Source organism: Vespula pensylvanica, chromosome 18 (genome assembly GCF_014466175.1).
Source record: "Vespula pensylvanica isolate Volc-1 chromosome 18, ASM1446617v1, whole genome shotgun sequence".
Classification (NCBI taxonomy): domain Eukaryota; kingdom Metazoa; phylum Arthropoda; class Insecta; order Hymenoptera; family Vespidae; genus Vespula; species Vespula pensylvanica.
This window is the reverse complement of record NC_057702.1, coordinates 710,516-834,591: the sequence shown is the minus strand read 5'-3', so window position 1 is coordinate 834,591 and position 124,076 is coordinate 710,516. Positions and strand designations below refer to the sequence as shown.

The following is a 124,076-nucleotide window of genomic DNA, read 5'->3' as shown; positions in this document are numbered from 1 at the left end:
GCGATAAATTTATTTTAGCGATACTAACACTCGATTACATCATTGCAACGCGCGGGACTGCAACGAGGTTCTGAAACAAAAATACAAACGAATTAATTAGTATCGTTGTTATAATGATAACTGTATAAATCATTCAACAAGTATATAGTAGAAGAATATACTTACTTTAAGTCTTCCTTAATACTCGCTCGAATTCGGCATCGTGCGAAAATTTCTAAGTCCAGTCGTGGAGATAGATTTTCAAAGTCCCCAAAGGTGAAAGGGCGATATCTAAAACAAAAGAAATAGTACAGACTTTCGAAGATATGAGGTATACGATATTGTACTTGCGTGAAATCTTCGTTAAGACTCGCACGAGTGGCTTCCTGCGAAAATTTCTAAGTCCACTCGACGACGTACGAAACCAAACTAAGCCTATAACTCTCACAGCCAGTTGAAGATCCGATTTTGTTATGGTTGCGCGCAGTGAAGGATGATTTGGCCTGAAGCAGAAAAGAAATAAGAGGGGCGACGAAAAGGAAAACGATTTGGAGACAGTAACCCGCCCGAAGGCCCACACCCTTGGGCCCCTCCCAAACGTCCCACCCGAAATGATAAATACAACGTTGTAATATGCTGCCATTCGCTGTTAACATTTCATCATTTAGTCAGGGATGGGAGAGTATCCGTAACTACGTACTGCGGGAGCTGGCATGCGTACTCGTCGAAATTGAAAGCAGATCTGAACCAGTGGTTGTCAGTCAGGCATATCTATAACTTTGCATTCCTCCTTGGTGGGGAAGGCATCCCCACTTCTCCATATCGTTCTGAAACAAAGTATTTGGCATAGAATATTGAAAGAATTAGTGATGTACTCATATGACCTCTTCGTTACTACTTGCGGAAAACGCGTGCGGGTCGAAGTTGAAAGTAGATTTGAATCGGAGGTTGTCTGTCTGTCGAATATATAACTTTGCAGTCCTCCCTGGTGGGGAAGGTATCCCCACTTCTCCATTTCGTTCTAAAACCGAATAAATCGTATAGAATATTGAAAGAATTAGTGATGTACTCATATGACCTCTTCGTTACTACTTGCGGAAAACGCATGCGGGTCGAAGTTGAAAGTAAATTTGAATCGGGGGCTGTCTGTCTGTCGAATATATAACTTTGCAGTCCTCCCTGGTGGGGAAGGCATCCCCACTTTTCCATATCGTTCTGAAACAAAGTATTTGGCATAGAATATTGAAAAAATTAGTGATGTACTCATATGACCTCTTCGTTACTACTTGTGGAAAACGCGTGCGGGTCGAAGTTGAAAGTAGATTTGAATCGGAGGTTGTCTGTCTGTCGAATATATAACTTTGCAGTCCTCCCTGGTGGGGAAGGCATCCCCACTTCTCCATTTCGTTCTAAAACAAAGTATTTGGCATAGAATTTTGAAAGAATTAGTGATGTACTCATATGACCTCTTCGTTACTACTTGCGGAAAACGCGTGCGGGTAGAAATTGTGAGTAGATATGAACCGGGGGTTGTCAGTCTGTCGAATATATAACTGTGCTGCCCTCCCCGGTGGAGAAAGCATCCCCACTTCTCCATTTCACTCTAAAACGAAATAAATCATATAGAATATGGAAAAAATCCTATAGAATTAGAAAAAACTGTAGTTACTGCCTTATCGACATGCAATGCAGATGCATTTATCATCTTCGCGTTGATAAATTGGTAATAGTCTTTAGATGCTGCCACAATGCAATAATAATGGTACCATCAAAAAACCATTGTCTAGCGTAGCAGGTAGTGCCATTTGAGAAAGGAGCTACGATTTGTACCGATTGCTATGTTGCATCAAATGGTAAAAAAAATTATAATTACTGCCTTACCGATGTTCAATGCAAGTGCATTTACCATCTTCGCTTCGAGATCACAGTTTCTGACTGAAAGAATTTCCAAGACTGCCGGTAAAAATGATCTCTTGCGTGTATCTTTTAGTCGGAACAGCGTTACCATCACGAATTCCTGGTAAACACTTAACGCGTTCTATAACTTTTCAAAACACACACACGTACACGCGTTGACGCCTTGCGCGTGTTCGTTTAGATAGCGATAAACTTAGATTACAGCATTGATGTCGTAAAGAGGCATCTCTCTCTCTCTTTCTCTTCATCCAATCGAGTCACGTATCGTTTTATTACGACGAACTTGAAGCTGCTTAATTTTATTTTGGAAAAAAAAGTAGGATGTTTTATGACACGTTATGATTTTATATCACTTTAGAAAATTTACGGAGAACACTTTGGAGTATCTAAGATACATACCCTTAGATTTTTTTTCGATTTATGAATATATTTTTCTCGAAAGAATTACGTCGATATAAAGTATTTTGAAATCGATAAACTGATTAATTTTTTCAGTAATTCCAGTCATCAGGAATTTACAGTATCGTTGTAAGTGTAGAGCTCTTTATTCGACGGGTGACTCAGAAAAGTGAAAGCAGAACAAATTTGGTAAACAGAAAAAAGTTCGATTCGTATCTTAATTTTTTATTAGATATATTTTCTCAAATATTAATACATGGTGTGATATCAGTGAGAGACGCGTAATATATAATTAATATATTAAATCGGATATCGAGATTCTCGCGAGAAAAAAGTTTTCTTAAGATTTTTTTGCGAGAAATAGACATCGATATTAGTGTATATTTACAAAAGTACAAAAGCTTACAAAACACCGATTTCTATACAGCGGGATTTTCTAATCTCCATTTTCATTCGAGTCTCTTTTATTCGTTCCTCGTATATTCTCGTCCGTAGACATCGAACCCTATCGTCAAAATTTGTCGACGATAAATTCTCGGTGTTTTTTTTCTTTCTAATGGAACAATAGAAAAGTCAGACTTGTGGATTACTCGACACAACGAACGCTGTGAATTATAGGCCTCCGTTTTTCCAATATTTTTCCTGCTGAACGAATAACGTTGGTTACAAAGAAAAAGAAAAAGAGAAAATCGTTACGAGTGTATCAGTCCCTTTTTTTTTTTGATTGGTATCAACGTCGATGAAACGTTTTTGATTCGTATTAGCTGGTAAGTCTTGGTCCGAACATTTTTTGTTTCTTTTTTTTCTTTTTTTTTTTTTTTTGTTTTCCCCTAAACAAACACGAAAACTTTACGATCTATATACAAAGAAAATCGATTCGTATTTTAATCCTGGATCTTCGTAAAGATCTTTCTTCGACTTTAAAGAGCGAATACAATCTATCTACGCAGTCTGTGAATTATGTTAGGAAACGGTCAACGTAGCACCACCGATCGCGAAATACGATTTGTATAAAGACTCGTCATTTCTAAAATTATAATCACAAGTTAGGGTAGTTATTAATCGTAAGGATTCCCATGGACGTTCGAGTTCGTCCTTTAAAAAGAGCTTTAGACTTGTATGTCGACGTAACTAAAGTTCTCTATATCGAAATTTGACGAACTTCTCCTTTCTTTCGTCTCATGCTTTTTGCCATCTTCGAGCAAAAATAAATTCCGCACGGTCTAATGTCGTTCTCGCGAATCTTCTCTATGAGCGCTGTGCCTACGTGATTCCTGACCACATGGCGTCACCGGCCTACGTTTGGATCTTTTAAATTTGGCTATGTCCTCGCCAAAGACGTCTCCGGTACGAAGGGCAGAAATTAGATCGTCGAATTCCCCTTTGTTGTCTCCTTGATTACCGTTAGCTTCGTTCTTTTTACTTAACGATATACTGTTTAATATCCCTTCACGAGAATTCTTTCTTTCCATCGTCCTTTTTCGCAACTGCAAAGGAATGATTAGATAAAGCAACGTTGAAGAAGTCGATCGAATAATTCCGTTTCGTTATACCTCTTGTTCCTGTTTAGCACGACGCTCCTCTTCCTCGATCTTCTTTCTCATGTTTTCAACGTCCTGTCTAGCTTCGGCAAGCGCTTGAAGGAAGTTTTCGAATATACCGAAGAATTCATTCGGTTGTACACCTGCCGAGTCTTCGCCGAACAGTCTGACAGCTCGGTCGAACTGCGTCGATCGATTGAAATCGGAACGGATTGGTTAGTGTAAGAAAAGGCACGATGTACGGTAAATGTAAAGGATCGTCCGTTCTTACCCTGGTCTTCATATCTTGGAAGAGGTCCTCGGCTTCGGCCAATCTACAGGTGGCTTGCGCCTGGAAGTCTCTCATAGCTGGTAAGAACATGTCACCTTGCAATACCTGAGATTGGCCTCGATGGAATTCTGAAAGGAAACAGAGCGAAAAAGATTTACTCGCAATTTCTCCTTGGAACACGGCCCGTTGTTGCACACCCACACACCCACCGATTTCCCTTTGAACGTCCTGCAAACCGTTCTTCAAGTTAGCCACCTCCTTTTGAAGATCAGCCATGCTGACTCTAGCAGCTGTCCTAACGTGCGGCATATCCTCTTCGATGTCCAAAACCTCGCGGAACCTCGATTCGAGGATTTGCACGAGATAGTGCAAAAGAGTGGTGCCTTTCGAGCAAGAAGATTTCGTGTCGACTAGACGATTCAAAGAAGCTAATCGAAATCCACAGGCGTTACCGCGAGCGTTTCCGCGATTTACATAATTCCCAAGAGCCAGAACCAGTTCTAACAGTTTCCTAAGTCTTCTGGATCTTGCAACTTGGCGACTAGCTTCGAGAACAGCTCGCATTCTTGGCGTTAATTCTGCTATACTGGCCGAGAATTTCTTCTTGTAGTGCAACGATCTCAGTCTCTGCTCGTAGTGAGGAACTCTGAAAGAATGAAGATTCGATGAAGACTTAAAAGAACGGCGACGAAAGGAGGAAGAAAGCAAGAGTCGGAAGGAAGAAGATAGAGGAGAAGGGCGCGGTGCACCGGTTCTTACTTCGAAATTTGATAGAGGAAACAATCGGCCCTATTTTGTAATTCCTTTTGGTGCATGTCCAAAAGAGCGGCTTCTTCCGACGACGGAATGTATTTTAACAATTGTTCGACCATGTCGATGTGTAATATGTTCTGTTGATCCATCGACAGTATCGTCCTGGTGATCTCGTTGTCAGACATCTTAAGCTTCGACAATAATATCGTACAATTTTGTGCTCTCCTCGAGTCGATCACCGACATAGTTTTCTTATTCTTTCCCAGAGTACGGAGATCTTCGATGGAACCTTCCGCGGATACGCCGTTCTTCTGATAGGCGCAAAAGATCTTGTCGATCGATTCCAAATCCATGACGTTGTACAGTTTCGTGTCGTCGAGCTCGGACCAAATCGTACCTTGGAGCTTCTGTTCCGGTATCTTGGACCAGTTGAAGGATTTCAGTGGATTGCTCGGTTGGGGAACGTTCTTCACTATCTCGACCTATCGAAGAAACGTCGACGTCGATCGGTGTCAATGGTCGTTACATTTTCGTCGTTTACATTTAAAAACGTCGATCGCGACGTCGGTGTCGTCATTACCTTCATGGGAGGCGGTGCGGCCGGCATCAGACAAGGCGGTGGAGGCGGTGCCAGAGGGGGCGGAGGCGGCGGAGGTGGCGACGGCTTGGCTTCGACCTTTTCGAGGACCTCGTCGTCTACGATCTTCAAAGTAGCCTTGGCATCGTCCGGTAAACTTCCCGACGCTACCAACTGTTCCAATCGTTTCCTCTCGGACTTTTCGTTATTGATTTGACGCGACAGGGTCTCGAGGTTGTCCTGCAACTCCGATATCCTCTGTTTGGTCTCTATATGCATCGACGTTTCCTTCTCTAGACGTTCCTTGATCCTCGCCAAGCTTGCCTCCATGTCCTCCTAAAAAAGGGAATCCGAAGCGGATCCGACCGCTTCTCTTTGAGATCGGCTCGATTACATAATTAGCAAAAGGGTTTCTTACAGCGTTACCTTCTCTTGCGTTCGTAAATCGAGCTCCTGTTCCTTCTTGGCCAATCTCGTTGACATATCGGAATTCTCGCGTTCCAATTCTTCGGCTTTCTTTCTGGCAGCGACCAGTTCCTCCTCCTTGGCCAACAGATGAACGATTTCCTTCACGTTGATGTCGATCGGCGCGACGTCAGGATTTTTCGGCGCCCCCGATTCGTTTCCCTCGGTCTGCAAGACGATTTGTTGGACGATCCGATCGAATAGTAGCCAATGTTGCGGGTGTGAGCCGTAATCGACTGGAACGAAGGAAGAAAATGATCCACCGATTGAATCGGACTTAACTACGTGGACGGGTCGATTCTTCCGAAACAGACTTACGTGGTAACAGCAAGCAATGTTGCAAGAGGCTAAGCAGATGAGGATAGGCTGCCGTATGGCTGAGTTTTCGCCTCAACAAGTCGAACATGGCCGTGGCACTCTTGGTGTCCACGTGTTCCTTCTCAAACTTCCTAGCCAGTTCCTTCTCGTCCTCGTTCCTAACCATCTCGAAAAAATCGAGATGCCTGTCGAGCGTCTCGTTCTCGTACTTCCTTAGTTTTTCAATAATCGGCTGGATGCCGAGCATGAGTAATTCGTATCTGAGGTGGAGCCTAAACTCCAAGGTGACTTGACCGGGTCCGTAATTAAGGACGGCGTTGATGAAGGACATTATGGCCGTTTTGAGAGAGAGATTGTCCTTGTAGATGCCGAAATTTTTGTCGAGATCGTTTATTATGCTTTGGAAACGCGTTCTCTCGGAATGATATTGTTGAAAGTGCAGCATAGCTTCCAAAACTTTACGATGGCCACCGGGTACCAAACATACCGCACCGAGTATTTCCAATACCGAAATTTTTGTTTTTATGTTCTCCGTCGCGAGTGATTGAGATATGGTATTGATCGCTGTCGGATGTGCCAGTACGTGTGCTCTGCCATTCTGCAAAAGAACTCGATCGATAATCCCTCGAACTCGTCTTTGTTACGGGCGATAATTATCGATTGGTTAAGTCTCACACTGACCGAATTGTTCATCAAAGCTTTCAAACAACCAATCACGCTTGTGTGGAGGTTGCTGTTGGCCGCCTCGACGTCCATTCTTTCCAGAACCTGCAGTAAAGCGTTCAAACCGTCCAGTTCGATGAACCTTAGGACGAAGCTGTGCGGTTGCGTTCTCAGAGCCGTCTTCAGGGCCTCCACTTGACGCATTCGTATCGCTGCCTCCTCTCCTTCCTCCGGGAACTGACTCTGAAATATGAAACGTCGGTTACGAGAGGGGCCGTCAGTTTTTCCGAACTTTTGCTCTTCGCTCGACGATTTTTAACAAGCGTCCTTCTCGACGAAAGCGAGACGACTGCTAACGGCTCGATGCGATCGATTCGAAAATGTATGGGGAAAAGTAAGTTATAACGTTCAACTTACGCTGGCAATGGCCCTGATCCTGTCGATGTAATCGTCAGGATCCCCGCTGAGATCGGTCGTTCTCAAGCCTCCGTTTTCGAGCGTTCCATTTCCCTTTCTGGAACAATATATCTGCCATTTCTTATTAGCCGGAAGTGCCAGAACCGCTTGCCGATTGGCCTGCGTCAAATCGAGCTCGTCGACCAACTCGAGGAACATCTTGTTCAATTCTTCTTCGGCCGGCATTGGCAAAGTCGGTGTCATCGCTTGAAGCGTGAGCGTACCAGTGTGTTCCACCACGCAGTACGTGATTTCCGGTGGCTCGTCATCCTGTCGAAAAATAACGAGGGCTGAGTCTCGACGAAGTCGGATCAACGACGAGTTGGCGAAACAGTAAAGCCGAAACGTCGGCGGTCAACGGTAAAGCCGATCGAGGGTACGTAAGCAGGTCTTGACCCTATTGCGTACGACTTAGTACGGCGAGTTTTAACCGCGGTGTCGCGGCCGTCCAATAGGATACCGAGCACGACGATCCGAAAGAAAATCGCTCCACGTAGTTCGAACAAATGACATACCTATGGTCGAAGAAAGCAAGGAGAGTGGATCTTCCATCGAGTCGCCTAAAAGTCGAGAAATTTCAGCGATCTCGCTCGGCTGCAATATTTGCGACGCATCTATGATACGGTTTTTCTACCAAATTAATTCTGAAAGAATCAAGTTCCGATCACGCAGTCGAACTCGAGAAGTGATCCGACGCAAGAATCGTTGGATTTGACTCGACGTTCGCAGATTCAGAAACGCGTAATTCGTTCTCTTCTATCGAGATTCTATCGCGACGACTTTCTTTCTAAATGGAACGCTGACAAGAAGAGATGGCCATGCGCAGCATCTCTCCGAGATCGTCGTACAAGCTCGCTCGTTCTACTCCATCGAACGGGACGGCAAAGGTCAGGAGACCGGCTTGGGCGCTGGATTCCAAAGGTACTTTCACACGTGACTAGGAAATTACCTATTCGCATTGGCCGTTTGCGACTCCTCGATTTGTGTCGTGCGCGACCACGATTACGTCCTTCTGCATCTTCAAAGAGGTCTTTTAGCTGGACGAATCGAACGATTATACGAAAGTTTGAGTCGAGCGATTGTCAAGAATTTATTTTTATCGCGTTACGATGGATATGAAAGAAGGAGAAAAGAAACAAGAGAGATGAACAGAGATTGGAGTGGAATGGAAGAGTTTGGAACTCCTTTCAGCTCGTCAGGCGTTTAGATGATCCATCGGGAGGAAGCTTCGCCGTAGGAGAACGCGTACAAAATAAAAGCGATTGAATGGTCGCACGAGGGTTAGAAATTTTGTAGAAAAACGTTTCGAGTATGTCGGTTTACCGTTCGAATTACGATATTACTTGGATGCTTCTTAGAAAATGCAAGGAGCGTTAGATAGGCGAGAATAAAGGGGAAGAAAAGATACGAGCGTAATTATATCTCGGCGATTAATATCTCTTCCGTGGAGCATCTCTAAGCACGGAAGAGATTTCTGAGAGGAGGAGGAGGAGGAGGAGGAGGAGGAGGAGGAGGACGAAGGGAAGGAGTCTTAGGAACAGGTGGAAGATAGACGAGAACGAGAGAGAGATACGTACTATTACCGACTGCCACATTACTACGTCAAATTAGCATTAATCTTTGAATGGCAAGTTCAAATCGATTCTAGGAAAGTTTCTCTCGCAAGTTTTCCTATTAATATTTTTTCATACGAATTTCCTGTATTTATTTAATCTTTTCCTTTTGTACCGTTGCTATAATTTTGGCTGCCATATCGAGCCTGTCATGATTAGCATAAATATTTGAATAGCAAGCTCAAAACGATATAAAGATATATTTTCTCTATCTTTTAGATCTTTTCCTTACTTATTCTGCTTTCATTTACACGTAACAAATTTGCTGTACTTTTTGCCATTTCGTTCTTATTTATAATATTTTCTTCTTACGGGAGGAAATTTCATGAATCGTTTGGAGAAGCAGCCATGCATTTTTTTATTCGCATGGGAAGATTCGTTGAAAAGAAAAAATAAGAGCTAGGAGGAAGATAGGATGGTGGATATACGATCGTTGGATGCTCGTTCTACGTGGACACGCCTCGAGGCACTCGGCTAACGCGAATCCACGGTGCATCGATCTAATAGAATTTACGGATCACATGGGATCCATTCAAGGACGACTAGCCTTTGCTTGAGGTCAACGACGCTCTTTTCCCTTCCAATTTCTTCTTTTTTATTTTTCTTATTTTTCTTTCATCCGAGAATTACGATTTTACGAAGCATGTAATTGCTGGCACTTGAGTGCGTCGATCGAATGAAATAAATTGTTAGATTTATCGAGCCATCTTTCAATGATTATTCAATGATTTTTATTTTTATAATTTATAAGAAATCCGAAATACTTAAATCACGCAAGTCTTCTTATACATCGTTTTATTTTCATTTAATAAATATCTAGCTTTTTGTTTAGGAATCATTGTTCGTAATGATATCATCGAAGGACGCAAAATTCTAAGAAAAATAATTTGTTTACAAGTGTCGTTCAATAGTTTGTAAAAGTGTACGAGAAATTTGTATAGAAAAGGCGTGCCGAGCCGTGACATTGGAAGGTCTCCCAAGGTGTTGCGGACCACGTGCTGAATACACGATTTTATCCGACTGTTTATATCGAGTTCGACCGAGGAGAAGGTCGAAACATTGAATTAGTTATCACCGAGCTATGCCACGAGGAATATCGGATGGGATTTCGTGCTGAAAATCAAACTTGGTTTTGCGATAAAAGTTCGTCGTTTCCTTCAACTACGATTAGACGAATGTGAATTAATTAAGTTTGTCTGTCCTTCTCTCTCTTTCTCTCTCTCTCTCTCTCTCTCTCTCTGATAAGATAAAATCGTTTGTTAAACACGCGTACAAACTTGTTTCTTTTCGTATCTCCTCAACGATTCATCTTCTTTCTCTGTAAGATCATTCAATGATAATTCGTTGCATTGTAAAAAGAAAAAAAAACAAAGAGAAGCCGCATAGTTCGTAGTTTAAGTCAGGAATGCGGAGATGCATACCAAGATACTACAACGTAATAGCGTTCTAGAAAATAAATGGATACAAAGAAGAAGAGGAGGAGGAAGAAGAAGAAGAAGAAGAAGAAGAACGCTGTGAAGAGAGTATCGATGAATTATCGACAAAGATTCCGTACGGATTTTCCTCTTTCTAAAGAGATTTTTGAAAAGGAAAGAAAAAGGATGATACACTTATCCTCGATATATATTACGCTGGCATAATCGTCTTTAGATTATTTCACAAGTATCTATCAACGATAGAAAGATGAGAAAACATTTATTAGCACGCTGTACTTTTGTGTCATTACTAATTATCAGTAGCTATCTTATATGTCGTACTAATTATAGGTATACTAACATAATTGATAAACTTGATTTATATGTGATATACTGTCGGAGATATTTAACATTTATCATTCGATGTTTCGTGATATTGTTATCGATGATAATGTGTGTGTGTGTGTGTGTGTGTATATATATATATATATATATATATATATATACATATTTATTTATTTACTTTATATGGCGTGTAAAAATAAGATAAAGACGAGAAGAAATAAAAGGAAGAGGAAAGTAAATGAGACGTTTCTTAAGTATGTTTACAGGAAGGAAACTCATGTACTTACTTGGAGGCAACCGCAAAAAGACTTCTTCACTCTCGATGGCATCGTTTGACAGCGGCCGACAAACTCCTTCAGTGGTTGTGGACTCTTTACAGGACAGCTCGGAATCCTCTGAAGGCAAACAACACGAGTAAAACGTTATAGCGATAAGTTTTTATCAATCTACTTCTCTCAGAGACAAAGAACAGTATTCCTATAAGTTGCAGCGTCTTTGATATCGACAGAAACTAGTCTCGAGTTAATAGAGTTTAGTCGTTAAAATTTTTCAACATGATTGAAGGATTGTTTCGGGATTAATTCGAAATCGATGTAGTTTGAATCGTTCTTACGTCAGGATACCCCGTGGAGGAAGCAGAGAGAGAGAGTGAAAATAAGGAAAATGTCGCGTTGCGGAATCGTTAACGTAACGTTACTTTTTCTTTCACTTTTATACGATATACAGTGAGTCTAAAAAGTACACTCATAGGTTTCTTTTTAAATGCAGATTTCTTTTATCGTATATTTTTTCACAAAGTAATACGTTTAAAATTTTTCTTTTCTTTTTTCTTACGTGTGATTCTATCAGATATATCGAAATAATAATATACTACTATCTGTATCTTATATCGTATTATTTTGTCCAAGATATGCATATAATATATTACTTGATAAAAACGATACGACGTGCATATACGTATAATAAATTTTACAAGGTTTCGAAACTATAAACAGATTTTTCGTATAAACTGACACGTTTGTCTAATTCTTGGATATTTTACAATTAATTATAAGACAAAAAATAAGTACAAAATAAGTAAGAGAAAACTTTTTTAGACGCACTACATACATACACGTAACAGATAGAAAATTTTATCCATCATAACTATGGCGCGAAGCACGTTCACCTACTACATAAGAAATCCATCGACGTGGAGGCGTCACGGGTTCACCGTAACTCTCGATATCTCGTTCCTGATTCGAAGCCATTCGAAGAGATACACTTAACAACGTTTTTTAACACGAGTTTGTCGAATGCTCGACTGACAATGAGCTCTTTCCGAGGCACCGTCGAGCTTATCGCGCTAATTTCTTATCTCTTGAGTGAAAAAAAAAAAAATGTATATAAAGAAACCAAATGTCAGCAGCGTTCGCGATTTAGTCTCGAGATACATAGTTTGCTAGTATGCATATCGAGATATGCGGAAAGGTAACGTCCTTGAACCAAATCGTTCGATACCGGGGTACCTCTTTTAATGATCTAAACGCTCTAACGAACGCTTCGAATAATTTATTAGAAATTTATTCGATTACGATCGATCGATTCGTCGTGTCATCACCGAAAGGACAAGTTTAGAGAAATTTTGTGCAATTTGTGAATGAGATCTTGGGGATTAGAGATTAGATAAATCGATTACATCGATCTACATTTTCTATGCAATATCTTATATACGGAGTAGTAAGTTACTCTCTTTTTACACCGGAACTTCGAATTTCGCAACATTTGCAATTTTAGATGACACACCTGATACGTAAACCATTAAATAAATATACCTACGTAACAATCGAATAGTTTATCATCGAATTTCTATCGTACATACCTTTAAATATTTTCTTCCTGTATTAAACTCGTTTAGCGACTCGTTTAGTTACAGAGTAGATCGTGTTAGTTTAATTAAAAATACGATTTAGTCTAACCTTTAAACCTTTCGATCGAAACACTATCGATTGACTGTACGATTACGATTAGGTCAATACTCTACAGTTGGAAATAAATTTCCCAAGGTTTTTGCGGTGCAACGAACGTCCCTGCCCCTTTCGATCGTTTCCTCTTTGCGAAAATATTCACGGGACGACGTTGTTATTCGTCATGCAACTACGGACTAGCAAACGAGCTCGCGACTGGAAATAGAAGAAACCGAAACGAACAAGTGAAAGATAGCGACGAAGAAGAAAGGAGGACTCGTTTCTTAATTTCAAGTTGTCTCACTTCGTTATTATTATCGTTGTCGTTGTCGTCGTTGTTTTTGATTCAAGTATTTACGAAAGAATAAACAAGAAATATGTGAGGTGACAAAAATAATGAGAAGAGAAATGAGAACGAAAAGGAATAGCATTTTAGACTTTCCAAAGACTTTTTTTATTTTAGACTATATTTATTTCTGCTAGCTGTCACGGTAATTTCTTTTTCAATGCTACGTTCTATCGCAGAATCGAAATGTCGAAGGAAACGAGAGTATCGAAAATAAATACCTGCTCGTACGAAAGTTCGACCGATCGATGAAATTCGTAGAACTTTCTGTTATCAAGAAAGGGAGAGAGAAAGAGACAGAATCTAAACAAAAGAAGAAGAAGAGGACTCGACTCGAAAACAATGCTATTAAAATTTTGTGCAAAGTTTAGGAACCATTCGTACGATGTCGCGTGTCAATTGACTGTTGAACGATACGTCTAATGTTTTACAGCTATTCATTCCTTTTCTATCTTCTTCTTTGTGGTGTTAATTCTTCTCAACAAGAGAGCACATCTGGGCGAGCCTAATGGCGGTCGGAATAAAACGGCGAATGTATGTAACTCCTGATAGTATTTTATGTTACCGCTTTGTTCCTAACTTACACAAAGAATACATACGACGAGTTGATCATCAAAGTTTCTACGTATATAAATCCTTTGACGAGGAATTGTAAACGGCATTTGACAATAAAAGGTGTATTTCTTTCTTAATTCTTTACGTATTAAAAATATAACTGTATGATCTAAAAAAAAAAAAGGAATTATTTAACGGATCAAATCGATTTAATCGAAAGGCTACGTCAACGATTTCGTATCACGACCGACCAGGACGAGTTTTCACTCGTAACTTTCGCCCAAACGAACGCTTGGATAATTATTAAGAAACAATGGCTTCTCCGAATCAAACTATTCGTCTTGTATATTAATCATAGGTACGTTTTGTAACGCATCGGAAAGTATGTAAGTACGTAGTACGTATGTGAAACGATACAGCTCCTTCGCACGTTCGAAGGAGCACCGTGATTTTTTACGTAATTTGCGATTGGCCAAGCGAGAAGTTTCCTGCTCGTTCGTGTCCTCGTTCGTGTGCCCGTACAATGCATTGCGAGTCTACGTTTGTTATTAAAAAAATATCAACGATATGGAATGTCAATGACAAAAAGTGAAGACGAAGAAAAGGAAGAAGGCACTTTGAATTAGAAAAAAAAAGAAAAAAAATCAAGAAAAAAGAAGATTGGAAAACGAGTTTTTACTTTTATCTCTAATTAAAAAATCTCTCCTGAAATACGATGTAAAATATGTTTCTGAGCGTCTACGCAACGACTCTCTTATTAGAGGCTTACGTTAGCTGAACGTTTAAATGGCATTAGTTAGAATTAAGTTTAATAACACAGCACGTTAAACGATAATGCAATTAGGACACGAATTAGATGTCATTTGGTTTGAGCGAACGTGCTTACTCGTTGTCCAGCGAATCTCTCTGGGGGAATAATTTCACTCTGTTCTAATTCTAAATGATATAATTCTATTTAGGACGTATAATATTACCAGATTGAGTTTGCCCATTTTTTCAAGGACAGTGTCCATGTTGAATCCTTTTAAACGACACTTTTCCTTTTGGAAAATTATTCGAAACACTTCACGATTGAAATAATAGTTGTATTCGTTAAATCACATATTGGAGCATGTTTACTCTTCACTCGTGATGATTTTTAAAATGATTTTTTCGTTTTCTCCAGTCCATTCATCGAGCTTTCTCAATGATCGAACGATTAAATTTCTCGAAGATCTGAAAGAGAGCGAGGAGAATATCGGAACACCGGTTCGCTCGCGATCGCAGCTTCGACTGCCAGGTGAAAACACAACACCTCTCGAGCGGTCTACAGGTGGTTCTCCCAGGTCTCCTTCAGAAGGAAGGGGGGACACCTACTTGGACTCGGGGGACTCTCCGTTGATCGGGAAATAACTGACTATGTAGTTACTTCTTCAAAAATGTTAGTGACTTAAAAAATGTCGTTTGTCAACGAAACATTTTTTATGAATAGGACAGTTATTTCTTTCTTTTCTTTTCGACTTTACTTCTCGCCAAGATGCTAAATGTCCTAAAACGAATCAAATCGAAAGTAACTCGGGTTTCGTAAAAGGTTGGTTAAGCGATATCATTTAGCGAATCGTTGTTGTCCTTGTTCGCCTCGAGATACCACAGGAGTCTTGCATCGGAATGCAATCTTGTCTCTTCTAGCAGCCGCGGCCGCCGCCACCGCCGTTGCTGCTGCTGTTGCTGCTGCTGCCGCTGCTGCTGCTGGATACGACTGGTTTTTCAGAAAGAAAAATGAAGCGTACGACCGCTTCGGGATATTTTTTCCGTCCCCCGTCTTCGGATTAGGAGACACGGGGAGAGAGAAGAGAAGAGGAGAATGCTCGAGGGGGAAAAGGAACGAAGTTTATTGCCATTCCTTCTGGTGGATCGTCGACCTTGACGACGATTCTCATCGGACGAATCAGAGTCTCTTCCGCGATATACGGAAATTAAGTCACGCGATCGATCGATTCGTTTATGAAAACTTTTGTGGTATTTCAATGAGTATATACAGGGTGGTCTAAAATAGGCTTAATCCGAAGAAAAATAATTCACTTAAAAAAGAGAGTAAAATGATATTATACAGCTTCAACAAGACCAAATATAATCTCTATCGTATCCTCTATAAGTAAGAACATTTCTAATTCGAAATAATGAGAAATATGATTAAGTAAAACGTTTATGGGCATATCAAAAGAGATACATTTTTAATTCATACGTCTCTGACTCTTCGTTTATCATCAATAGTAAGAAGAAATTGATCAGCTACGATTTGGGTGACCGGTACGAATGTGACGAAGACTAAACGAGTTAATCGTTTTAAAAACATGCTTTTTCGTGAAATATAATTTCAAGGAGAATCATAAAAGTAACGAAAGGAAAAATGAATTTTGACCAGAGCTGGAGACAAGTTTGCTATGCGTTATGATCGTTCACCCGTTAGATAATTTATACATGGTACATGGACGAACGATCTCTTGGAACTTATTCAAAGTCGATTAGAGCTCGAACGATCAAAGTCTTGTGTTCGAGACATCGTACTTCTTTTATTATATATATATATATATATATATATATATATATATATATATATACACATTTTCTTCTTATTTTTAGGCTCTGAGAAGTTCTCGAAAGTAGAGAGAGAAAGAGGCACCTTTCACTCGGAGGTCTCGATCGTTCTCCCTTATCGCGTCGGTCCCTTTTCGACCTTGGTTGTTCGGCTTGTAGAGAAAGAGAGAGGAAAGGAGAAAAAGAGAGAGAGAAAGAGAGAGATTCCAGTACTTTCGTATACGGTGTTTAACGGCCCACCATTTAGAAACCGTTCGACGTAGTTTCCTTCCTTCTCTCTGTCCTTTTATACGTCCTTCTGTACGTCCATACAAACGTCCGTACGTCCTCCTGACCCGACTGAGACTTCTCTCTCTCTCTCTCTCTCTCTCTCTCTCTCTCTCTCTCTCTCTCTCTCTTCGTTCGGTCTTCGCTTTTCTACCATGATGGTTTTTATGGGTCGAGCATAACGGTGAGATCGAGTCGAGTTCATGGCACGTCTGTTCACGCTATATCGTTAAGTGTCATAGGTCATCACTGGCATATATTGAAATCGATTACGTTCGACTTGGATTTAGTTTTTATAGATTCGTGGAATCTGCACCGATCTCTGATTACTTTGGTTCGGATGCTTTTGATAGAAACGGATCTTCTTGAATTTTCCCCGAATTTGGAGAAAGACGGAAACGGAAGTGGAAGATTTCTCTTGTCTGTAAGCAGTCTTTTTTTACCCGCATAGGATTCCATGCGTGACCTCTTGATACTGATACCGGTTTCACTTGATTATTCAGACAACTATTGTGCATTCCTGAGCGATAATATTTAGATACCCATTGGATGGATTTTTGATTTTTGATCGGATACGTTTGAAACAGTTTTTCTTGAAACATTTCATAAATAACCTCATCGAAGATCGTGAAGGCTGTCAAATATTCTAATTTTAAACTTGTTCGAAATAGTTTCTGTTATAAGCAAATCTTTTCTCTAGCTTAGAATTTGTTTTTTGGATACCTGGATAGTTCAGAATATTGAATAGTACGAAATAAAAATTGCATGGATCTTTCGCTGGATGAATCATCGATGAAGCATAGTTTATTCGAGTCAAAGAAGCTTAGTAAGTTAGTCCTTTGAAAGTTTTCGAATAAGAAGAAGACAGGAATCGTGTTATACCAAGCACGTTCGACGTGGTGCCAGAGCTCGAGCGGTATTCGGCGTAGGTGTTTAAGCGTGGGCTCATTCATAGATCGCTTCTCTATTCCACTCGTATCGTTTCTTACCAGTCGAAGGAACAAAGAACTCTGTCTCTTTCTCTCTCTCGACTTACGAAGCTTCTCCTTTTATTTTTATTTTATTTTTGGAAGATTTTTTTACAAGCAAGTTCGCGGACTTTCGTAAAAACGTACGATTATTAAATATTCGAAAGTTTGAATTCCGCGAGGCCGAGTAAAGTCGAATATTCGTGTTGTTCCTTCCGCAATGGCGTGACGCGTTTCAACGTATCTCGTTAACCAATCCGATCGATTTTCACCCTTGACTGACGGAGAGAATGCTGTACTGTGAAAACCACCAATTCCGATGGTTAAAGCTGTACGGGATATTGTACGAGCGAGTGTACCGGTGTATACAAGGTGTTTTAAATTTATAGGAATTATTTGAAAATTTTTAGGAAAATTGATATACCAAATATTTTCTTGTAAAAATTATTTGAAATCGGAATAAAAATTAATTTCTATAGTTTTTGTCTGATATCGGGAGATATTATAAACTGTTTATTTTTTTTTACATTTGATTTTCTTATGTGATTTCTAAGGTAAAGGGTTACACATACATATAACAATCGTAAACTGGAATTTCAGGATGGCATAATTTTAACATGTTAAATAAATAATTTGGTATATAAATTGTCTAAGCAGAGCAAACGTTAGGAGAATACACGTTAAATGAGAGAATGTTTTTAAGGATACGAGCTGAACGTACGTCTTCTCTCTATCTCTCTTTCTTTTCGCATAATAACGAACATATAGAAACCAGAAGATCTTGTAAAAATAAAAGGAGCCAACGTGTCGTCGCCATCATCGTCGAACGATCGACGTGCCAAGTCGCAAGTACACCTGTTGCTCGACAAAAATCGTGGCACACTGACCCTAGTTGCGTTTTAGAATAAATTTAGTCGTGTGGCGTGTTCGCCATTAACGGTGCCGGACCGTTCTCGCTTATGGCAGACGCATTTTAATTTGCCAGACGTGAACGAAAAGGTCGAACGTGTTTCTTCCTTTACGTTCCTCCAGAGACATTGTTTTATTCTAATCCTACCGTCGTGTCAACGAGATTCTAAGAAGTACGAGCACGTATCTACGCGTCGTTAGCTCTCTTCTTCTTCTTCCTCTTCATCTGGATTCGAGTTAAGCGTTTCTCCCGTTGATGCGATCCCGTTAGAAACGCCTTTGCAAACTTGGATCTTTTAAACTCGTTGGTGCTTTTCCGATCGCGTTAAATTGTGATGGAATTCCCGTATGAATTTAGTTTGAAAATCATTATTAATAACATTGGAATTAATCATTAATGTTATTAATAATTTTGTTTTCGGTATATATTATAGGTACTTTGAAGAAATGCGAAGACGATCCTTTCGGTCGATTCCCTTCGTTAACGAACGTAGTCCTTTTAATCGTACGAATTAAAAATCGTCTTCGCGTTTGTTGAAAAAAAGAAAAGAAAATGAACGAAATAATTATATAAAAAAAAATTGATTTTATTGGTCGATGGCACGAGAAGCCCGTCTTAAAGCAATTAATTTATCGATACGATAAAAACGTTAAGAAACGTATTATTTATTTAAACAATATTAATGTAGAAAATACTCGATCGGTCTGTATTAAAATTAATATTATAGATACTAATGCGACATGTAATCAACGATTAGTTATTCGCAAATAAGACAGATTTCGAACAAGTTCGTTATTATTAATTACCAATGAGAAACGCACAAAGTAATAAGAGTACATTATCTTTTGCTTTTTTTTTTTTTTTTCAAGCAACAGATAACTACCGTTATTCGAAAGTAACGATTCTGCAATATCGCTACAGGACAGCGTCCAAAGTGAGAGCAGGTGTGTACATATGTACGTACATACACGCGCATAAACCGCGTTCCTGCATGAAACAGTCTCGACAAGAGTTTTCTATTATCCCTCAACCAAATTCTTTTAAGCGACACTTTCCTTTCAAATTATTTCTTGGCTTCTCCTTATTTTTTCGAAATTTCTCACCTAATCATCTTGTTTTTCTTATCGTATAACTTTCACTACAAAACTTTACACATCGAGATTACGACGACCTGAGAGAATGTACATATAAGAAAAAATCAATGTAGAAGACGTTGACTTTAAAGAAGGTCACAGCTTTATGTATAATGTTTGTATATACGAAGGAGAACAAGAGAAAGAGAGAGAGAGCAAGATCATGCCTCGTTTTGTTATTGTTTTTAAGATCGTCGTTTCGAGGGACTTCTTAAGAGGTATGAGTCATATGAAACTCAGTTCAAGTTTAGACGCTGTACGGCTTAGTTCTCTCCTTTGTTACCTCACCTTTATATACGCATTTGTAAGTGAAAGATTTGGAATTTTGCAACTCGACCATTAATTTTATACGTTTTCATGTATTGCATATATATATTATTAGAATTTAATCATATTAAGGTGTCATATAGATATTATCAAATATTATAATAATATTATAGCCGAATTCAGTCATGTAGTATTATGATACGATTTAGCACACGGAATGACAAACTTTTTCCAATTTTCTGATCGTCTACGAATCACGGAGGAAGATAAAGCGAACTACCTGCATGAATACGAGTATCACCAAGCTACAAAAATCTTGGCACACTGACCTACTAATAGCCGATAAGAAGAAGAAGGAGAAGAAGAAGAAGAAGAAGAAGAAGAAGGAAATAGCACTCAAAAGTAACGTTCTTGATTAGGAATGTTTCTAACTCGAGCGATTACTACTATATTAATCCGTAGATGCATGCTTTTCGATAAATCGATATGTGCACCGCTCCAATTCTCTCAACTACTTTCTTTTTCTGCGATCGTCCGTGATATTTCGACTGTGAACGTCATAAGTAGCTTGCTATGGAAATACGCTTTAGTATGATCGATGAGTTGCGATGAACCAATCTCGTTCGATCGAATATTTTGCTTACCGTTATTTCGTATTTTTACGCGTCCGATTTTTATTAGTTACTAAGTTATACATATTATTTTCTAATATCTATTCAGCGATGATTTAATATTGAATTAGATGTATATATATATATATGTATGTATACATATAAAAGAAAAGATAGGTGTAATATCAAAAAGAGTTCGATATGAAATACGATGATACTTAATGTTTATATTTATCTGTCTAATGGTCAATAGTCGGACAAAGAAAGTCGCACATGCATATACGTAAGCAGTCTTAGACGAGCTCTTCTCCTTTTCACAATCGACATGCGTTTATCGTCGTTGGAAAGCGACAGGAAGTTGGAAGAAGAGCCGACTCGTAATAACGTTAGATCTCTTTCGTAACGATGTTTACTGCAATGGCTTGTGTAAATTGAACGGGTTTTTAGAGTTTTCCGTTAAAAGTAATACTTAATTTATTCGTTAGTAGATCTAATTGAAAGATTTCGTTCACGTTTAAAGTACCATTATTCTTAAATAAACTAAATTTTTGTTTAAACAAAGCGAAGAAAACTTTTCGATAAATGTAATATTTTTAAATTCTAATTATTATTAGAATTCATATAATTATCGTTATATGGAATAGTTTTTATATTAATATAATCAACACCGACGATTGAGAATTATTTACAACTCTCGGGAAAGTTTAGATCAAATTTTGTTGTTATTGCTAGAAAATTAGAAATAAGCTATCCGTTAAAATTAGAAGTACTCTAAGAAAGCCAAAGTATCTTTTCTAAAGAGGATCGATTCTCCTCCTTTAAGGTCTACCCTGCAAGTTCCTCGTTCTATCTCTTTGTCTCTCTCGTTCATCGATTCTGGTGGCCCTACCTGCTACTCGAGACTCACCAAGCGATGATTTAATTAATAGGGAACCCTTCGAGTATCGAAGCATCGAGGGCTGATATCCGGTATAAGATTACCTCTACTCGTCCATTATTGGATTCTCGGTAATATATGTATGTAGAGTGAAAGTGTGCAATAGACTTTGTCTTCTTTCAAATACGAAACTATTGCGAATTTAAGATCTTTAACGATATTTGAGATAGTATTTTTATCGTAATTTTCCAAATTTTTCTGTTTTATTATCAGCAGAAAATGATAATGATCTTTAATGTAATTAATTTAGTTTCATGTTATGTATAATTTATTTCATTCGTCATTATTTATTCGTTATTTGGCAATTAAACGCTACAACTATTGACTTTGTATATATTTAAAGGTGACATTGTATATTATCGATTAGATTTAGAACGTGAAATGAATTGTTTATTCACGCGTTCCGTTCCAGAACACGTATTCACGAATCATCCTGTATTTTTCCGTGCGATCTCTCGCGTCCCAAAATTCCAAATAAAAGTCAGAACGTGCGAGGAATGTAAGATACGTGCATGAAAAATTTGGAATAAAGAGACATCACGAAAGAGGACGTCGAAAGAGGCGTGGTGTTTAACGAACGAACGAACCAACTGCACAAAATCATTTTTATCAACTTTATCTTTCTACAAACTTTCTTCAAGGTTCATTATTCCTAACGCGAACTCTCCTCGGCTCTTTCTCTTTTGCAATTTTTTCTTCTCCTATTTCTTTTTTTCCTTCTTTTTTCCTTTTTTTTTTTTTTTTTCTTTGACTCACTGATCGACACCGATAACGCGTTACGTCTCGTTGAGATTTTCGAAGATCCAGGCCGATGCAGTTTGTAAGAGAAAGAAAGAGATAGATGGATAGATAGAGAGAAAAGAGATGGGAGGTGTAACCCGGTTACATCGTAATCTTAAACACCGATTTGCCTTTCGAGAGAGGACATTGCATTTACTCGGAGACCTTTATCGAGACTTCCGAAAACGGTCGTGATCTGATTTTCCTTATTTCAAAATTTATTTATCGAGTTGATATCCTTTTTTAGAGACGAATACCTGATGGTATTTTTATGAGAGTTTTTAATAATTACGTTCTTAAATGGAGAGTGTGCCACAGTGAGTGTACGAAAGAAAAGAAAATTACATCTATCTACGTAAGCAGATCTTTTTAAGATATTAACGACAAACGTTGTGGCGCGTTAAAATATTATTAGCTTAACGACAGTAAATGTATACAAATATTTGTTATATTTAATTAAAGTATACACCTGTGTTTCTACAATATTAACTACGAAATATCATACTTTGTGAGTTTCAAAGAAGCATATAAATTAGTTGGGAGAAAATATTACAGTAACTTTCATCGTGAAATTTGAGTAAAATCGGATCACGCTGACCATTTTCGGAATAACAGGCTATTTATTTCGAACAGAGATCTTTAGCACTTTCATCTTATCTCCGTTTAATAGTCTTTTTTATGTTTTCGCTATACGGTAGCTATGCTTTTGCGCGTATAATACTTCGGAGTCGTAAAAAAAAAAAAAAAAAAAAGATGAGAAAAAAAGAGAAAAAAGGAAAAGGGTCATCGATCGGAAGACTCGTCGGTTCGATAAAAGAAACTCTTGTCTCTTTTCATTCCTCTTCTCTGTTAACTTTATACATTTTTTTCTTCTTTGTGCACATGACTCTCTCGTATCGAAAATATTTCTTCTTCGAGATTCTTTTTCGACACAACTGCGGATTCGCGGGTACACACTCACGCACACACGTATATACGCGATGTACATTAGACATACTATGTAGGCAATGCGCTTCCATCGAATAGGAACGCGTCCCTGATAGATGAGACCCTGAAAAACGGATCCTCGATCGTCATGCCGAGCACGTAGAGAACGACCGGGTCGCCAGCGTTGATTTACGCGTGCCGTTACACGTGGCATTGATCGAACTAACCAAAAAATCGATGTATACAAAATTTGTACGCGTACACGTATGCAAGTACACGAGTATGTTCACGAGTCGCTCAAGTTTCCCTTTTAAAACGTTTCTTAAATATGTTGTAGCTTTCGTCGAGTCATTATCATTCTCGTAAAAGATTCTGCAAATGTTTATGCACAAATGTAATATTTTAGAAATTGTATTTATCTGCATATGCGTTCAATATAAATTTGTATGTATTTTCGTGATACAGGTGGGGTCAAAAGTTTTTCAATGACTTTAAAAATCGATACTTTTTGTAATCTCTTAGTCGGGCTTAAATATGGGTCAGGAATTAGTCTGAAAAGTTTGCAAAAAGGTGATCGATTTTTCGAAAATCATGCAAGAGTCTCGCTCAGTATATAAACCGTAGGATATTTATATCGCGTTACGTTGATAATGACATGGCCTAATGGGATAGTAAATGGAATGGACACGCCTTAGAGTGTCTTCGATCGCTATAGAAAGGGCCGAATGCCTCGAGAAGAAAGCAAAACGAGAGGTCGTAATCTTTGCGTACGTATTCTCTCTTCCATTGGCGAAACGAAAGTAGAATAAAGGAAGCTCGATGAAAGATGTTGTAGAAAAAAATACGACGACTATACCGTTTTCATTAACGAATTTGTGAATGCAATTAATACGCCGACGACGAAATCTCAAAGATTTAAAATTATATATCGACGTTGTAATAACGTAACTCCTTTTTAAGTATCTCTTTACGATCATCACCGATGTCGGAGAAAGCGTCAAGCAAAAGTCGCGACGAAGTCGTTTCAATACATATGCATATAAATACTTTGATATCTTTGAACGGTATCGTTTGGAAATTACGTTTATTACCATTTCGAACTAGAATTCCAATAGTTTTGCGTTATATAAGATCGTGTCAGTTTATAGGTAGGCTTTTATTACGACTTCGTAGCGAGTAAATAGTTGGAATAAATTTCGAGTTTTGTATCTTGTAAAAAATTGTCTTACAACAAGGTTACATGCTTTCCGATATGATCGGTATTATTGAAATCTTGGAAGATACCTTTACTTCCTTTAACGCAAAAGATGCGACGCGTCGGTAAAAAATACGCGACTTTCGTATAAAGCAATTTCTCATAGAGCACGTTTGAAACTTATCCAAAATAGGCACGTTACTCGGATATTACTCGAAGAAGCGTAGCTTCCTCTTCCTCTCCCTGTCTCGAGAAAAAAAGGAGGAAAGAAAGATCGACTTCCTGTTTCGAATATAATCGAGCTTGCCACTTTCCTTTTCGTTTCGAGCCCGCGGTGTGTCTTTAATTACTGCTACGTCACATTGTCGTCATCTTCCTGGTTTTCGCGACGTTACGTAAACCCTAAGATCTTTGATCGTTAGTTCGATATAGAAAGGTCGATCTCGATGAATCCATCGATCGAGGAGAGATTATATTATTAATCTTTACCTTAAAAAACATAGGTCTTCCAAATTTGCATGATCTTGAACGGTGCGCTCCTTCGATTCCTTATCGTTCAAGGTCACTGCACATACGCACAATCACGCACACATGTACGCGCATAGCTCGATTAAAACAAATTTCGTACGTCGGCCTCTACTCGAACGAATCTCTCGTTTGGAGATTAATCGGTCATTTTCGAGACGAGACATTGATCGAATAATCGATGACTCATAAGGAACGTGTGTAACAACTTTGTCTCGTCGAGAGTCTCCACGTGGCTCGTGATCTCAACTGCTCTCTCGTATATCCTTCCTTTCGATCTTTGCCCGGTTCTCTCTCTCTCTCTCTCTCTCTCTCTCTCTCTCTCTCTCTCTCTCTCTGTAGTGCGCGCGCGCGTAAACGATCGAACCAAGGGTAAGTCGATGGGCACGACACCCTACGACTTACTGAGCAGACCCTCGTGGACCAAACATCTGCTCTCGCGTGGACCTCCCCCACTGCTGCGTCGACCTACCAAAGCCCTGCCATAGACCCTATAGTATGGACTCACGCATGCACGCGATAGTACGTGTACTCGTATCCGAGCTTGCCCTTTTTTAACGTAAAAATGTCGACAGAAATTCGTTCAGCTATAGGCTAATAGTTGTGTAAAATGACAAAAGTAGGAATTTCGATTAGAAAGTTGAATTGGAATAATCGAAAATAGGAAAGTATTATGAATATTGAGAAAATATCATATACGGATATCATATTTACTATATTAGATCTATCGAAAAGTTGTAAAAAGATCGTTAAGTAAAAGAAGACGGTACACTTTTATATCTCACTTATCAATACTTGATTAATTTAGACATAAAATGATTCACCAAATATATTATTCCGACAGACATAATAATAAAGTCATAATATATAACGAAACTTGTTTATGAATCAGTTCGATTCGTAAATACGTACACGCGTAAGACGAATAAAGGAATGAAAGATGTAAAGAGGACCGGTCTTATGTTAACCGGAAATTCGATGCTAATTCGATGCAGCGAGTTCAACACCGCACCCTTTGAACCGCTACATACATATATACATATATATATATACATAGATATATAGTATGGTTCGTGCCCATAGCAACGCGTGGCATCGTAATAAGAATGGTTTCACGGTTTATTAGGGACGGGTCAGTCGTAGTGCCGTTTGGCTAAATGCATCGCGACACCGTACAGAAAGAGACAGAGAGAAAGAGAGAGAGAACAATGGAAAGGTTGGAAAGGAGGTTAGCTAGGAGGATCTTCAACTCAAGTTTCTCAGTTTTCTTCCTAAGCGAGTATGCGAATGTCGCTGCATAATTCGAAAAGAGAGTGCTTGAGAAGTGCGTAACACTTGGTTACGAGCCTGAAATTGTAGTTGAAGAGAGAGAGAGAGATAGAGAGAGAGAGAGAGAGAGAGAGAGAGAGATAGAGAGAGAGAGAGAGAGAGAGAGAGAGAGAGAGAGAGAGAGACGGAGGGAGAGGGAATTGGACTCCCTCAATTGGCAGCAATTGACGACAATTAGGGTCTCCCTGACTATGTCGATCCGTGATTTCACATTGAATTGCGAGAGTAACATGGACGACGCCTTTGAATTAAATACCATGTCCCCTCTTTTTTTCTTTTTTCTTTTTTCCTCGAGAGATTGTACTTTGTAAAGAACAAGAGGGAGAGAGCGAGAGAGACAGAGAGAAAGGTTCGATGTCCTTGATGGCGATTTCTCCCAAGAAGGGTTGACGCTTGCCAAGACGAAGTCTCGCCGCGTGGATCCCATAAACGGAGCTCCGACTTTCCGAGAAATCACAGAGCCAGATTCCTAAGGAAGAAGAAATAATCCTGGCAGCGGTGCTTTTGCTGGATGACCGAGAAGACAAAGGTAAGATGGTTTTCGAGGAAGGATTTCCACGTTCTATTTCCTCCCGCCGCCTCCCTCTCTCATCATTCACGCGTTTCTCGTATGTCCTATTTGTCGTTGAGAAGAAGACACAAATTTTTGTCGAAACGTAGAAAAATCATTGTCCTTTCGGATCGATCATACGACGGTAATTCGTGGTACTACGTCGTTCTTCCGGAATACACCATAAAGTTGTCGGTGAGTCATTTAATGACGAAATTGGTTGGAAATATAATCGTACGTAATTGATAAGAAGACGTAATCGAGGATAAGCGAAACGTTTGTTGAAAGAGAGATAGATCTATTGTAAAACAGATCGTCACCTTTCCAAGTTTATCGTCTTGGTGTACACGTAAGCGTTCGCGAAGTACAATATTTTGGTAGACCGTATAGGCCATGACTCACTCCAGAGAAACACTCGAGGCAGCCGTTTTGTCGCGGTCCATTTCCAAAGGTACGTTCGCACCAAGAGAAATGCCGTAAGAATCGATAGTCGAACGAATCGCGAAGCTAGCGAGCTTAAACTTTCGACCTTTAACTCGGTCGTTGAAACGGTCCTTTTCCGCCAGGACTCGATCCTAATGAGATCTCTCGGGAAATTTATAGACGATTTAGAAGATAAATTTTAGTTTCGGACGATTGTGAGAGAGGCTTAAGGAGGCGCCGCCGAAGCTGACAGCTGCGGCGAATAGGCCACATGGCGCTCTTTGCTCTCGCGTCGAGAGATGCAGGGAGGCCTATCGATTTTATCGCGTCGTTTCGCTAACGAATGGACGGTCCGTTGATTAGAGGGCACGGCCGTTTTATCGGCCGATAGTTATTGACTCGTCCTTCTCTCCCCCTCTCTTCCTTCTCCTCCCCTCGAGCGATCGAGAGGGAAAAGATTCGATCGTATTCTCGTTGAAATCGTTTTCTTCGATCTTACGAGCGTTCTCCTCGCAGCGCATTATTATTTTAATCGCCCAACGACCGCCGACACAGCGTCGTCGACTCTTTTTTTACTAGACGCATTCAGACGCGTTCCATCGGACCCGTTCGCGTTTCTTTCCTACGAAAATCTACGAAGCGGAAAGGCATGCCGAGAGCAAGAACCGATCTATGAGCCGAACGTCTACACCTCTCTTTTTTCTATCCGAGAAGCATCATTTTTGTACGATCCTTTGCCTACGATCCTTTACCTTTTTTATTTCTCGATATTTTCTAGGAACGCGGGTCGGAGTGCTTTCCCAAGTAGGTTCTTTTCGCTTAGTTAGAATTTCAGACACGTTGAAATTTCAATTGTTCGCATAGACCGGACGGAAATAAGATGAGAAGAAAGGCGTTTGCCTTTCGTGAAATGGAAAAAGATAGAAAATGGCGCGTCCGCGGATGAAAATTATGTTTTCAAGGTAATATCGAAAGACTTACAAAAGATTCGGTTCGCTTTACCGTCGACTCTTTTCAAAGTCTCTTTCGATTCGACACCGTTTATGAGAACGAGCATCTGTGTCGCTTCGTCGCAGTCATTCTAAATATTTAGAGAAAGTCTTTGCACCGGCTCGTCTCTCATAAACCACGTCGACGGCGACGGCGACGACGACGTTTCGTGCTACTCCATAGAAATACGAAAGCTTTTTCTCGACTCTTTATTTCCAAAAGGTTCGTCTTCTCTTCCTCCTCGTACGCCTCATTCGTCGACACCCTCTTCCAGTCGAAAACTATTTTCGGTGATATACACATATATCTGCGAATGCGTATCTTTATCGAGCCAACACGCCCTTAAACTTCGATCGTCTAAACTGGCGTATGACGTCAGACGTTGAATAATAGAATCGTTTTGAAATTTCTTGGTGGAATATGTTTCGATTCGATCGTTAATGCGATACAGAGTTGCATCGTACATCTTTTCGACTAATTTGAAATTAATCGATCGATCGATTTGGATTAACTTTGAAAGTAATTTATCTAATCTCTCGATCTTATTTCCGAGCGAACAGATCGTCTAAATCGTTTCGACGTGGAGCGACGATAAGAAGTTGTGCTCGTGCGTAATTTTTCGGCACGTCGTTTATCTAATCTCGATATTATTTCCATAAAAATAGATTTTAAACCGTAGATCGTAAATAAAAAAGAAACATCTTGCCGTAATATCCTACTTCCGGAACGAAACAGGAAAGAAACAACGCGAACGCCTTCTTATCCCCATCGAATTTTATTAACGCTCGGAGAGTCTCCCCGCCTGCCGTTGCTAATCCGTAAAATCGATAGAGTGTGACGCTCGATAACTGTCCTTTGCTATATCCCCGAGGTCACTTCGATTTGTGCAAATTCTAATGCAGGTCAGGTTCTTTTTATCGCGAGCAGAAAATCTTTATTTTCTTTTGTTATATTTCGTTGCTCCTTTCAGTTTTATCATTTTCATTGGCGACTTTGTTCTCGTCAAAAGCGAGTATAATTATTTTTCGTACATGTATCTACGCCCTGTCGATCGACGACCAATTTTCGTGATCGTTTCTTCAACCGTGGTCGTCAAGAAGAAAGAGCGAGTGTAGATTATTTCCGAAAAATTATGATACGTAACAGTGAGACACATACGGTAGATTTTGTTCGTCGCGATGAGCGAGCAACGGTGATGTTGCATACATATAATACATGCATACGTTCGATTCTCGATGTACAGTTAGGTATGCACTTGATGCGTTGCGTTTCAACGTGCTATCTCGTTGGCGCATTATCGCGCACGATTCTATTATATTATTACGCCTATCCTACCTTGGCGAACGTGAACGAGAAGATTACGTACACGACGGAAAGGAGCAAAATCTTTACGTATGCACAAGGAGTCTTTCTCGTCAAAACGAAGAACGATCAAAATAAAATTACAATTCCTTTGGAATTCTCGTGCGTTGTCAATGACTTATTGATTACAAAACGTCGACCCATTGGCGGATAACGCAGACGATTATAGAAGATACGAGGTAGAAGGAAGAGGAAGATCGATAAGAGAGTAGTAGCAAATTACAAAGATTAAAAGGAAAAATAAACTCGTCGTCTCGTCTCGGAGAAAGGAGAGAAGGCGCGGCTTAATTAGAGGAGTCGTTTTCGCGCCGGCTTTGCATTCCCATTTGCCGGTCTGCTCGGCCGTTGCTCGCAAAACGGGATTCCTTTAAAAACTCTCTTTCTCTCTCTCTCTTCTTTCACAAAAGTAACGACAAAAGAGTCTCTCTCTCTCTCTCTCTCTCCCTCCCTCTCCCTCTGTCTTTCCGTACGTAGGCAGTCAGTGACATTTTCAAATGTCAACGTAATCTATCGCAATACTTCAGGACGATTCTCGGAGAGAAAACGAGAGGAGAAAGATGAAAGATAATTAATTTTTCCGAAAAGTTCGTGCCGGTGGCATAAGTGGTGAAGGGTCAGTAAGTAGAAACTTGTCAATAATCCAAACGAAGTCTTTGGAATTTTTTTTTCCTCTACTGTTGTACTGTTTTGTCTCTTGAGAAGACGACATGTCGAAGACACCAACTTTTCGGACAAGGCAAAAAATATAAAAAACAAAACGGAAAGAAAGGGACAGATAGAAAGTGTTAGTGGCCTACCTGGTCCTCCGAGTGTCCACGATCGTCCCTCTAAAGACGAAGCCCCATCGAGAAGAGAGAGAAGGAACGCATTAAGAAACTGGCGAAGGAGGAGGAGGAGGAGGAGGAGGAGAGAAAGAGGAGGAAGCAGAAGAAGAAGAAGAAGAAGAAGAAGAAAATCAGAGTCTCGCGATCCTCCAGGAATAGTCGCGCGGGCGTAGGCGAGTATCCGCCCTTCGTGAACGACTCGATGATGTTTCGAGAAACTTGCCAAGAGAATCCATTCGCAATGGAAATGAGAGAATGTTCTTTGGAGATTTTTGGAAAATTCAACAAAATTGATTACACGTTCTCTTTCTCTCTCTCTTTCTCTCTCTCTCTCTCTCTCGCTCTCTCTCTCTCTCTCTCTCTCTCTGTCCACCCTCTCTCTCTCTCTCTCTCTCTTTCTCTTTCTCGGTCGCTCGCTCGCTCGCTAGCTCGCCCGCTCGCTCGATCTTGTTCTCTTTCTCCGAGTTTCCCGTGCGACTCTTTTCGTTGTGTGCGCGCACCGATCAATAAGAGACGAAAAGGCACATGTCCCGTAGCCTTCTCCGCGAGAAACCTTCTTCGAAAGGTTCGAGAAGGGATGCGCGGATGCGCGCGAGGCTCACTGTTCGCGACGCTCGGTTACTCGCGAGAACGGAGCGTCGAGGCGCCTATTGCGCCGACGCCGTGACGACGCGACGCCGACGCCGACGCCAAAGTCGCGATGCTGTCGACGTTGCCCGGGCAACCCTCTAACTTCTCCATTCCTTCTTTCTTTTTATCTTCTTATCCGGGGAATTTCACGATGATACCGTATCGATGAGATACGCTTTTGTCCTTTCTCGAATCTATTGTTAATTTCTTGTCATTTTTGTTCATTCAGAAATTTCATTCGAGTCGCATTGAAGTTCAAAGGATCGATCTAGCTTTTGATCTCCAATGATTTTAATCGATTGGATTTAAATCGTAGATGATACAGATCTCAAATGATTTACTAAATCCAAATCGTACGCACTTAAATCGATCATCCTAGGCTTAGATTTTAATCCGACTGAATAAATAGAAGGGAATATTAGCCAATCGAACGTTTCGTCTCGATCGTTGTTCTTTAAATTTGAAATAAAAAACAATGGAATAATCGTAATCGATTGATCGATCGTACTAATCTCTTGCAAGTATTGAGGTTATTTAAACGAAATGGGTAGAGACGTTATCAAAGTTTTTGCTAGATTAAAACCTGAAGCAAACCGTGAAAATCTTACGGTATTTAATCAAATTGATGTCGCAACGATTGGAAAACCCGTCTCTGTACATCTTTCTTTCAGAAATATCGTATACTTCGCCGACCAAAGGATCACAGCAAAGAAGATTTCTTGGTGTTGCTGGCGCCTTTTAAGGACGACGAGTATGTCGATCATCGTCCTGAATCGTGGAAATTTTCGTAAGCAGCTCCTTAAAAAAAAAAAAAAAAAGACATAGGAAGGGCACCATTCGGTGTATTCATAGCCGATAACGCGAATCGCGCTCATGCGTCAGGTTTTACCGTATCATCGAGGAAGAGGCGAATCAGCAAGATGTCTTTGAGGACGTCGGTCGGCCTGTGATCGAGAGGTGAAGAGAATTCCATTATTCCATAAATTTTGCTATTTATGCTTGTGTATCTTCGTTTATTAAAGTGTCCTCGATGGTTACAATGGTACCGTCTTCGCTTATGGCCAGGTAAATCGTAATGATCGATGCGTTTCGTTAAATTCAATGATATAAAATCATTATTATCGTTAAGAACGACTATACGCATATACGTGCATTGATCGTAATCGAAGGTATTTGAATTTACAGACAGGCAGTGGCAAGACCTATACGATAACGGGTAAAGTTTCAAGTAGCAATAGCCAAGGTATCGTACCAAGAACCTTGAGTTACCTCTTCGACGTCATTAAGATGGTATAGTTCTCTTCCCAGTATTATTCGATAGTTTTAAAATGAGTAGTAACGATTAAGGGCAAATATCCTGCAATGAAACGATTAACATTGTAGCATCCGGAAAACGTTTATTCCGTGGACGTGGCTTATCTGGAGATCTACAACGAATACGGTTACGATTTGCTCGATCGAAAGCAGCAGCAGCAGCAGCAGCAGCAGCAGGTGCAGCAGGCTATGCGTTTGGAGGATTTACCGTAAGTACGGGCCTCCTTTCTCGTAAAAGGGCTCCTCTCTTTCGCCGTGTATCGACATTCCAAGTAAAAAACCACTTGGTCGAGATCCATTTAAGGCTCTTCGCTAGATCTATTCCGAGAGTATGAATATGGAGCAACCGGTGATGGAGCAACTTGGCACGCGTCCTTTTGCTTCCTTCTGATCGAATCTCGAAAATTCCTTCCTTCTTTTACCGCGTTTGTTACCGATAATGCATGCGTGAGAACTCCGCGAAGAGTCGAACGTGTACGACCCTTGTCCTAGTTCTTTCCCCTTCTTGCCTCTCACTTGCCTCTTCTTCCCCAATGAATCGTCAATCTCGATGATAAATTGTTCGTTGAGCAATACTTAACGCTTCATTGTCTCCAACGCCTCCGTAGACGCGTCAGCATCCAGGAGGACGAAAAGGGAAAACTGCGTCTGAAGAATCTGACCTTCCACAATGTAAAGAGCGAAGACCAGGCGATGGAGTTGTTCCTTATCGGCGATTCTCGTCGGTAAAAGTATATTTCATATTTATCGACGCTATTCCTATCGGTAATTAATCTCCGATGATCATCGAATGAAACATCTTTCTCGACACGACGCTCGTCGAGCTTCTTTCGATCAAAAAGTTAATTTTTGTGTCAAGATCCTTTTAAAAATTTTATTAGCGTTACAGCCGACACTCCTACGAATCCGCAGTCATCGAGATCTCATTGTATCTTTACCATCGTCGTATCGATAAAGCAGCTTGGAGCTAATCGTTACAAGAGAGCCAAAATGCATTTGGTCGATCTAGCAGGGTACTATTTTATCGTTGGTTAATATTTTCCGTTTCGCTCCTGGATCTAAGCAACTTGTTAGACACGCGCGTTTATAGATCCGAACGAGTTTACAAATGCGCGATCAGTGGCACCGTTTTGTCAGAGGCGAAACATATTAACTTGAGCTTACATTATTTGGAACAAGTTATAGTGTGTTTGAATCAGGAAAATTCTAGTCACATACCTTACAGGTACGTTCCAGTCGGGTCGTTAGATTCGTCAGAATCGTTAGATTCGAGTAACAAGTTATTAACGTTCGTAGAAATTGTTTGCTAACTGCTATTTTAAGAGACAGCCTCGGTGGAAATTGCATGACGACGATGCTGGCTACCTTGAGTGTATCTTCCGTCAATGTTCAGGTACAAGTATATTTAAACGCGTTTTCATTGACATAGGAAAGGACGAGAGACGAATCAAAATCGATTTTACGATCGTCAGGAAACGATATCGACTTGCAGATTTGCTCAAAGAGTCGCTTTAGTTAGGAACGATGCTAGATTGATGTTGGAGCACGATCTGAACAGTGAAAATACGCTTTTGAAATTGGAGAACGAGAAGCTGCGGAAACAAATCGAGGAGTTAATAAAGCAGAACGAAAATTTCAAAAGTATGCTGTCTTTGCGAGAAAACAGAAACGATTTCGAAAAGAGATTGGATTATTACAAAAACTTAGTGACTCAACGAGATCAAGAAATTTGTATCCTTTTTCAAAATTATTTTTTTCTCCTTTCTTTTTTTTCTTCTTTTCTTTCTTGTTTCTTTTCTTCAATTAAACACAAATTTTCTCAATTTATCCGTAACTTCGTTAAAAAGCTGTGCTACTGGGTTCGCTGAGAAAAGCCAGAGATAAGAAGAATCGCGTGGAAGTAGACAGTAACGACGTGGAGGTACGATCTAAATCGAAAGCCAAAGCGAAAGAAAGTACAGGTAATAAGAATATGATTTCAATCGGAAATGAAGAAATAATGAAAAGTCATGTTAAAACGAATGATTTCAGCCGAACGTTTGTCGAAGACGACAAAATTACTCGAAGTTATAAAAAAATCCGAGCTTGGAAACGGCATGGAATTAAAGGAAACAGATTCCGATGCATTATGCAAACCAGAAATGAATTTATCGCAAAGAAAATTTGTTGAAGAAGGAGAAATCGAAAAATCGAAAATTGAACGAAACGTTGAAAACGAAGATATTGCTCGTAACGGGGAAAACGAGCGCGTTTCGTCGAAGAAAAGGATTTCGTTAAAAAAATCGTTAGGCTCGAATGGCGGTGTAGAAATCGATCCTTGTAAAGATAATAGATCGAAATTAGAGGAGGGATCAGAGACGAAAAGAATCGATAAAAGTTTACACGACGATTCAATTTATTCGGCTAATTTATCTTCGAACAGGGCTATGACCAATAAATTTCCTGATTTAATAATAAACGATGCTCTCGTCAACTGTCCCGTAGCAATGACCAATGATCGATTGGAAACGCAACGTTTGCAAAAGATTATAATGTGCAATAAAGTCGATAACGATTTCGAGAAAAATTTGCCATTGACGGGTGATCCAGAGATCGACGAAGAGATCATCGCATTTTATAAGGCCAAACGTTCCGGTGGAATTTATTAATAGTTTTAAACATTTTATAATGATTACGTTTTATATGGAGACAAAAAGCGAGATATAAAATTTATTTTCTTCTTCGCCAAGATATAATAATAAAAATTTAGCAATTAATTTATGATAGAAACGGTGAAGATCATTATCTCTATCGATAATTTATATCGATATCATTTCACAAAACACATCACAAAACATAATCGTGAATCTCTTCTCAAAATTAATATAATTCGATTATATTTGATACAACGTTAACTTCAATTTGGCTTAACAATAAATATTTCGATACGTGAGCGCGATATCATATCGATATTCAAGGTATAACGCATGACGTTTTAGGCATATCCAATCTCTCTCCGTGCATTTTAGCTTCTAATATCGTTAATCGATTTTTATTAATTACCGCCAAACAATGTCTCTTCGCCATGTCATTATACTTTCGTATTTTCAATTTCGAAATCTTCTCAGCTTGAATTTTAATGTTATCTCGATAAACGAAGCCTTGAATACCTGCAACCCAAATGATTTTTCATTTTAATAATATTTGACAAATCGTTCTTTTTTGTTTCATCATCAAAATACCTTTATACTCGTAGATTTTAAGGCTTCTATTGTTTTCAATAAAAATTAATAATGTCTCGACTAACCCCTCGAAATTAATTATTGAAAACGACGTTGGATCGTTCGTCGGTATTATTTGTAGAATTTTCATTCGATTGAAATCATTATCGCTGACCTAAAAGGTCGTAGATTTTTATTAACATCAAATATTGCACTTTGCTTTTATTCCATTTTGTTTCTTCTGATACTTACGAATATGTGATCCCTGGTAACACTTTGATCATAGTGAAGAAACGCTTCCTTTTCAAAAATTCCTACCTTGATAGCAAAAATCTCTTTCGATGCCATGCTGTTGTTCGAAAACGTATAATTCTTAAGGTCCTTATCAAGTTCATAGATCGTATGTCGATTATTTAATAATATTCTATCGGTATTGGAAACAAATTTCAATCGTTGATCTTCCTCGATAGAAAGATAATAATTTGGATCGAATCCGAACGATTCGTTATTATATAATTGTTGGATAGTTCGACTTTCCAAACGATCCACGAACAACAACAAAAATGTATCGTCGTTTAACTTTTTCGCGTCTTTGACATCGTCGAACTGACAAACGTGAACGAATCTGTCGTTATCGAGTTTCCATAAATTCGTCGAATTTTTTCCACATTTTTCTTTCCCCATAACGAGAAAGTATAACGAGTCGTTGTGATTCAAAGTTATCCAATTATCGACGTGTCCAAAATCAGGGATACTCGCTATTGATTTAAATTTTCTTCCTGTAAATTGAAAAGCATCCAAGCGACAAGTTTCGTAACTCATTAGAAGTATATCGAGATCCTCTATCTCGAAGTAATGGACGCTCAGTATTCGATCTTCCACATCGATTACTTGCAGGTACTCGAAAGCGTCGAATTTGTAGATTTGAGTTTCCGCATAATGCTGCATGCTCAGCGCGCTTTTGCATAAATTGGGCAACTTTGTCTGCAAAAGAAAAATTATTAATCGATCGAACAAAAATTTCGTCTTTTTTCTTCCTTTCTTTTCTTTTTTCGTTTTCTATTTGCTCCATTATCTTCCTTCGTCATTCGTCATTTTTTCTTTTTCCTTTATTTACGTACCGTCGATTCCGTCAGAGACGCTTCCATCGCCAAACAATTTCGTATCAACGTATCGGCTAATTCGGTCGAATCGAATCCGTTCAAGCGTCCTCCGTTCTTAACGCTTTCTCTCAAATAAACATCCCCGCGTATCTTCCATTTTCCAGAGACCAATTGCTCCGTCAGATAATCCTTAGTAACTGCGGTTGCGTGCCAACCAATTAGATCTATTTCATTGAAACGTCCCAAGACTCTTAGAGATCCGTTTAGAACCACTGGTTTTTCAAACTCGAAATTTCCTATAAGAAGAGAAGAGAGAGAGAGAGAGAGAGAGAGAGAGAGAGAAGGACAAGTTTCGTTAGAACATTTCGGCTCTACGATTACAGAATCTTCTTGTTGTAAAATAATTCGTAATTCATAAATGTACCAATCACAGTATCGTTGGTATTTAAAAGTAGAATCTGTTTTGGATTCGCATGATTCATAAGACGAGGATTAAAATCGTGGCGCATAAGAACTTTGCCAAGAAACGTCAGATTTCCAGTAATATTTTGATCACCAATTTTCTATATGAATAACATGGAAAATTATTTATTCCACTTGTGCATTGCACGTTTATTTTGTTGATAATTCATAAATTAGAAACAAGTAGTTACCATAAAGGTATCCGTGTAAATTTCATTCAAGCTATATCCGTTTATCTTTCTTCGAACATCGATCCTTTCGACGGCGACGTCGAAAGCTCTGACAAATCCGCTCGACATCGTCTGATCTGTGGCTAATGGAATTATCGAGTCCATGTCTACGTCGTTCCAAAGTTTGACGTTTATATCGCAATTGAAGTTAACGTTCTCGAACGTCATCGCGGCTGAAAAGAGATCATTATTACGAAGTGATATGAATCATTTAGTATTGATAAAATTGCGAATTACTCGATTTCAAATGCCGTACTCGTATATCTCGATGAAACCAATGATAATGATAGCTCTATTCTATATTACCAGGAAAGAAGAAAGGCCGATCCAGATGAGCAACGATATCCTTCAAGCCTTCGACGTCGATCCCACCAATCGTTTTAACGTCCAAAGTCTCGAGAACCTCCAGATTCTTCTCAACGACAATATCCTCTTGAAAAAGAACGCTGGAATTAATCGTGAAAGGTTCGTCGATGAAAATTGCCTTTTCATAAAATTCTTTTAAATCGATATCGTTTAGAGCTTCCTCGACGATTAGAAACGATTCGTTGAACGTCAACGACCCTTTAAAACGTTTAACTCCTGACAAAGTAACGTTGTCTTCCTTCTTAAATACCACGGATTTGTTAAACTCGTCGAAATTCGTTCCATCGATCGTTCCGTCGGTCGTAAGATCGATTATTTCGATCGAATTGTCAAATCGGACGTTTGACTTTAGCTCGAACGTTTCATCGTCTAATTTTCGTACTCTGTTTATCAAGTCACGGAAATGTACTTCATTCATCTTTCCTGTTGCATCGAAATTCCCCGCGACATTAACGGTGCCTGCAACATAATACGAGACGTAGCGATTATATTTGCGTCTTAACATTTTACAGCGACCTTTTAATAATAATTTTTAATACGTACAACATCGTATTAAAATCGTTTTGAGATATCTTACCGTTTACGACGACAGGACCGGCCAGATCTTGATCCTTGTATGGATCGAGAAGATTTTCAACGCTGCGTCCATTGAACGATTTAATTTCAAGATACGTGCAACTAACATTTTCAAATTCTTTCAAACCATTTACTATTATTTCTTCGTCCGTTTTCAACGCAGCATTCTTAACGAGTTCAGTGAAATTGAAATCGTTTATTAAACCATGAACGGTCAGATTTTCCACGTACAGATCATTTTCGAAGATCACCGTACCCATAGTTTCCGGATCATACATTTTATCCAATAATATTCCATTTACCGACGGTGCGTAGATCATTCCTTTTACAGCGAGAGATTCTAGCGTCGCGTTACCATCGAAAATTTGGCGATAGGATCGATGTAACCGATCTATCAGATCGTTCCACCGTTTTATCGACATTCCATTTAGACGGTCGACCTCGAGTTCCTCGACTTCCAATCGATCGAACGTATAATTTCCAGTCAAATTTTGCGTCGTCGATCTAGTTACGGCAAATTTCATAAAGTCACTCAAACTAACATCGTTCATCAATTTTGGACTGATCTCTCGAATATTTAACTCGTTTGCTCTTAAATTATTAAAGGAGATATTTCGAAAAGTTTGATTCAATTTTTGTTCGAACATATCTCTGGCGATATCGTTGTTTAAAATATCGAACGATAGATCGTCGACGATCAAAGTGTTTTCGAAAATTATAGTTTTGTTCAGGCAATTCGACTTTTCCCACGTATTTTCCTCAAGGATTCTTCTTACTTTTTTTGTGTATTCGTAAGTGACGTTATCGAAGGTTGCGTTCTCCGAAATTTCCTTCAAATCTGACAACGAGAAAGAGCATTTCATGCACATACACATTTATTTACGTACATTTTATTTAAAAGAGTAAACACTTTCCGATAAAATTCCACCTACGTATGATTTTACTTTGTGATCTTTTTTGTAATAAGAGAAAGGGTCAAATAAATTTCTGATATAGAAACAAAGGTTCGGATGATTTTAGATATACTTTGTTCTTTTTATATTTTTTATATTTTATACCCACTTGAAAAGACTTGATCGGTATCCAAAGTTACGAATTCTTCGATGGAATGTCCATTGATCGCGTCAGACGCGATATAGATCGATCCATCGATCGCAACGTTGCCCGTGAACGTCTTCGTTCCAACGATCTCGACCTTGGAATCGTTCTTCGATAAAAGGTCGTCAAAGTCTGACCAATATTTGCCGTTTATCGAATCCTCCAAACGAACATCTCCCAAGACGATTAAATCGTAAAAAATAATGTTCGAAGATACGCTTCGAGTCTCGTTGATCAATGGTTCTTGTTCGAGTCGAGACGCGTTAAATCCACTTATTTTACCGTTGACCTGTAAATCATAGTACAAGCTAAAATTTTAGAGAAATTCAAACAAAATATATATATATATATATATTAATTGCACGTTTACATTTTCTTTTTCAACGATTAATGGACGTGATCGCGTAAAAGATAAACGTTTGTATACCGTGAAAGGTCCGAGAACGGTGATGTTGTGAAAAGTAATTTCCTCCTGGAAAACATGATCGTCCTCGAGTGTAACGAACTCGTTTATACCAACGTTGTTTATACTGAAAACATGGGTCAACCTGTCGACGGTCAGTCGATCAAAGTTCTTTGTTCCGGTAACGTCGACAGGGACGGGGCCTTCCTCTAGCACGTAATCGTAAGGATAACTTAGATCGTTCAACGTCCTCACGTTGAAGTCGGCAGCTTCGATTTTCTAGAAGAAGTGGTCAGCGATATTTTATCAAGGTCCTATTTATTTATTTTTTCGTCTCGTCAAGAAAATCATACGTACCCCGTTGATTACAGTTTTTTCCGGTATAAAAGCCAATTTATTTTTCCAGACAATACGTTCCCAGTCGATATTATTTATCTTGGAGAAAGTCAAGTGCCCATCGATCGTTGCGTCGTTGATCTTGGAAAAATCGATATTCGAATGATCGACTATGGATCCTTCGAACATGATTCGTTCTATCGGTATACCATTGATCCGTCGAACGATCAAATTTCTTGCTTCGATATTAGAAAACGATTTTTCTCCGTCGACGACGTCATCGGATCGATCGCTCAGGTAATTTTTTAATATTTCGGATATCGGCAGATCGTCGATCGAACTCGTTGAAAATTGTTCGACGTAGAGGTTTCCGTCGATTCGTAGATCACCGGAAATATCTAGATCACCGGCTAGATCGATATCGGTTGAGTTTAGATCGAGCGCACCTTCCAGATCCGACTCCAAGGTTTGACATTTTTCCGTTAGATCGTTTAAGGATATCTTTATCCGAGTCACGTTCGTTAATATGTCCTCGGACGTCAAATTTTTCGAGTCCAAACCGATCGTATAAAATACGTCCTTTTCTATGGTTAAATTCGTTGTTATTATCTTGGACGCGTTGAACAACTCGATTCCCGTGTAGTCTATGCGATCGAGCAGATCGAATTTTTCGTCGATCTCGTCGATGATCTTTTCCTGTTTGTTCAATAGTTCCTAAAAAGGTTTGCGATCGATTTAAATCCAACTATTCAAATCAAAAGACACGAATGAAATTTTACTCTTATCAATCGTATCATTCGATAGTAGTATCGGTAGTACGCATGATACAATCGCACAGGTGCGCGTTAACGTACTTCTAGCAACGTCTTTGCCTTTATCATTCCTGAAATTTTATCTTCGACAGGACTGGGAAGTTCGTTCAATTTCGTATCGATCTTGACAAAACGATTTCCGGATACGAATCCATATCCGGGAATACTCGTCACCGTCGAAAGATCGAAGTTATCGAGGAGAAAATTGGGTAAGGATATTTCTTGAAATCGATCACCCTGCCAAGCCAAAGCACGGACCGTGGAATTTTTCAATTGTACCAACAGCAACGACTCGTCCCTGTAAGTTTCGATGCGAACGTCCTCGATCCAGGCAATCTCTGAAAAAGCTAATTCATTTCGTCGGGTCAACGGCATGACGCATTGTCGTAACGTAATCATGTTTCTAATCATAACTTTACAACGATCGTCCCATCTTTTTCGGACGCGAAACAATAGGAAATAAATTGTTTACCGTTGAAAAAGTCTTCGGTCTCCGAATTATATTGAAACTCGTTGTCCGAAAAATGAAATAACGCAGATTCTCGTCCGGACGTAGCCAAATATTGCATGTGACCGCTCTCGAAGCAAACGAAATTATTTAAATCGTTCGATTTAATCGTTTGCCAATATTCGAACATTCCATGAACGTAATCGTTCCCTTTGTGCTCGTAAAGTAAAACTTCGTTTATGCCACCGAGAACGAGTACAGTGCGCTCGTATACCTTACATATCTGCATGTCGAGCGTCGAGGAGGCCTGTATCCTTTGGATCAACCTTTCGAAAACGTTTCGACACTTTGATCATCGATTAACCTTTTATAGATGGAAAATTAATTCCCTTTGAAGCAGCTTATTAAGTTGCTTCGATTAAGGTGTCTTACGCGAAAGAAAGTTACGTCGAAATTGGAGAGATATTCTATCGTAAATATGTCGTTATATGCGTGATATAATTACCATACGTCGTAGTCCTTTTCGACAAAATCAAGGCCGAAACCGTATACGTTGATCAACGAGACGGATGTCCCGTAATGGTCTCTGTTGAATAGCAGTAGTAATTTATTTTGACCCTCGTGTCTGACGAACCGTATATCTTTCGCTGGTTGTTGTATATCCCAGACCCAGAACAATATCAAACGTTGCTTCGAAACTCGGTACCATCGCAAACTCGTGACCCCTTTATTTTCAACGCATAAAACGGCGACGATGTCGTTCTCTGCACCGTGCGATCCCGTAGCTTCTACATTGACCAACGTAAACGTCAACACACGACCCTCTATATCGAATTCGTTGAAACGTCTCGTCGTTGCGTTCTCCTTGATATCGAGGGTATACAACAGAAAGGTCGTTTCTTTCGAACAAGCTAAATAATTAATTCCATTGTTTTCAAGTACTATCCAATTAAATTCATTCCTTGGTAATCTTGAATCCTCTTCGATCGAGATGTCCGTTACTACGACTTCTAGAGGGATTTGAGAAAACCGACGATAATTGCGTCTATCGAAAGCGTACAATGGGATTAATTTAATAATTTAATAAGCATTCTTTGTTCTTCTTACTCTCCTTCGCGCTACGTCAGTTCGCATACGAAAGGAGGTCCCGAACGAAATGAAACGAATGAAACGCGTTAGCTTTATAACGTTGACGTCTTCTTCTACTTTTTCCTCTTACCTTCTCGATTTCCAGCGTTCGTTCCAAACTCATATTCCTGCCAAATCGGAGCGCTTTCCATGGAATCTGGCGAACGACGTTGCAAAGATTTCGCGGTAATATTTAACGCTTTGTTTACTTTTTCTAACATCTCTTCGACGCTTTGACATTTTGTCGTTTCTAATCGGAGAAAAAGAAAGACGAGAACTAGTAACGACGAACGAAGCATGTTAACGAATGCCGAACGTACCTTCCTTCGATCTTGATTCGATCCTTCGAATCTCGTTTCTTTCTTCTAAACTCGACTCGAACGACTCATAATATTTAGGGATCGGTGAATCTCCAAAGTCGGTACAAATTATTATCGTTACATCGAGTTGATCGGCGAACGAGTAAAGAGCTGACTACGACGAAAACGTATTTTATCAGTACTACTTTGATAGTCGTTTAGGAGGAGGAGGAGGAGGACGACGACGACGACGACGCTGAATTAATAAAAAAAGCCGTAATAGTCTTAAGATATTCGATTTAATATAAAGTTTACGCAAAGGATATATATATATATAAATACGATAAAATAATCTCTTTCTTATATACAATGTTGCATAATCGAGCGGTTATTAACGATCATCGTGTATAATAAATAAAAGAGATACTTTCTAAGCAATGTGCCATATAACGCGTCCATTTCACTCGTGTTATATAACGCTTTCTCTCTCTTTCTCTCTCTCGTTCGTAGTCAAGGTACAGTTACCGGCAAAAACCTTGACCTGTCGCCAGCCTTTGGTTGGAACCTTAAATCGATCTTCTCGCTACCTTCCTCGCCGACTTCGAGAAACGTGTTCCAATCTACCAAAAAGTATAAGCCAGTTTTTCTTTTGGCTGGTAGAACAGGATCCGGTGCTCGCGTACTTCCACCGAATGAACTTTCTAAGTCTAATAAATTTCTATTCGTTGTGGTCGACGTTGTCGTCGCGGACGTCGTCGTTTCCGTCGCCGTATTCGATTCGACGGGAGCTCTCGCAAAATCCGATGTCGTCGTCGATTCTTCGGTCGTTTCTGTCGATTTTAAAGAGCAAGGATTATTGGATCGTTCATCGTGGACGCGCGTGCGGTGCAAACTACGTTCGATTCTAAAAAACTAAACTTTTTTTGCTTTTACGGAAATTTTGATTATCTCGTGTCATCGTTTTTTCTTCCCTAAATCTTTAGATAGTTTGCACGTCACGCCGTTGTAAGATCGAATCGATCGAGGATGCATCGATTACCGGTGTCGGTGGTCGTGCTCGATTCCGTAGAATTCCGTTCGCTCGTCGAGCCGCGAGCATCCTCCTCCTGTCTCTTCACCTCGTTTTTAAGATCCTCGTTATAGACTCTGATGATTTCCTCCAAACTCAAAGGGTCCGGACCACCGGACAAAGTCTTCGTATTCTCCAACAAGTCCGTAGCGGCCTTTTGAAAATCCTTGGCGTCGGCTTTACCTCGTTGAACCAATTTAACCGTATCTAAAAATTCATTGATCTTCGATCTCTGATAATCGTCCTTAAAAATCGTTTCGTGTGGCTTGAAAACGTGATATTTGGATTTGGTCTCCTCCAAGGTGTAATTGATCGAATTCTTGAAATTCCTACGAGAATTCGATATCAATCCGATATTTTCTAATATCGTCCTCATGTTAACGGGAACGACTTCGATCACCGATGGAATCTCGGTCTTCATGGCCTTGCGCTGCCTGTTGAGGCCAAGTCCAAATCTCGCGAAAAACTCTCTCATCTCTTCGTCTTGCACGCTAGACGAAGTCGGCAATGGCTTAAAGCTCTTGTACAAATTCGTAGGCGTACGGCGAGTGGTCACGGTAGCAGCTACGGCGGATCCTCGATCGTTGGAACTTTGCAGGCCAAATTTTTGAAAGAGCGATCGCACGTCGGGCGTTAAATTCTCCATACCTTTGTTCAAATCGAAAGCACCGGTCTCTCGGAAGGTATCCTGATCCTCGACCGACGTCGCCGAATCTCCGTCGGACGTCGTCTCGGCGTCGAGAGACGCCGCGTGGGGACGAGCTACGCCGTTCGCGTTGGGAATCCTCGATCGGTCGTAGAAAACGTTCTTCTTTTCGTCTTCGACGACATCTTGGACGTTTCCTTCGTTGTGCGGGCGCAAACCGATCGAGGCTAACAAGTCCATAACTTCTTGCCTCATCGGTTCGGTCCGATGAGTTCTCTCGGTCGACGCGGTACTCGTTGCTCCACGAAATCCGCCGGAATTCAGAACCAACGTTGTATTGAACTTGGACGTTTGCGAATTCGACGAGAGCGGGCTTACGAGGATCGTCGGTGATACCTCGTCTCGCTCGATTACGGGATATTTCGTGAGCGACGTTCGGACGACCGACGGATCCTCGATCTCTTCTTCATCGGGGATATTTTGAGGCGGCGGAGCGTGATAACGCCATTGATCGGAATATAGAACGTCTTGTTTCGGCTTGGATGGGTTCGGATCGATCGTCAACTCCTCGGTACTTGATTTCTCGTTGTCGTTCCTCGTATCGAGAACCAGATCGATGTCTCGAACCCGATAATTGTCCGTGGTAGTAACGGCGGCGGTAGGCAGAAAAACGGCATCTACGGTCGTCGTCGATTTCGCTTCTCGGTCGGTGTGAGGTTTGTTCTCCAAGTTGTCCAGGTTGAAACTAAATCTGATCGGTGCCGATCCAGGAGTCAGGTCCTCCTTCGACGATACCTCCGGTCGTACGTCCGAATAACTTTCTCGATGATTTTTGTATCGATTCTTCTCGACGAAATTTTCGATCGATTCCGACGATCCACCATTTTCTTTCGATCGATCGTTGAAGACCATTTCGAGACGCTCACCGCTGCCCGAATCTGATATCATTTGAACTATCGGCGGTTTCGTGTACAAATCTTTTAAGTTTTCCGACGATTCTCTTGCCTTGTAGGGCAGAACGATCATCAGAGCTCTCTGATACATTTTCCGTCCTTTCTCGATCTTCTCCTCGTTCCCGTATGCTTCCAAATCCTTGGACGTGATGTTGTACAAAATATCGACGATATCGCTTCGGGACAGTCGAGGCAAGCTTGGATTTTCGTTGATCAACCTTTCGACTTCGCTGACCGTTCGATTGATCGAATCTTCGACCTCGAATATCGATGGGAGTTCCATCGATTCGACATGACTTAGACCGAAGAGTAAGAGCACGCAGAAAGCGGGGATCTGAAAAGTAATTTCGTTCGATTATTACGACGTACCGTAGATCGAACGGAACGAGGACGCGCGATTTCCTCGTCAGAAACTTCTCCTTACTCGTGGCATGCGTCGGGAACGCGACTACGATGTTTGAAAACGTGCGAAACGCGTCTCGTCCTTGAATCGATGTTTCGATCGATTCATTATCAGAGTTACGCGATCGACGTTTAAGCGCAATATTCGTATTCCGTACTCGTAGGCACCTCTCGCAAAATATCCTTGGACCGCGAACTGGCCGATCGAGAAAGTACTGTTAGTCGATCCGCAGCGCGCGCACCGTCTGATCCTTGTACCGACGTAGATAATTATACGCGCGACTCGGCGACTTTTTCTTTTTCCTCTTTTTTCCCCTTTGCGCTAGATCGTCGGTCCACGACGCGTATCTCTTTCGCTGTGCGCGAAATATCTCTTTTCGTTCGTTCGTAATTCGGTCGTATCTTTTCCGTTTCACGTTCCAATGTCAAATTCCACGTTCAAATGCCGTGGCCCATTGAGCGTACATGCATGCTCCGGTGGAGTGAAAGAAATCTACGGTGAAATTAGACACGGGGAACGAGTCGGAAGATGAGGATTCTCGAGAACGAAAGTGAACTTTCATCCTCGGCGATTTCAGCACTCGTTACGATACGACCGCTTCTTTTCGGTGAGTCTCTTTTTCTTTATAGAAACGTAGAACGTTCGTCGATCGATTTAAGATCGATACCTATTCACATTGCGTTTACGGCGCATCCCAATTGTTCCGATATGCGTCGGAAACTTTTGCAGATTATTAACGTTCGAACGAAAACAAGAAGATATATCGTTGGAGACGAGACGGGAAACGTTTAAAAGGCGAGGTTCTTCGAGGAGAAGCCTCGCGATCGACGAGAAAAGTAGGGAAAAAAGACTTACCATTGCTAGGAGCGATCGTCCGCAGAAGCAATCGTGAACTGACCGTACGACTTAAGAGCCTACTTTCCAACTCTCTCTCTTCGTACTTAGCGACTCGATACTCTCCTCGCTCGTCCTATCGGTGCACTCACGCACGTTCGACTGTCGTCCGAGCTTCCTTTCCACCTGTCTCATACTCGATCGGCGATCGTTATCTATCTCCTCTTCTTTCTCGTTTAGGCTCTGGCAACGTGACATAAAAGACGCGAACCGTCATCGAGGTTTTCCTTAAGGAAACGTTTCCCCGTTAATTCTTGAAATTATTCTCATCTCGAAAGTGAGATCTCTCGAAAGGGACGTCGCTTTCTTCGGACGGTTTTCACATAATTCGCGTTTAAGGAAACGCATATCGCGAAGAAAGTCTTCTTTTCTTTCAATATCTCCGATCTTTCCTGTTGGCTATATTTTTTATTCGATTATTTATAAACAATTCTCTCTCTCTCTCTCTCTCTCTCTCTTTTTATGCTCTGGTCGATAAGTAACCCGCATCGATCCGGGACGCGTATTATCGATCGCAGATGTCTCCTTGTCCATCGATAAGGGGTATCTACTATCGGTAAGTCGGCATCGAATAATCGAGCGAGCGGCAATAATCATTGAATTAAAAAATCCTTTCGTTTCGATCCTTTTAATCGTATAAAACGTATGTTGTAGTTCGTTGATAGATTTCGTAAAAACCAAACGATTATACGCGTATTATTATATTTGTTAATCGATGAATATTCGTAATGGCCGTCCTTAACGTTGAATATCTCGTTAAGAGATCATACGTTTCAGCTATCGACGATAATTATATCAATGCGTTATAGCAAAGTAAACAAACGCGCGTCGAAGAGAAGTTAAAACGTGGTAAGTGAAAATATTTCGTGATAAGCCGTTACAACATCGCTATTTAACGGTGGTAAAAGTGGGGAGTCACTCTCACCGTTAGCAATCGCGTCTCGGTCCGACCGACTTGCCTTTTCGATCTTACCAGACGTCGCGAGTTTAGCTCGTCGAGTTTGTCGAACTTTCGAGCCAAGATCCATACAGGACTTGAAAACGTTCAAACGATTTTCGAAGGTTGCCGTTGTTCCTGGCTCGTTTTTTCTAGTGGAGGCTCGACCTATCGAATTATACGATGGAAATTTTCGACGAGTATCGTTCGAACGTTAGTTGCGATTCTAATTACGTGCCCTCTGCGATCGAGCATATAGAAAGTAAGTTTCTTTTCTACTTTTGTAACTCCTCCTCCTCCTTATCCTCATTTCTTCTTCGAGAAAATGTAACGCGAGTAAAAATTGATCGGCGAAAAACGTCGATTCGGGCACGAATTGTTCGGAATAACTCAAATAACGAACGCCAATGGATCATTCGAGCGAATAGCGCCATTTCTATGTCCGATTCTAACTTTCTTTTATTCGGATCGGGGATATTTACGATAACGAAACGAACGACATATCGCTCCGTTACTACGTTTGGGTTGCGTCCTCGTAAAAAGTTGTATCGATAAATTCTTTTTACTTGATCATATTTTAACTTGCACTACTATTTGGTAATCTTCCAAAAGTATTACGAAAAAAATACAATTAAATACAACTGCGCGTATAAAACGCTGTCGCTGTTGATTCTAATTGTAAGTAGATTTACGAGAGATATGCGAATGAAATTATAAGAGATAGATTATTAATCGAAGAAAAAATATACGCTTTATTATTTTAATACGATTGACGTTGTTGCTTCATACGACGTCAAATTTTTATCCCGTTCGACATATGGAAAGTTCCTAATCGTTTCTCTCGCATTACACATATAAATGCAGCATCGACGCTACTGTCGTTCCTTTTTTCTCTTCATTTTTTCCTTTTCTTTTATCTCCGATGGAAGGCATGTACGAGCGACACGCGCACAGGTGAAAGTTCTGCTTCGAGTTTATATTTAATTTTACACTTTACATAAATGCCCGGTTATATACTTACATGTATGTATATTTGAAAAAGAGGAAGCGTCCTCGACACAAAGACCTGCACGCGCATAGAATATACGATTAAAAAGACGTAAAAAAAGATAACGCGATAAAAAAATTTGTTCTATTTACATTGAAAGGCAAAATTACCAGTAGCAAAAATATAAATCATATATGTCTTGCAAGAGATTACAGATAAGATCTTTCACACGTTTTTCTTTTCTCTGATATCTCGTTTTTTTTTCATTCCTTCTCCATTTTCTGCTTTTAGTTTTACGAACTTTGCCGTCCAATTGTAAAGCAAAGGAGCCAAAATTATCGAATCGTGTGTTTCATCAAATGATTTGGTCGGATTATCTTTGCGTATAGCGTTTCGAAAAATATTTTGAAACGATTCGATATGAAAGTTAATATGAATTTCCAATGAAAATTGTGCAATATCACAGAATTATATATATATATATATATATATATATATATATATATATACATATATACACATATACACATCTATTTAAAATTAAACATATTATACAAAATAACGAGAAAATTATTCTGATGCAATTAAAAAGATTATGCGATTGTCTGTGCGTGCGTATATCGTACTTATTTACATCTTGTCAATAACTTATCTTGTAAATGACTCGAAATAAATCTAATCTTATCGTTTTATCTATTTTTAATAGGAAACAATCGTAGATTATGTACGATGACTTTGCTAAATATATGGTAATCGTTAAAGACGCTGATACATTATAGTCTTATCGATATTTTTATTTATTTATTTATTTCTTCCTCTTCTAAATACAATTATTCGCTGATTTAACAACCATTTGGTATTTTATATTTTTTGTTTTAGGTTTAGGTACATTTGCAATTGTCCTGGTATGCATTGGAGCAATATTTTCAATTATTACATTATACTTGGCCATGGATGCTACTTACAACGTTCTTTTGCAAAAAGAAACGGGCCTTTACAAATCTAACGTCATTAGCATTTTCTCGATATATCCGATAGCGAGTATTTGCAGTTTGATAGTGATAGCGATTCCAAGGTATAAACGATACCGTTTTGTCCGATTAATTTATAATCGAGCGCCGTTTTATTACATCTATCCCTTCGTCGTAATAATTTAAATCGTTATAAATTAAAAAAGTGTGCGAGTGAGAGAGGAAGCTCGACTCTCTAAATGAAAGATTCCTGTTACCGGAGAGTGCATTTTACGACGACAGTCGCCTAAAAAAATCTCCTTCGAAAAATCTTTCCGGTCGACCTTTTTTCTCCAACACGAAATTGCGGTATAGAAGGGCGAGAGGGGGGGGGGGACCGGCGGGGAAGGAAAAAAAAGGGAATAGGAATGACTGCGGGAAATTTGTCACGTGATTCGTTCTCTCCGAGAACAAGATTCATGAATCCTCTCTAACGGTTTCTTTTATTCTTCTATTTCAGGGCACAACTATTATCGGAGATGGTCACTCAAGTTTTCTTGACAGTATCCTTTTATCGTCTGTATCTTCTTCTTATCGACGTCGGTCGTCGAAAAATTACGAAAGCGCCCTCGTTGATGCTGAAAGTTGGTCCTTGTTGTTGCTGGCCATGCTTGCCCTTTCCTAATCTCGATATGATAGATTCTCGTTTAACTTGGATTCGATTAATTATTTTTCAACTCCCTGTTATACAGGTATGTGTGTATGTGTGTGTGTGTGTGTGTGTATGGTATGTATATTCGTGCGTGGCCCGTCTTTCGTTTCTTTCATTAATTTAATCTTGAAAACGTTTTTCCAGGGTTTGCTATACTTTATCATGCTAATTATGGCTTTGGACGAACAAAATACATTACCAACGTACTCCGAATGGCTTCAACCATTTCTTGTGATTAGTATACTGTTTGCGTTGTATGGTTTAACCATCACCACGAAAAGTCTGCATGCCGTGGCTCCAGGTACGTCCTTCCATTACTCGTACGCGTGTGTGCGATGACGAAATCTTAGAAACGATCAGTGGACCACGCACGCGAATACAGGAAACAATTTTCAAAGAGGATGGAAAAGCTTGAAGAAAAGCGATATGCGATGGTAATGGAAATAAATGCATTTTCTTTTTTCGACAGAAGCCAAGCTGAACTTTAAGACTATGGTGTGTCAAATGGTCTTGATGTTTTCCAAAGCCCAAGCTGCCATTATCAAGATTCTCATTTATACCGGCGTCTTCCCTTGCAGGCCACCATTGTCACCGAAAATTTACGCCACTGGTAAATCTATTGTAAAAATAATCACGTAGGTGATAGTTCGTTGGAACGTGGGCAAAAAAAAAATGAATTGATAGCGAAGCGAGCGATCGAATGATCTATTATTACTTATTTTATTCTTTCTTAAGATATTGCCTTAAGTTAGACAAAAAGTAATATCAGTATTTTTTCACTCGAAAATTCTCACGATGATAATAAAAATAATATCAGATTTTTCAACAGACTTTTCCACGTAAAAGATGTCAGGCGTTATTTATTCGATAGTATTACGTTCTTCTTCAAAACGGAGCTTATTCGAATCTTTTGCGAATCTTTCGTTCCTGTGCATCGGCACTTTCTCTGACTTCTCCTTATTTCAGTGACGCAAAACACCCTGATGCTAATCGAGATGCTGTTGCTCTGTGTCGCGGCGAGGTACCTTTATTACGTCGACCCGGAAAGAAAAGAAGATTCGTCGACGACAGATCGGCCGAAAGACAAGCCGCACAATCTGACGAATAACAATGACTTGCCTGAACAAGTTTCGACAAAGATCGCTATTGTGTTTACCTAAATGATAATACGATCTTTCTATTATATACTTGCTTCAAGAGGGACAGAGAGAGAGACTTTTTCTAAATCACGTAGCTGCTGAATATGCAATTTGTGCAATTCTTCGACCGAATTCTACCACGGAAAAAGTCTTACTTTAGGATTGTTACTACTTTTCCTACTTGAAAGTAGATACACTTATTTTATAGATTAATAATAATTTTTACCAAGTAGTCGAATTTTTATCAAAAGAGAAGTAAGCGATTTAGCGTTAAAAACTTTTCTATAATCGTTGTTAGAGAGGATACTTGTCTTTACAGGCTCGTTCTTGTGCGACAAAGTAAGTTATTTCTTACTTAGCAATGAAAATACCGGTGTTTATTAATCTTTCTGAGATAACTTAGAGTCGGTACGAAAACTGAAAAGGAACAGGGCAACCAAAGGATGAATCGTATATATACTATTTTATACGATATTCCTTTATATACTGGATACATTTTCTTACAGTATTAGTAAAAAAAGGGAAAAAACAGATAATAGAAAATATCAAGTAGACAAAAGGCAATATTGTCGGTCCAAAAAATAAAAGGAGAAAAAATGTTATATCCTCCAGTATGAAGATTATCGCGAAATGAAAAAAAGGAGAAAGGATTCTCGGCCAAATGTCTCTCGAGTTTCTTCTGGTTTCTTCTTCATGAAAAAAGAAAGGATGGCCATGCTTAAGTACTCGGAGACGGATGGTGAAATTCGAGAATATAACTTTGCATTATCAGTTGGAGAAGTTTCGGAGTCTCGCGTCCTTGAAAAGAAAAAAGTCCAAACTCTGGTGCATCTTGACGAAGGAGCCAGGAAATGGCGTATAAGATAAACGTAGAACTTTTGATAACGCAGCCACTTCTTTGGCCATTATCTCCGACGTTACCTTCGAGCTCGACGATTGGATTTATTTTATTGCCGACGAAAGTTTATAAGAGAGAGTCGACTTTTGGCCAGATTTCCTTTCTTTCTTTTCGTCCTTGTAATAATACTCATCCTTATTTCAAAGCTTTATAACCTTTGATATCGTACGTTTTAAAGGAGCTTGATGTACGAGTATACACATTTTGTAAATAATTTTTTAATCGTGATACATCATAGTACAATACGGAATATAGTAATATATTATAATATAGATTATAAATGTGTGTATAAAACATATTTAGTATAGACTATAATATAGCAATATAGTGTTAGATAAGCAATAGATTTATATATATATATATATATATATATATATATATATATAGATCAAAAAATCATTTCGTATATTAAAATTAGAATCAAACTAAACATCGTGTCTTCGAGCGTGTCGCAAGGAAAGATTTGCCCGATAGGCATAGAGATGAAAAAGAAAGATAGATAGATGGGTAGAGAGAGAGAGTGATAGAGAAAAAGAGAGAGAGAATATATAAGCGTATATAAATGATAGGAGGAAAGCATCGAATTCGTTTTCATCCAAAGTTCTTCGATTCCCCAAGCTCGAATAGAACGACAGGACACGGTAAACGTTTATCGTGAAGCATCTAAAAAGAGAGAAAGGGAGGAAAGAGAGAGAGGAAGGGGGTTGGGGAAGGGCAGAGGACGTTACACGGCGGTCCTCGAATATACCTTGTACCCCCTCATTTTTCGAGCGATTTGAAAGGACCACTACCTACCTACCTGCAGAGTCTGACCCACGAAAACTACAAAACGCGTTCTCCTCCTCTTCCTCTTCTACTTCTTCTTCTTCTTCTTTCTTTTTCCATCTTTCTTTCAGCATCTTTCTCTACTCTCTCTCTCTCTCTCTCTCTCTCTCCCTCTCTCTTTCTCTTTCTCCTTTCTCATTCCTCGTCCACCAGCCGCGAACCTTCTTTTTTTTCTGCTCCGTGATCACGATCGAGCTTTAGAGGTATAATAGATTTAACAGTTTCCTTCGTAGGATATTGGTTTAAAGGGGGTAAAGAAATTTCTTCTTCGGTTCGTTTCACCTTCTCTATTCGACCTAGTTCCAAGTATCACGGCTGGACCAAGTTGATTTTTCTTCGGAAATTTGTCGCCGCCGAAGGGCCCTTCGTTTTACGACGTCCCTTTTTCAAGGATCCCTTGCAATCTCTCTCTCTCTCTCTCTCTCTCTCTCTCTCTCTCTCTCTCTCTCTCTCTCTCTCTCTCTTTCTATCTATCTATCCGTTGAACCAAGCAATAAGATAGATGCCGCTCTGGGCAATTTGAAGAATCACAGCGTCGTAACTCCAAAATAGCCGATTGATAATTCAGTGTGGGACTAATTAAGGCAGCAAGGGTCTTCGAATCTACAGGCCAAATTGTTTCCTAACGTTGAGATTCCCTCTCCCCTTCCACCTCTCTTAGGCTTACCGATCTCGAAACTAAATAACCTTGAGGGTCGAGACAGCTCGAAGAGGTCTTTTTGCGAAGGTGGAGTAGAAAATAACTGACAAAGGTATTTTGCTAGCTAATGAGCCGGCGAATCTGTCGAGGCTTTAACGTAATCATTTTTCTGATATATAACAGACATTTATTATTATTTCATGTAAGTCAAATTGCAAATGAGTTTTGAAAAATTCATTGACACGTGCAATTAATTTTCTTAATAGATTTTAGGAATTAAAAAGAGAAAGGGAAGAAATCACTCTCAAGATAGGTAATCAAACTACTGAAGGATTTACTCGTCGATTTATCTGAAAGTGCCACTTCGTAGCTACTCCAACGCGAGGATAACTGTCGTTATCGTACCGGCTGCTGCTGCTGTTGGCTCTCTTTAGGATTTTCAGAATCGTAGAGAGAGAGAGAGAGAGAGAGAGAGAGAGAGAGAGAGAGAGAGAGAGAGGAGACGTGTAGCCATGTGTTGCACGCGCGAGAAATCGGAAAACGCTTCCCGCGACCGTCGACATATGGCACGCGGCTAGACTTTATCTCGAGGAAAAAATACACTTTCGGAGGCGAGTCTTCTTCCGTGAGTCCTGGAAATATTGGACCTGTCGAAGAAAGGTTCCCTCCACCAATTTCTTTTTTTATTATTTTGTGAGGAGAGATGAACTTTCTTTTACCATACTTTGATTTTTTTAGATTGTCCTATTCGCATATGTAAATATTTTAAGAAACTTACTAACATCTATTGTAATACTTGCACAACTAATATTAAGAAGAAAAATTTCTAGGGATCAACGATTCGATTCGTGATGCACAAACGCTTTAAACAAGATGCGATCACGTATAGGCGATAATTAAACCAACGATAAGATAGAAAAAAGATTATACGGAATGGGGGAGGAAGAGAGAAAGTATCTCGTAGTAGACCGCAAAGGATCATAAAGTAAAGAAAATTTTCTTCGTTTCTCTCCTTCACCCTTGACTATTACTTAATTTACATCTCAGTGGTTACCCACGAGGATGCTTGCGGTTCATCCGAAGATGTTTTTGTAGCTTTCGTGTACTTTACGAGTTGTACGCTCGAGACTTATCTTTCAACGGCAATTACTCGTCTCGGCTCCAAGCAGTTTCTAAAACGACTTCGTATAAAGAATAATGGACGTTCGTGCAGGTATCGGTCATTATTAGCTGTTGTACATTCTATCGTCGATGGACCGACGCCAAGAAACACCAAGAAACACGTGCATGAAATTAACCACGAAAATATCAAATGCTTCGTGTATAGTCATCTCGCGTGCATACAGTTAAAAAACAAAAAATAAGAAAGGACAGGATAATATCGTGCAAATTACTTTGATTTTGTCGTATGAAAAAGAAAAATTCAACTTTGGCTGTGGACAAAAAATCCAGGAATTTCTATGAAGCATGGAAATAATTTATTATTTATCTAACAAGTAGATATCGTTTATTAATCACGTTTAATTAATTTGTTAGAGCTGAATAATTCAGCTAACAAATTAAAAAATCAGGGAAGATCGATTCATCGTAAAAGAGAAAGATGGAAAATTTTTCAGAAGAATTCATCCACGGTGAATTTGAAGATACTCTATCCTAGAAACTCATAAGATATAATCCAAAAGAAAATATCATAAAATTCGCATAAATTGCTCGGAGGCGATCATTATACTTCGCTTTACAACATTCATAATACGTAAATAACAACGTTGGAGAATCCTGTGGGGGCGTCTTGATTCCACCCCAAGCGTTTAGCATATTTTATAAAAGGGGATAGGAGAAAAATGAAGTAAATAGAAATGAAAAAAAGGAACGAAGACGTGAAGGAGTGAGAGAGAAAGGATGCTCGCTCTCGCTCTCGAATTAAAAATCAAGTATTATGATATTAGCTTGAGAGAGAAAAGATGAAGTAGAAAAGGAAGAAGAAGAAAAAGAAGAAGAAGAAGAAGAAGAAAAGCTGGACCATCGAGCAATTTTCGGGCAATTTTGTGGCCGACCGCCTTTCCCGCTGCTCCTCCTCATCCTCCCCATCCTTCCCATGCTCCTTCGAGGCTCACCGAAGGGAAAGGAAATAATGACCAACGCCGTCGGCGACCATATGGTCGTGCGCAACGAAATGCTTCGAGCGAGACGCCAAACGTTCTGCCTGTTAAGCATTGACGTACTCCAGATACCGCAGCGTCAGCCTCTTCCGGATGATCGATCGAAACGATCTAGGAAACAAAGAGAAATACTTCTGTCTTATTCGATATTCTATAAATAGATCGTTCTTGGAAAATTCGCTTTTGTTGTTTTGTGAATTTTCTACAATTTTTTTATCTTGTTTTTTCTCAAGATTAGAATATCGTTTTCGCAAGACAGATCTTTACGAATTTATTAACGTTTATGTACGTATAATATTATTTTTTGAGACGTTTTAAAAAGAGTGATCGATTACTACTAGTGACCAAATAATGGAATTAGAACAACAGAAAGAAAGTCGTAAGTATGAATAAATTATTTGTAGATTATCGATCTATAATGTGATTGCTTTGATAGATTTCAGTCATTTTATCGATGACAAATAGAAATATAATTGATGAATCGATAAAAAAAGTTATATACATTTTATTACTCATTCACAAAAAGAATTTTTTTTTTTTTTTTTTTTTTTTTTTTTTTTTTTTTTTTTTTTTTTTTTAATACTTCGTAAACCACACTAATTTCTCTAAAAGGTATTCGACTGACGCTATCTATCTCTTTTTTTGACAAGTATAACTCAGAACGACTTGGAAGCATTCGAAAAGTGAAAACTCGAGGATCGTTCTTGGGTGTCAAACAATTAGGAAGTCCGAAGGTATGCCGCAACAAAAGAAAGAAGGAGAATAAGAAAAGCTACTGTAAATTAAACAACGTGTCTACCCCAACTATTGACAAAGAGGAAAAAAATCAAAAAGGAAAGTTCTTCTTGCCACGAACCCATGGTTTCGTTCTAGCCACTATTCGAGAGGGGCAAAGAGAGAAAGAAAACCATTAGATTTACAAGGAGGCAACTGTTCAAAGAGAAAAATTTTAACTTCAGTGGAGATAGATATTTTTGAATCGTAAATGAAAAAGAAAAAGACAACGACTTGGGATTTCGTACGATTCGTAAAGAGTAAAGTTCATTTCAATTATGAATACGACCAACAATTCGTTTGTTATACATTAAATGTTATACATTATGACTTAAAATTATTTATTACTTAAATATGATAGCATAGATTTGTATAGATTTATAGAACAGAATCTTAAAGGCATTTAGACGAATCGAAACAAAGTATTCTTGAGAAATCCTCTTGCAATATATATATATATATACATGTATATATATACACACACACATAATCTGAGATGTAGAAGAATGAGAAGAGAAGGAACCTTGAAAGCAGCATCCTCTGCCTTCGTCTGGTAATAAATCCTGCTTTTGGAGAATTTGTCAAGTTAGAGGGTATCGTTGGATACAGAAGAGAGAAAGAAGAGGACACGTAAAAAGGATCTTAGATGTTCAATAGCGATTCGGAAATCTTCTGGTTACCACCTGTCCCCCTCAAGGGAATCGTTTAGAGAAAAATTTTCTTTCTTTTTCTATTCTTCTTCTTTGCTAAAAGTTTTTCATGGAAGAGAAAAAGAGAGACAGGATTTAATGGTGAGAATGAAAATTTGTCACCGCGACACATTTGACGCCAGAAAAGCGAAGAGATAGAGAGGGAGAAAGAGAGGGAGACTGAGCTATTTTGTAAAAGGAAAGAATTTTCTGCTTTGTTAGATACTTTTAAAAAGTGAAAGTAGAAGGTATCGTTCGTGAAAATGTGCCCAGACAAATTATTTTCCTAGGATTATCCATAATCGATTTTGCGCCAGCTTTCGTGTCAGTCTTCTGTGAAAAGTTCGTTTTTTTGTTAGGCTGAAACTTTCGATTAGGTTGATCGATAAGTTTCGATATTTTCTGCGAAATTCTTGATACGTATTACAACGTTTGTTGAATTGTTTTTATGGTTCGTATAACAATAATTTTATTAATATATTTTTTTTAGATTGTTGTTATTTTAAAGTTCATTCTTTTACTCATGGATTAAAATTGCAATGATATTTATCTTCATCTCTTCGAGGTCTCGTATTTTGTTGTTATTCCAATTTTTTTCTACATTTCTTTTCTTAATTTTATTTTTATCCAAAAGCATCGTAGCTAATAATCTTCTTTTCCTCGCCGGATCTTTCTGAAGAATTCCGACTCGTAGGACGAAAGAAAATATTGTTTCTACTTTTATCTTGAGCACAGAATATCCAGTTTCACGCGAGGAATAGTCGTACGTGGACGGAAGAACAAAAGAGAAGATCTTCGAGAAGAAAACGCGGACAGAATTTCAAATCTTTAAACGGAAAGAGACGAAGAAAGAGAAAGAACAAATGTCCAGAAGATTTTTTTCCTTCGATATGATGAGAAAGAAAGAGAAAGAAACTAGAATGAAAGAAGATGGACGCGATCTTACGGAAAACCGAGAGCACGTAATCCTTCGTGGCGAGGATTACGATCGATAAACAAGAACGCTTACGAGTGGAGGAGACTCGTGAATACACAGAGGCGGATCGTGCGAGAGATCTTACGAGATGATACGAGAGAAAGAGAGGGAGAGGGCGAGAGAGAGAGAGAGAGAGAGAGAGAGAGAGAGAGAGAGAGGAATGCGTGGACAGACAAACCGTTCCGGATTATGGATCCTACGAAAACACCTCACACCTCTCGTTTCTACAACGAAATCTCTTCGGAGAGGATTTTGACGGGTCAGAAAATTCTAAGCAGCACAAACACTTGCGTCGTTTTCGAGCAAACCGAGCGAACAACAATCTCTCGTGTTTCATTCATATGTGATATTATAATTGTATCATGGAATTTCTTTTTTTAGTAACGCGTTACGTTTATAATTTCGGCTTGGACGGATTTCATTTCTATTTTATAACGAAATTTGATTTAAAACGTTATTTACTTAAATGTAGCGTATTGGTAAAGAAATTTTAGACAATTTTCGAAGAAATCGTGTCCCAAGAATCCTTCGTATATCATTCCTAAACGATAAATAATTCATATCGCTGTTCTCGAAATAGAGTGCATCCTTCGAAGATCGATGAGGTGGGCCGTTATCCTAAAGCTTCGGAAAATCTCTATCTAAGTTTATTGAATATATAGAATAGAATCGCATAGCCCTTTTGCATAGGGGATCGACCATCTCTAGGGATTCCCTTTCACGATCGGGATAAATTTCCTCGAATCACGTGACAACGCGTGCCAGATACATTTATCGTGAACAATAGGAATATTGCAATCCGAATAGTAAATATTTAATTTTGGTCTTGATCAAAAGATAAAATCCCGTGTGAAAGAATGATCTCATACTTATTTATGTTAACAATAAATTTTACAAATACTCTATTTATCTTAACTTTCAATTTGTTCGAATTATTGTCTATATCTAAACACGGTACAAATAACAAGAGTACAGAACGAATATAGCATCGACATTTCTAATTCTCTTTCTCGATGTAATTTTTGAAATAAAATTACTATTGATTTCAAAAATACAAAGAGTTAACCATTATCCAAATGATAATTCCAAGCAATTCATAGGAATAAGTAGATAGAAAAAAGATGGAAGCGCTAACGTGAAACATCTAACGTGACGGAACAGAGTAGCAGAGTCCAGGTGTGAGAAAAACTCTGGCACAATAAAATGTCATTCTCCATAGAAGTTTGTAGATCCAAACTGAGCGCCACCCCTAAACGTAGCCTAGATGAATGGATCTCTATTCGGTAGGCCTTTTTCTATTGCCACCGGGCATAAACCGGCCGTTTCAAAGTCTACGTCTTCGCTCCCTCCTCCCCCTCCCCCTCACTCTCTCTCTCTCTTTTCATATAGGGATGAAACTCGGCTCGTTTAACGTCACGTATATTTCACCCCACAATCAGGCAGCGAGACAAATACCCTTATTTGTACACATCCTGTGCATTGTAACGTAGAACGGAGCACCCAGAGAATTCGACTTCCGGTTGAATATGTATTTCTATCCTTTTCTCTCTTCTTCTATGCTTCCCAAACCTTTATTTTCGGAAGCTGGGTGGAGCAGAGTATCCCTGGACCATTTTATCGTTCTCTAGAATTTCGATCATTCGATCTTACGTATATCTTTTTTTATTTTCTTTTTCCTTTCTTTTTTTCAGAAATTTTCCAAACCCCGGATGTTAAATGAGTATGTAGGCGTTTTTAGATGCTAAATTTGCTTAAATATTTAAAATATGAGAAAACAGACATTTTCCTGCTTGTCATCTTAAAAGAAAGAAGTGAGACGATTAGGGACTAGCTTGCGTTTTAACCGTAGTGAAATTCTAATAGCTTTCTCCTAGTTTCTAAGAATTAGCACGTTGAAAGGCGACCTTTTTAGCATTCTAGAACTCTCTCTCTCTCTCTCTCTCTCTCTCTCTCTCTCTCTCTCTCTCTCTCTTTCTAAGTTTGCTTTAGAACTTATTATACACACACACGCATACATATATATGACGTTTTCGATGATTCAGAATGACTTCGTGTTTCGTATTTCGTTTGGTTTCTTTGTTACGGGGAAACGATTTTTGTTGTTGAAATCAAGAACTTTAAAAGAGAATAAAAAGAATGAGAATTAGTATCGTGAAATTTGCAGTTTTTTGTTAGGTTTTTACTTTTGTCTCTGGAAGAAATAAAATTTCTGACCCATATGTTGGAACTTGTAGATAATTGTAGGGAGAAACATACGTATGTTCATAGTACGAGGGTATTAGGAGACTTTTTTCGACTCATACTGAAGATAAATAGGAAATTAGATTTAAGAAAAAAAAAGAAAAAAGCAAAAAGGGAAATGAATTCCGGTGGTATTAAAATAAAAATTCACGATATGTGCCTTAAAAAAGAACGTATATTCCATCAATATATAGTGTTAAAAGGATATGTATGAAAAGAGGAAAAAAATAATCTATATTAATATTGTGTTTGGAAAAACCAGTTTAGATTTTTTTTTAAATTAAACATTTTCAAAAAAAACTTTTACAACAGAGAATTGCACGTTACTAGTTAAGAATTCTATAACAGTTTTATTCCAGTAGTACAGGAGGAAAAAATAATGTAGCCTTAGGGAGAACATTGGGATAGGTACGGTCTGACTGTACAGTACGGTCAACCATATGCCGAGGGACGAGTTCAGGCTAGAAATAATTATAAGGGATGCTATAGGAGTCTGCGAAGGGTGGGGGAGTGAAAATGGAAGTAGTGGGGCGGTCGTAGCCTACATAAGGAAGCTTCCTACGATGGAAGGGTCGCAGTTGGATGAAATTTTTCAAGGGTATCGTATCTTCTTAATCCAAAGGTGTTTTTACAGATTCGTATCTTTCGAGCTCGCGATCTCGTTAGAAATATACCGAGTGTGAGATTAAACAAATTTGTCTCAACATGGGAAACGTTTCGTGGCTGATAATTCTAAGTTTGTGCGCGAGTCTCGTTGATTGTCTGGACCTTGGTCCGGTCGTTAGGATCGCACAGTGTAGATCACAGTGTCTTAGAAGATATAGCACCGATGGAACGTGCGATTGGTTCTCCAGTCGACCGGAAACCGTTTGCAGCGAGGTAATAGAGATAATACTTTTTTTTTATCGGATACATGTATAATTTTCGTAAATTCATACGAGAAATTCGAAGTAAAGTGAAATTTGATATAGCTATGTCTTTCGTTAACGAGAACGATCCGTCAGCGTCCGCGTGATAAAATTAGATTATCTCCTCTTATTTACCAAACAGATCCAAATTCGTTTATCTCATAGAGAAAATAGGATGTCTAATTAAAAATAAAACGAAAGGAAAACTATTTCGAAAGCGTTATAACGAAAAAGTACTTACTTCTCGATCGTGTTTGAAATCGAATAGGGGATCTCTCGAAAGGACTATAAATCTTTTGGTGTTCGGTTTTATGGGGCGCCATGGAAAATCATGGTGGTCCCAAGACTCTCCCTTATTTTTAGTCGGGATAGTCATTGTTCCCCTATCGATGAGCAGATGGAAATCTCGATTAACGAAGGGCTCGTACAATAATAGAAAATATAGTCAACAATCTGATATACCGATCGATACGGTTTGATAACACTCATCGAACGTTATCGCGAATTATTACCTTCATTTATAAATAAAACTATTCTTTCTATCTCTCTTTCGAATCGAAAGAATAAAAGAAGGAAGAAAGAGGGTGAGAGGGAGAGGAGGAGGAAGATGTCTGAGGGCGTTCATTAATTTCGAAGAAATCGATGTTGCCGTGCGTGCTCGCACGCGTTAAGAGGGTGCGACGACGGCGATCCATTTATACTAAAGCAGGAAGAGAAGGAAGGGTTCTGCATTGGAATAACAATCGTAACGAAGAACGAAGAAAGCGATGCTTCAACGAGGGACACCTACCCCTAAAACGCCCCCATAACGACGATTATCTCGCCTTCCTTGCCAATTTTCACGGCTTCTTTTCTTCGTTACGCCCTTCCGAAAATTGTTAATGGCTTTCACCTCTCGACCCGAAAAGATATTTCATTTGTATAAATATCTGTTAAAAATATTCATGGCGGGAAGCAGTATATAAACGAATAGATCACCTATATTGTATATAATCCGAATATTGCGGTAATAGTAATTGCGGTAAAAATATCGTAATATTTTGTAACGATATTTCTAACATTTTTACGATAGTATCACGATGCCATGATATATTAAGTAGTATAGTAAGTTTATAGTAAATAGATACTAGTAGACAATTCCATTACAATCGCGATACCTTTCATAAACATTCTCGATACGAAATAACAAAGAGAGAGGGGGAGGAGGAAAAAGAGTCTATATCGTTTTCTACGAAGAGTTCAAAGTCGTCTTAGCGAGGGAAGAGGAACGTTCGGAGAGGAAAGAAATCGAGGAGAGAGGGTACCCCAATAAATATAAAGACAACAACGACAGTGCCTGTTATGCTGAAACAGGTTGGAGCTAATTCGAGCTACCTTCCCTCTCCTCCTCGTCCTTCTCCCCGATCCTTCCCTCTCGATTTCGTCCTCCCTTTCCTCCACAACAGCAACGCCGCCGATTCAATGGCCTGCCTCCTTCGAGGCTTCTTATTTCTTTCTTTCCTTCCTCAGGATTCTTCTACCTTACTCTTCTTCTTACATTAGCTGTGTTAGGGCTTTTTGCTTGCACGAGAGCCGATCTTCTCTCCAACAACACACTCTCTTATTTTTCTCTGTTACAGTGCTGGCAAAATTGCGAGGCCGTGGAAAAACGATGGGAGGAAACTAGTAAAACTATTTGCGAAGGCGATCGCTATGCTCAAGTATGCGTTTTTTCTTTTTCCTTTTTTTTTTTTTCTCATCTACTCCGACGTACTCAACGGATTGTCCGGCTTTGAAGCGAACTTGGACAATTTTTGTGGAAAAGAGAGAGAGAGAGAGAGAGAGAGAGAAAAGAAGAAAGAAAGGAAATTGTTAGGGCTGCGATGACCAATGAAGTGAAAAAAGATCTCTCATGCTTGTCAAAAATAATCCCACGGGATCTAAAGGGAAAAAGGATCGTAGTTAGTAGATCCCCAGTTCGTTGGAATCTAAGAATCCTTCGATCTTCCGAAAAATAGGCCGAGAGGGCCCGGTTCGTTTGAGCATTTAGTCTCGTACACCTAAAATCCTTAGAAGCGTCTCTACCTGTCGATTTTCACGGAAGATCGAGCAAGCTCGGATAGAAAATCGTCTACGAGAGAAAGATGAAAATCTCTGGCAAAGAGCTTAGTCCTTTCTTTTTCTCTCTTTTTTTTTTCTCTAATCTCTTTTTCCGTTACCTCGAATACGAAAACTTTTGCAAAATTGTCATATTTCTTAGCGCATGATTTAAAAGATTTCGTTTAAAATTTTTTTTAAAGAGGAAACGTTTTTCCTCCAAACATAATAGAATTTATAACGTCATTACCATTATTTTTTTATTTATGAATCACATCGTTGCGCGCGTAGTAAGGGCCACGTGATATTTTGTAATTTCACGGCCGTGTTAATATTAAAAAATTGAGAAATTTGGTCCCTACGAACAATTATATCGTATCGCAATTACAGTGTCCAGCTTGCCAGACAGCATGTACCTACCGAAAAACGAGAATAGCAGAAAAGTATATGCCCTCGATGTTACCGGCACCAAGGAAGGGTCCGGTAAACTTGGACAATTTCGACGTGGCCATAGTTATGCGAAAGGTACATAAACAATGGAAAGACACGGGTTATTACCCAGGGGGTAGAGTACCGAATCTCCGACCGGACACTTGGATCATCGTTGTCACGGAACAAGGTATGAAGCAATACAGTTGGCAAGAGTGGGTGCCCACTTTGGAGAGTTTGAAGGAAGGATTGTTATACGAGGCTACTGTGTCGTGGAGAGACGTATCGACTCAGCTGAGAAGGCAACAGGATCTTGAACAAAAGAGATTCAACGACAGAGTAAGACAGTTCTTCCTTGAAAAATACGGTGAGAAAGTTTTAACAGAATGGAGGAGCCAAGAGGATTCACAAATTTCCGAAGAAGTGTTTAGAAGATTTTTCTTCAGAAGGAAGGACGAACGTAACGACGAAGTTCTCGATACCGATGGTAGTCCATCGACCAATGGCAACTCTTTCGAAGATTTAGCCGTCGAGAAAGACGAGTCCTCGAAGAAAAAGGAATCGTATATAGTATCCTGGGAACCGGAAACTGGAGGTCTCATCGGTAACCAAGTAACGGATTCTAACTCGGTTCAAATCTCCCTTTTTCCTGGCACTAAGTATCTCGTTAGGATAGCATCGAACGAGGGTCCCGGTAGTTTCCCTATCGAGGTTGATACCAGGCCAGGTTCCATCCAAGTCAAACGAGTGAAGAGAAATTTCCAAGATTTCTATCCCTGGGACGTCTACGCTGCCTGTATCGCCGCCGCGATCATAATCTTCGCTATCGCCGTCGTAAAGTTCTTAAGAAGGAAGAAGAAGGTGAACGTCGAGGACGTTTAAGTGTAATAATTTTGTCATTGCTCAGGGTTTGATCGGGCCCAATTGATTATTCTCGCCGACGAGACAATAACGTACTTGAGATATTCAAGTGTCGTGTGTCTTGTCGTTAGCGAACAAGTAGATCATACGATAGACCGCAGTGAACGTACAAATATCACACTCAGGAAATTTAGAATAGAGAAACGAGATATTTTTTTACGTCGCAGATTATAATAGATAATGAATTGAAGCTTGCAACGAACAGACTGTATAAAAGAGTTCCTATGACGTAGAGATCTGGCACTCGTCGTCAGTGCATCAAGTTGTGTATTTATTTGTACATAATCAATAGAATTATCGTGTAAATAATTTTAGAAATATAAAAACTTGGACTGTATGTTTAAAATTTTAGCGATGTAAGAAATTATTATATGAGAAATTTGTAATTATCTTTATTTATAAAAGATATAAACGAAAAAATACATGTAATTATATCGGAACGATCGTAAAAATTGATCTTGAGAAAAATTCATATCGCCGTTGAAGCCGGCGAATTACCTGATCCTACTAGGATAGATCAAAGAGGACGATAAACGTTTTCATCCAGGATCGTCGAGCGAGTTCATTGACCCTTCCTGAACGAATAGTAATAAAACCCAGCGGAGTCGACGACACGTTTCACGTAGAGATAGACGCGCGCACATTCGTACGACAACGGACACACGCTTACTCTTAGGAAAGTATGCCGTGACCTCGAACAAGGTCCCGTTATCCAAGGCAAAGCCTTGATCGTCTTCGTCCTCAGTCTTGACTCGGTAGTCAAGCAAAGATGCTACCTCCTATTCTTGCTTGTTTGAGCCTCTTTATCGGTCACCGTGAACTCGTTCCTATGAACAATGGAATTGCCATAGGGACAACGACTATTTTCGGACTCGTCGTGTTGCCTTTTGGTTTTGCTGCTGGGCCTAGGTACGTTCGAAACGTTTCTAACAGTTACTTTCTACTTGTTGAAGAGAAAGAGAGAGAAAGAGGAAATATAGGGAGATTAGGGTTGTACAGCGTGGTCCGTGAAAATACTTTTAAATGTTTATATTAATTAAAGATACGTTCCAAAATGGAAGAAACAAGCTTGCGAGATTCCAGCGTCGCAGCATCCAAATTCTCATTACGTTTGTGACGAAGCTGGTGAAGTGAAATGTTTGCTAGGTAAGTCATTATTTTTAAATAAATAAAAATGTGTAGGATATATTTCGATGGGTCTGACATAACGAACGATAGGATCGATCGTTCGGATATATCGCTCGTTTCTAATTTATCGATTCAATCGCAAATAGGTTGGACCGGTGATCTTTGTGACGTACCAATCTGTCGAAAAGGCTGCGATCCCCTTCAAGGTTTCTGTCGACGTCCGGGTGAATGCAGGTGCAAGATCGGATTTTACGGTGAGCTATGCGATAAATGCGTGGCTCTACCTGGTTGCCAGCATGGAAGGTAAACCCGCAGACGTAAATTGCACACTTGCGTCTGAACTTTTTTTTTTTTAAATGACATTATTAAATGACACGCCGAATGATCGATCCATCCTAATAAGCAGCATCTTTCGCTTTATAACGGACAATCGCAGAAATGAAATACCTCGTTGTCGCCTCGTGCTGTCGATTTTAACAACGATAACGATCGATGACCGTCGATCGGGAAAGTAACTTCTCTTTCTAACGACGATCGATCGACCTTCTTAGGTGTAACGTGAGTTTCGAGTGTGCCTGCGATCCCGGATGGAAAGGATTATTCTGTTCCGAACCGATTTGCGCGCAGGATTGTCTACCGAGTCAAGGATATTGTAACAAGCCTGGAGAGTGCAGGTATATTCTACCGTATCATCGATCATTTTCCGTTGGTAATGAAGGTAACCTGCCATATCAGGCGAAGTCAAATATTTTTCAATGACTCGGTTTGCCCAGGCAAATGTTTAACGTTGACGAGGTATACAAAAGCGACGGTTGAAAAATAAATATTATTCATAAAAGTTTGATGTAGGTGCCGGTTAGGCTGGCAAGGACCAAGATGCAAACAGTGCGCTGTTTTACCAGGATGCGTTCATGGAACTTGTCAAGGGCCATTGGAATGTCGATGCGAGCCTGGCTGGACCGGACTATTGTGTCAAACGCGTGAGTGATTTTTTTAATAATATCCATGTTCGTGTTCTCAAGATTATTTTCCCTTCGCACAGCCATCTGCGCAGCAGGATGTAGCAAGGAACACGGTGGATGTCGTCGGCCTGATACCTGCAGGTGTCGTGTCGGTTGGAAAGGTAAAAATTGTACCGAATGCGTGCCATATCCAGGATGTCTACACGGATCCTGCAAAAGACCATGGGAATGTAGATGCGAATCTGGCTGGTCCGGTGATCTTTGCGACGAGAAATTAACTTATTGCGAGGATCATTCCGATGTCTGTCGAAATAACGGGACTTGCGTTAGCATGACACCGGAAGACGGTGATTACAGGTATAATCGATATTATACAACTTTATTTATATCGTCTTTTCAATGTCGTTGGAATTAAACATATAATTTGATATTAACAGGTGTATTTGTCCGATCGGTTACATGGGCCGTCAATGTCAAATTAAAACGACGGTACCGTCCACCGAGTTGACACCTCCCATGCCGGATCCGGGATCAAATTCGCCGATCGATCCGCAAAGTGTATCGGTCGAACCTGAGCCCGTTGAAAATGAAAATGTCAGCGAGGAAACGGAAACTGCCGAACCGCTAGGCCCGATAGCGATCACCGATCCACCTTCGACCATTGATCCATCAGCAACAGCGGGAAAATGGCCGACCGAGCCGCCAACCGATTCACCATCGACCGAAGACGATGAAGAAAACGAGACGTGAAGCTCCTCGCTTTTGTCTTTTCATTTATTTATTTATTTATTTATTTATTCTTTTATTTAATCGTTCGTTCTCTCCGAGTTCTCTCTGCAATGACTAAACAAATACATGTTTAGATCTATATGTCTACACATAAAACTTTATGCAGGTAGTATAAGCGTAATATAAGCTTTGTTCGAATGACCGTTCGGTATACTGCGTGGGCGACGCGAGAGATCGTTCGAAGATTTTCCGCGTCCGCGATCGCTTTCTCGAAATCCCCTTGCATCGCGGATCACGATCGTTACTTTATCTTCGGTGGCTAGCTTCGACGTAAATGGTACATACATGTATGGTATCCAAAGGGGTACAACGCGCTGCAACGTTCGCCGTCACGCTTCGACGATCACGCTCTGCCGATTTACCGATACGTACGTAGTCAACCTATGCCTATAGGGTGGTACATTTCGATGAATACGCTTCAGTATTTCATTTCATTCGTCAAATTTAAAATGGTCACTCGGAACTGCAGAAATCTGACCGTTTTAAAACTCGCCGTATAAACTTTTTTAAGCCTTTTCTTTTCGTATCTTGACGAAGGGAGAAAGAGAAAAAGAAATGGCATAAACTCGAGTTATATCCATCGCGTATCAACAATTCGTTAATTTGATAAAATTATTCCATAAGTATAAAATTTTATATTTTTACAAAAATGGATATGTGATGTATTAGAGAGTTCCTATTTAAAAATGTGCCACCCAATATAATCCAAGCGTGCATCCAGATCTCGCTACCCACGTAATCCTATCGACTTACGTAACACTTTTAACCAAGTCGTGCTGGCACACCATGGTGCTGGTAATCGGAGCAGAGGACCAGGCGCCTCTCCTCTTTCACCAGACTGGAATTGCTGCTTTCCACGCCCGAATAACGAGCGACGCCGAAGAATTAATGGCCACCTTGTTTATAACTGGAGCAATTTTTTCTCGAGTTAAGTCTTGATAATGTAATACTCTTCGACTTTCTTAAACACTCGAGATCGTCGTTATTTATTCAGGAAAATTAAGACCAAGAAAACCATCGAGAGGAAAATTATTATTTTGAAATTTCACCTACGCTACGAATTTTTCCCTTTCTTAATATCAACACGATGTTTCATTTTATAACCGTTGATTAAACGCGGAGAAAGCTCGAATATTCTTGAGTGACCCGAAACGATAACGTTTACCTCATTTATTTGGATTATGCGTTCTATTACGTGGAATAATGAGCCGATAAAACAAGATCGTTTGATAGTCCCGGTACTCGATACACGCGAGATACCGGTTATGGCGTCGTTTTATCGATCGACCGTCAAGCATGCCAATGAGAATTCATTTCGCTTCCGCTTTCGCGAAGGAACGATGGAGATTGATCGTTCGACCGAGAACGAAATAAACGGTCTTGCCTGATCATAGGATTCACGAGATAGCGATATTCCAATCGTAATCTTATCGCATGGTACGTCGCATTCCGATCGATCATCGGAGCACTGTTAGAAAGAAAAATGAAAAAAGAAATAAAAATGTGAAGATGGACCGACACCTATAGAACACGTTGAATCGTTGATGATCTTCCACGGAAAATTAATTTATGAGCAAAATATAAAAAATATATTTATCATTATAGATATAAAAGGAAAAGTGGAAAGTGCATCGATCGATAACGCGAACCGATTGGTTACTTCTAGAGCGAAACGACCTAGTTTCTATAACACTCGTCTAACGAATAACGACACACATTACGTATTACGTATGTATCGGAAAGCGAAGAACGCGTATGCAAGGAATGCATATATAAATACGCGTATACCTACGTACGTACATGCACATACCTACATCTCGAACATTCAAACACCTTCCCTTCGAATATCTCCTTCGAGATGGCAACGTGAGAAATCGACTTTCGATACTAAACACCCATAGCTCATTCGAATTGGTTAAGAAAAAAAAAGGAATATTAAAAACATATAAAAATTAGTACAAACGTGTTTGTATATTTATAGTCGATCTAGGTATATCCCAATAGGATTCCAACATTGTTTTTTTTTAATATTTTACGAGATGTCACGATATCGTGAGAGAGAGAGAGAGAGAGAGAGAGAGAGAGAGAGAGAGAGGGAAGGAGAGGGAGGGAGGGAGAGAGAGGACATTACAAGTCGATTTCCCTTTCGATCGGCTCGCCCTTCGAATTCCAGCAGATCCCCCCTCTCTGTCGATCTTTACCCTCACTTTTAGATCGATTAACGAACATAGTGAAAATCTACACGACTTCCAGCGACATTGGAACACGAGCGACGGAGGAGTAACCGTGAGATCTAGACTTACCTTTCGATCGATCGAAATCGAATTAATAGAATGCTCGAGCTTGGGAAATTTGCTCTTATGTCGTACCCATTATTTACGAGAAGCTGCATCGCGTATCGCTACCTTTTATCTGGGACAATCGTAAAAAAGGGAGAGGGAGAGAGCGTGAGGATTAGCATCGAGAGTAAGAGAGGATACAAGGTAAACTAGGATAAAAGAGGCTTGCATCTGAACGAACGTGTTTATTATTAGATCAATGATAATTAGCGTTGCTCTCTTTTATGAATAAACGTGATCTATTTATGCCGATGATAAAAGTATAGACATATATCTACTTTTTCTTCCAATTAAAACGAACCAATGAAAATTCGAATATATCGACGCGAACGTATAGATCTTTCCTACGTTTGAACTCGATATTTATTGATATTAATGGAGTCACGGATTGAAAAAAAAAATTTAACGATAAAAAAAGGCTTAGCAAGTTTGAATCCATTAAAGTTTACCGAGAGCAATTGCGTAGAGCCTTCCGCCACGTTCAGCCAATATCAAAATGGCATGACTCTTAACTTGCAATATACCAGTTTTAATGCAACGACTCGACGATTATTATCATTATCCCAACGAGAGCTTATGTATTATACCGACTTATAGATAACTACCGGATAAAACGTTGTTGTTGAATTATTTCATCGTTCATAAATGTTGTTTAGAATTCAGCAACTCTTCGATTACACTCTCATGTCTTCTCGTGATATCGATTACTATCGTATTAAAATCTTACTAACGTGAGAGAATGGAAAGTAAAGGGACGCCGCGATAAAACAGAGCGCAACGAATTGGAACGGAACGATTCTAACAATAAATACGGATTCGATTAATCGCAACAAACGACAAAAGCGTAAAAAATTAAAAACAATGTCTTCGATAATTCAACGAGCTAATAAAATTTCGAAATAAACGATTACGTCGATTCGATGAATCGGATCGAGTCAAAAGTCAAAGTTTCATTTTTTAAAGGTCTAATCTAATTCTTCTTCTTCTTCTTATCATCATTATTGGAAATTTTAGATTTATGCAAGATCGTTTTAAAAGCGAACGGGTTAACGACGTAGCATTATTTATTATATCTGTTGCAGGTCATGAAACTACCAGCATTATGATCGTTACGTAACCGATATGAATTATCACATTCGTTAATCAGCGTCCGACGCAAAGACTATGCAACGTTCGCAATGTCGATCCTATCGATGCGCTCTAATAAGTATCGTTTTATCTTTTTTTTCACGGTCAAATCAATCTTCGATTACGTTTCTCTGTGGGCCGTAAAAGCCGACTAATAGGGGTTGATGGTTGGGCCGACAACCAAACCTCGTAAAAACGCCGAGCTTGTTACCGAGGAAGAAAATTTGGACCGATCGCCAGTGCAATTTCCCGAAGAAGGACTCAATGAATATGGATATTTTGTCTTGGTAATATGTTGTACTACTTTTTATACATGTACCTACATACGTACTCGCTGTTGAGAAATCATATAAAAACAAAATTATCATAATTAGTGTAACTTAATTAACATTAAATTTCTCGATAGATTTCAATCCTCCAAAATCGCGCAATTAAAGATGAAATCGCTATAATTTATTGCTCCGTAGTATCTAACTATTTTCTATGAACGATCTATCCATGTGTGCGTTTGGAAATCGTCGATCAGACATTTATTTTTCACGCAAACAATGACGCAACTAACGTAGCCTTCGCATCGTGGCCATGTAACTTTCGTAAATCGAAATCTACGAGTATTAATTTATTCGAAACACTGACGTTGCTAGAAACGTTGCAAGAGATTTCATCGGATCGATGCTACGAGTTCACACTTTGTAACTCTCGAATTTGATCCAAGATAAAAAAGAATACATACTCGAGTAACCGTAGTTACGTTACGTTACGTTCGGTTTTGTTTTCTTTCACGTTATCTCGATGGGTAAAGTATTAATTAATCTCTAATGATCCACGTAAAATCCATGTAAGATCGAATAGCAATGACTTTTAGCTAGTATCGTTCGTGATAATGCATCGGCATTAAAATAAAGAACCAATTACTGTGACTTTTCCTCGGGACTCTTCGGACTACTTTTCTCTTTTCCCTTTTTCGTTTTTTTCTTTTTCTTAGAATCGTGAAACCAGGAACTTTCCGGCCAGACGAAGGAGATCTACAGAGCCTGGAGCGTTGAGAAAGGTGAGCGAAGGAGAAAGAAAATACATCTTAATCGAGAAACAAGCCTCCGGCAAAATTTGAGAGTCTAAAAATATTATAGTCGTCTACCTATCGTAAAGAAATTCTCTGTCATGGTCGCGACTCGGATAAACTCATACAAAACACGTTTGCTGTTAACCTTGCTATTGTTCCACAAAGTTGACCCCATAGACGGTCAACGAGACCGTCGCTTAACAGGTTTCGCGTTAGAAAACGATAGGCTTTGATAAAAGCCTACTAGACGTAATTCAGACCTACCTATAGATCCATTGATCGATTTATTCACGTCGATTTCTTGATTTACGAACTATTGATTTCGTTGTTACGTCATCTCTTTCTCACGTTTAGGTTCTGTAGATTTGAAAACCTTTAAGCCATTTGCGAATCTAATGTAGAAGTAAAATAGAAATAAATTCTTTGACGAATATATATATATATATATATATATATATATATATATATATATGTATAAGATTAAAGTTCATAATGTAATTCATGTAAATAAAATATAAATAATATCACAATTAAATAAAAAAAAGAAAACCATAAACAATATTATTATAGCACCGTTTATATAATGGTTCGATTTAATTCGGTAAGTGGAAAGTAAACTCACGTACCGCATAAGCATGATCCATAAAACAACTCACGCGTTTAGCGATTTACTGAGGTCAAATATACAATAAATCAAAAATTCTCTTGGACGTACGTATCTCGAGCAACGATCACATGGGAAATGATCTCTTTCGTGACGAAAATCCTATGCATAAACAATTAAAACCTAGGCGTTTAACTCGCTAACGGGAGTAGATATTGAAGAATCTATTATTATTTTTTTTTCTTTTTTCTTTTGTTTTCTCTTTTTGTTACTTTCACCATCGGAACCGAGCGAAGTCCCGTCACCGTTAGAACCAGTTCTTCTGAATTTTTCAATTCCTTTGGACTCTGACTCAACCTCGCGTTGAAAATATTCTACGAGTTCGATCATAAGAAACCAACGATTTTAATTTAAAATAAATTAAAAATAATTAAATTAAAAATATTTTTTCGTTACATTCGGAACGATATATGTATATGAAATGTGGACAATGATCGATTACAAATGCAACATATGAGGAGCATCGTATAATAAATGGTTGAAATTGGGCTTTAACTGCATTTAAATCGCATTTAAAACGGTTAAACTTGAATAAACCAGGCCTCTACGTATTATATATATATCTGTCTATTGCGCGTTATGTATTAAAAGGATTAAGAGTGTTGTTATTTAACATCTGAGCCACGGAAAAATTCATTTACTTCGCTGACGTTCGAAGCTGACAAGAGAATACATTCGGCCAAACAAAGTCCTTGCAAGGAATGCAACGAATCGTTACGTCAAGTTGTTCAATCTCCAAAAGGGAAAAAATCTTCTTCTTTGAGATAAGGTCGTTAAGATAGCGCGGCTTCCACTAAATTCAAGTCGATCTAAATTGAACATGTTCGCACGTAGTCTCACGTAAAACGGATCTCGGATGTGCAGGCCAATTTGACGATAGAATTAATTTGTTCAGACATTAATTCGTTTTTATTATTGTTATTTTATCTGAGATTTGTATTAATACGTCGAAGTAATTCATCGAATCGATGATTTTGAAAATCGACAAACATCGACGAGATCGTATAACGTTATTTAATCAAAATTTAACGTAATATAATGATATTGTAAAAATTTTAATGAAATTACTTTATAAAAATATAAATGATCATATCTCATTTTTTCGTTTTCATAAATTCTTTTATAAAAATAAAAGGAAAGATAAATATTGGAAATATTTATCAAAAGATAAAACTTTCTTTTTTCGCGGTATAAAACGTTATATAATTTATGAATATAATATTCACGAGAGAACATATTTTTACTTGACTCGATCGGAAGTTCGATCTATCCTTTGTGGTTGTTTGAACCCACGGTGATCGAAGTGACGGAAGTCGATTAAGAATATCGATGGTAATTCGATATCTTTGTTAGATACTAGAAATTTGTTTTTTCTTTTTCGTATTAAATATCGTTCGTTATCGAGTTTATCGAGATTAACTAGTGAGTCAAGTATTTCCTTCTTTATAATTCCAAGTCGATAGACTGGAAATCGATCGCGCTCGGATCGATCGTTAGATCGCTCGATAGGTCTAAAACTTATATGATATCGTTAGCGAAATATTTATCGTTACCGAGTCTCTAACGTAGTTGTCCAATTGGAAAAATATTGAGCGATCTTACGCGATTGATAAATAATTAATATCTACTGAACGGTAGTGAAGAAGTATGAGAGAAAAAAAAAAGAATGAAAACGCACAAGATACTCGTCGCAAGCTTTCGTACTTGATGAAAATGTGTACTCGATTGACCGATAAAATATGATCACTGACATAATAAACTTTCTTCCGATTAGTCTATCTCGTGTCTGTATCTTATCTATTCACCTTTGATCAATTTACTTCTTCAGTTTACTTATTTAGTTTATGTAAGATACTGTGCAAGATTGCAATTTAATAATTAATATAATTTTTATCTTTTCTGCGTTAGTCCTTTACCTTAGATATCAAAAATTGTCATTTTTGATTAAAAATCATTATGAGATAATGCTAATAAAGAGGGGTCGGTGGGGAGAGGGAAACGTTCTCACCACGAATTCGCCAGAAATTCACACGTGCGTGACCAGAGATAAAAGTTAGTCGATACGGTTCGCCGTATTTATCTATATAATGGAGCATTCTCTCCATGAAAACGGATCCGGTATATACGTATGCACGTATGTACGTATATACCGGACAAGATTCGAAGTTGTGTCGTGAACGGTGCAAGCAAAGTGGCGAGCTAAGACTGCGACACACCTCCCTCGACCATTTCCGGTCTTAAATCGAAATATCGTTTATGCAATTCGATCTATATATGCACGTATGTACGTACATACATAATTACTATTTCATTATTGAAGTAATCGGTATCCGATCGAAAAGGGGAGATTTAAAAAAATTATCGATCGTTTCCGAGAAATCTTTAAGTTCATTTCGAGAGATTTCTCGAGCGAATCGAATAGTAATTAACATTTAACCGAATAAATAAGTTGTTTACTTTCAGAACGCAGGAAAGATTGACAACGATTTTAACTCGTGCATTAGAAAATCTAAATAAATACGAGCAAATATTATAGTAATTTTCTCATACTTGTTCTTACCTTGTAAATATATATATATATATATATATATATATATATATATATATACATATGTGTATGCATATATATTTACGTTACGAAGAGAACGTCAATGATATATGTTGGTCATATAAAAAAATGATTAAAAGATATGTTAATCTCGAAATAAATCAGATGCATAGTAGGAACGTCTTGCGAAATCGATCATCGTCGTTGTCATTGCGTGCTCGGCACTCCATAAGAAATTGACAAACGCACGCACAGACGCTTGCACGTCGTTGATAATTACATTTCGCACGCTAGTTCACGTTCGTTCTACCGTGGAGAAGCTTTTAAACTAGGCCTGTCCGGCTGTAGAGATATGCCTTACTAATTCAACCATAGATTTCGTGTCTGATCCGTCGAACAACATTTGAACATTTGTTTGAAACCAGTGATCTGAATCTAGATCTATCGAAAAGTTTTTTCTAGAATCGTAGAATGGGAAAACAAAATCCTGTATTAGCTCGGAAAATATCAAAGAACAATCATCCTTTCTCTTTCTTTCTCTCTTATTTCTAAGCTCGAATTTTACTCTTTAGGAAAGAGTTACGTCAAACATGAATAACGTTACGGAATCCATGTATTATACATTCGTATCGACTGACGCAGAAACTCTTATCTTTCAAGTCTCCCACTTACTAGCGTGAGCGTATCGCTTCGGTAAGTCAGTCTCGTTCTTCGTCTTCTTTTACGATCGAGACACGAGCATGACTTTCTATCTCGACGTTCAAACGCGTCTAAATTTATCCGACTGTATATCATCGATTGTTCTCTTCCTTCTTTCACTACCCCTAAAAAAAGAAAAAAAAAAGTAAGATAAGAAACAAACAAGTCGGGTTAGTCTGAATAGTTTCTTAAAATCTGCCTCTCGACGCGTAGAGACGGAAGAAAGAGAGAGAGAGACGTTAATTTCGTCGAATGTAAAGATCATAACCGATAATAAAACGCGTCCAGTTTTCACATTAAAGAACCTAACTCGATTGCAAACTTCGAATTACATCACGCTTTCTAACTTTTTGATAACGAATTCTTACTTTTTTTTTTTTTAACTCAATTATCCTTTGCGATTACTATACTTGAGAGATAAAACGTATTATCATAATGATCGATGTAATGATCTTTAGGGAAAGCTCATTATTTGATGAGAAGTGACAATTACAATTTGTTGATCCTTCAATACTTTTCAAATTTAAAGATCAACAGGTTTTTCCTGATATTTTAATACGTTTTAGATCGAATAGTAATAGTAAAAATATTTCTAATTTGTTAAAATATATTACTTTTAGACACGATTGATTTATTTGTCGAAGAATTAAACGAAATAAATGTATTCTTTCAATGTACTAAGAACGTTTAACGTAGTAAGAAGAATCGAAACAGAAAAAGAAGGGCAAATGTCATGTGTATCGAGCTTAAAATCGCACCTAGGAGATACGTGTCATAATCGCAATACGAAGTAAAAATCCTTTTAATTGGAAAAGATTTAGGGGACTTTTAAATTGAAATTTATATCATAAAATGTTATGACACTTGTTTACTGACTTATTAGTCATTAGTTCTTTATTTTAATCGATCGAGAAAATGAAAACATTTTTAAATAACGTAGTAGTAATTGCACAGGATTTTTATAAACAATTATATGGAAAATGACACTCGCAGATACTCGGCCAACATAATCGATGCACTTTTATCCAAGATTAATTAATCTTGCAACACAATAATCGTTACCAATTTGCGATGAAGAGAAAATTAAATTGAAAACATTTTTATGTTTAACACAAATAAAAAATTAATAAAAAAAGAAAAGAAAGGGGGATAAAAGGATGGAAACGCGTAGATATGATCGAGAGGAGAAAATCAATAGATTTGCGATTAAAAGAGAATCGACTGATCGGTACTTAGCTCGTTCACGTATACCCATAAAATGGCTGAACGTTGACTTAGCTATGCAGAATAGTCATATGTGCCCATAAAAATCGATAGTACGAGTAAACATAATATATACATACGTACGTGTATCCGTGCGCGTAGTATACATCATCTAAAACGATACACGTTTATTTAGTTATACAACCAAGGTATCTCTAACATACGTATTATGTATTATAATATGTAATAGGTATATGGATTCTATGGTAGGTAAATAGAGGCGTGAGGTAGGTGTGGCGATGGTTTAACGCACGGCCATTGGCTTCCCATTGGAGGGGTGTACGTACGAAATGAAAGTCGACTCCCTATATAAAGGGTGGTTTTCCTCGAATACAACACAAACCGATTTAATTTAGCAAACGAGACTCGGCACACAGTCGGTCAACATGAAGACCTTGGTACGTTACAACTATTGTGCAGAAAAAAAAATTAACAAGCTATATATATATATATATAATTTAAATCTTAGAGAAACAATAATGAACTTGTGTGTTTCTAGATTTGCTTGATGCTGATTTCCACGGCATATGCCGGTGAGAAAGCAGAAGAGAATGTGGAAGAAAAGGCAATTAAAAAGCGTGGTCTATTGGGTCTCGGATTGGGATACGGAGGAGGTTACGGGGGTGGTCATGGGTACGAAGGTGGTCACTCCGTTGCAATTGCTACCGTTCCGGTTGAAGTACCAAAGCCTTACCCGGTTGCTGTTGACAGACCTTATCCAGTGAAGGTGAGTCTTACAGAGATTTGTGTCAAAATTATTTGTAGAAAGGAAGAAAAATCACCGAATATTATTTGATGATTTTAGGTGCCAGTTCCTGTCCCACAACCAGTGCCAGTTGCCGTTCCCGTTGACAGACCTTATCCAGTTGTTCAGACCAAGACCGTAACGGTTCCAGTTGACAGGCCTTATCCCGTCTCTGTCCCTGTAAAGGTACCAGTACCTGTACCTGCACCTTATCCAGTCAAGGTAAGCCTTAATAATCTTGAAAAACGTATAGTTGGATATAATAATTATTAATCAGAAGCTATGCACCTTTCTATTGAATCTATGCGCATCACTTAATAAATATTTATCTTGTATACGTATAATATTATACACACACACACACACACATAAACATTGGAATACTAATTGATATAATATTATTAACACGTATGGATAAATTAATTATAGACCTCGTTCATATTTTATTCACAGGTACCAGTAGCTCATCCAGTACCAGTCCCAGTAGCTCATCCAGTTCCAGTTGCGGTTCCACAACCTGTCGTCGTCAAAGAAACGGTTCCCGTTCTTCTTAAGGGCGGTTATGGTCATTTATAGATGAAATTTTTTCCTCCTTTTCTATCTTCGTCTATCCCATCTTCCAAAACTCCTTGCCTAACACCCAAACATCGCAAAACATCGTGACGAGCGCAAACCAAAAAAAAAAACATCCTTCCGCTCCCCTTCTCTCTCCTTCTTACCCTAGTACTTAAACTTCATGAAATAAAAAATTGATTTTGTAAATGTTTTTCTAAAGAAATCATATGCTTATCTCTCTCTCTCTCCCTCTCTGTCTCCCTTTCTCTCTCTCTCTCTCTCTCTCTCTCTCTTTCACTCGGCAATTCTCTTATCCTCTTTCACAATACGTCGACTTTCTCGAAAGAAAGTCACGAAATCGTATCAATTTTCATAACAATGGAAGTTACTATCGCAAGTAGCACAATACTCAAAAAGATTCAATACGTACATTAAAATTACGCAAACTTATGTCATCTTTTTAAATTTGACAAATACGATTGCGACGTTTATAATTTAAAGAATTATTCATCGAGTTATATTAATTATAAATTATAGCAAGCGTCTACGATTCTGTAGAGTTCATAAAAGTAGTTAAAAAAAAAAAAATGATTGTGCGTGATATAAATCTTTGTTTCGAACGATTCGAAAAATCAAAAAACAAAGAAAGAAGAAGATGCCGGCTCGTGAAATTCTTCTTGGAAAAAGGATCTACGAAATGAGCGAGAAGTTTACGAAAAAAAAAAATTGTACGTCGATTTGCATATGTTAATGCAAAATCCATAATACAGTTCTTTTCGGTAGACTAGTTTGATTAAAAAGAATATAATAAAAATAATAAAAAAATAAAAAAAGATCTTTCGAGAAGATATCCCGGACGTGGTGACAAAAATCAACTATAAAGATTCGATACTGACGCAATCGATGAGACCGGATTAGAATACGTCTGGGGAATCGTCTCCAATTCATTTTTCAAATGTGACAAGTAATTCATTAAATAATACGAACAAAATTCATACTTGTCTCTTCGATCTTTACCATTATTTCTTCATAAAAAGAACACAAAAACAGTAGGGATAGTTGCGCCGTCGTTTAAAAACAATGTTAATTAAGGGAAAAGGACGAATGATCGATAAGTCGATATCTAGATCGATCTTTTCATTACTTTCTTCATTTCGGGTCAGCTGGCCAATTAGCGAAAGAAATTTAAAAAGGCTCGGACCAATTTTGGTAATGGTAGGGCTCTGAATATCGCCAAGGTACAAAGATGTAATAAGAAAGAGAAAGAGGGAGAGAAATGTAATTACGAGAGTAAAGGGTCTACGAAAGAGGTGTCCGATATATTTGAAAATCAAATTCTAATTCGCTTAGAAACGAATGAGTATACGTAACGTGATCGTAAATGTTTCTTGTCAGGCGTTAACGAAACGAAATAGACGAGATAAAAAAAGAGAAAATATTCAAAAGATTTGACGAAACGCAAGATGTTCGATCAATATCATTTAATTCAAGAATTAATGATAGATATCCATCTATGTACGTGCGATTATTTTCGAAAAATGCTGATCGAGAAGACTTATCTATTTTGATTCGTCGGATATGTAAAAATCTGATCTTTTTTATTATACCTAATTCTTTTAAGAATAATATTGCGCGAGAAAGGAGAATATAATCGATTCGAAAAAAAATTGCCTTTTTTCTGGAAGAAAAGAAGAAAAAGAAAAAAAATAGTTGCGTAAGAAAGAGAGAGAGAGAGAGAGAGAGAGGAGGAGGAGAACTTTTAAAAGAAGTTGGTTTCTTCTCGCTACTTGTCGTACACGCCCGGTTTCTTTTTTTTTTATTTCGGTAGCCCACCACCACCACCACCACCACCATGACCATCAACGTCTTTCGCTTTTTCGAGGGTTCATCGGTTTCACGTATAAAAGCGAGAATCTTTTCGGTCGAAATCATCAGTCGAAAACGCATCGAACCAACCAAGTACGAATTCTCAACATGAACGCAAAGGTAATTAATTCGATTCTACTTTTGTGAAAGTTCATTTGAATGCAATGTACCAAAGAGAGAAGGAGAGAGAGACAATAGGGAACTTAATTATGAATTCATGGGACGTACGAGTCCATAAGTTTTTTTATCGTTCTAAAGTATCTCCAATGCATGATTTTCGTAGAAACTTTAGACAAAGTTTGATATGTATTAACTGTTTCACTACTTCTCTCTCTCTCTCTCTCTCTCTCTCTCTCTCTCTCTCTCTCTCTCTCTCTCTCTCTCTCTCTCTCTCTCTCTCTCTCTCTCGGGTGTAACACGAATGGAAAGGTTTACCATGTATAGGCGTATAGGTAACGAACAAAACGACATTATACAGTTTTGCGAGCAAATAGGTATGTACATTAAAAAATAAATTTAGGTGTACGATGTCGAAATTCCAGATCTTTGTACTTTTCGCCCTCGTGGCATTGGCTGTAGCCCAAAAAACGTCAACGAAAGAGACGAAGAAAAATAAACGAGGACTCGTCGGATATGGATACGGTCTAGGATACGGCGGACTCAATACTTACTCGGCTGCCCATTACCCTACGGTCGGCATCAGTTCGTACTCCGCTCAATACCCATCGATCGGCATCAGCCATGGGGTCTCTACGGTCGTAACGAAGGAAGTTGCAGTACCAGTCCCGCACCCGGTCCCCGTAACTGTTGAGAAACACGTCCCATACCCAGTCAAGGTGATTAGAACAAAAATGAATATCTGATCCTTTTACTGCAAAATCTATTCGAATTTAAATATCGAAAGAAGGTATATCGAGCGCTTTGTCGGTCCAACCAAAATATTTTTCTAATCAACTTATTCGAACGAATTGATTTAAAAAAAAAAACATACCCGATCGAACGTTTAATCGAAGGTAATCAAGGTAAGATCGATCATTGAAAGGCAACGACGTAGAAAATAGAAGACCTCGTATTAATAATCACGCTCTAGTTGATCTTAGAAGTCAACGAGTACTTCTAAGTCGCAAGGACGTTGATTTCGAAATAATAACGTCAATGTTATAAAAAAAAAAAAGAAGAAGAAAAAAAAGAGAAAGAAAAAACAGAAAAAGAAAAGAGAAAGAGAAAGAAGAAAAATGAAAGAAAAAAAAAAGCAGGCGCTTGATCGAGAAGAAGGAAATATTTTCGTTCGATAATTTTAATTAAATTTTCAGGTTCCATATGCAGTACCAGTAGATAGACCATACCCGGTACAAGTACCCAAGCCTTATCCGGTCGAAGTAACGAAACATGTTCCTGTCCCGGTTGACCGTCCTGTTCCAGTTCCAGTAAGCGTCCCGGTCAAGGTCCCAGTACCAGCCCCATACGTAGTGAAGGTAGCTCAACCTTATGGAGTCTATGTTTCCTCTGACCTTTCTTATGGTGGTCAATCTTCTTGGTAAATGGCTGACGACGACGACAACAACCTTCAGTAAACGGAAAACATTTGTCCATGAGCGTTATAATGTCGTCAAAAAGAAGAAAAGATAAATCGTGGTACTTCGAAAGATGATATATTTTAGAAGATAAAAAATAAAAAAAAAGAAGATAGCTATACTGGATTTCTTCATTTTCTTACTTTGAGAATCTCAAAGTGAGAATCTCGTATTGAGAGTTCTGCATAATTTAAATATATTATATTATGTAGTATTTATCTTTCGATATACATACATTTTGTTCTTCTTTCTCTCCGTCTGTCCTTGCAAAAAGCAAAGAGAAGAAATAATAGGTATAATTACGTGGAAAATTGAAGCTAATTATATGTCAAGTTGATACTAAAAGTGGATCGAAACGATGTATGCGAATATAACGATCGAAAGCGAAATTCGATGGCTGTAGTTGGTTCTCGTAAGAAATGATTACATGAATTCGAGCGAGATACTCGTTAAAACGAAGAGAAAGGACGATGAAGGGACGCGTAGCAAAAAATTTCCATTCGATAAATTTCATTCATTGACGGCGACGTGCCACGTGAGATGTGTACAATATTTCCCGTCAAAAAAAGAAACGAATGAATTTTTATTTATTCTTCCTCGTTTTTCATTAAGAGAAATACAATAATGATTAGAGATTAGGCACTCCTAATAATTTTTTAGTTGGTATCAAATCATAATTACTGTTAAAAATTTCAATATACACTTAACAGATTATATTATTTATCATCTACTTTATACAATATATGTTTCTTCATAAATAAAAAAAATGTATTATTACGTACAAAACATTGATACTTAAAAAAAGTATTAATATACTTAGAGTCTCTTAATACGTATCGATTTATTAAAGTTAAATGTCAAGTCTACTTATTAAAGAAGATATGAACAATTATTATTCGATCATATTCGAAATGTCAGTTCTCTAGATCTCTAAGATCGATCGAACGATCCATTGATTTTAAGATATACAGAGGATGATCCATGGTTCAATCAGAAAAAAGTCAATTCTTTCCTTTTTTTTAAATAAATTATAATTATAAAGTAAAATTTTTTTAGATAAAGGATTCTTTTTTAACAGCATTGAATATCCGCAACACGAATTTTATTTTACAATTAAACAATATTATTTTACATTCGCAATATTCTATATTCTTCGATTCCTATTTATTTTTACGAGAAAAATTAATCTATTGCTGATTGAACTATAATTCACTCTACATATATTTACGTACATGTATCTATATACCATCACTTGTTAAAACTATAATTTATTACATTATCAGGAATAAATTATAAATATTTAGACATTTCAAATGTTTCATGGACTCTCAGGAATAATATGTAATTGTAAAAATTAATAACAAATGCCTAATAACTGAGAAATAAATTATTAAAGTTTAAAGTAAAAACAATGTATTCTGTATATCTATATATATGAATGTCTATCCTATAATCCACTGCCATATTGTCGCAAAAATGCTCGATTTGTAATAGTATAACATGATAGTAGTGGAGGTCGTCTAATAAAAGGCGGGAAAATACTTGTTAGTTAGCTAGTGATACGCTAGATGGCGCCAGAGATACTAAAATGTCTTTTTTATAGTACCAATCCGCCACGTTAGATGGCGTAAAGGATATCAAGAAGAATCGGTATTATCATCATTTAATATCATTTCCTTGTGCTAGATGGCGCCAGGGGTTAAAAATGATGTCGGTATGATAATAATTCAATATCTCTTTGCTACGATAGATAGCGCCAAGGATTTAGTATAATAAAAAATATATTATATATATAATTATTATCATTCTCAGTATGAAATATAGACATTTAGATATTATAAAAATTATCTGTGCAAGCATATATCACTGATTAATAATATTTACTGTATAATGAATATAAATTGTGGTCACGTAGATATAAAAAAATTCCGTAGGCCTTTTGCTTTAATGTAAGACCATGAGGATTCATAAAGAGTTATTTAACGATACAATTAACGATTTCTTTATATATTTTTTTTGTTTTTTTGTATTCTTCAATGTAATATATAATTCTTTAATACATTAAAATATATTTCTGTTTCTTTTCGTGTATATAATATATTCTCGTAATATCTCTGGCGCCATCTACCGTAAGGAAATGATACTAAATGTTGATAATACCGATAATTCTTAATCCTTTTTGCGCCATCTGACGTGCAGAATTGGTACTATAAAAAGGACATTTTAGTATCTCTGGCGCCATCTAGCGTACCACTAACTAATTAACAAATGTTTTCCCGCCTTTTATTCGGCCACCTCCACTACTATCATGTTATACTATTACAAATCGAACATTTTTGCGACAACATGGTGGTCGATTATTGGATAGGCATTCATATATATAGATATATATCGTGTACATTCGTGTACTTTAATTACTTATTTCTCAATTATTATATGTTTGCCATTAACTTTTATGGTCTTATACTATTCCTGAGAGCCTATAGAACATTTATGAAATCTAAATGTTTATAATTTATTTCAAGTAATGAAATAAATTGTAAATTTTAATCAATGATAACAAGCCAAGCATATATTTATATATATGTATGTATGTATGAATGTATGTATGCACGTATGATGTATGAATCGTTGTAAGATATTTATTATAAAAAATCAGAAAAAAATGGAAAGAAATTAAAAAGAGGATAATAAAATAATGTTTGCGGTAAGAGAGAAATGAAAGAAAGCATGGAATACTAGAAACGTCGCTTTCTAGTTTGGTTTAACGGAATATTCTCGATCCTCGGTAAATTGATCTTACTTCCTTCCGTAAGCAGTAATTCGTTTCTGCTCGAGAAAACGTGTGCAGTATATATAAACGAAAAAAGAATGTCGTACATTCGCCGAAAGCAAGACGGTTGTATAACACAAACATCGTAAAAACTTTTCTCGATCTAACCGGTCAATCGAGATAGGTAGTTTCAATTTTTTCGTGGAAACGGGAAATTTTTCTACGATTCATCGGCTACGAGTGGTGACTACCATTTGAAAACAAAGTATTATGTTTTTTTAATAAATATACTTAGAGACACAATTAAAGTTACAAAAAAGAAGAAGAAGAAACGTTTGATTAGACAAACTTTTATTAAAAAATAATAATCTATATAAAAGTCTAACGAAAAAAAAAAAACAGGAAGAAAAGGAAAGGAAAGAGAAAAAAAAAAGAAATAAAAAGCAACAATATAAAGAAAAACAAAAACTTAACGCACATGTGTAAAGAAATTAACTACATCGTAAACTATGTACAAGAACAGAACGTGACGTTTTAGATCAAAACGATAATTTGATCTAACGTGCGAATTTGATCTAGAGTTATCATAACGATATTTTAATGATCGCTCAATGAACATAATAATCTCTCCTAAGTTATTAAAATTCTTTTCTATAAAAAAAAAAAAAGCAAAAAAAAAAGAAAGAAATTCCTTGCCGAGGTCTAAAGGAAAATGATTATGATGATTAATGATGTTCCGATGATAGATCTGGTTGCGAAGGTTGGAAATGTTCTTGTTCGTAATGTCCTGGTGATTGAACGGTATAAGTGGTATATCTAGACTCATGACCGATATGATCTCCCTCTCCTCCAGAATATCCAGTAGAATATCCAGCAGAATGTCCTTCCGATTGTTGATAAGGTATTGGATGTGGTACAGGATAAAATACTGGCTTTGGAACAGTTACTGGATGTGGTACGGGTACTGGTTGTGGCAAAGGTACCGGCTTCGAAACCACTACCGGCACTTGCTGATGAACCTCGACTGGAACCGGCTTCTCCACCTCTACTGGCACGTGTTCAGGAACTTTCACTATCTGCGGAACCGGAACAGCCACAGGATGGTTCACAGGCACTGGAACCGGTATATGATGGGGCACCTGATTGAGAGAAAGGATAAGCAAACTAAATCGATTCGGGACTATCGATGTGTCCGTAGTTGAACAACAATTTTTATAAATCAAATAAGATCAAAGACGCGATTGTGTTGCTAACCTGGCCAATGTTAAAAAAGATGATCGTTTATTATTATTATCATCTTTATTATTACTATTATTATTGTTATTGTTATATTCTTGCAAAGACTTTAATAAAAAGACCGGTTAATTAATACCAACATAATGGATCATATTGCGAGTACACAAGTGTCACGTTTCAAGATCACGTTTCTCATTTCACTTTTCACTACTTTCTTGATCTTGTCTCTTCAAAGGTATCACTGAGTGGATATCTCTTTTGTCAATTAGAGGAAGCAACTACCGTAAAAGTTTTTGTTAAATGTTAGAGTTTTTCTAATGACATTTTCTATGAAACGCGAATTCGTTCGTTACGACTCGTTGCTTTCGACGAAGTAGCTTACCTTAACTGGATACGGGACGGGAACCTTGATAGCTACAGTTTTAGTGACCTTGATAATTTTCGTAGGTACTTCGTTGAGTTGAACCGATTGTGAGATGAGCTTTGGATGACTAGAAAAACCATGGTGGCCTTCGTATGACGAAAAATGCGAAGCCTTCGCTCCTACCACGGCGACGGTCACTAAAATCTGCAAAAGATTTTACTGTTGAGATAATGACAAAATTACTATTATATTAATTAAGGAAATAAATTGGTGGTGAAATTTCAATGCGAACACGAAATTGAAAGTTGTTAATTTTTATTCAACGCTGGAAGAAAATTTAGAAAAGTTAATCGTTCTTTACCGATCGCAAATATTATTTAGAAATTTATGAAAGTTCATCCGTGACAACTATTAATGAAGTGCAACAATTGGATACTGTCGCCGTTCAAAGGACAAACAAAGAAACAAAAGAAACCAAGAAAAAAAAAAAGAAGCGATTCATCGAAACGAAAGAAAGATGATAATTAATTATTAATACGAACTGACGACTCTCGTTGATTGATAGACAGAGGGTCGAATATCCAAGGTAAAAAAAAGAAAAAGAAAAAAAGAAAGAAAACACGATAGTATCCATGGATAGGTAAGGCCTAATCGGCATAGCGGTTCATCGATGAATCCCAAGGAAGATAGATCCTGACGTAGAAACTTACAAATCGTAATACGAGCATCTTGCACGTCGGTTAGAGCAATGTGGGGGTGATCTGTATTGCCTATCACAGAGGAAGCACACTGACAATTGCAGTGCGGTTAGATGCTTATATACGGAGACCTTCACCATCGTCGGTTCACGAAGAAAGCACTCTCTTTCCGACTGGCTTACGTTCGCCAATCTCGTCTCCATCTTCTCTCCTTTTTGTAACCTTCCTTTTTTCGATGTCCTGTGTACGAGCGAGCGAGCGAACAAGTTCGACGACCCGTTCTATACATTCGCTCGATCTTTCGAAAGGATCGAACGCTCGGACGAATTTCTTCCTTCTTTTCGTATCATACATTCGTAATTGTCTAAAAACTCATGATAAAAATATTTTTAATAATTTTCTCTCCGTTTTTCTAACTTCCTAATCTATAAAGATTCAAGGATATAAAAAGGACTATAATGAGCTACGATGAAGAATCTTTTTTACGTGTCAAAATAACAAATAAAAGGTATGGTTACAAGAGTCTTACGTAATTAGAAGCGTTAATTAGAAATCGTTAATGGTAACGCATGAAACATGTAGATATCAACAAATGTGCATATCTTGGTGGTTTTAAGAGCCTGTCAATAGCATCATCGTATCAAGCAAGAATGAAATGAATTCGTTGAGCAATGCGTCAGCAATATTTTAAGTGGCAAATCGTGTATCCTTTTTACTATACTTTTGGCCTCGTTCACCGTCGAGCATGGAAAGGATTTTCGAACGTTATTTCGACTTTAAAACATTAATAGTTTTCTTTCGCTGTTAATTATTTTTGTTAATTATTTTTTACGAACGTACTTGTTTCGAACGGGATAAAAAGGATTGCTTGTTAGCAATTAAACAATCGGAGTCATGGAAGAGGAAGTAACGTTACAATTTACTTTGGTTTCCTATTATTTGTATGTGTGCGCGTGGAGAGAGTAATCGCATTCTCAAAAGCATGATACATAGAAAACGAAGGAGGGAATGGTGAAAGGATTATCACTGAAAGTGAGTCTTCAAGGAAATTCAAAAGTAAAAGGAATATACAAATTTGTATTTACTTCTTTCTTAAGAATGATCGCATAAATAGAGTAATTATTTTTATTTTCATTATTATTCATTTTTATTGTTGAAAGTTTATTGAATTGTTTATCTTTTATTCCTCCAATTGGCTATTGCCACGGTCAAGCCAAAGTAACGTTCTCGTTACAGTCGAGTTGTTTCTCACAGTAGACTTTGCTGAAGGATCGATTCGCGTTATGTTACAGATTCTAAAGATATTTTTAAAGTACGTCGGAGAAAGGCACAAAGGTACAAAAGGAAAGAACGGAAACTTTCCAAAAGGCGTATGCTATGTCAGGAAATATAGACGCTCGTACGAGAGATACGCCTCAGGAAGTTGCACGTTCGGATGAGAAAAAAAGTTATAGGGGAATGTCAAGAATTCATGGATTTTTTTCTCTCTCTCTCTCTCTCTCTCTAAATAAATAAATAAATAAATAAAGTAGATACACAAATAAAAAAATAAATAAAAAGTCAATGAAGTAGAAATAACGTGTCATTTCAACAAATGAATAGAAAGATTAAAACAAGTAGTATATTTATAATAAAAATTGGAAAAAAGGTACATTTTTAAATGAACTATTTATTAACGTTTAGTAAAATTATTTAATTAATCAGTTTAATGCATAGATTTTTATGCGCCTGGAAAATAGACAACTTTCATACGATAAGTATTACGGTTGCACACAATCAGGCGTGTTTAATCCGCTCGATCTTAATAGTTAATTTCTCTTTAAAAAATAGCGTCACAGTAATAATTTCGAAAAAGTGAAATAACGCTGAAACACGATATTAAAAAGTAATAACTTCTCTCTTATAAATAAAACGAATTGTGAACCGAGAACAGACGCTGCGATAAAAAATAAATCGATCTTACTCGAATAATTTCATACAAAATAAAAAGAAAAAAATTTTTATCGTTTAAATAAATAAAACACAATCTTTCTTCAAAAACTCATTCGATCGATTCAAATCAACTTACACATTTAAACGACTTTCTTATGTAATTCTATACCTATGCAAAAGATCGGTAAAAATTATGCAATCCTATAACCTCGGATATAACATTGGTAGCAGAAATTTAGAATAAAGTATCAACATGAAGAGAGAGAGAGAGAGAGAGAGAGTAGGTCTGAATGGATGAAACTCAAGAAAGAGATAGAATCTTCAAATATATGATATGAAATGAGCTATCAAGGTTACAAAACTATAAAAATGGAGTTACATTTTTAAAACGAAAACAAGACAGATCACATTCTATCCTGACTAATTAAATATACGATGGAGATCATAATAATATCTGCTATTTCGTGAACTTTACAAACTGATCGGGCCAATCGTAATAATTTTGAATATAATTTATTTCGTAATAATCATAATATTTTGAACGCAATACAATTACATTATTTTTCTTTTCAAATTGTTGCTCAGATATAATTCGTATCAAAGTGGAAACAGAAAGTGATGTCTTAAAAGAGTATAAAAAGAAATGAACTTTAATAGAAGAATGTACTTCATTTTAATGGCCAATCTTTATAGCATACAGACGTAAATCATACGAACGATGATACCTACAAAATCGATCCATTAAGTATGGTGAAAATTGTCACTTATCTTTGTACTTTAAAAGCATCCTACTTTTCAGCTCGTCTCGATAAAAGTGACGTTTATTTTTTAACTCGAACCAAATACACGTGATATAGGCATACAAAAATTAAACCACTAAAAAATAATATCAAGTATCAAAAAAAAAAAAAGTTTGTGTTATACAACACATCGTAACACAAAATTTAGATCATTTTTAACACACAACACACACACACACACACACACACATAAAAAGAAAAGAACTTAAGCCCTATAAAGGTAAATTTTACTTATTTAATTCATTTAATTTTCACAGAAAATGATAAAAAATTAATTATATATTTTTTCGAATAAAAAAAAGGAAATATATTTGTCGTCGCTATTCGTCTTGAAAATTCATGGAAGTGAATCTATAGGAGGAGTCAATTAAAAAATCTAGTTCTTCCCAATGCCACTTTGATTGCAACATCACCTGGAGACAACATCTGCCAGGTATAAAAGGTCGAAATACCATCGAAAAGATGCTCAACTCCTCGTCACACTTCGTACGAGCAACATGAGGTTTCTCCTGCTAACAGTGGTAAGGGTGTTCTTTAATTCGTCCCTTTGTCCTTTTTTTTCTATCAAACTTGCATCATTTACAATGACAATTTGTTATATATTATATACATAAACATTTTTCATTATTTTCACATATCAGTTAACGCATTATTATAGTATTGCTAAAACGTTTTATAGAATCGGAAAAGTTTCGAATCGCGAATAATTTTCTTAAATAACTGATATAAATATCTATATACAAAAAAAGGAAAACAAACTGACAAGGTTATTTGAGATAAAACTTGGAGAAAAAAAGAAAAAGAAATGTATTTCATAATCGTCCAAACTTGTTAAATTACGTAATAAAGCTGATAAATAAAGATGGTCCTGATTGATTGATTTCCTAAGCACTGAATGGAATCTTTGTACATTTTATTTTCGAAATTCATCGTTTAACTCGCAAAACAAAAATTAATCTTATGTATTTAGAAATAGGTGAATTAATTTGATTTCTATTTGTTGAATAGCTGTGTTCGGTGGCAGCGTTAACAGCAGCCATTGAAAAATCAAAAAGAGACATTTTACCTGGTGATTTACGTTACGGAACTGATTATCATAATCATCATCATCATCATCAGGAGAACGAGTTAGAAGTATCTAGATCTCTCGGTGGCTATGTTGGTTCTTACAGTGTTTCGAACGATGAATTAAAACAGAGTTACGGACCGCCTAATTATCAACCCGGCAAACCATTGAGCACAGAACAGCATACGACAGTTGTAAAAAATAATCCTCAAGTTCCAGTACCTAGTTATGGAGTTCCCGAGGTAAAGAAGCCTAAATAAAAATAATTTATTTCAATAGAATTCATTTGGAAATGATTTCATTAGGTTAATCAAGTCCAAACACTCAACAAACAGTACTTATCACCTGTTGTCGATGCAGCTAAGAAGGTACAATCGAAAACTCTTACAACTTTTACAAAACCAGTCGAGGTAAATACATATATTTCAATTTTTCATATTTTTTAGTTTAATATATAGGTATATGTGCGTATACAAGAGATGTATATAATTGTAGATTCCTTTTTCTCTTTTTTTTCTTTTACAAAACAACTTTATTAAAAAATTTCATTTTTATAGACGACTCTATCGCAGAAAGAAACCGTAGATTATTTAGCTCCTTCGGTCAAAGCTCCGGTTACTTCCTATGGAGATCCCGTAACTACCGTCGAAATTAAAGTAAATATTATATTAAAAATTCTGATCTCTCTTAAAAATTTTAATGAGGAAATCTCTGAAGATAATCGATTCTTTCTTAGACAGCAGGAAACCTTCAAGAGCCAACTTCGTACGGGGTTCCAGCGGTGAAGGTGAGTCGAAGAGTTTTTGGACAAAAAAAATATAATGTATTCACATTTAATCTTTGATAACATTAACATTTTTATTATAATTATTATTTTTACAAATCATCCTCGTATGTAATACCAATTAATATTAAGTATTAAATCTTTTGCTTGTCTAATCCTTAATATGAATTATTTCGAAGACTTCGGCTGTACCATTGCTCGATACCAAAGTGGAACAGACAGTACTACCAAAAGTCCATGATCATTTAGAGGAAACAAAGACCGTTCACGAAACTCAAGTGAAAACTCAGCTGACCGTACCACAAGGTAAACAAAAAACCACAATAAATATCATTATAATTAATAAATGAACTAAAGAAAAAAAAATTATATCATTAACAGTTTCAGATGTAGCACATCAAACTCCAGTGGTAGACTCCAGTTTACTCCTTCCGGTAAACGATCTTCCCACACCTGTCAACACCAACACTGATTTCTCCAAGTTGGTACCTCTTACGGTTGACCAATCGAGCACGTTCGTTGATCATCCTGATTTCGACACAGCTTATCAATTTAATCTTCGAAATAGTGGTAGCCTTGGTAATCAACAGAAATTATTGAACGTCCAATTACCTAATCCATATGTTAGTCCATATACTTATGGTGTTTCTTACCAATTCCCACATTCCTTATACACCTCGCAAGTACATCAACCTCTACCTTCTCAGTTAAATAACTTGGTTCCTTATCCATTAGCAGGTAACAATCATTTATTTACAAATAACGTCAAAGTTAAAGAACCTGGATCAATCGGTACATTCTTCCAAGAAACTTTCTCAAATCTTCAATTCCCTCAATTTCCACAACTACCACAATTACCGCAATTATCACAATTACCACAATTTCCAAATCTTGGGTCATTTTTCCAATTACCAACTCCAGCTCCGACTCCAGTTCCAGAAAATCTCGATGTTGTCGAAGGAAAGAAAGTAGAGCCAACCGATCATTTGTTTGACAGCAAACCAGTTGCTCTTGATACTTCGTTGACAAAGACAAGCACGGTTGTTACCAAAACGTCAAGTGGATATACTCAACCCGTTGACGAAAATGGTGCATACGTTTATTAAAAATTTCTCTTATTTAATTTTTCCATCGAAAATTAATATAAGGACGATTTCAATGAAATACAAGTTTGTTCTAGATATGATCATAGGATGATCTGCTAAATTTATGTCCATAAAATAAAATATAGGAATACCGATTTTTATTTTATGAATATAATACGCAGAATATACCACGCATCGTAGATTTTATAAGTAAATAAATTCCTTTTATTACAAACGTTTTAAGATTACTTTTTTACATAAATTATTACGATCCGATCGATCAACAATGCGTCTCTTCATTTTTAACAATTATCACCTTTCGACATTTTCTTACAAGAGAGATGAATTAATTATTATCAAATAGTGTCTCATATAAATTTTGAAAAAGAAGGAAGCCGATGACAACAGATGAAACTGGATTAACTGTGATCCTAAGGAACTCTTTTGAACATTGCCAAATTCCTTGGAGCATAATTATTAATTACATAAGTTTTGAAACATAAAAAGGAAGCTGACGTGATCCTCTATTACCAGAGACGACATTTTTTAACTGGATTCATATTAGATCCTAATGGACATTTCCAAGCTTCGCTAAATTCCTTGGAATTTTTAAGTACTGCTCTAAGCCTCACGTGACCAGGACAATGAGAATCTTGAAGCATCCATTTCAAGGACAACGCGGTGTATGACTCGCACCACAGCTAAAAGCACGTGAAAATAACTTGATATTTATCGATATTCGATCGAACCAATGAAAATTTCTTTAACAGTCAAATCGCCTTACGTGAGCGAAACTGAGAAAAAGTAGTTGCTGATGTGTTAGATGTGTAAATCCGGGAAGTAAAGCCTCTTGACCGTGTCTGGCCTTCCATCTTTCGTAAGCGATGACAGCTTCTCTCAGACCACCATTATCGGCTATATTCTCTCCCAAGGTCAATTCACCGTTCACGTAATCGTCTACCTACTCGGACAATATTGGATTCAATTATGGTCAAATGCTCGTTCAACTTTTTAAAGTAAAGATCGAATTTCCCATAAAATTGTTCAAATCTATTATTTTTATATATTCTAATTAATAGCTTAAATAAATCATCATTTAATTATCAATATCTAGTGAATAATTATTTATTAAAATGCTTTTTCTTCTTTCTGTTTTCTTCTTTAATGCAAGTATACCTCGTCCTCGTAATAACTGTTATAGTGATCTATAAAACATCGAGTTCTTTCGGTGTACTCGAAAATCGTTTCGTTGGTCCACCATTGTCTTAAATTGCCATTGCTATCGTATTGTCTACCACTATTGTCGAAACCATGTGTTAATTCGTGCCCAAGAACCGTACCGATAGCGCCATAATTTAAAGCCCTGAAATCGATAAATTTTTTTAATGTAATCGAAATTATTTGCTCATAAATATTGATTATTTAAAAAACTCAATCAAAATTCATCAAGTTTTTGTAACTCTTACTCCAGACCAAGTTCGTAGAATGGAAACTGGAGAATTCCAGCGGGAATAGCTGCATGTGTGTTAAAAAATAAAATGGATGTATAAAAAACATTGTTATTATAAAAAAAAGATTATATAATACATTTTTCCTACGTACTAATTTGATTCACTTGAAAAGTATGGAAGGCGTTGACCTCTGTTGGATCTGTCACCCAACTTTAAGTAATGTCAAACATATTAATTGAATTATTTCCTTGACAATTTATTAAATAAAAAGTAACAAGTAAATATACATATATAGAAATTTACTTACTATGATTCGTTGTATAAATTAGTGTCGTGAAGACATTCCAATTTTGCGAGTGAAATTGATCGAACTATTTGTAACATATTGTCTAAATATTTCGTTTCCGACAGATCTATCTGAAAGAACATAGAATATCATTAGATATATTATATTACAAAGAACATTGAATGACATTCGACATTAATTATTTTAATCTCTTCAAGGGTAGTAACACGCGTAACTTTTAGCGTAATGTTTGTAAAAATTCAGTTAATAATTCTTTTTATACATATATATATATATATTCTTTTTTCCCCTGTGGGTCGGGGATAGAATACACCCACAGTATCCCCTGCTTGTCGTAAAAGGCGACTAATAGGGATTATTACGACAACACGAACTCGTAAAAGCCCACTGATTGCTGGTGCATAACTTGGTCGAGGCCCGACCAAAGTTTATTTATTTAATTACTATCGATTAAAAATTATATACGACAAGAATCGTTCCTGAAGAGATTAAAAAAATGTTGTTTAAATATAAAAATTAGTAAATTGTATTAACGTCTTCGTAATATTCATCGAGTTCACCCTCCTGGAAAAGCCACTCTGGATGGCCAATTTCCAAAGACATCTTATCATTCTTTTCTAACGTCACTTTCTTAGTCTTTTTATCCATCCAATCAGTTTTTCGAACTAATGAAGCAAAAGCTGCTCTAATATCTTCTAACATTTCGCGAACTTTCGGTGCTTTTTCTTCGTGAAAAGATTTATCAACGAATAACCATGATACTGCCATACCTAATATAATAATTATTTTGATAAAAAAGAAAAAAAATAAAACAGCTCGTAAATTATTATAGTATAATAATAATAATAATAATAATAATAATAATAATAATAATAATAATAAATTTCAATTATATAGAATGATGTACGTACTAACCCATTAGTTGGTTCACAGCTTCGGCACAATATAAAGATTGGGATGTAACAGTTTCAACGTTCATTAATGAGTGAAGATAATTAGACCAAGTTTGTCGTAATTTTTCGGAAGAATGTGGAACAACTATGTCGACGACGACCCACCATATATATGTTTCTGTAACAGAGATTAATATTATTATTTGTTTTAAATGTTGAAATGAGAAAAATCAAGAGATTAAACTATCATTTCAACTATATATATATTTTTCTAAATTAGTGAGATTATGTATGTATATATATACGCATGCACGTATACACACACACACACACACAATATTAGATTTATTATAAAACCAATAAATTCCAATAAATACCTAAATCTTCTTCATTCCTCGAAGCAATGATCAAAGCCAAATCTTTCAAATATTCCAAATTTCCCACAAGAACTTTATCTTTCCCAGAAAGATCCAAAGTAACAACGTCTTTAAAAAGTATTTCAATAAAAGGTCTCCAAATAATTTTAGGTGTTAGACTCGAATTAATTTCGATCACATATTCGTCCGTCAATTTCTGAAGATCATCAACAAACATATAATCTTCATCTTTGATATCATTTTCTGTCAAAGTCTCGTTAACTTCGAGATGAGACAGCTGTTCGAAAAAGATCAAGAAAAGAAAAGATACATAAAATCACATCACGGATACGCATAAAATACACTAATTTAACGTCAATCATGATTAATATCAATCACAGTTAATGATTAGAAAGATATAACAATGTATCAATCAAAATGTCGGATCTTATGAATGACAAATTTTTGCAATTCAATCGACATATACGTAATTATAAATAACGATTGATCTATAATCTTCTTTAAAAAAGTGGTATAACAAATGAAATAGAAAAATGAACTCACCAAGTATAAAGTACCACTAAATTCATAAATGTTCTGTAATACATCTTTCACATCGTTTTCTTTAGGAAATGTACTTTCATTTTCAATAGTGCAAGCATTCAATGTACCATTACTGATAACTTCCTTGATAACGTTGAACATATACAGTAACTCCACTTCTAAGTCTCCGTCTATTTCGTCTAACATCGTATCCAATTTTCTCATTCGTGATCTAATCGTTTGCAGACGGTGTTCTAATTCTTTGTCACTTGAAAATTAAATTGTTTTCATTAATATAATTAAATAATTATTAAAAGATAAATATGTAATTATTTACTTATAACATTTAATGTTTGAGAGCGCGCGTGTGTTGTTTTTTATTTTAATTCTATTTTAAATTATTTTAAATTCCTAACAAAAAAAGAAGAAAAAAATTTTTATGTTACCTGGGAAAGGGACTACCCATGATTGGTGTATCGAGTAAAATAACATTTTTGCTACCATTTCTAGGATCGGGTAGAACGTCGAGACCAACTAAAACGTCCCTTCCTAAAATTCTTTTGACTCTAGCCATTTGATCGATGTAATTTCTCGTCTTCTTCGTCAATGCTGCAGGAGTTGAGGGTAAATTGAGTAGTTCTAACAACTCAAATAATGACGAGAGTCCTAACTCGTTTAGTGACTCTGAAAAAAAAGGGGAGAAATGAAGATCCACTTTATAGAAAAAATATCCTTATACAAATCAAATACGCAGTGTGAAAAAAAAATATTAGATATTGCTGAAAAATATTCAGCAAGTGTTAAAAAAAATAGTATATTGATTTATTCGTTTATTAACTCTTATTTATTTAACTTCAACAATAATTTAAATATTATGTTTCGAAGTCGAATAAACGTACTTACCGACGTCCAAGCAACTGGTATACAAAATTTTTGCCTGCTGCACAGACCAAGGTGCATTTCCATCGCTAATATTTCTTCTTAACAAATCTCTAATCGTCCTAGCTACTCGTTCGGTTCGTTCATTGAACCATGAATTTGTTAGACTAGAATCCGGTATCGGATGTTCTTGAGGCCATCTGCCACACGTATATCTGAAAATCGATTAAAAAAGAGGAAAGAAAGATATATATATGTGTATATGTATATATATATATATATGCACACTTATAATTACATTGTATATGCAATTCGATTTGTATCACGTATATTACTATAAAATTTATTTATAAAAAATGTTGACAAAAATATTACAAAGACTATTTTTTTTTTATTATTTTTCACATACTTTATATATCATATTGATTTTTCTAATCCTAATGCACTTTAAAAATATAGAAATATACGGCAATTTCATTTTAAGACGTATAAGTGAAAAGGGTTGCGTCATTGAAGTGCATCGTGCATAGATTTCTTTGCAACATACTCGTACATAAAATTTTACAATTTTATATAAACAATACTCACTTATAAAAATCGTCACAAGGATCTACGGACGTGTCCATAGATTCCTTAAGACTAGCAGCTGATCAAAAGAAATGATCTTGTAAGTAATACAAGTTTTTCTTTTAATTGTCAACATTATTAAGAATTCTATTCATTTGAAAAGATATGTCAATCTTATCATCTGACATAAATCATAATCGTAATCATATCGTTTACATAAATCATGCTTACCTATCCTGACGCAATCTTCCGAATCACATATTTTCATATCATGTTTAACCATAGAGTCTGAAACAAGTAACAATCGGATGAAAATTGTGGGTAGCTACGTAATTTTGATTACTAGTTATCTATCATTTGACAACTAGTCTACAAATTATAGTATGAGATTAGACATATCAATGAGAAATTTTTCACGCAAACATACATTTACGTTACATTATATTTATTTTTAACGATAATGAAAGACTACTCACAAAGTATAGCAAGTACCAATACCGCAACGACTAAGGAAGCGACCAGAACGAACAGGATTATCATCAAGAGACTGGATATTTGAATACGTTTCTTCAAACTATAAAAGATATAAAAACTCTGATAAAACAAATCTAATAGGAGTACTCGAGTATTTTTTAAATGAAATTTAAAAAAGTAAATAAAGAATGATTTGAGATAAAAGTCAATGAATTTAAAAACAAAGAGTAAAGTACAAAATTAAAATTTTAGATTAATTTAGATATTTTCTTACAAAGCTTTTTTAGATTTGACGGATACCAAGTTTCTTTGACTGCCAATCGAGTATATAGAAGCACTCGCATTCTCTTCTACAAACAAATTACAACAAATATCATTAATAAAATTCAATAGTTTATTCTTGAAAAGAAAGTAAAAAATTTGCCAGTCAACTTTCTTAATCACGTTACAAACGCAAATTCTGGCTCATGATTTTAAAGACTATAAAATTCAAACCGGATGTTAGAAGGTAATAAATGTGTTGACGAGACCATTCAGAACGTCTACAAGAAAAACAGCTACAGTGAAAACTAACTCATAGAAAATTATCTTTTATGAGTTAGACCGATAAAAATAGAGAGAGAGAGAGAGAGAGAGAGAGAGAGAGAGAGAGAGAGAGAGAGAAAGAGAGAGAGGGAAAGTATTACTCGATAGAAATACTTTTCCATAAATTCTCATGTGATTTAATAATAGGTCATCGTAACAAGGAAGTACATAGCATCCCTGGAATGAAAAGTATATATAGATATATACCTATATATATATACATATATATATATATATATACTCACTGCGCTCGTTGCTCATGCTGAATGGCCCACTGACCGGATCGAACTGACGACACTGAACAACCTCGAGGGACACTCAGCTGTCCATACGTTCACATTTTCCTGGGCAACCAGTGGTTCTCGTCCAATGACCATCTTTCCTCCTTTTTCTTTTTACTTAACAATTAAACTTATTCGAAAAAAAATATCGTAAATCACTAAATTTGTTTCATCATTTTAATCTGTATATTATTTATAAAGTGATTTAATGTTGCTCGCAATTAAAAAATTTTTATAAATAAACGTTTAAATTTCTAAACAAGTTGAGAATTGAGTATGTAAACTCGGATGATTGTTTATATCGGTGTAAAGTGGATATAATGTCGGAACAAATGTTCATTCTCAGAGTATAATATTGACAGCCGATTATGAATAAGAATGAAATTTCTTTACCACGTCAGATGAAAATATAAATCCATATGATCGATATTTCTTACTAAATCATGCGAGATGTATAAATTAAAAAAATACAAGTATAGATTTTTAGATTAGACATAAATATTTAAACGTTATAAATCGATATCGCCATTATTTGAATGCTCAGTTATACATGCATCAACATACATATATATATATATATATACACACACACACACACACACACATATGTGTGTGTATTTATAAAAGTTAAGAGATCGATGTTATAGTAGTCGAGTATATTAAAAGTTTTCAAGGTTTAAGCATATTTGCGATGATCAGACAATAACCAGAGAAAACGTCAGTAAGCCTAATTCAGCAACATGCAATTGTATTATAAATGTAGTAAGTCTATTGGTCGTTATTTTTAAGGCAACCGATATAAAATTACATTTACGGTGCTATATTTCGAACAACTTTATATCCTATTAGAAATATTAGAAAAAAAAAGAAATCGGCCAATAAAAGTTTACTTCGAAACAGAAATTGAACGCACCTAATATCCAACTATCGATATGAACTTTGAGAACGAAAATATGACTTGTCATTTATGTAAAAACTCTAACTTACGATGAAATATGTAGAGTCTTACTAGCATATACTTGTGCAAAGAGTCAATATAATTTCACTGACGAGTCTTACTAGAATATTTAATGAAATCAATTCTCTCTGTTATGTCTCTTATATGCTAGAGTCAATTTTTCAAGATTCATCGTAATCGTTTCTAAACTGAACCATAGGTAATATACATAAGTAATATAGATACAGGATTTGAATCGATCGTTTCCTTTTAAATAAATAAATAATAATTCAGATTAATGATACAAACTTGGAATTTTTGAAAATGGATAATTAGAATGAAATGAAAGAGGAAGTAAAGTAGAAAATATATTACGAGGTGAAAGTAGGATATGTATTAGAATGTATTCGTACCAAGTCATTCGAGAAAATAGTAATCGAATGTCAATTGTTTAGATTATCGATGAATACTCAATGACTCTGATTGAAAGGGAATGTTTCTTGTTATTAGAATTATTATCGTTTGTTATAGGCTAATTATAATACAGTTGTTAGAAAAAAATTAAAATAATTCAGGAATTGTAAGTGAGTAGATTGTAATTAAAAATTTCTGAATAAACAGAAATAAAAGCTCATACATGAAATAATATTAAATATATAAATAATAAATCGAATAACCAGCATAATAATTTTTATTTCTAAAAATTTCTAATAGTGCTAAAAAAAAAAAGAAGAAAAATCGTGTTGGAATAACTTTAATAATTTTTTAATGTTTTCTCTTTTTTCACGAACGATTTCTCCGAACCCTTTTACGATTGCGTTCTCCTGTTTGCACGAATTCGTCGTTATAGTTTTTTCTACCCTTTACTTGCTCCAAGCCGGAGAGACCGGCCAGAGAATGTTAACCGAGAAAGAAGGAACGATATTATACGAACGGCTTGGCTAAAAAGTGAACACGTATCCTGGATAATTACGATCGTGTATAGCCTCCCTCTCCTTCCTATATACCTCGCTTCCCCCTCCCTCCCCCCATCCAATTGACTGGACCCCCTAAGGGAATTGCTCGGGGCAGCAATTTTTATCCTAATTCGATCGATTGATTTTAATCTATCGTTTGTTCCCATTTACTTCCCATTTATCTCAAATATATATACATCTAATTTTTTGTTTAGAATAGGAGCAAAAATTTTGTTTGCTCCTGTCATCATTTGTTGTTTAGATTAATGAAAGATAAGTAAATGATAAATTATATAAGTGTTTATGAAAACAAAAATCTTGGTATTTTAAAGATATTTTAATTCATAATGGAACAAGGTATTAAATTAGATTTATTTTATTTTAATTATTTTCAGACATATTTTTTAATGTGAAAATACTTAAATAACTGAAACAATAATCTATAAAGGCCATTTGCTAAAAATTAAAATTTATTTGAAGTAGGAAATTCAACGATTATTAATAAATTATAAGTCTGTTCGCAGCTGATTGGAAAATCGTTTACTTCGAAAGACTAGAATTTTGTTTAACAACGTTCTCGCAACGATTCGCAACGAACTATAATAAACGCATTGTTACGATCGAGTTAGAGCAATGATTACGAAAGTTTCTCATATTTTACGCTTCGTATGCATCGACTAGGTGAAACTTGATGGAAAACCAATCGGAGAGAGACGTTAAAATCGTTATGCGATGATCGTTTCTCTTTCATTGCGATTATGTTAGCATAAGTTCGCATGATCGTTCGAATAACGGACGGATTAACATCGCTCCGAAGCTTTCTCATTGCATAATACGTTTCGCACGGTAGTTAGAGAGTCCTTCCTAGTTGCGATTCAAATAGTTAGAAATCGTTAGAAATTTTCAATTTCGAAGGATCACGTGACTTGCATCTGACTTTCTATTTTTTTCAAAATCTTTGTTGTTTTATTTCTCTTTTCTCTCTTTTTTTTTTTTCTAAGATCACCAAGGCATTCGTACTCTCTTCTACAATCGATAAAAATAATTATTTCTTTTTAAAATTAATTCAACTTTTTAATTAATTTCTAATTTTCTCTTCTCGTTTCTTTTTTAATACCGATAAAACAATCGTACTCTATATTCTCGATCGACAAAAGCACAATAAGCGTCTCGTACAAACGCTGTGCCAACGTTGAGTTTAACGTTTCTCGCTGTTTGGGCGATGTGTAGTCATGGAAACGTTAAATTGATTTGTATCGTCCGGGTTAACCGCTTCTTCTAACAAACGCGCGCGCACACACACACACGCATACGTGCCGATGTGCGTTCGTTATCCGTGATAGGGATACATCGAAGAACAAAAAAGGAATAAGATCCTTTATCTTCTAATCCATTTTTTTCTATCGATTCAGAGGCGAAGAAAAAAGAACAATAACAAATGTGAATACTTCTGACGTATACGGAAAGAAAGTATCCAACGCGCAAATAAATTTCTAATCGATCTAAGAAAGAAAAAGGAGGAAGAAAAAAATGGACTCGTTTTATCACAAGACATAAAAATTAACTTTTATTAGAAAATAAATAAAAGTGTTGCTGCAGAGAAAAAATGAAAATCGGGAGATAAGAAGAACGGTGGGTGTCGGGGGGTTGGAGTTTGGGGGGTTTGGGAACGGAGTGGGTAACGGGGATAGAGAAATATACAATGACGTAATCGAATGTAATTGTGATGTCTTCTTCAATATCACATGCCGCACGAAATTTCGAGGTGCTGATAAAGAAAGATAGTTAAAAAAAAAAAAAGAATAGGGACAGGAGAGAGAGAACGGGGTTCTCTTGAAAAGGGGTTTTGAGGGAAATTGTGAATTTTTAAGGTTACTGCGCCTGTGTGAGTGGTATGTATGTATAAGTGTCGATCATATGTGTTTTTAAAAATGTGTCTGGGTAAATGTGTCTAATGCGTGTGTGTTATGCGAGAGTGGACATTTTTTTAAGCATGATTGCCTGGTCTGAGGTCCTTGGGTGGTCCAAAAACTAAACTCGATCCTGAGGGTGTCGCTTTATCCTTTACGATCCAAACCTTGTCCAGTCACGATCCTCAGGATTCTCTTCGGACAAATATAATACTGTTTCGAGATTGAAGAAATCTTCTTTCCTTTTTGTTAGAAGAAGGAGAAGAAGAAGGAGAAGAAGAGGAAGAAGAACGGATCTTATCTTCCGATGGTATTCTTAACGATTCCCTCGAAAGGGCCGAGCCTGTATGGGCCACCCTGGACCAGCTGATTCGTAGGTGGGACGCTTCGAAAGATCTTCGTCTACCAGGGATGGTGAGCCACCGGCTTAGCTACGACCTTGACCTCGGGTTCCGGAACGTAATGCTCGACTCCAACCAAGTGAGGCTGAGCGATGTGTACTCCATGATATGGTATTCTCACTGACTGAGAATGGGGTATCTTGATGTTGAGGGGCTGAGGATGAACTGGAGGAATAGGTGCCGGTTGAGGTACGTTGATCACGTGATGAACGGCAGGAGCATGGACCTAGACAAATAGACATTCTAGTTAATATCTTATATCTCTACGTTCTCAAACAAGAAATATAGTAGATACATAAAAAGTAGTCCTGAATATGTCAGCACCTCCTTCGTCTTTCATCTCAAAGAAGCGCGATCGTGCATAAATAACCTCGTTGAAATAAAATCCAATTAGCCGGTATGATTACAGCGTTCAAAGGAAAGATTTCCTAACCAGTCGATCGCTATGCCTGACGCTAATTGGATCCCCAAGAAACGATCGGGAAAGATGGAGAACAAAGATCAAGATACTGAGAATGAGATTTTGTATCATTCTCGAAGCCCTTTTCCCTTTCGTGTATGTTTTTTTTTTATTTTTCTTTTTCTACAACTCTTTGTTACATAGGATTATCTACGATTACCTGTGCATGTACCTGTGCAACCGGTACGGCGACCTTGATGTACTTTGGCACTGGCGCGGGCGCAGGCCATGCTGAAGCTTGCCATGGATCTGGCCAAGGTTGCGAGACGACCTGAGGTATTTCAGAAACTTTTTTCAAAGAACCATTTCTCGTTCCTTTCGACGATTTTACCTCAACCGAGTATCGTTACTTGGCCGAGTACGTCTAATGTCACTCGGTGAACTCGTCGAAGAGCGTTCTTGTGATTTCCATGAGAGAAAAAGAAAGAGATAGACAGCTGGATGGAGAGGGAGAGAGAGAGAGAGAGAGAGAGAGAGAATGGGAGACAGAGTGAGACAAACAGTTGTGTTAGACCCGTCGAGAAGAAGAAAAAGTTTTTTACGAACGACGATGTAGATTATTCCACATGAAGAATCGTTAGCCACAATAGTTGATAAGAGATCGATTATCAGTGTTATTTCAAGCCCGAGCCTGTCCAGTTCTCGGGTAACGAAGACAAACAGTTATCATTCTCGTATAGATCAACAAAATCCTAAATTATACCACATATTTTGTTTCGTGGTAGAGTCGATCGATGATTAAAAACGAAAGTCAACGTCAAATTATCTTAACGATCGTTATGTATCTTATTTACGAATGTAATATCATCGTCATGCAACGATCCTTTAGATGATTACAAAGTTATGACGTGTAATTTGTAACTCGGTGCAACTTACCGGTGCAGCCCATGGATGTCCGGGGTAAGCACTAACGGCCACCACTACGGCGAAAAGAACGATCTGCAAATTTCAATTGGAAACATAATTAATAATACCGATGCGAGAATCAGAAAACAAAATATAATGGAAATGTTGCAAGTAATCGATAATTACCTACATGCATAGGTACATATAGAGACAGTACGTTATGTAACGTTGTTTTAAAGGGAATAATAATAATAATAATGTTGTCCGGATGAAAAAAAAAATAATAATTTCACATAAAGAAACTTGCAAAGCGAACTTACGAGCAGCTTCATGGTGGTCGACGGTTTTTCTTGTGCGGTACGCGGGAAAATACTACGTTTCCGAGGGGCAACGCGGTATGCTTTTATAGCAGTGCCCTGCCCAGGCCCCTGGGTACCTAAGATGAGGCGGGGGTACGACGATTGCAGTACATACGGACCCCTTTCACCAATAGCGTTCGACCCTTTCGGGCCCCTTATTCGGAGCTCGACTTCGATCCTCGTGAAACTGTCGTTGAATCGTCACTTCCGGTATTGTATCTTCACTCTTTTTTATGATCCTAAACTTCCTTTACTCGATTCGTTTTATTTAAAATTATCCAAGAGGAACGAGAGAAAATTGGCATCATTTTTCATAATTTAATTTAAAGATTATACTTCCCTGTGATCATCGATAACGTTTAATATATTTCAGTATAATTTATTATAATTGGAAATTTATTTATTTATAATTGAAATATTCGACCTTCTAGGAAGACTTTGATCGTTCAGAACTTTGATCGATTCGTCATGAAAAATCCGATCCAATTCACGAACGAAGGATCTACTTTTGATAATTCGAAATTAAACTTAAAAATTAAGCCTTTAAAAATAAAAACTTGAAATATTTTCAGAGTTATTGATACAATCATTGTTCCAAAGAAAAAAAAATGTAAATTAAATTAGAATTAGTAATCGTCGATCTAGATCGATGTAAATCATTGCGATTACGAATCTATGGAAAATGTCTCGATAAATTTGATCGATAGATCTTAAAGATTTATACGTAGGTACTTAATTTGCAATTAGATCATTGACTTTCAAATGTCGATCGTATATATTCAATGTAATTCCTATAACATATTATCATCGAGCTCAACATGTTTTCCAATTTTGATAGATCTTTCCTTGCTTCGTTTACTACGATCACGCTCTCGTTGTTAAATAAAACATCGTTTTACGACTCATTGCGATTTCGCAAGTGAGTTACGTCGACAAACGAAAGCTGTAAGAATAATCTCGAGTACATCTCGCTTCGAGAAATTCTACACCAAATGCAAATTTTATGTAAACATTCAGAGGAAACGCGGGATTAGCTAATCTCGTGATATAAATAAACTAGTCGGACAATAATTTCAATTTGACAATAAAAAGCGGTACGACGATCCTCGGACTTCAGTGGTGCTCAGAAAATGATCGAGAGTCAAGATTTTCATGAACTTCGTACATGAAATTGACAAATAATTTGTCCTCTTTTAATTATTTTTTAACGATCAGAAGCTTTTTAAGCACCACAGCTCTAAAATTTGCATTGTTCGGAGTTCTTCGAACGAGGACTATTTGAATCCAATTCAGAGATGCACACTCTGATCCATAAGCCGTTCGTTAAACCTTTCTACGCTGATCGACAGTCGTGAATCTTCTCGATCGAAGGTTGACGAGGAGATCAACGAAGAAGAGGTTTGCACCTTGGCACGTTTAGTTGAAGCTAAAAACGGTTCTTCTCGACTCCTTCAACGAAGAAGTTTGCCTTTTCAAGAAGTCGACAGCCCTTTACATGGATGTCGGAGTGACCACCGATTGCCTAATCCCTTGGACGTCATTGGAAAACGGAACGATCCTTCGTATCCGATGTCCACATTGTGACAAAAAAAAAAGATAGACGTCTTCGACGATTAGGAAAGCGACCTTGGTCTTCGTGGGAGGAGCGAATAAGAGAACGAATTAAACAACATCTTGATGGAGCGTCTCGGGGAGAGAGAAAAGGTGCGAAAGGGATAGGGGGAAAGAAGAAATCTCTCCTCGTTGAAAACGAAAGGGTTGGTAATTCAAAAAAAAAGAAAAGAGAAAAGAGCGAGAGAAGAAAAAGAGACGTGGTCGATGAACGAAGACATTCGGCAAACGTAGTTTCTCGGCAAACGTAGTAAAAGTATCTGTATTTTGTTTCTTGTTTTTTTTTTTTTTTTTTCCTTTGCCGAGTGATTACCTACCAAGGACCGAGTCTCTTACCAGTCGCCACTCGAGAGATTTTACGCAATAATGGCACAGCGCACGTTACGTTTCAGTTCTCAAAGCAGAGAGTTAGAGACGTATATACGAGGCTAGCTAGAGCAACCCCGTGTTGCGGATGTTAATGCGGCTTTGCTCGTAGGAATCGTTGCAAAACCTGGAAAGTTTAACGATTCCCATTATTTTGTAACGCCTCGGTTCTGCCTCGGATTAGAGATGGACGTTAGACAACGGGCGTGCCTTCCTGCTGCTGTTATACGCTAACCGTACTTATACGTTAAAAGTTATGTCGATAAAAATGAATGAGCAAAAATACGTGCGATTTCTCGCACAGAGGAATTTGAAAAAGTTTTTTGCCGAAAAAGAACGACGATCAAATTCAGACGGGCGATCGGAGTGCTCGAATGAAGGAAGGGTGTGCTCTAGTCGAAAGATCGTTATTTTGTAATCCAAGTAAAATGCAAATATGTAACGATTTCTAACCGCCTGTAGCGCACGAGTAGGGGTGATCGAGAATCGAGGTCGATCGTTTCTCCCCACGGCTAGATAAACGATAAAAAGTACTGACTAACCGCGATTATGTGTTTCGTTAAAATTTAACCCGTAACGAAAGATGTGTGTACATATCTATATCCATATATACATATATATCGTACGTGCATTTTCTAACACGAATAGAATTCTGTTTTTACTTCAAGAAAGGATGAATCATGCTTTACTTACGTAAGAACACCTACAATAGCCTAAACATTTTATGAAATGTATATAGAACAAACGTTTTTAACAAGTTTTTAGCAACCTTCCACAATCCGAAATGCCATTAAACTATTCTGAAAGCATAATTGACGCGATAGACTACACGATAATGTAATTCGTCTACTATCGATCGGAAGAAAAGTAATCGAAGAACCGGTAGAATGCAATTTTTTTTTACCCTCCTTGTGACCGCGTTCCTCGTCGTTCGAGAACGAGTGGACATTTCCGAAGGGAATGGTCATATACCTTGTGACTCGAATGATTTCCCGAGTATTGGATCTGAGGTAACGTGAAAAAAAAAAAAAGAAGAAAAAAGAAAAGTGATAGAGAAAATATATAGAACCGTCGATATACCTAGAATGTGGGCTTTTATAGCGTGTCACGTGTAAGACTTCGTTAGACGCGAAACGTGTAGAATCGTTATCTAAAATTCGAAATCAAAGGATCAAGAGGGATCAATCAAGGATCAAGATGGCGGTTATCTCGAATAGAAATTCAATTCTTTTTCTCGTTCGTTTATGCTTTTCGATAGACGCGTTTGTGCCTGTCGACTGCAAGTCTCGAATGCTCCAGATTCGTAAACCAAGGATGGCGATTGCGACAATCAAGATGCCGGAGGCTATGTGTATTCCCATATCTGTGAACCAAGCTAAGCACCGTCTTAGAAAGTGAACAGAAGCATGCTCGCGTGCGTTTCAGCCTACTACACCACCTTCTCCTTCGGTACATATATATGTTTGTACACACATATATAATGTACTTTTTAGTCATTAAAATATGTTAGATAAGAACATTCGATGATACCGATAGCAAATGGGTCTCTCGATTCGTAAAAATTCAAAAGTTAAATAAATGAACGAAAATGACGTCAAGAGATCTTCGTGATTAGAAGAAAAATATCTATTTCATTAGATCATCATTATTACCTCTAAAATTCTTATTTATTTAACAAAATAATTGTTTAAACACCGTTGATTAGAAGAAAAAAACCTGAAAGAGAGATAAAAAGAAGCAGTCGAAAGATTATCTCATCTCGTTGTGCCAGAGCCGCGGGCAATGACTTTGAGAATGACAAAAATGGAAAGAAGGCATCTTAGGGGTATGCATCGTATATATGCACGTGCATACATACCATCTAAGCATGTACCATTCACTCGTAAAGGCGGAGCTAATTATCTTCCCAGGGACAGCATTATTAATTACCTTCTTTCTAATCCTAGATTAGATCGAATTATTTTCGAGTAACTTTAAAAAAAAGATAAAAACAATTTGTAAAATGAACGACGTTCGATAAAGAGCTGCTTCGATAGCATTCTTCTTTTCTTCTTTTTCTTTTCCTCTTTCTTCATCCTTTTTTCTTTTTCGTTTTTTTTGTCTTTGACGAAACGAAAATAAATTTCGTTAATTTAAAAGACCCTCGAACATCATGGGATTCGTTACATCCATTAGTAACCAGACGTATGTTTCATTTCATATGTTGCAAAACCGAACTCGTTCACGTAAACTTTCTTCGCGAAAGCGGCCACGATTGATAGGAACGTATTAGCTTAGACCCGGAAGAAAATTGGTCGGTCGACGTTGCTCTACCGTCTCGTAAAGCACCATTCGCCTGACTTCGTAACTGAATTGCATCGTTCCTCGTTCTCGTAGGATATCCGACGCAATCCTAGGCAAATTAAAAATGTTATAATACTTTGATTTGAAAGAAAGAAAAAAGCAAAAATAAAATTCTAAATGCTTGTCTCTGACTCGGCAAATGATCGGCGAGTTAAAGAATATATCGTTAGAATATAATCTAAACGAATAATCGATAATTTCGATATTGTAGTTATTATAATATGTCAAATAGATAAATTGTTGTCTTATTGACAAAATCGTGAAACTGTTTTTTATGATCCCAACATTCTTATCGCAAATTGTATGTATGTATAAGTACTTCACTTATATCTTCCTGAATACCATGAGTAAGAAAAGAAAAAGTCGGTCGATTTGATTAGTCGATCGCAGAAACGAACCGCGAAAGGATTACGCAATTGAACGGCCGAATAGCCGACCGTGCCACGACAATGAGTTTTTCAGAAGTGCAATTATTTTTAGAAAGGAGTAATAATATTTCTAATAACGTCTCACTGAGAAAAGTTTTACGTCGTGGAATCCGGCAACGCTTAAAAAAGCGGCCGAATATTTCGAGCTCTAATTTGACGCATGATTTATCGCAAAATATTACTTTCCATGATTATAAACAAAAAAATGCTTTATAATAATTGCGTACACTAATTTAAATAAGCGTTCTTAATCGTATTATAAAATTGTATGATAAAAATCATTGAAAATCATATTTTTTTTTAACGAATGAAAGTGTGCATCAATATAAATATATCGAATTTTGAAAGAAAAAGTCTTTATCGAATCGAAAAATATCGAAGTATTTAAGAATCGAGATCACTCAAATTCCTCTATTTCGCCGACAGGTGGCGCCTAGGTGGGACGAAATAGGCAAATGGCCGACACGTCAAAAAGTAACATTTCGTTAGCGGGAAAAAGAATTTTTTGGCCTGTTGTTTTCTATATATCTTGACTTTTTGAAGCTTTTGTAAATAATAAATTTGTGGTATGATATCTGTAGATAGCAACGGCAAGCTCCAAGATGAGGTTAGTTCATTGTAAAATCGATCATGGTGTTTTTCAGAAAGAAATTTTCTGTTGAGGTTAAGTTGTTTATTTACTATCAATAGTTCCTAAATTTTTTCATAGAAATATAATTTTCAATGTATCTTCTTATTCTCGTTTTGTACATAAATTAATATGAGTTACTTAAATATCGCAGGAAAGTACTAGTGAAAATGGATCGGACGAATATCCAAGAATACCTATTTCCTCGTTAGATGGACCTAAAGAATGGACTTATACTATGAGAAGATGCATGCAGGTATACAAGTTTCTTTTTCTATAATAATGCACGCATGCCTTTAAGACAATAAAATTAATTTCTTAACGATATATTTTTAGAAAGTGGTACCTGGTTTGTATCTAGGACCATACAGCGCTGCGAGTCGATCCAAATTACAATCTTTGATAGAACACGGCATCACTCATATAGTCTGCGTTAGACAGGATATAGAAGCACATTTTATACGGCCAAACTTTCCTGACAGATTCAAGTATATAGTTATTTGCGTCGTTGGGGTAATTAGGAATGTATAAAGAAATATTTAAATATCGTAGGTATCTGGTCTTGGATATAGCCGATACTGCCACAGAAAATATAATACAACATTTTCAAAAGGTTAAAGAATTTATAGACGAAGGTATAAATTCTGGTGGTCAAGTTCTAGTTCATGGTAATGCAGGGATATCGAGGTCAGCAGCATTAGTTTTAGCATATGTAATGGAAACTTATGGACTTTCACAAACGTAAGCTGTTTAATTCTGTTTAATTACTTATCTATCATTAAAATTTTCTAATGATTTATCGATATTTTAGTCATGCATATGCCATAGTACAACAAAGAAGATTTTGTATAAATCCAAACGAAGGATTCATGGCACAATTAAGAGAATACGAGCCTATATATCAAGCGCAAAAAACACTGAGAAATGGTCAACAAAGTTCTATAAGACAACGAAGCAAAAGAACGATTCATCAAATGGATACTGAACGAGTCGAAGATAGAGCAAATGCAATGGACAGTTGATAGCAAGTAAAAATATGCCAAAGTTACCAAAAGACTTAATTTATATTAAAGAAGAATTTAAGGTAGTACATTATACCTTATTGTATTTCAGCTAACCACTGAAATATAGATTATTAAAAAGACATTAAATCCAAATATACCAGTATTTAAGCGACTGGTTGTAACATATTTTGGATTTAAACAATAAAACAATCTATAATAATTTTAAAAAAGAAAAAAAAGCAGAAAAAAAGACGTCGACAGAGCTATTCCTATAGCCACTATGTAAATTTAAATATTAAAATATACTCATTTCCACTAGTATGTAAATTGTATGTAATATTATCAGTTTTATAAAATGAACGCCGTGATATTCTACGTGTAACATTCTTTTATTTACGAAGCTTTTAAATGCATCTTTACTACTGTCATCGGTAAATCATAAAGAAATATAAATAATATTTTCGATGAACTTTTTTTACCGGTTTGTTAATTTTTACAAACTTTCATAATGTACCAAAAAACACTTCCGTATGTCAGATTTATCGGATCGAAAGATAGGTATAATAGGCATAATAAACATTGACTGAGGATTATTTCATAATTTTAATCTTTATAAATCAATTACAGACCAATATCATTAAGAACATAGTTAATTGAAAGTAGTAAATAATTACAAGTAAAAATAACTATATTCACATATATGAAATTCCTATTTAATTTTTACTGGTATTTTAACACAAATAATATCCTGTTTATTTTCATCTTGAAGTTCCCACTTAACTATAACAGACAACTGTAAATAACGATAAGAAATGTTAGAGATATTTAATTCTTATTGTTTTCATAGGAAAATAATTATTTATATTACCCTAGGATAATTTCGATCTACTGATAAAACAGCTTTATAAGTATATTGAGTATCCTTTTTCAAAGGACACTGTATATTAGATTCGGTATTTGTACACACATTGGGATGTGGTAAAGGAAATGGTATTGGCACATCTGCAATTATACCATGAACAACTGCTTCTATTTTTGAAACATCCTGAGCTAAAAAAACATATCGATACACATAATTAATATATAGAATTATATAGAAGATTATATAAAAGAAAAGAAAAGTAATTTTATTTACATGGTATAAAGTCTATAATTAGACTTGCATTAGTATTTCGAACGAACTCGCATGCTGCTTTGGAAGTATCACAATTAGAAACGGTTATTTTCGTAAAGTGTCCGATCTTAGAGCCTACAAAAAATAATCAAATAAGAAATGGAGTAATACCATAATATAAATAATTATAATAATGATCATATATATGTCATATGAAGAAAAGATTACAATTATTAAAATACATAATCTTCCATTACATGAAAATCTTATTTATAATTAAAAATTTTTATCCGACATAAACAATATGTTAGGTTTATCAGAAAATTATACGATAATACCAAATAAACAAATGAAGAGAATTACACGAGTTACGAATGCTTACGTAAAAAAAAAAAAAAAGCAAAAAAGAAGAATTAGCATCGATTTAATGACAGAGTAAAAAAAGGAACAATAATTTTACTTATGAATTTTATGAGACAAAAAACAGAAATTCGAAACATATCGCAGGAAAAAAAAATGTAAGAAACTGTATAATAGAATCGTCGGCGACGCCTTTTTATTGTAACAATTATTGTGAAAAAGACACACTGGCTCGTTTCATGGTCAAAAGCATGAATCACACATCAAAGTCAAATCAAATGAGATAATTAATTACACGGACGAATAGTTGCAAATAATATCAGGTTACTACTTGCTACAATGAGATACTTTATTGTAATAGTATAATAGTTGTAGTGTTTGTAATATAATGACTAATACAAGCAAACAAAATTTAATACTACAAAACATTTTTTCGTGATATTAAAAAAGATTCTTTTTTTTTTTTTTTATGTATAAAGAAAAATTCAATAATATCGTTAATTTTTAAATTTCTTTCTTCTCTATTTGTAGGAATTATCAATTCGTTGTGAAACAAATTTGATATCGTCAAGAATGAATTTTGAACGATAGAAAATGATTTGTACATGTATTATCTCACGAAATGTGATATGACACATATAAAAGAGAGTGTCCTTTGATTCTACCATGGACGATAATGTGCGCCACGAATTAAATTCGTCGTTTCTTCCATGGTCAAAGACCTTGTTACAATGTAGACTAATTGAATTTACAGACGAAAACTCCAACAATGTAAATAATACAAAAACTGAGACTATAAATTAAAATCGTTTCTCGAAAATAATAGTCTCCTAACGACATATTCTTTTTTAAGTTTAAATTTTACCGCTTAAAAAAAAAGCGCGTGATACATAACAAGGATAATAAATAAATAAAAATTCGTTAATATTAAAATTCACGTTAAACAAAAAAATCACGCAAGAGATAGAAAATGATCTAACTCTTTTATTTGTGAATAGATCGTTTCAATAATAAAAAAGAAAAAATGATAACTAAAAACAAATAAAAGGTTAATAATTTTTTTTAGCATATTATTAAGAGAAAAAGATAAAAATTTAGAGATGCTTCTTACCACAGTCTTGGAATTCGACGGCATAAGAAAGCTCAATGACACCAGAAACAAAGAGAAACGTGCAAAGAAAGATCCAACGAATCATCTTGTTGTTGCTGCTTCGGCGTTCCCGCGCTGATTAACACTGATCGTTGAGAAAGACACAGAGCGATCCTACATATAGGAGAGGACATGGGGGCGGGAAGACGTAGAGATGGAACGAAAGCGAAGACGCCTCTGTAATGATTAGTTGCTCCTCGTCTACGACAATGGGGAAATATGTTACGACGAGATTTACCTTTGGTCTTTGTCACGTTATCATCTAACCAACTTTTATCAAAAAATTACGATTTCACTAGACAAGTTTATCTTTTTTTTTCGTAAACATTTCACTAATTGTATCACTCCGACGTAACTCCTTGTTTCCATTTTTGTCAAAAAAGAAAGAAAAAAATTACGTCCATAAAGAAATTACGTACATACGAAAAAAAAATACGTACATATTTCCTTATCAAATTACCAAGAAATCTGATACATTTTTCATGTATACACATGGAAAAAAAGAAGATAAAGCCGATGACTTATGAATCAACATATACTATATATATATATATATATATATATATATATATATATATATATCGTCTCTGAATATATGAACGTTGGATTATATACAAATGAGATAAGTGCGATAATGCTATTGTAACGATAATTGGCTTGGTTCCTCTATAGCGTATGCAAATAGATGTAATATCGACGAATCATATTGATTCTTACAATTTTATACGTATATATGGACGTACCTCCCAGATTGATTACTATACAACAAAAATTTATGCTTTTATAGGTTTTATAGATTTAGCGAAGATAAAAGGAAAAGAAACCATTAAAAATGTTCCACTTCTTTAGCGTTTCTCGTAGACATAAGATATCCAAATTAACGCGGTAAAGTAACGTTCCGCCATGATGGCGCTTCGATGCAACGTCATAAGTCGGAAATGACGTATCTACGACGTTCGTCCACGTAGCTCGTGATCATTCTTGCGATCGTGCTGCTTGACGTCAAATACGACACTTTGTATAACGTTCTCTGCTCGTGAACGACGTAAGTATTGTATTAAAAGATATCCTTCTTATTTTTATTAAGTATCATACAGGTATATTTTAATTATCTATAATTTATCAAGAGAACATTGATTTTTTGTAATCTAATTTCTAGTATGTCTTGTATTTCAGGTTAGATATATTTAGAGTATGTTTTGTTTTCATCGATCTTCATATAACTTTGATGTTATTTCTTTTTTATTTTGTCTGTATTCGTTAGTAAGTTTAATTGAATATCGAGATTTGACCTGATATGAAGATGAAACATTCAATCAAGATTAGAACCTTAAAATGTATCAAATATAGGTACTTTGCTTATTGTAACGAACACTTAAGCGATAGCTTTAATTACATTACAAATAGTCTACATTTCCATATGGTTTGTTTAAAAAAAAATATATGTATTATGTGTGAACTTAAGATTAACAACAAACAAGATAAGCTAATTGTTTTGTAGCAATTAAAGTGTGATTTGTTTTCTATGATTCGCAGAAATTTGATTATCATGGATCAGGTTAAAAAGCTAACAGAACCAGGACGTCAGTTTGCCAAAGACAGTATACGTCTTGTAAAGAGATGTACAAAACCAGACCGGAAAGGTATAAGAAATATGTCTGTAATGTAAAGAAATAGAAGGATACTTTTCTTCAATATGTATTTCTTCTTTTTATAGAATTTCAAAAAATTGCAATTGCAACTGCCATTGGTTTTTGTATAATGGGTTTCATAGGATTTTTTGTGAAACTAATTCATATTCCTATCAATAATATCATTGTGTAAGTACCATCTACATTTATTTTTTCAAAATTTCTCTAAAATTTCAAAATTAAACAGTTTATAATTGTTCACAGGGGTTCGTAAATTTATATTATATAAAAAATATTGTTAAGCTATAATAAGTTCATCTGGTCTGTCCTCCGCTCCTATTTTAACTTAATTTATATAATATAAAACCTGTTTATTAAATTTATCATGATTTATAGAAATAGATTCATAAGATGTGTATAATATAATGAGTTTTATAATAAAATAAGAAAAAATAATTGATTTTTTTTTATGGGTGGATTTTAAAAACGCTTAAATATTCATATCCAAGGCACTTTTATTTAGAAAATTAATGATTTTCTCTAAATTTACAATATTAAATTTCTAAAGCCATTTTGCTAATATTATGTTAGCATATTATTTACGATTTTTATTTTCGATAGGAAAATATCGTGCGAGAAAATAACTATGAAAAAGAAAAAAAATACAAATTTCGAATCAGTAATATAAATAAAAATAAAAAGTAATCAGAAAATTCTATCAAAAAAAAACTGGACATATAAAATTTTTATAAAATAACGAAAAATTTGTCCAGGTTTATATCTTTTTTTGCAGAAATCTCTTTAGAACATTATTGCATTTGCTAGAAATGATCAAATTGAATTTCGAACATTGGCAATGTTCCAAAATCAAGGCACATGTTTTAACGAGCAGTTTTATGTGCATTTTTATGTATTTCATAAAGGCAGTAATGCATTTTTTATTTAGCTACAAGAACAGGTGCCAAAAGTATTACTGAAATAACTCGGATGTACGAACACTTATGCATCTAAGAAATACATTTTAAGGCATAAGAAATACTTCTTTTCGATATTAAAGCACGTTAAAATTACAAAAAATTAAAATCACAAAAAAAAGAAAAAAGATGATGAAGAAAATGTGTATAGAGGAATAAAAAAATACTTTGTTTTTTCTTGTTTTCTTTTTGTTTTTTTTTTGGTTTTTTTTTTGTTTTTGTTTCGTTTTTTGTATTTTTTTTTGTTTTTCTTTTTCAATATAAATTTGAAGATGCATTTGAATCCTATATATTAATCGTTCCTAAAATAATGATTTATTAGAAAGAAATAGACACCAATTAGATGCGAGATTATTAATCTTATAACATTTCTATTAAATTATTAAATACTCTCTTCAGGCAACTTAATAAAATTTAATATAATAATAAAAGGAAATATCTAAAGCACCATATGTGTGTGACTGTATCCGTTCGCTTATTTAAATATATTCTTATATCATAGGTAATAAAATTTTGTATATGTAATCATCCCGTACATAATAACAACATAAGAAATAAATCTTCTCTTCGCTTCAATTAAAAGAAGCGTAGGAAGACTTCGTTTATTACTTAGATCACTTTGATTTTATGGCAGCAGCATTCTAACAAGGAGAAGCATTTGATTTGTCTATTTTAAGCATAATTCTTAATAATCGTAGTGTTCTGCGCTAATAATTTAATTAACTTACGTTAATTGCAAGAACTCTTTAATATACCCAAGGTACGTTTCGTTATAAAGAACCACAAAATATTCGCGAAAATATACATCCAGGATGTATATAAGAATAATATAGTGTGTGCGTGCGTGCGCGCGCGCGCGTGTGAATAATCAAAAGATCAATTTTTTTTAACGTACCAAGGGAGGGTAACTACCCACAACTGAGGTATATCGTTAGGCACTTATTTTTGATTTTTTTTAACAAATCTAACAATCTGTCGTATAGTAAAATGTACATCAATAATTAACTGTGTATATATGCCTGTAGGTATAATATATATTTATATTAAATGTCATTAATTATATATCCATAATAATTGTAAGTATCCTTCAAAGGCCAATATCAACAAAAACACTTAACGTATATATTGGGTAAGCATTCTATTTTGTCAGCAAATAAATGAAAAATATCTTTTGATTGTTTGAAAATCGCATGCAGCACTATCTGCAATAAGCGAATTATTTTGCATAATTAAATAGCGTTTAAGATCGAATCCGTTTATTGTACGAATTACAATAAACAAGAATGTCACAGTACGGTTATTACGAAGGAATGTCTTCGAGCGTTCTCTATCGAACATTACGAGCATGTTAAAAAAAAGAGAGAGAGAGAGAGAGAGAGAGAGAGAAAGGAAATGTAAATAAGGGACGACAGATTTGTAAGAGAAATGGAAAATGTAAAGCTAAAAAAAAAGAAGAAGGAAAGACAAAGTTGTTCGCATTTTACACAAATAATAAAATATAAACTTACAAGCTAAGGACTTGTTACGGTAATGAGAGAAGATTAATTAAAATCTGCTCGATTTATTCTCTCTGTTAACCCTTAAATGCACAAACAATAAGACGTTAATATTGTATATAATTTTTCCATGCGATATAATATCTTTTGCTTGAAAGTTACCCAACGAAATAAATGCATTAAAGGGTTAAAGAAACATGATCAACAGAAATCCTTTAAGAAAAATTCCAAAACTAGTCTAATCATTGTTCTTCATCATCATCATCTTTGTACGTGGAATGCATATATAGTCTTTCCACTATTGATCAAGATCAAGCCGATTCATTGATATTCTTCTCTCAGAAAAAACCGTAAAGAGAAAGTTAAAGCTAAACGGTGCAACCAGAATCAGTGGTTGGTACGTAAGGACTTCCCTGCCGATAGAAATCACCTTCGTATTCCTCGACTTTGACAGGATAATCCGTGACACAGTTCTGAGGTTGATTCAAAGCTGGTGGTGGCTGAACGAAGTTGTCCTGGTAACTTGGTAGATGCAACGGTTCGGCGTATTGCTGATAAGAGGTATCTGTAGCACCACCTTGTTTTAAACAAGTAGGCCCATGTAAACTGAGCATATCAACCAATCTACGCCTTTGCATCTCCAACTCCTGGATTTGTGATTTGAGGTCGTGATTTTGTGTTTCTAGGGTCTCAGACTCTTGCACCAGAATCACCGTCTTCTCACGTTTCTTCAGCCGACATTTGGTAGCTGCTATTTTGTTCCTCTCTCGTCTCCTCCGTCGTCTCTCCTCGTCCTCTGGTGTCAACTGTAAGACGTTTAGCGGAGACTGAGATGGGCGAAAGTTAGTAGAGAAAAGAAAAATCTCGCGTTTCGCGTATCTCTCTCTCTCTCTCTCTCTCTTTTTTGATGATGTTCGATGAGGTAGCGACTTACAGTCACGACTGTTTTTATCGTTTTAGCGAGCTAACAGTATGCGATTTTTGTTCTTACTCCACCCCGGTTGTTGTTGTTGTTGTTGTTGTTGCTGCTCCCATCGTCCTCCTCCTCGTCGTCCGCACTACCATCCTCTCTTTTAGTCCTCTTCTTCCCCTCGTCACCACTTCCGTTTGCTCGTCTCTTAGTTTGTAACGTCAACTTCAGGCCTATTAACAAACAAATCTGAAATAATATATATGCAATATATGTATATTATTTCTCCCCTGTGGGTCGGGGATAGAATATACCCACAGTATCCTCTGCTTGTCGTAAAAGGCGACTAATAGGGGTTGGATATTAGACCGACAACTCAACCTCGTAAAAACCCACTTGTTACTGAGAAAGAAAAGTCGAACTGATTACTAGGGCAAATTCCTGAAAGAGGCTGAGAGCCACCCTGAACCATAATGCTGATGATAATGCTGATGATAATGCTGATTTATATATATATATATATATTTATTTATTATTTATAGTAAAACAAACGAACCTTCTTTGATAAGCTGACTACAAGTGTGTTGAACGCTTGGTGGACTGGGTTCACCGCTGCTAGTCGAGTCGGTACGATCCCTGCTTTTCTCGTTGCCATAATTCTCGAAGGGATTGATCATGGAGATCAAGGAGTTTACGATTTCCGGTGTCCTCGGAGTGACCTCGGCTGCCGCGACACCAAGAAGACCCGCTGCAGCCGTTGGACTAGGATTCACGTTCACGTTTAGATTGTACATAATCGATTTTCATTTAATCTGAAACAACAAATTGTCGATTGTGATTTATGTAAATCATTGTGCAACTCTCTCCTGATAATAAAATTGCAAATAATGCATGCAAAATTTTTCAAAACCAATTTTTATATATTTTTATAATATTTTTAATAAAAATTCATGGATGATTATTAACATTTGAAAACGGAAAGAGTAATTCGCGTCATAAATCGAGCAAAATTATTCCAGTCATCTTCCGGCTTGGGAATTCCAGAAACGCTCGATAATGGAGTAACATCCTTGATTGCGGTTTTGGTAATTTTAAAAAGAGATCAAATCGAGCCATAATTCTGTTTAAACAAAGTTAATATTCCGTTTTTCAAGTGTAAAAAAAAGGAAGAAAAATAATCGGATGCCATTTTTATTTCTTATCGATAAATATAGACTAATCGATTCTCAAATTACACGTTTTTTTTATGAGTTAAAGATAATATTCAAAAAGAAGTTATTTTTTACTAAATGTCAACATTAAAATTGGCAAATCCTAAGATCTATCAAAATGTTCAATTGATAATACTATGTATACAATATTTTAGTAATACTATCATAGTATTATTAACGTGGCGAATATAATCTAACATATATCATGTATATCTTCCAAACATGATATATAGGTCAGTAGGTAAATTTCTCGCTAGCAGAGAACCCTTTGTTGTATTTTTACAAGACACTCTTTCTGGGGTCCCAAAGACGAGTTCGTCTCGAGGAAGTTGGCCTTTTTTATTTCGCTTTTTCTTTTTTCTTTCTTTTTTATTTTTTAACTTGAACGGCCCACAAGAAATAAGAAAAAAAAGTCAAAGTAAGAGCGGAGGAGGAACCGTAAATGGTGGAGAAGGAGGTGCTGGTGGAGGTGGCGAAGGTGAAGGAGGAGAAGAAGACGAAGAAAAAGGAGAAGGAGAGTTGCAAGGGCATTAGGCTCCGAATACGGAACGATATAAAATTCTTACGAAACGTTCGCACGCATACACGAAAGAACCCAAGAAACTTGTGGTGAACGTTGTAAATGGATACACTCACAGAAAAAGAAACAGGAACTGAGAAAAGAGAAAGAAAGAAGAAGAAGGCTCTCGAACGAAGCCTCTCTCTCTCTCTCTCTCTCTCTCTCTCTCTCTCTCTCTCTCTCTCTCTCTCTTTCTCTCTCTTGAGCAACAACCACAGACTAAAGAGAATTTCGACGCTCAAAAAACCAAAGATGCGACCTACGAAACGACTTTTCTTCGAGAGACTTATGAGATTTGTCAATTGAAATAGAGGTATGATTGTGCGGCCGTGCGTGTGTTTGTGTGACACGTCTAGAGATAACGAGACTCCAATATTTCTCTTCAAAGGTATCAACCCAGAACTTTCCGAAAGAAATTTTCTTGACAGCTATTGACAACCTTTTAGCCAGCCCACCCAAGTCGTCAATCTTTTCTTTTCTTTTTTTTTTTTTTCTTTTTTTGTGAAGATACAAAGATATTTTTTATTTTTGTTACAGCAATAAAGAGTGGAAAATGAAGCTTTTCTTTTAAATTTCTTTTTCTTCTTTTCATTTAAATTTCCAACTCTACGAATATGTTGATAAACAAAAGTTATTTTTAAAAAAGCGAGAAAATGAAAGATATCCTGACCTAAAGAAGTCCTTCTAGAAATAATCGAAAAGCTTCGAGAGATACGTTCAAAGGAACGAACAGGTGTCCGATCGAAGCTATTGCTGGCTCTGCTCGCCGTCAAACTTATAAATAGAAATCGTTTGATTTTGACGTACGGTCGGGACGCTTCGGTATTCGGGTGATCCCTTGGCGAGAGCCTTCGAAACGGAGCTTTCGATTGTATCGAATGAGCACCTCGATACAATAGCAAAAAAATCCAATTTTTCTATATACAGTGGGTCGAAAGTTTCTAGATAATTTTAAAAATCAATTACTCTTATCAAATTGTAAAATGTCATAGTAATCTCTCGAAAGAGGATTTGTTCCTATCTTAGCGGGAGATCTCTCGATCGATCTTCGATCAAACACCGAGAAGAAACGAGTACACGGACTGTTGCTGGCTTAGAAATTATAAATGCTGGCTGGCTTATTTTGCGCCAAGGTGCGTCGGTACGTAGAAGAGCGTAGGCGTCTAAGAATACACGCACTTCCGACTCTCTTAGGCTCGTTTCTTCAAAATCGATCAGCTAGATCGATCAAAGATCGAAGAAATAGAACTTCTTCATTTACTTTCTATAACTTAATAATTTACTTCCGTTTTTTCGTCTTATATAAATTACGTAACATCAAATTTATATTACAAATTTATTTCTGATCATTGTTACGGACTGGGCTAAAAATATTCAATTGATTTTAAAAAACTCTCTCTCTCTCTCTCTCTCTCTCTCTCTCTTTTCAGGCTTGTAATTTAATAATATGAAAAAGGTTAATAACTGAAAAAGTAGAGTAATTGATTTTTAAAAGCATCTAAAAACTTTAGGCCTACTCTGTACAAGTATTTATGATAAAAAAATGAAATATAATTTTGTAATTATTTGGTCGCGAAGAATTATTAAGTTAAGTTAATACTTAATAATACAGCTTCAAATAATACTTTATTGTAAGCTATAAAACATGAATTTATTACTTCAAATGACAAAGGAAAAATATTGTATATAATGAGATATACGAGTTAATCTAAACATTACGTTGGTTTCATTCGATTAGATTTGAATGTTTCTTTCAATGTGTTAGCAAAAGGGTTCATTTCGATGGAGCAAGCACGTTTCATCGTATCGATATCGGCGAAACTAAACACATGAGAGGGAGATATCGCTCGAGAGGCGATCTTTTAAAGAGGACTTCTCGGAACGACGACAAAACTCGGTCGCTCTTATAATACGCTCTTATAATAGAGAGCAAGCTTTAAATAATAATAAGAATAATAAGAGTACAATTATTTATATCTGATTGATATTAAATAAAATATCTGTACAATCTGAAAAAAGTTAGCCTGAAGAGTCTCGAAAAAGAGTAATTGATTTTTAAAAATCATCTAGAAAATTTTTTTGTGTTCATTCAGTAATAATGATTAGAAACAATGTTACATATTCCATGTTGTTTAGTCAATATATACGATGATTTTCACCCTAAATCCTGTACTACCATTGAATAAAACTTGAGCGATAAAAAGGGGTAAGGGGAAAAGAGCAAACGTATAGAGAGAAAGAAAAAGAGAGGAAGAGAGAGAGAGAGAGAGCTTGCGCAAGCGGTGACCATCTGGCAAGGAAGCTTTTATCGTGCTTTTTCGGCACGGTTGCCGACATAAACGTAGGCGTCCTAATTCCTACAAACATCGTGTCCCCATATCAAACGCCTTCGTAAAACTCCTCTCGTAGTTTTAACGAGAAGCGTCGTGAGAAAGGCAACAGAATCGAAAACCTGTAATACCCGCCTTCTTCGTGACTTTTAAACTAAATCCATGCGTTTCTTTACGAGCAACATTTTATGATAGCGATAGCCATCATTGTTCGGACCAAATCGATTTTTATTTCTTCTTTCGAAATATACGAAAAAGATCGCGTAGGAAGTATATAAAAGATGAATAAATAAAAAGTCTTTGACTCGTAATTGAATCCTTTTATATGTTAGATTTTAGTCTGATTAGATAGTACACTATGTGTCTTTCTAAACAAATTTTACATTTCAAAAGAATATGTGCACGATTTCGGTCGAACACGTTGGAATTCAAAATTTTTAAAAACAATTTCTTTCTTTTTTTCAGAGCAGAATAGAAGAAACCAATTCGAAGAAAAAAAGAAACGATACTAGTCGATTAATAAAGATTGATGCTTTCCAAGCCCGCATCATCCTCTTCCTCCTCAGTCTGTGTTCCTTAATGGGTGAGAATTTTTTTGATGTTCTACCACTGCAAATTCGTAATTGAAGAAGATGAGTGGGGAATATCCTACACACGCGCGTCTTAGTACTTTACCGTTCGTTAAGTTCTTTGTAGGTATATATTCGAGACGAGTCGTATTTTAGGAAAGTTAACGACCATAATTAGGGCTTTCGAGGAACGTATGTAATAGGACAAATAATTACGAAGTGTCATGGTGGCGATGATAATCGTAATGGTACTTTTCGATGTATGCCTGAATAATAATCGTCCGTGTGATTTTTCCTCTATATCATCAAGTAGGATCTTTTTATACGATACTGCTTTTAGCCTTGAAGAGACAGGGCCAA

General features: G+C 36.8%; 16 protein-coding genes across 35 annotated transcripts in view; 9 read left to right on the top strand and 7 right to left on the bottom strand.

Moving 5' to 3' along the window:
- Positions 1 to 2,504: 2,504 nt before the first annotated feature.
- Positions 2,505 to 30,757, bottom strand: LOC122635646 (disheveled-associated activator of morphogenesis 1). 7 transcript variants are annotated; one of them, XM_043826093.1, is made up of 12 exons: positions 30,108 to 30,757; positions 11,000 to 11,107; positions 7,301 to 7,609; positions 6,902 to 7,126; positions 6,221 to 6,818; positions 5,864 to 6,138; positions 5,441 to 5,773; positions 4,867 to 5,342; positions 4,317 to 4,753; positions 4,108 to 4,235; positions 3,849 to 4,019; positions 2,505 to 3,782 (listed from the first exon to the last, which is right to left on the bottom strand). In XM_043826093.1, exons 2-12 carry the CDS (start codon positions 11,039 to 11,041, stop codon positions 3,519 to 3,521), a joined length of 3,258 nt encoding a protein of 1,085 aa, XP_043682028.1. In that variant the 5' UTR covers positions 11,042 to 11,107; positions 30,108 to 30,757; the 3' UTR covers positions 2,505 to 3,518. The 7 variants fall into 7 exon arrangements, with proteins under 7 accessions (XP_043682028.1, XP_043682027.1, XP_043682025.1 ...); XM_043826092.1 differs by lacking the exon at positions 30,108 to 30,757 and adding an exon at positions 24,621 to 24,953; XM_043826090.1 differs by lacking the exon at positions 30,108 to 30,757 and adding an exon at positions 14,534 to 14,812.
- A 359-nt stretch (positions 30,758 to 31,116) lies between these two features.
- LOC122635649 (kinesin-like protein KIF6) lies at positions 31,117 to 34,739 on the top strand. 3 transcript variants are annotated; one of them, XM_043826098.1, is made up of 13 exons: positions 31,117 to 31,373; positions 31,436 to 31,551; positions 31,647 to 31,721; positions 31,787 to 31,829; positions 31,950 to 32,054; positions 32,148 to 32,287; positions 32,687 to 32,803; positions 32,960 to 33,091; positions 33,169 to 33,303; positions 33,375 to 33,471; positions 33,551 to 33,809; positions 33,926 to 34,039; positions 34,110 to 34,739. In XM_043826098.1, exons 1-13 carry the CDS (start codon positions 31,308 to 31,310, stop codon positions 34,724 to 34,726), a joined length of 2,016 nt encoding a protein of 671 aa, XP_043682033.1. In that variant the 5' UTR covers positions 31,117 to 31,307; the 3' UTR covers positions 34,727 to 34,739. The 3 variants fall into 3 exon arrangements, with proteins under 3 accessions (XP_043682033.1, XP_043682034.1, XP_043682035.1); XM_043826099.1 differs by lacking the exon at positions 33,375 to 33,471 and having other exon boundaries at positions 33,508 to 33,809; XM_043826100.1 differs by lacking the exons at positions 31,117 to 31,373; positions 31,436 to 31,551; positions 31,787 to 31,829 and having other exon boundaries at positions 31,671 to 31,721.
- A 291-nt stretch (positions 34,740 to 35,030) lies between these two features.
- LOC122635645 lies at positions 35,031 to 42,701 on the bottom strand. Its single transcript, XM_043826087.1, has 15 exons — positions 42,332 to 42,701; positions 41,618 to 42,122; positions 41,137 to 41,438; positions 40,707 to 41,011; positions 39,874 to 40,566; positions 39,541 to 39,795; positions 39,078 to 39,402; positions 38,017 to 38,853; positions 37,380 to 37,898; positions 37,035 to 37,246; positions 36,806 to 36,944; positions 36,400 to 36,677; positions 35,531 to 36,262; positions 35,300 to 35,453; positions 35,031 to 35,227 (listed from the first exon to the last, which is right to left on the bottom strand). The coding sequence occupies exons 1-15, from the start codon at positions 42,537 to 42,539 to the stop codon at positions 35,031 to 35,033; spliced, it is 5,661 nt and encodes a 1,886-aa protein (XP_043682022.1). The 5' UTR covers positions 42,540 to 42,701.
- Positions 42,702 to 42,813: 112 nt separating this feature from the next.
- On the bottom strand, positions 42,814 to 46,682 carry LOC122635647. Of its 2 annotated transcripts, none has more exons than XM_043826097.1 (3): positions 46,466 to 46,682; positions 43,579 to 45,541; positions 42,814 to 43,369 (listed from the first exon to the last, which is right to left on the bottom strand). In XM_043826097.1, exons 1-3 carry the CDS (start codon positions 46,466 to 46,468, stop codon positions 43,050 to 43,052), a joined length of 2,286 nt encoding a protein of 761 aa, XP_043682032.1. In that variant the 5' UTR covers positions 46,469 to 46,682; the 3' UTR covers positions 42,814 to 43,049. The 2 variants fall into 2 exon arrangements, with proteins under 2 accessions (XP_043682032.1, XP_043682031.1); XM_043826096.1 differs by lacking the exon at positions 46,466 to 46,682 and adding an exon at positions 45,632 to 45,649.
- Positions 46,683 to 46,980: 298 nt separating this feature from the next.
- LOC122635650 (organic solute transporter alpha-like protein) lies at positions 46,981 to 51,853 on the top strand. Its single transcript, XM_043826101.1, has 6 exons — positions 46,981 to 47,703; positions 49,309 to 49,504; positions 49,900 to 50,131; positions 50,236 to 50,392; positions 50,561 to 50,701; positions 51,058 to 51,853. Exons 1-6 carry the CDS (start codon positions 47,625 to 47,627, stop codon positions 51,249 to 51,251), a joined length of 999 nt encoding a protein of 332 aa, XP_043682036.1. The 5' UTR covers positions 46,981 to 47,624; the 3' UTR covers positions 51,252 to 51,853.
- An 8,628-nt stretch (positions 51,854 to 60,481) lies between these two features.
- On the top strand, positions 60,482 to 65,206 carry LOC122635414. Of its 2 annotated transcripts, none has more exons than XM_043825611.1 (3): positions 60,482 to 61,311; positions 62,960 to 63,040; positions 63,807 to 65,206. In XM_043825611.1, exons 1-3 carry the CDS (start codon positions 61,138 to 61,140, stop codon positions 64,725 to 64,727), a joined length of 1,176 nt encoding a protein of 391 aa, XP_043681546.1. In that variant the 5' UTR covers positions 60,482 to 61,137; the 3' UTR covers positions 64,728 to 65,206. The 2 variants fall into 2 exon arrangements, with proteins under 2 accessions (XP_043681546.1, XP_043681547.1); XM_043825612.1 differs by lacking the exon at positions 60,482 to 61,311 and adding an exon at positions 61,980 to 62,693.
- Positions 65,207 to 65,258: 52 nt separating this feature from the next.
- On the top strand, positions 65,259 to 69,082 carry LOC122635413 (delta-like protein 1). Its single transcript, XM_043825610.1, has 7 exons — positions 65,259 to 65,675; positions 65,809 to 65,912; positions 66,041 to 66,197; positions 66,446 to 66,568; positions 66,744 to 66,874; positions 66,937 to 67,213; positions 67,294 to 69,082. Exons 1-7 carry the CDS (start codon positions 65,536 to 65,538, stop codon positions 67,604 to 67,606), a joined length of 1,245 nt encoding a protein of 414 aa, XP_043681545.1. The 5' UTR covers positions 65,259 to 65,535; the 3' UTR covers positions 67,607 to 69,082.
- Positions 69,083 to 71,243: 2,161 nt separating this feature from the next.
- Positions 71,244 to 78,814, top strand: LOC122635324 (zinc finger protein 512B-like). 2 transcript variants are annotated; one of them, XM_043825413.1, is made up of 5 exons: positions 71,244 to 71,399; positions 72,098 to 72,163; positions 77,849 to 78,076; positions 78,155 to 78,316; positions 78,548 to 78,814. In XM_043825413.1, the coding sequence occupies exons 1-5, from the start codon at positions 71,277 to 71,279 to the stop codon at positions 78,668 to 78,670; spliced, it is 702 nt and encodes a 233-aa protein (XP_043681348.1). In that variant the 5' UTR covers positions 71,244 to 71,276; the 3' UTR covers positions 78,671 to 78,814. The 2 variants fall into 2 exon arrangements, with proteins under 2 accessions (XP_043681348.1, XP_043681350.1); XM_043825415.1 differs by lacking the exons at positions 71,244 to 71,399; positions 72,098 to 72,163 and adding an exon at positions 77,641 to 77,747.
- A 1,684-nt stretch (positions 78,815 to 80,498) lies between these two features.
- Positions 80,499 to 82,321, top strand: LOC122635468 (zinc finger protein 512B-like). The gene is made up of 3 exons (XM_043825718.1): positions 80,499 to 80,635; positions 81,058 to 81,351; positions 81,829 to 82,321. Exons 1-3 carry the CDS (start codon positions 80,624 to 80,626, stop codon positions 82,054 to 82,056), a joined length of 534 nt encoding a protein of 177 aa, XP_043681653.1. The 5' UTR covers positions 80,499 to 80,623; the 3' UTR covers positions 82,057 to 82,321.
- A 3,003-nt stretch (positions 82,322 to 85,324) lies between these two features.
- On the bottom strand, positions 85,325 to 87,241 carry LOC122635368 (zinc finger protein 512B-like). The gene is made up of 3 exons (XM_043825515.1): positions 87,173 to 87,241; positions 86,481 to 86,666; positions 85,325 to 86,001 (listed from the first exon to the last, which is right to left on the bottom strand). The coding sequence occupies exons 1-3, from the start codon at positions 87,188 to 87,190 to the stop codon at positions 85,588 to 85,590; spliced, it is 618 nt and encodes a 205-aa protein (XP_043681450.1). The 5' UTR covers positions 87,191 to 87,241; the 3' UTR covers positions 85,325 to 85,587.
- A 3,050-nt stretch (positions 87,242 to 90,291) lies between these two features.
- On the top strand, positions 90,292 to 93,062 carry LOC122635406. 2 transcript variants are annotated; one of them, XM_043825603.1, is made up of 7 exons: positions 90,292 to 90,413; positions 90,901 to 91,200; positions 91,264 to 91,368; positions 91,516 to 91,614; positions 91,695 to 91,745; positions 91,922 to 92,048; positions 92,130 to 93,062. In XM_043825603.1, the coding sequence occupies exons 1-7, from the start codon at positions 90,390 to 90,392 to the stop codon at positions 92,846 to 92,848; spliced, it is 1,425 nt and encodes a 474-aa protein (XP_043681538.1). In that variant the 5' UTR covers positions 90,292 to 90,389; the 3' UTR covers positions 92,849 to 93,062. The 2 variants fall into 2 exon arrangements, with proteins under 2 accessions (XP_043681538.1, XP_043681537.1); XM_043825602.1 differs by having other exon boundaries at positions 92,124 to 93,062.
- A 25-nt stretch (positions 93,063 to 93,087) lies between these two features.
- On the bottom strand, positions 93,088 to 99,151 carry LOC122635405 (neprilysin-4). 3 transcript variants are annotated; one of them, XM_043825598.1, is made up of 17 exons: positions 99,128 to 99,150; positions 98,572 to 98,647; positions 98,300 to 98,397; positions 98,055 to 98,111; positions 97,845 to 97,902; positions 97,281 to 97,471; positions 96,824 to 97,061; positions 96,399 to 96,645; positions 95,856 to 96,132; positions 95,501 to 95,656; positions 95,120 to 95,355; positions 94,586 to 94,695; positions 94,430 to 94,488; positions 94,294 to 94,342; positions 94,004 to 94,190; positions 93,612 to 93,788; positions 93,088 to 93,528 (listed from the first exon to the last, which is right to left on the bottom strand). In XM_043825598.1, exons 1-17 carry the CDS (start codon positions 99,141 to 99,143, stop codon positions 93,355 to 93,357), a joined length of 2,406 nt encoding a protein of 801 aa, XP_043681533.1. In that variant the 5' UTR covers positions 99,144 to 99,150; the 3' UTR covers positions 93,088 to 93,354. The 3 variants fall into 3 exon arrangements, with proteins under 3 accessions (XP_043681533.1, XP_043681535.1, XP_043681534.1); XM_043825599.1 differs by lacking the exon at positions 99,128 to 99,150 and adding an exon at positions 98,997 to 99,059 and having other exon boundaries at positions 93,089 to 93,528; XM_043825600.1 differs by lacking the exon at positions 98,572 to 98,647 and having other exon boundaries at positions 99,128 to 99,151.
- An 11,061-nt stretch (positions 99,152 to 110,212) lies between these two features.
- Positions 110,213 to 111,794, top strand: LOC122635509 (serine/threonine/tyrosine-interacting protein-like). Of its 2 annotated transcripts, XM_043825806.1 has the most exons (6): positions 110,213 to 110,387; positions 110,563 to 110,664; positions 110,745 to 110,896; positions 110,961 to 111,149; positions 111,220 to 111,436; positions 111,522 to 111,794. In XM_043825806.1, exons 1-5 carry the CDS (start codon positions 110,349 to 110,351, stop codon positions 111,428 to 111,430), a joined length of 693 nt encoding a protein of 230 aa, XP_043681741.1. In that variant the 5' UTR covers positions 110,213 to 110,348; the 3' UTR covers positions 111,431 to 111,436; positions 111,522 to 111,794. The 2 variants fall into 2 exon arrangements, with proteins under 2 accessions (XP_043681741.1, XP_043681740.1); XM_043825805.1 differs by having other exon boundaries at positions 111,220 to 111,794.
- Positions 111,795 to 111,996: 202 nt separating this feature from the next.
- LOC122635510 (NPC intracellular cholesterol transporter 2 homolog a-like) lies at positions 111,997 to 114,913 on the bottom strand. 3 transcript variants are annotated; one of them, XM_043825807.1, is made up of 5 exons: positions 114,780 to 114,913; positions 113,998 to 114,237; positions 112,548 to 112,661; positions 112,281 to 112,462; positions 111,997 to 112,205 (listed from the first exon to the last, which is right to left on the bottom strand). In XM_043825807.1, exons 2-5 carry the CDS (start codon positions 114,080 to 114,082, stop codon positions 112,122 to 112,124), a joined length of 465 nt encoding a protein of 154 aa, XP_043681742.1. In that variant the 5' UTR covers positions 114,083 to 114,237; positions 114,780 to 114,913; the 3' UTR covers positions 111,997 to 112,121. The 3 variants fall into 3 exon arrangements, with proteins under 3 accessions (XP_043681742.1, XP_043681745.1, XP_043681743.1); XM_043825810.1 differs by lacking the exon at positions 114,780 to 114,913 and adding an exon at positions 114,477 to 114,491; XM_043825808.1 differs by lacking the exon at positions 114,780 to 114,913 and having other exon boundaries at positions 113,998 to 114,284.
- Positions 114,914 to 114,946: 33 nt separating this feature from the next.
- LOC122635511 (protein transport protein Sec61 subunit gamma) lies at positions 114,947 to 116,124 on the top strand. Its single transcript, XM_043825811.1, has 4 exons — positions 114,947 to 115,081; positions 115,573 to 115,679; positions 115,754 to 115,856; positions 115,932 to 116,124. Exons 2-4 carry the CDS (start codon positions 115,586 to 115,588, stop codon positions 115,939 to 115,941), a joined length of 207 nt encoding a protein of 68 aa, XP_043681746.1. The 5' UTR covers positions 114,947 to 115,081; positions 115,573 to 115,585; the 3' UTR covers positions 115,942 to 116,124.
- LOC122635507 (activating transcription factor 3) overlaps positions 115,858 to 124,076 on the bottom strand; it is an 11,893-nt gene continuing 3,674 nt past the window's right edge. For all 3 annotated transcript variants that reach the window (XM_043825802.1, XM_043825803.1, XM_043825804.1), the window contains 3 exons: positions 119,604 to 119,859; positions 119,129 to 119,280; positions 115,858 to 118,943 (listed from right to left, as the gene is read on the bottom strand). In XM_043825802.1, coding sequence (XP_043681737.1) covers positions 118,506 to 118,943; positions 119,129 to 119,280; positions 119,604 to 119,841 — 828 coding nt within the window. In that variant the 5' untranslated portion in view covers positions 119,842 to 119,859 and the 3' untranslated portion in view covers positions 115,858 to 118,505. The remainder of the gene's footprint in view (positions 118,944 to 119,128; positions 119,281 to 119,603; positions 119,860 to 124,076) is intronic.

Coding starts and splice junctions, on each gene's coding strand:
- LOC122635646 (XM_043826089.1), bottom strand. CDS start 11,962: ATGGCTTCGAATCAGGAACGAGATATCGAGAGTTACGGTGAACCCGTG. Junction 6,819..6,901: donor AAGCTTTGATGAACAATTCG/GTCAGTGTGAGA, acceptor GTTCTTTTGCAG/AATGGCAGAGCACACGTACT. Junction 4,020..4,107: donor TCCAAGATATGAAGACCAGG/GTAAGAACGGAC, acceptor CGATCGACGCAG/TTCGACCGAGCTGTCAGACT.
- LOC122635649 (XM_043826098.1), top strand. CDS start 31,308: ATGGGTAGAGACGTTATCAAAGTTTTTGCTAGATTAAAACCTGAAGCA. Junction 32,055..32,147: donor TCTTCGACGTCATTAAGATG/GTATAGTTCTCT, acceptor TTAACATTGTAG/CATCCGGAAAACGTTTATTC. Junction 34,040..34,109: donor CAAAGCGAAAGAAAGTACAG/GTAATAAGAATA, acceptor GAATGATTTCAG/CCGAACGTTTGTCGAAGACG.
- LOC122635645 (XM_043826087.1), bottom strand. CDS start 42,539: ATGCTTCGTTCGTCGTTACTAGTTCTCGTCTTTCTTTTTCTCCGATTA. Junction 40,567..40,706: donor AGGCAAAGACGTTGCTAGAA/GTACGTTAACGC, acceptor AAACCTTTTTAG/GAACTATTGAACAAACAGGA. Junction 36,945..37,034: donor TTTACACGGATACCTTTATG/GTAACTACTTGT, acceptor TTATTCATATAG/AAAATTGGTGATCAAAATAT.
- LOC122635647 (XM_043826096.1), bottom strand. Junction 43,370..43,578: donor GAGCACGACCACCGACACCG/GTAATCGATGCA, acceptor TAAAATCGACAG/AAACGACCGAAGAATCGACG.
- LOC122635650 (XM_043826101.1), top strand. CDS start 47,625: ATGGAAATTTTCGACGAGTATCGTTCGAACGTTAGTTGCGATTCTAAT. Junction 50,132..50,235: donor TTCAACTCCCTGTTATACAG/GTATGTGTGTAT, acceptor ACGTTTTTCCAG/GGTTTGCTATACTTTATCAT. Junction 50,702..51,057: donor ACCGAAAATTTACGCCACTG/GTAAATCTATTG, acceptor TCCTTATTTCAG/TGACGCAAAACACCCTGATG.
- LOC122635414 (XM_043825611.1), top strand. CDS start 61,138: ATGGGAAACGTTTCGTGGCTGATAATTCTAAGTTTGTGCGCGAGTCTC. Junction 61,312..62,959: donor CGGAAACCGTTTGCAGCGAG/GTAATAGAGATA, acceptor TCTCTGTTACAG/TGCTGGCAAAATTGCGAGGC. Junction 63,041..63,806: donor AAGGCGATCGCTATGCTCAA/GTATGCGTTTTT, acceptor TCGCAATTACAG/TGTCCAGCTTGCCAGACAGC.
- LOC122635413 (XM_043825610.1), top strand. CDS start 65,536: ATGCTACCTCCTATTCTTGCTTGTTTGAGCCTCTTTATCGGTCACCGT. Junction 66,198..66,445: donor CCTGGTTGCCAGCATGGAAG/GTAAACCCGCAG, acceptor CGACCTTCTTAG/GTGTAACGTGAGTTTCGAGT. Junction 66,569..66,743: donor AACAAGCCTGGAGAGTGCAG/GTATATTCTACC, acceptor AGTTTGATGTAG/GTGCCGGTTAGGCTGGCAAG.
- LOC122635324 (XM_043825413.1), top strand. CDS start 71,277: ATGGTTGGGCCGACAACCAAACCTCGTAAAAACGCCGAGCTTGTTACC. Junction 71,400..72,097: donor AATATGGATATTTTGTCTTG/GTAATATGTTGT, acceptor TCTTTTTCTTAG/AATCGTGAAACCAGGAACTT. Junction 78,077..78,154: donor ACAGACCTTATCCAGTGAAG/GTGAGTCTTACA, acceptor TGATGATTTTAG/GTGCCAGTTCCTGTCCCACA.
- LOC122635468 (XM_043825718.1), top strand. Junction 81,352..81,828: donor ACGTCCCATACCCAGTCAAG/GTGATTAGAACA, acceptor TTAAATTTTCAG/GTTCCATATGCAGTACCAGT.
- LOC122635368 (XM_043825515.1), bottom strand. Junction 86,002..86,480: donor CCGTCCCGTATCCAGTTAAG/GTAAGCTACTTC, acceptor TCTCTCAATCAG/GTGCCCCATCATATACCGGT.
- LOC122635406 (XM_043825602.1), top strand. CDS start 90,390: ATGAGGTTTCTCCTGCTAACAGTG. Junction 90,414..90,900: donor GGTTTCTCCTGCTAACAGTG/GTAAGGGTGTTC, acceptor TTTGTTGAATAG/CTGTGTTCGGTGGCAGCGTT. Junction 91,615..91,694: donor TAACTACCGTCGAAATTAAA/GTAAATATTATA, acceptor ATTCTTTCTTAG/ACAGCAGGAAACCTTCAAGA.
- LOC122635405 (XM_043825598.1), bottom strand. Junction 97,472..97,844: donor CCTTGTGACGATTTTTATAA/GTGAGTATTGTT, acceptor ATCGATTTTCAG/ATATACGTGTGGCAGATGGC. Junction 96,646..96,823: donor ATGGGTAGTCCCTTTCCCAG/GTAACATAAAAA, acceptor TTAATTTTCAAG/TGACAAAGAATTAGAACACC.
- LOC122635509 (XM_043825806.1), top strand. CDS start 110,349: ATGATATCTGTAGATAGCAACGGCAAGCTCCAAGATGAG. Junction 110,665..110,744: donor CTATGAGAAGATGCATGCAG/GTATACAAGTTT, acceptor ATATATTTTTAG/AAAGTGGTACCTGGTTTGTA. Junction 110,897..110,960: donor AACTTTCCTGACAGATTCAA/GTATATAGTTAT, acceptor TAAATATCGTAG/GTATCTGGTCTTGGATATAG.
- LOC122635510 (XM_043825807.1), bottom strand. CDS start 114,082: ATGATTCGTTGGATCTTTCTTTGCACGTTTCTCTTTGTTTCTGGTGTC. Junction 112,662..113,997: donor CGTCGAATTCCAAGACTGTG/GTAAGAAGCATC, acceptor TATTTTTTGTAG/GCTCTAAGATCGGACACTTT. Junction 112,463..112,547: donor AATTATAGACTTTATACCAT/GTAAATAAAATT, acceptor ATGTTTTTTTAG/CTCAGGATGTTTCAAAAATA.
- LOC122635511 (XM_043825811.1), top strand. CDS start 115,586: ATGGATCAGGTTAAAAAGCTAACAGAACCAGGACGTCAGTTTGCCAAA. Junction 115,680..115,753: donor TACAAAACCAGACCGGAAAG/GTATAAGAAATA, acceptor TTCTTTTTATAG/AATTTCAAAAAATTGCAATT.